Raw genomic sequence first — 119,829 nt, forward strand, 5'->3', positions numbered from 1 at the left:
TGCTTCTGGATTGAAACATATTCTTTTATAAGCCTAGTCTTTGCGCAACAATTCTAAATGCAATCGTGTATTAAAACAGTCTTGATGGCCACGATTAAAAATAAGTACTATTTTTATTTCTCAAATGGTAATTGAAGCGCACCTCCCATTCGCCAAGTGCACAGGCAACGGTAGGCAGGCATCAGCGCATCACACACCACTTTGCAATGAACAGAAGGCAGTATGCATTTATAAAACATATGGGCCTACATAACTGTTGAAATCTGAACGTTTTACATCATATGATGAGGCATGTCTTACCTGCATCAAAGTAGCCTAGCCAAAATCTGACCATAGAAACGTGGAGGAAATTATTTTATAAAGACTTCCATATGGCATTAAAACCAGAAGCCTATTTCTCTCATGTTCTATTGGTTTTCAACTTTCTTTCACTGTCCAGTAGCCAAAGGCACAATCCTAGTCATATTAGCAAACCATGGTAGTTTTTGAATCTTTAAATCTCCGCTCTTTCTAACAGATATTTTCATCTCTGTCACATGAAACCGCTTGCATGTGCAGTGCACTTTTCACAATGGTGTTTTCCTGCTAATTGCATTATGGAACGAACATTCGTGCATAGCCTACTGCCTTGTGTGCATTGCTGTGCTTATAATGTGAAGAAATAATATACACATTTTAAGCTAAACGTTCTGATCTGTTGCATGAGCATCATTGCTTTTTCAAATTTTTTTGTTGGGGGGGGGTAGCCTAGGCCTACAGGTTGTATGAATTTGGGATCTATCGTCCCACACTGTCCCAGAGTCTGCTTGGATTTGGAAAAGGCCATTTATTTCTTGCACAAAACGACAAGTTGATCAATAGAATAGGTCAACTTTTCTACAATGGGGGATAGTAGATTGACATAGCATAGTGATTTTGCTGTTCATTACTCTTGTTGGCTGAGGAAAAGTCAATGTAGACAGTTATTCTAACATAGGCTGTGCATGGGTTTCAAGTTTGGGGAAGCTAATTTTCACCATAAAAATGTACCTTCGTAATAAAGCATTCCATGCATCCTCACATTTTCAGACTTATGTAAAATAGCCTATTATTCCTAATGTGATGACTAGATTGGATAATCAGAATTTAGGTTAATAATATAACTCAATCACTGTTTGCAAAAAAATATTGTTCAATGCAGGGTGTAGTGGCGTAGAGTAGGCCTAGGCTATATCACAGGAAAACACATTTCATGCAATTCTATTACATTTTATATGACTAGAAACATTAGCAGAATATTTTTTTAATGCAACAAAAATTACAGGGTAGTCTACTCTGGGCCTATTAAAAGGGGAGACGCAAATACAATATGAAAATATTGTCCAAAAAACAAACAAAAGTGGCACTGACTGACCCAATGATAAAGACAATCAATATGCACACTCAACGGGGATATGGCAGATGTTCTCCGCGGGTGCCAATACGATAGGCTACTTTTTGCTCAATTAAGTTGAGAATTTTTATAATTAAAAGACAGATTGGAGTCTTTTCATTGTCTTCTAGCTACAGCAATAGCCTTCTCGCTTTCCAAACGTTTTTCCCGTGATTGTATTTTTAAATATTGAGATGAGCCTGGCTGGGTCTCTCTGCTTTTCACTGACAGTCACAACTTAACAATAATCTATTTGGTATTTGCCGTGCGCTTTGCACAAATTTCCCCTTCCGACTGTAGAAGCAATCAGATTTAAAACAATCCAGAGTAATAAAAAAAAAAGCTAATGATCATCATTACTACAAATCATGCTTTCTGGTGTATTAGCCTATTTTGAATGATTGTATTTATTTCTTTATAGACTAGAGGTCGATCAATTAAATCGGCATGGCCAAATAATTAGGGCCGATTTCAAGTTTTCATAACAAATCGGTAATTTTTGGACGCCAATTATGGCCGATTACATTGCATTCCACGATGAAACTGCGTGGCAGGCTGACCACCTGTTACGCGAGTGCAGCAAGGAGCCAAGGTAAGTTTCTAACTAGCATTAAACTTATCTTATAAAAAACAATCAATCTTCACATAATCACTAGTTAACCTAGTAATATCATCAACTAGAAGTTGCCCCGTTTATGATTTTCAACGCCGATACCGATTATTGGAGGGCCAAAAAAAGCCGCTGCCGATTAATCAGACGATTATTTTTTTGTTTTTTGTAATAATGACAATTACAACAATACTGAATGAACACTTATTTTAACTTAATATAATACATCAATAAAATCAATTTAGTCTCAAATAAATAATGAAACATGTTCAATTTGGTTTAAATAATGCAAAACAAAGCTTTGGAGAAGAAAGTAAAAGTGCAATATGTGCCATGTAAGAAAGCTAATGTTTAAGTTCCTTGCTCAGAACATGGGAACATATGAAAGCTAGTGGTTCCTTATAACATGAGTCTTCAATATTCCCAGGTAAGAAGTTTTAGGTTGTAGTTATTATAGGACTATTTCTCTCTATACGATTTGTATTTCATATACCTTTGACTATTGGATGTTCTTATAAGCACTTTAGTATTGCCAGTGTAACAGTATAGCTTCCGTCCCTCTCCTCGCTCCTACCTGGGCTTGAACCAGGAACACATCGACAACAGCCACCCTCGAAGCAGCGTTACCCATGCAGAGGAAGGGAAACAACTACTCCAAGTCTCAGAGCAAGTGACGTTTGAAACGCTATTAGCGCGCACCCCGCTAACTAGCTAGCCATTTCACATCGGTTACACCAGCCTAATCTTGGGAGTTGATAGGCTTGAAGGGGTGGGTATAATTTGTGGAACGTTCCAACAGGAATCTGTTCCAAAAAACGTAAAGTAAAAGGTTGCCAACCAACAACGCATACAAAGTAGCAACGCATACAAACCTAGCTAACTAGCTGCCAAATAGGCATCAACTCACCACGTAGCTTATTCTTAATGTTTGTCCATAGGCAAACAGAGTGAGGACAGACATTTTTAGGAATAAACGTGATGAGTGAAAAACGCAATGAAATAGACCACTCCCTACCCGGTATCTTATTCTGCCGCTATACAACTTTGTATGCATTGTTTTTTGGAAACCTTGTTATTTACGAAGTTTTTGGAATAGATTCCTGTTGGAACGTTCCACAAATTATACCCACCCAGGTTGAAGTCATAAACAGCGCAATGCTTGAAGCACAGCGAAGGGCTGTTTGAATGAATGCTTACGAGCCTGCTGCTGCCTACCACCGCTCAGTCAGACTGCTCTATCAAATCATAGACTTAATTATAATATAATAAACACACAGAAATATGAGCCTTAGGTCATTAATATGGTCGAATCCGGAAACCATCATCTCGAAAACAAACGTTTTTTTTCTTTCAGTGACATACGGAACCATTCCGTATTTTATCTAACGGGTGGCTAAGTCTAAATATTCCTGTTAGGCATTGATGTTTGGGTACATTGGTGCAACGACAGTACTTTTTTCGCAAATGCGCTTGTTAAATCAACACCCGTTTGTCGAAGTAGGCTGTGATTCAATGAAAATTAACAGGCACCGCATCGATTATATGCAACGCAGGACACGTTAGATAAACTAGTAATATCACCAACCATGTGTAGTTAACTAGTGATTATGTTAAGATTGATAGTTTTTTTATAAGTCTAATGCTAGCTAGCAGCTTCTTGCTGCCCTGGCGTAACAGGTAGTCAGCCTGTTAATCCTTGTGGAGTGCAATGTAAGGCAGGTGGTTAGAGCGTTGGACTGGTAACCGAAGGTTGCAAAAACGAATCCCCCCTGAACAAGGCAGTTAACCCCCGTTTCTAGGCCGTCATTGTAAATAAGAATGTGTTCTTAATCTGACTTGCCTAGTTAAATAAGGTGTAAAAAAAATGATAATATAAAAAAATTATATATATATATAAATAAAAAAACATTTTTAATTTTTTTTTAAAATCGGTGGCCAAAAATACCGATTACCGATTGTTATGAAAACTTGAAATCGGCCCTAATTAAATCGGCCATTCCGATTAATCGGTCGACCTCTATCTTCAACCAAGTGTAGTTAACTAGCTTGTCCTGCATTGCATATAATCAATGCGGTGCCTGTAAATTTATCATCAAATCACAGCCTTCTTCGCCAAACGGGATGATTTAACAAAAGTGCATTCGCGAAAAAAGCACAACCGCTGCACGAATGTACCTAACCATAAACATCAATGCCTTTCTTAAAATCAATACACAAGTATATTTTTTAAACCTGCATATTTAGTTAAAAGAAATTCATGTTAGCAGGCAATACTAACTAGGGAAATCGTGTCACTTCTCTTGCGTTCATTGCACGCAGAGTCAGGGTATATGCAACAGTTTGGGCCGCCTGGCTCGTTGCAAACTAATTTGCCAGAATTTTATGTAATTATGACATAACACTGAAGGTTGTGCAATGTAACAGCAATATTTAGACTTAGGGTTGCCACCCGTTCGATAAAATACGGAACGGTTCCGTATTCATCGAAATAATATACGTTTGGTTTTCTAAATGATCGTTTCCGGATTTGACCATATTAATGACCAAAGGCTCGTATTTCTGTGTTTATTATATTATAATTAAGTCTATGATTTGATATTTGATAGAGCAGTCTGACTGAGCGATGGTAGGTGGCAGCATGCTCGTAAGCATTCATTCAAACTTTACTGCGTTCGCCAGCAACTCTTAGTGCTGTGCTTCAAGCATTGCTGTTTATGACTTCAGGGCCTATCAACTCCTGAGATTAAGCTGGCAATACTAAAGTGCCTCTTAGAACATCCAATAGTCAAAAGGCATATGAAATACAAATGGTAGACAGGAATTATGACGCGTCGACTATTTCTCTACAATAACTACAATCTAAAACTTCTTAACTGGGAATATTGAAGAACTGGGAATATTGAACCACCAGCTTTCATATGTTCTCATGTTCTGAGCAAGGAACTTAAATGTTAGCTTTTTTAATGGCACATATTGCACTTTTACTTTCTTCTCCAACACTGTTCTTTCATTATTTAAACCAAATTGAGCATGTTTCATTATTTATTTGAGACTAAACAGATTTTATTTATGTATTATATTAAAATAAGTGTTCATTGTTTCATTCAGTATTGTTGTAATTGTCATTATTACAAATAAATAAATAAATAAATAAATACATACAGTTGAAGTCGGAAGTTTACATACACTTAGGTTGGAATCATTAAAACTTGTTTTTCAACCAATCCACAAATTTCTTGTTAACAAACTATAGTTTTGGCAAGTCGGTTAATACATCGACTTTGTGCATGACACAAATCATTTTTCCAACAATTGTTTACAGACAGATTATTTAACTTATAATTCACTGTATCACAATTCCAGTGGGTCAGAAGTTTACATACACTAAGTTGACTGTGCCTTTAAACAGTTCGGGAAATTCCAGAAAAGGATGTCATGGCTTTAGAAGCTTGTGATAGGCTAATTGACATCATTTGAGTCAATTGGAGGTGTACCTGTGGATGTATTTCAAGGCCTACCTTCAAACTCAGTGCCTCTTTGCTTGACATCATGGGAAAATCAAAAGAAATCAGCCAAGACCTCAGAAAAAGAAATGTAGACCTCCACAAGTCTGGTTCATCCTTGGGAGCAATTTCCAAATGCCTGAAGGTACCACGTTCATCTGTACAAGCAATACTACGCAAGTATAAACACCATGAGACCACGCAGCCGTCATACCGCTCAGGAAGGAGACGCGTTCTGTCTCCTAGAGATGAACGTACTTTGGTGCGAAAAGTGAATAAAATCTATCCCAGAAGAACAGCAAAGGACCTTGTGAAGATGCTGGAGGAAACAGGCACAAAAGTATCTATAGCCACAGTAAAACGAGTCCTATATTGACATAACCTGAAAGGCCGCTCAGCAAGGAAGAAGCCACTGCTCCAAAACCGCCATAAAAAACCCAGACTACGGTTTGCAACTGCACATGGGGACAAAGATCGGGGTGGCAGCATCATGTTGTGGGGGTGCTTTGCTGCAGGAGGGACTGGTGCACTTCACAAAATAGATGGCATCATGAGGGAGGAAAATTATGTGGATATATTGAAGTAACATCAAGACATCAGTCAGGAAGTTAAAGCTTGGTCGCAAATGGGTCTTCCAAATGGACAATGACCCCAAGCATACTTCCAAAGTTGTGGCAAAATGGCTTAAGGACAACAAAGTCAAGGTATTGGAGTGACCTCAATCCCATAGAAAATGTGTGGACAGAACTGAAAAAGCGTGCGAGCAAGGACGCCTACAAACCTGACTCAGTTACACCAGCTCTGTCACGAGGAATGGGCCAAAATTCACCCAACTTATTGTGGGAAGCTTGTGGAAGGCTACCTGAAACGTTTGACCCAAGTTAAACAATTTAAAGGCAATGCTACCAAATACTAATTGAGTGTATGTAAACTTCTGACCCACTGGGAATGTAATCACAGAAAAAAAGCTGAAATAAATAATTCTCTCTACTATTATTCTGACATTTCACATTTTTAAAATAACATGGTGTTCCTAACTGACCTAAGACAGGGAATGTTTACTAAGATTAAATGTCAGGAATTGTGAAAAACTGAGTTTAAATGTATTTGGCTAAGGTGTATGCAACTTCCGACTTCAACTGATATATATATATATATATATATATATATATATATATATATAGGCCAATTAATCAGTATCGGCTTTTTTTGGTCCTCCAATAATCGGTATCGGCGTTATAAAGTCATAAATCGGTCAACCTCTTGTATAGACCGAAGTAAGCTATTTAGGCTATATCATTTTGGAAATTTAATTCAATTTACTTCTGGGGAAAGCTTCCCCTAGCCTTATGGACGCCGCCGCTTATGTATTTTAACATCTTCAAATTGCTCATCGGAATTCAGTAAGAATGATGCATGCTGTTGCATCAGAGTTGCATGTTCTGTTAAGATGAATTACCATAAACTAAATCGGATACTGACCAACATCACGGGCGCACTAGCACTCAGTGCGCACAGGGAGCAGTGACGATGTCATCACGTCATCCAAAAACATGGCAGCCCCACAGTGGAGGTGTCATAATATCCACAAAACATAGCGGTCAGACAGAAAAATGTCTCAAATAGTTTTTTCCATCATTTTAAAATGAGGTCTGTTTTGTGTAGGCTTACCTTAGCACAATGTTTTGATAACCATGTAAATCTCTCTTGGACAAGGTGACTTTTATCAATATAGTCGGCTCTATTTACTCTGATTCGAAAATGCTAATTACCATCAAAGTAGACATCATCAATCAATCAAATGTATTTATAAAGCCCTTCTTACATCAGCTGATGTCACAAAGTGCTGTACAGAAACCCAGCCTAAAACCACAAACAGCAAGCAATGCAGGTGTAGAAGCACAGTGGCTAGGAAAAACTCCCTAGATCTATCATGTAAAACAAATCCCTACGAGCTCCTACTTCATCTCTAGCTGGCACCTTTGCTAACAGGTAGTGTCAATTAAAAACTTGCACAAGACAGTTCACAGAATTGTCCATTTAAAGAAATGTAGCCATTTTATTTATTGCTACGGTTTAGCTGGCGTTAGATAGTTAATCAATCGATGTTTACCTTTACCTCGATTTGGCAGTCTCGTCCAGATCATCATGGCATTTGTAGGTCTTTATCATAGCCACTATAGCAGCTAATTAGCGTTTCATTTTGGGGGGTGAATACAGGTGAATATATTGATAAAAGCCACCTTGTCCTAGAGAGATTTACATGGTTATCAAAACGTCATGCCAGGGTAAACCTACACAAAACACAGCCCTTATTTTAAGTGTTTTTAAAATCCCCAATGGGAAAAATGAATGGTGGAGAAACAATGAGAACCATTTCCTTGTTTGACCCCTAAGTTTTATGGGTATTATGACTCCTACTGTCGTACTCTGTTGGATGTATATAACATGTTAATATCTTCGGCTGTGTGATGAAAAACTATTATTTGAATAATTAAATTAATGTTTTTGCACAAAGATGATGACTAGTGTGTCTTAAGAATTTTCACATCTCTATGTGGACGTTTATGGAAATTGTCTTTCTGGGGGGAGTCAGCCCATCCCCACGAGATATTATTACCTGTTTAACAATTTCTGTGTCCTTGTCTTGGTTTTTAGCAATCATACAGAACATGCAAGTGTCTTCCATGTCGCTGGATGAATTACTTTCTGTATTATCGTCGCGTTGTTGTACAGTGTCCCCTGCGCTGTTCTCCATTTAGCCGGTCCGGTTCCCGAGATCTATTTCCTGATGACAGCCGTTTTCGATTTACCGCTTCTGTAACAGGTATGTCACAGATAGATATTTTACATGATGTATACATGTGAAGCATCCGCTTGGCGTTTCCGTTCACTACCAAATGTAGTATTGAGAGGAAGCCCAGTGGCCAGCTGTGGGAGAAGATGGAAGGAGAATGTCGTCCAAAATCATTCTGCTAATTTTCTCATCGATGAAACATTTGATCTCAATACAGTTTTCTGTTCCCAAAACTAAAATCAGTTTTTAACAGAGTGGACAAAGTTTTGTAGACTTTGCCCGTTGCCAAAATATTTTTAAAATCACGTTGTTTAGGAGTGAAAAGGCGAATTAAGTTATTCTACACGCACACTTCACGGAAATATGGAGCGAACAGGCAAATAGGATCTCGCTAGCTCGTGCTTGGCTCTGCCCACTTCCTTACTTGTTCGCATTGGAAACGAAAGGATGTGGTATATCTTGGTTTAGTTATACAAATCTGTGATATGTTGAGATGACGTAGTAGCTCTAACGTTCCGTCTGCTTTGTATAGCTCCCATATATCATGGTGATACTGTAGTGTATACAGTTGCGCTTTCAAGACAACTTGGAACTCGGGGGGGGGGGGGGGACGAGAGCTGTGTTCGTATACTCATACTAACGTACATTGAGTATTTAGTATGCTTATTGGTCACAGTATGTATATAGTTAGTATGCCAAAAGTTCCCGGATGTCGTATTACATTAGACAAAATACGGGCAGCATTCCAAATACTTAAAAGACACACCCTCTCCCCTCAGCCCTCAAATGAAGTTCTGATGACGTGTCATGACGTCTGACACTGCAGGCAAGGGGCGAGGGACGAAACCTAGCTTACTAGTTCACTAGTTAACCAGATATTCATATCACTACACTGTATTTGTCTTCTTATTTTTATCAGGTTATGCAACGTTTTGAATGCAATGCACTAAATACTGTATCTCTAAATGCCAGGGGTTTACGAAACATAACTAAAAGAACATTTAGTTATTTCTTTATTTTGTAAACACTAATGCAGATTTCATTCTACTCCAAGACTCACTCCTGCAATTCAGATTCTAGTTTTTGGAAATCACAATAGGGAAATACTGTTTATTATAGTCCCGGTCTAATCACTCAGCTGGTAATATAATATTGCTTTATAAGTTTAGAGGTGATATTTCAGTGTCTTGTATATCCAAAGATGGGAGAAGGGTTATATTGATCTCAAAACTAGATAATGCTTGTTTTATTATATGCAATGTGTATGGGTACAACACTTACACATCAAATAAGACTATTTTTGGGTCTTGCTGATACGCTTACTGTGCTGCAAAACAGGTATGGCTCATAATAGCTGGAGACTTTAATGAAACATCTGATAGCTATTCTAGGTGAACATCTCAAAGAGCTCAGATTAGTGACATCACATCATTTTGCAGTAAACTGACAGTGATCGATACATGGCGCTTCTTTTAATACAAACTTAAATGAATGCACCTGGTGTAACAGGTTAATGACAGTCAGATCCAGAATTGATCTCTTTCTCATTTCTCCCCCACTTTTACTGTATGTACAATAAGTAAATCATAAACATGCTCCTTTGACTGATCATAAAATGATATTATTGAAGTTAGAATGTGCTGAAAATCCAGTGGCATTCGAGGATACTGGAAACGTAATAATTCACTCCTAAATGATCCAGTCTTTAACAAGAGCACAAATAACTTGAACATATACTCGTTTAACTCAAATGATTTAGAACCAAAGCATGGAAGTAACTGGGAAATATTTAAATTCAAGGTAAGATCTTTCGCCATTACACGCAGTAAGGAACTAAAGAAGCAGAAATGTTTGAAAGAAGATGAGCTTATGAATAAATTGAATGTTCTTTTAGAAAAGGATAACCTTTCAGCCGAGGAAGAAACAGATTTGTATACATTTCGAATAGAACTAGATCAAATGTACATTGATTTAGTTAAAGGGGCCTTTATTAGATCTATAGAGCAAAATGGGTTGAGGAGGGTGAGATAAACAAGCAATTTTTTTGCTCTTGAAAAAAGGAACTAAGGGAGCTAACGTTAGTTAGCTATCATACAGTAGGAGTATATTAATAATGATATATTTAATATAAGTAGACATACACTCATAATATACTGTAGCGCATATAAAGCACCCACAAGCAACAGGTGGCTGAAACACAATCATCGCGGGATGAACGAGTGACGAATTCCCGGCCAAGGGTGGTCCATTTAATAATCATTCCTTCCTCCCTCGCCCCTTGCCCTGCAAGTGTATACTCGTCAGACGTCATGATACATCATCAGAAGTGTCCACTTAATTTGAGGCCTGAAAGGGATAGGGTGTGTCTTTTAAGTGTTTGGACCGTGGACCTACCCATGTCCATTTACCCTCACCTTATGCCCTTGAGGGAATCCCCGCGGCCAAGCAATGGAAGTTTGCAAAGTAAGCCCCTCAGCCCTCGTTTTTTAATGAAGTTTGCGAGTGTACAATTATGTTCACTTCAGGGCCTGAAACGCACCATAATTCAATTCACGATGATTACACATCCGCTAAGAAAAGTCCGCCAAAACCTAACCTCAAAATCAATATGGAGTCAAGAGGTGTAAGTATAAACAAATGTAAATAAGTTAGAAATTATGCTACTAATGCACAAACATTTCGTAAAACTATTGATGTTTTTGTTTGGTTAGCTTTTGGAAATTGTAGAAATAAAATGAAACATTTTCCTTCAGAAGTTCCAGCTAGGCAGGCTAACGTTAGTTAGCTAATTCATTTGATAGCTATGATACAGTAGGCGGATATTAAATTATATAGTTAATATAAGTAGACATGCAATCATAATTTACTGTAGCGCATATAAAGCACTCACAAGCTACCAGTGGCTGAAAAATAAAAAACTATCATTGCGGGAGGAACGAGTGACGAAGTTCCGGGCAAGGGCGGTCCATTTAAAATTCATTCCTTCCTCCCTCGCCCCTTGCCCTGCAAGTGTAAACTCGTCAAACGTCATGATACGTCATCAGAAGTGTCCACTTGATTTGAGGGCTGAGGAGAGAGGGTGTGTCTTTTAAGTGTTTGGAATGCAGCTTTTGTCTTGGTCACAGAAGAATGCCCTCAATGCTGATCCCAGACAATCTTTTTCTGGGAAGCCCAAATAGGGCATCAGCTACAATAATTTGATGACCATTTTTCTTTAAAACAATAATGCAAATAATTCATTATACAAATTATTAGGGATACAGGAAATTGACATTTGCAAGGGTATTAATTAAACCTTTTTGCTCTTTGGGAAACAGGTCATTTACGCTGTAGTTTCTTTGTTAATGTATCAGTAATCGGTAGAATCCACTAAGCAGATGATTGGTCCACCTAGCTTTACCAGAGCCCCGTTATCCAGCGTGTTGTGGATCTAGACATGCCTTCATGGCAACCGTAGAGGCCTGGGTGGCAAAGCCACCCACAAAATGTTGTACTGCCACATAACATTACTATTGTTTGGCAAGGCAATGATAGAATAACTGTACCAGTCAAAAGTTTGGACACACCTACTCATTCCAGGGCATTTCTTATTTTTACTATTTTCTACATTGTAGAATAATAGTGAAGACATCAAAACCATGAAATAACACATGGAATCATGTAGTAATCAAAAAAAGTGTTAAACAAATCAAAATATATTTTATATTTGAGATTCTTCAGATTCTAGTATCTGCAGAGCTTTACTCATGTCAAAACTATAGGTTGAGTTCACAACTAACCATCACAGTTTATCCGTAACTAAGGCAGGAAATGTATATTTATTGAAATATTGTGACTAACCAAATTATTGTTCTTGTTTTTTATCTTATAGGAAGAATTGCAGCATGTTGTTCACCTCGAACACTCACAGAATCCGCCCCTGCAGATACATTGTAGCTCCGCAGGGCGCTTCTGTACAGCCTTCCACAGCTGTATGGGGCCAGGGATCACCTGAAAGGACTCTCTCAACAACAAATACAGGCTTGTAGAGAGGAATGCCTTCAGAGGTCCATACCATTGTCATGAAACTGTTTTTGACATTTCATGCCTTGCAATGGCAGAGAACAATCTGCCTCCACCCACTACTCCCAACGAAGCTATCGAATTGTATTTGTTCTTACGGGCTTACATGCTAGCTCATCTGTAACACAGTCCAGCTAGCACCAGGACTAGGGGTGAACTCTGTTATCCTGACGTTGGCCCCCTGAAGGGGACAGACCGAGGTGGCTGCCCTGCTGATTGAGAGGGGCGCCAACCTGGAGAAGGACAATGATGAGGGATACACTCCACTCATAGAGGCTGCATGAGAGGAGCAAGAGGACATGGTGGTGCTATTTTTGGCACAAGGTATGGTCTCTCTCTCTCTGAATTAAACTAGTTAGTAATTCTGTTTTGAGATTTTACCACCATATTGACCATCAAAGCTCATTATTGAGTGGAATTTTCACTCTGGGTGGAATTTACACCTGTGTTCTTGTACTCAGGAGCCAATGTCCATGCGACGGGAGACACAGCGCTGACGTACGCCTGAGAGAATGGACACAGACGTGGCTGACATGCTGCTGCAGACAGGGGCTGACCTGGTGAGATCTCTCTCTAACCTTATAGCCTGGCCTCATCTCTGCGAAACACAGTTCATGTCAATACACAGCCTTTTTTGCACGAGTTGTTCACACATTTCCTCTAGGGTATGTGGGACGAAATCGTCCCACCTACTCAGCCAGTGGAATCCCGTGGCGCGATATTCAAATACCTTAGAAATGCTATTACTTCAATTTCTCAAACATATGACTATTTTACACCATTTTAAAGACAAGACTCTCGTTAATCTAACCACACTGTCCGATTTCAAAAAGGCTTTACAACGAAAGCAAAACATTAGATTATGTCAGCAGAGAACCCAGCAAGAAATAATCAGACACCCATTTTTCAAGCTAGCATATAATGTCACATAAACCCAAACCACAGCTAAATGCAGCACTAACCTTTGATGATCTTCATCAGATGACACTCCTAGGACAATATGTTATACAATACATGCATGTTTTGTTCAATCAAGTTCATATTTATATCAAAAACCAGCTTTTTACATTAGCATGTGACGTTCAGAACTAGCATACCCACCGCAAACTTCTGGTGGATTTACTAAATTACTCACGATAAACGTTCACAAAATACATAAATTATTTTAAGAATTATAGATACAGAACTCCTTTATGCAATCGCGGTGTCCGATTTTAAAATAGCTTTTCGGCAAAAGCACATTTTGCAATATTCTGAGTAGATAGCTCGCCATCACGGGCTAGCTATTTTGACACCCACCAAGTTTGGCACTCACCAAACTCAGATTTACTATAAGAAAAATTGGATTACCTTTGCTGTTCTTCGTCAGAATGCACTCCCAGGACTTCTACTTCATCCACAAATGTTGTTTTGGTTCAAAATAATCCATAGTTATGTTCAAATATCCTCTGTTTTGTTCTTGCGTTCAAGACACTATCCGAACGGTGACGCACGGACGCGTATCGTGACAAAAAAATTCAAAATATTCCATTACCGTACTTCGAAGCATGTCAAACGCTGTTTAAAATCAATTTTTATGAGATTTTTCTCGTAAAAAAGCGATAATATTCCGACCGGGAGACGTCCTTTCCGTTCAAAGACTCAAAATCTAAAATGGACTCTTCACGTGCACGCGCGCCCCCGTCTCATTGTTCTCAGATCGACCACTTACCAAATGCGCTACTGTTTTTCAGCCTGGGACAGCAGAGTCATCATTCAACGTTCTGGCGCCTTCTGAGAGCCTTACAAAGTGTCACGTTACAGCAGAGATCCTTTGTTTTCAATTAAGAGAGTGTAGAAGGCCAAGAAATGGTCACTTCCTGTACAGAATCTTCTCAGGTTGCTGCCTGCCATATGAGTTCTGTTATACTCACAGACACCATTCAAACAGTTTTAGAAACTATAGGGTGTTTTCTATCCAAATCAAACAATTATATGCATATTCTAGTTTCTGGGCAGTAGTAATAACCAGATTAAATCGGGTACGTTTTTTATCCGGCCGTGCAAATACTGCCCCCTATCCCCAACAGGATAAATGTGGGTGTGCTTCCCGAATGGCACCATATTCTCTTTATAGTACATTATTTTTTTACCAGGGCCCATCGGGTTTAGTTTACAAATATTATATATGGTTTGGTTTTTGCCCTGTCATACATATTATAGGGAAATGTAAATGTGCATGTTTTTTTTACTTACACAGTCTTCTCACAATTGGGTCAAATGTTTTGCTGAATGCACATGCATTTACATATTTTTGTGTGTTGTTTTTTTTTTTGTCACACCGTGGCCAGAAAGGAAGTGAACATGGACAGCATCTCTAAGCCCGAGTTCTCGTCGAGGAAAGATAAGGATGGCTCACTTAGGGAGCTCTACACTCACAATTCCACTTAGTTCAAGAACTGAATGGGCATTCTTATGGAGAAATCAAATGTCTTATTTAACTGAATTGATCTGGCTAATCCCAGGGTTGGATGTTATTTCCTCAAAATCAAGGTGGTCCATGACAGTTGGAAGATGGACATGAGCAAGATCTTAGAATCGTCCAGCAGCGACGAGGAGGACAAGGAAGGAAAGGAGAGCGAAGAGGATACTAAGGGTGGTCACACCATCGTGGTTTCCTACCTCCTTGACTACCCCAACAACAACATCCTTTCGGTCACCGTGCCAAACCTACTGCATCTCAGCTCTCATCCCCCTCCCATGACACCTCTCAGGTAGTGACTGCTGGTTAACCAATAAACAAACAACTACTGTACTACTACAGACATCTATTTGTATTAACATCACATTTTTATAAGTTGATACCAAATACTTTTGTAATAATTTGCCCTAACCCAAACAGGCTCCACGACTTCCATTCCAAGCCCTGGCCATGGTAGTGCCTCCACAAGAGCCAAACAGAGTACCCTCCAACATCACAACACCTCCATCTGGCATCACAAAATGTCAGTCCAATAGTAAATACAGGTCTAACTTTGTTAATTCCCTGACCAAGAAGACAACTAGACACCAGTTGAGTGCACAAGGCATCAAAGCATTATAATGAGTGCTGTAATATTGTATGGTGCAACCTTGTAGCTAACTGGTTGTGTTGTCTAGCTGTCTCAGACAGCCCCAAGCAGAGGCTGAGCCCCTTCCAGGGTAACCCACTTGCTGCAGACGGTCCAGACACAGATCTGCTGCCCAATTTCTACTTGTACCAGCCCCTGGAGTGCATTGTGGAAGAGACAGAGAGCAAGCTGAATGAGTTGAGCAAAAGGATCTCAGCCATAGAGAAGGCTGAGCTGCAGAAGAAGATCCTCAAGGAGAAGTTCACCAGAGTACATGAAGGCCAAAGGCCTGAAGGGTGACCCGGGGCAGCCCCTACCTCTGTAGACTTCTTACCTTAGCCACTCAGCATTCTAGACTTTAGTACAGCAGACTACCCCAACAGCACCTGCCCTGACCTACAGAGGCTGATGGTGAGCCAGCAGTAGGTGTTGGGGCAATAGTTGACAGGCCTCACTCAGGCCCCCGACAGACTCATAGTGTAGAAGTGTGTAGAAGTGGAAGTCTGTGTACAGTGAGGGAAAAAGTATTTGATCCCCTGCTGAATTTTGTACGTTTGCCCACTGACAAAGAAATTATCTATAATTTTAATGGTAGGTTTATTTGAACAGTGAGATACAGAATAACAAAAACATCCAGAAAAACACATGTCAAAAATGTTATAAATTGATTTGCATTTTAAATGAGGGAAATAAGTATTTGACCCCCTCTCAATCAGAAATATTTCTGGCTCCCAGGTGTCTTTTATATAGGTAACGAGCTGAGATTAGGAGCACACTCTTGTCCACAGAAGCAATCAATCAGATTCCAAACTCTCCACCATGGCCAAGACCAAAGAGCTCTCCAAGGATGTCAGGGACAAGATTGTAGACCTACACAAGGCTGGAATGGGCTACAAGACCATCGCCAAGCAGCTTGGTGAGAAGGTGACAACAGTTGGTGCGATTATTCGCAAATGGAAGAAACACAAAAGAACTGTCAATCTCCCTCGGCCTGGGGCTCCATGCAAAATCTCACCTTGTGGAGTTGCAATGATCATGAGAACGGTGAGGAATCAGCCCAGAACTACACGGGAGGATCTTGTCAATGATCTCAAGGCAGCTGGGACCATAGCCACCAAGAAAACAATTGGTAACACACTACGCCGTGAAGGACTGAAATCCTGCAGCGCCCGCAAGGTCCCCCTGCTCAAGAAAGCACATATACATGCCCGCCTGAAGTTTGCCAATGAAAATCTGAATGATTCAGAGGACAACTGGGTGAAAGTGTTGTGGTCAGATGAGACCAAAATGGAGCTCTTTGGCATCAACTCAACTCGCCGTGTTTGGAGGAGGAGGAATGCTGCTTATGACCCCAAGAACACCATCCCCACGTCAAACATGGAGGTGGAAACATTATACTTTGGGGGTGTTTTTCTGCTAAGGGGACAGGACAACTTCACCGCATCAAAGGGACAATGGATGGGGCCATGTACCGTCAAATTTTGGGAGAGAACCTCCTTCCCTCAGCCAGGGCATTGAAAATGGGTCGTGGATGGGTATTCCAGCATGACAATGACCCAAAACACACGGCCAAGGCAACAAAGGAGTGGCTCAAGAAGAAGCACATTAAGGTCCTGGAATGGCCTAGCCAGTCTCCAGACCTCAATCCCATAGAAAATCTGTGGAGGGAGCTGAAGGTTCGAGTTGCCAAACGTCAGCCTCGAAACCTTAATGACTTGGAGAAGATCTGCAAAGAGGAGTGGGACAAAATCCCTCCTGAGATGTGTGCAAACCTAGTGGCCAACTACAAGAAATGTCTGACCTCTGATTGCCAACAAGGGTTTTGCCACCAAGTACTAAGTCATGTTTTGCAGAGGGGTCAAATACTTATTTCCCTCATTAAAATGCAAATCATTTTATAACATTTTTGACATGCGTTTTTATGGATTTTTTTGTTATTCTGTCTCTCACTGTTCAAATAAACCTACCATTAAAATTACAGACTGATCATTTCTTTGTCAGTGGGCAAACGTACAAAATCAGCAGGGGATCAAATACTTTTTTCCGTCACTGTATGTAGGTGTTGGAGAGTAATCTCTCGGTCCCCTGGTTTCACTCCTCTAATCCTGGCTGCTACAGCGGATCACATTGCCGTGGTGCAGATCCTACTGGATAAAGGAGAGGACATCAAAGCCCAGTCTGAGAGAATCAAAAACGCACCTTTAACATCTGGAGGGGTTGTGGCAAGACTGCGATCTTCTGGAGGGGTTGTGGCCTGAACTCTGCCTGGAGGAGTTGTGGCGTGACCTCTGACGTCTGGAGGGGTTCTGGAGTGACCTTTGACATCTGGTGGGATTGTGGCTTGATCTTTGTCTTCTGGAGAGATTGTGGTGTGACCATTCACATCTGGAGGGGTTGTGGAATGAACTCTGACGTTTGGAGGGGATGTGGCGTGAAATCTAACGTCCGGAGGGGTTGTGGAGTGACTGACTTCTGACATCTGGAGGGGTTTGTGACGTGACTTCTGTCTTCTGCAGGGCATGTGCTGTGACATCTGTTGTTTGGAGGAGTATCAATTGTAAAAGCGATCAGGTACTGTAAGGGGTCTAGGTTGTGTAGCTCATTCTGTTGGCTATATAGAAATACCAGCATGTCATCCAGCTGATATGGAAGGGGTTCTCCAATGTGTGGCGCAAACTATCTCTGATACAGTTGAAGTTGGAAGTTTACATACACCTTAGCCAAATACATTTAACTCAGTTTTGTAAACTAAAATGTATTTGTGATTACCATCATTTGTAACATGAGTCTGATAATTATCTGTACAAAACAGTTAATCTGAAAATACTTGTGGAATGTAAAAATACTTGCTTGATATGTTTTCCAGTTTCTTGAAATACTTTCTAAATGCAACTTATTTGCAAATGACCTGTACCCACACACTGACTCGGTACCGGTACCCCCTGTATATAGCCTCGTTATTGAGATGTACATTTCTTGTTACTTTTTGATTCAATATTTTTTTTACTTTAGTTTATTTAGTAAATATTTTATTAGCTATTTATTGAACTGCATTGTTGGTTAAGTGCTTCTAAGTAAGCATTTCACGGTAAGGTCTACACCCGTTGTATTCTGCTCATGTGACAAATAAAATGTGATTTCTTTGTATGTGGAAACTGAAATGGTCTATTCATTAGAGTACATTTTCATACCGGTCCCCTGTGGGAATCGAACCCACAACCCTAGCATAAATGCTCTACCAACTGAGCCACATCATCACAAACCACTTGCTGTCTCAATGTACTAAATTACTGTATAGGTCATTATCTTTATGGTGATGGAAAATCTACAGGTACAAACCTAGATGACTAGCCTCTGTACAATACCGTAATATACATTTTACATTGTGGTTTGTAAGTATGGTTAAATTAATACTGCACAAAGTCGTTTTCCATGTTATTTGATCAAGAAAAATATTTAACTTGATGTGGATGTTGTGCCTTGGCAACTTTTTATTTTTACCCATTTTTTTCTCCCTAATTTTATGATTACGAACTTGTATCATTGCTGCAACTCCCCAACGAGCTCGGGAGAGGCGAAGGTCGAGTCATGCGTCATCCGAAACATGACCCGCCAAGCCGCGCTTCTTAACACCCGCTCGCTTAACCCGGAAGCCAGCTGCCCCAATGTGTCGGGAAAAACTGTTCAACTGAAATATTTTTTCAGTATTATCGGTCCGTTTATACTAGTAAAGGCCCAGTGCATTACTTTTGTGACACAATATTTACAAAGTTATATTTTTTAAAGATTTTTCAGGGGGTGCTGCAGCACCCTTAGCACACCTACTTCCGATGGCTATGTGTCTATGGCCACAATGCAACAAGGGGTATATTTGTGTGCATGCTGCCCAAACCGCAGCCATACCGGTAACTGCCAAAATAAAGAAAACCCTTGAGTAAACAAGGGATAAAGTATACGTTATGGTGTGGGGGTGCATTTTTCTGGCCCACTTAATCTATGCCAAGGTGCATTGAAGCTATTCTGGCAGCTCGTGGTGGCCCAACACCCTTTTAAGACACGGTTGTGTGTTTCCTTTATTTTGGCAGATACCTGTATGTGCTTGATTAAACTTAATCCAGTTATTTTTTATAAACTATTGATCCTCTGTGGCTAAATTATGCTCTCTGATATATTTTTTAACATTGAGAGCGGGCCCCTGTGCTTGAAAAAAGTATTGAGTCCGCTACAGGCTTGTGCCCAGCCCGGCTCACACAATTGACCAGTTACAATTATTTAGAATGCATTTTTTTTTTAATGAATCAGTTACCCAATCAAGGCAGGGCTCCCCAGTTTCCCACGTGGGTCCCCTTCCTCCTCCCCTCATCTGATGATTAGCAGAGTGGAATCACCCACTCATTGAGCACTGAGTCCCTCAGTGGTTGGCGGTTGCAGTAAAAAAAAAAGAAGAAAAACACTACATATTGTTGGGTTCTGAGAATATGAAAATATACTTATTCATGTCATTGATGGAGTGCTGCAGTTTAGAGGGTCTACATCAGAAGTTAATGGTTATAGGAGGAAGGTATATAGTGTGTGCAATAAAGCTTGGAATGTGTTGAGTGCAGGGGAGTGATTACATGTGGCAGGCATTGATAAGGGGAGAGCCATGGATTAGTGATTGAGGGGGGTTGAGGTCAGGTCAGTGTCACCTTAAGGGAGAAATAAAAGTTTATGGCCCGTATCACTAGTGTCCTGTCTAGCAGTAAAGAACCATGTTTGTACAGATGGGTAGGAGGAGACTCAGCCTATGAGGAACGATTAAATATCAGTGCTTGTGTGAAAATGTTTTTGTCTAATGCAGCTGTATTGATCCTCTGGGAAGAATAAACTTGGTTAAGCTTTCATAATGTCTGTTGTTTTTACTCAGCGATATTAGAACCTAACAGTATTATATATACAGTATACATTTCCTTCTATGATTATTTTTTTCTTCCCACTGGCCTAGGCCCAGCGACTTCAGCCCCGGTAAACGCCTGCATTAATTGGTCCCTGCCCGCAAGTTAAGTGCAAATGCCCTGGTTATGGCTAGAAGGGATCCATCTTTTGTCAAATTAATGTCAGATTTGACTTTTCGTAGCAGGTTAGGATAATTAGGTTAAGGTCAGGAAAAGGGTTAGCTAAAATGCTACATTTCTACTTCTGACGTTAATTTGCCAAATGCTGGATCCCTTCTAGTCATGACCGTACGCCCCCTAGATGTTGAGCGATTTACTCAGGTAAATCCTAAACTACTTTTCAAAATTGAGTCAGCTTTACTTACTAGCTTATGGGATAATTACACAAGTTGCATTTGCCTATGTAGCCCACATAAGACAGTAAGTAAGCAAGCCAACCTTGGACAAGTAAGCAGGGGGGGGGATCTCAGCATGGAATGCTATTATTTGTTTATTTCGTTTTAAACGTGGCAACAATAGAATAAATACATCCTTGGTGGTATTCACATATGATACTATGGTTTTGGATTCACAGGAAATAAACACTGGAAACATTCACAATGAGAAGAACACGCAACATCTATATGACAAAAATACATAAAACATACCTGTAAGGATTGTGAACAGTGGGAACGCAGGAAGGGGAATTTCATACGAGCAGGAACAGGTTCATCAGTTACAGTATTGTCATATCATGCAGTAGGCCTAGTCATCTTACGGTACCTACTTGAGACAGAAATGAACACTCCCTTTATCAACATCGGTTTGGAAAATAAAAAGGAACACTCAGTTGCACGAGATCAACAGAACATGTTGAGAAAAAAGAAAGTTATATCCCTTTCTTTCCCAAATAAAATACCAGTGGTGACCCATCCTTCCCCGTTGTAGTGTTAGAAAGTGACAATAGTGATTGATGTTAATTCCACAGACAAGACCAATCACCTTGAGTTATTGAACTGTCTTACAAGCCTGCAGTGCAAAACAACATCCCTCCCTACTCCCCTTGTCTCAATGGACTAAACCCTCACACTCAGTAGCAACTCACCCAACTTACAGAAACGCATATAAAAGAAAGAGGAGGTACAGTTGGTCAGAGATGTGACAGACTAATACTGCCTTGAGAACCTTCAATCAATTTCCTGCTTGGGATTTATCAACCTTGTGGCCGATGATGGGACTTCCTTTAAAACAAAACAGAAAATTGAAACGCAAAACAAAAAACATACAATTCTATAAAAGGTGAACACATTTCAAAATGCATTCATCTTTTAAAAAAACTAAGTGTACAGAAAATTATAAAAGGTGATGAAACAAACAAAACAGATACAAAAGTATAATAAAACATTTGTTCATTACAAAACCTCCCTCTTTACAGTGCATTCTGAAAGTATTCAGACCCCTTCCCTTTTTCCACATTTAGTTACATTACAGCCTTATTCTAAAATTGATTCAATTAATCTTTTTCCTCATCTACACACCCACAACACCCCATAATGACAAAGCGAAAACAGATTCAGAAATGTTTGGAAATGTATTACAAATAAAAAAAACTGAAATACCTTAAGCATTCAGACCCTTTGGAAAGGCACACACCTGCATGTCAGAGCAAAAACAAAGCCATGAGGTTGAAGGAATTGTCCGTAGAGCTCCGAGACAGGATTGTGTTGAGGCACAAATCTGAGGAAGGGTAACAAAACATTTATGCAGCATTGAAGATCCCCAAGAACACAGTGGCCTCCATTCTTAAATAGAAGAAGTTTGGAACCACCAATACTCTTCCTAGAGCTGGCTGCCCAGCCAAACTGAAGGGCCTTGGTCAGGGAGGTGACCAAGAATGTGATGGTCACTAACAGAGCTCTGGAGTTCCTCTGTGGAGATGGGAGAACCTTCCAGAAACACAACCATCTCTGCAGCACTCTACCAATCAGGCCTTTATGGTAGTGGACAGACGGAAGCACATGACAGCCCGCTTGAAATTTGCCAAAAGGCACCCAAAGGATTCTCAGACCATGAGAAACAAGATTCTCTGGTCTGGTGAAACCAAGATTGAACTCTTTGGCCTGAATGCAAAGTACAGAAAGAACTTGATGAAAACCTGCTCCATAGTGCTCAGGACCTCAGACTGGGGCAAAGGTTCAACTTCCAACAGGACAATGAGCCCGGACTTGAACATCTCTGGAGAGACCTGAAAATAGCTATGCAGCGATGCTCCCCATCCAACCTGGCAGAGCTTGAGAGGATCTGCAGAGAAGAATGGGAGAAACACCCCAAACACAGGTGTGCCAAGCTTGTAGCGTCATACCCAAGAAGACTTGAGGCTGTAGTCGCTGCCAAAGGTGCTTCAGCAAAGTACTGAGTAAAGGATCTGAAGTCTTACGTAAATGACATAGTTCAGTTTTTTTTTTTTTTTATATATATATATACACATTTGCAAAAATGTCTAAACCCGTTTTTGCCTTGTCATTATGGGGTAGAGTGTAGATTGAGGGGAAAAACAATTTAATACATTTTAGAACAAGGCTGTAACATAACAAAATGTGGATAAAGTGAAGGGGACTGAATACTTTCCGAATGCACTGTATGTTTCCTTAGTGGGCAGTTGTTTTGGAAAGCGAGGGTAATGAAATGCAACATTCTCATTCAGTCTATATAGGACTGTAGACATGAGAACAATACAACCTTCAGTGAATGCAAACCTCTTCTCTTTGTAAACAATTACTCCTATATTTAAAGTGGGTTTGGGGCAGATGTGTGCTTGTTAGAGAAATGAGGCTCAAAAGCACTAGCTAAAACTTCTTCCCTTTCACCTGCTTCCTCTTTTCACATCAGTTCTTAATATCTCAGGGAAATAAGATTATTCTGGTTGATAACAAAAAGGAGCAATCTGATTGGCTCCGTTTGTAGAGAATTGATGGTTGTTTATTCACTTCACCAGATGCCTTATTCCCTTTTGATGGGCATTGTACCCACTACTAGACACTTCCCTAATACAAAAATCTCACAATGAATTGTTTTAATATTGTGTTTTATAGTCACCTATGACGGATTTCGTTAGCAAGGACAACTGCAGCAGAATCGCCTCTGATCCTCCAGGAACTTGAGTCACTCTACTTCTCCCCTCCGAGTGGGTAGAAGTTGAGTTCTGCAGGCAGGCTGCATGCTGGGATAGCTGTGGCATGGTAGGTATAAAAAAGGTGCCTGCATGCTAGATTCGGTTTGCTAGTAGCAGAACTCAGCTAGACGAACATCTGTGCCTCACATACTCCCTTAAATGACTGCTTGAAATTCGAGAAAAAAAGCAGCAATATTACGTTTTGTCCCTCTTGAGACGCCGTAGCAACATAGTCAGTATACACTTCCTCAAAATAGTTTGAATAAATCAGAGAAATTAACAAAAGTGTAGTTATTTTTAGTTTTTTGCAATTTTACATCTAGCTAAGATGTTTGGTGCAGTATTTTAAGTGAATAAATTTGCATGAAAACTAGTCATCTCTCGTTGAATGACAAACACTTCATTGAAGAATCCCTACTTTTGACCAATCACTTAACTTGTCTCAAGAAAAAAAAAAAGTGTGTGTGAACAGCTGGAAAAAACCCTGCCAAACACCAAAACGAACAAAAACGTCACAAAATCCTGTCATAATAAATGAGTGAACCGACGCGCCACATTTCGACTAGGAAGCATGCGAGAACCTTAAGGCAGCAAATAGAGAGAGAGGGAAATACACCAACCACAGATTTTCACACCTCCGCCACACTCAGGACAAACCAGATTCCAACCACATCAAACCGGCTGGCATAAACCATGACATACACCATCTCAAATCGTCAGCTCCCCATTCTGGTAAAGGGGTGGGCGTTGAAGCTTGGTCTGGGTTCCCACCAGTGTGGGTGAGGTTTGGCGGAGACTGGAGGTGGAGGGAGGCTACTCGAAGGCCCAGACCTCCACACTGTGGATGATGAAGTCCTTCTGGGGGGAGAGGGGCTGGTTGTGGAAGGTGGCACAGCTGGAGGTGGTGCCGTGGTACAGGTCAGCGTCCACCCACAGCCCTATCTGACCTCTAGGGAGAGAGACAGGGAAAAACTAACTCATAACGACATGGCAACTACAAGTTGACTTCAACAGAGAGCAGGTCACACAAAGATGCTTACGTGGCTTTTTGTCAAGCAAAGCGTGACAGCGAGGGTACAACGCTGCGTACAGAAATATGAGGCAGAGATGGGCTACATCGTCATGGTTCAAAAGAGGGTGAGTAAAGGGAGGTGGAGGGTGAGCAGTAGCTACATAGTGTGCATAAAATAACACATGCGCAGAACATGATCCGGATCCTTAGCTTTCAGAAAGAGGTTTCGTAGGGGCGGGGGCAAAAACTTCGTAGCCACAGCCTATAATTTAATAGGCTAGCTATTTCAGGTGATACAGACATCAAAACATCTGTCAAGCCATTTCATAACCTGATCACCAGCTTTTGTGTATATAAGCTGTCATTTGTTGTCATTCTTATAAGGCCCAGTGCAGTCAAAAACGAGATTCTGTGTTTTGTATATACACTGAACAAAAATAAACGCAACAATTCCAAAGATTTTACTGAATTACAATTCATATAAGGAAATCAGTCAATTGAAATAAACTGATTAGGCCCTAATCGCTGGATTGCACATGACTGGGAAAACATACGTATCTGTTAGTCACATGCATTTTCTTGTTTTTAAAGGTAGGGGCGTGGATCAGAAAACCAGTCAGTATCTGGTTTTGCCCCATTTGCCTCATGCAGCATCTCCTTCACATAGAGTTGATCAGGCTATTGATTGTGGCCTGTGGAATGTTGTCCCACTCCTCTTCCATGGCTGTGCGAAGTTGCTGGATATTGACAGGAACTGGAACCTTGCTGTTGTATACGTCAAAACAGTGATGGCAGCGGATGAACGGCATGACAATGGGCCTGAGGATCTCGTCATGGTATCTCTGTGCATTTAAATTGCACTTGTGTTTGTTTACCGTAGCTTACGCCTGCACATACCGTAACCCCACCGCTACCATGGGTCACTGCAAACCGCTCGCCCACACGACGCTAAACATGTGGTATGCTGGCCGGTTGAACGTACTGCCAAATTCTCGAAAACAACGGAGGTGGCTTATGGTAATGAAATGAACATTGAATTATCTGCCAACAGTCTGGTGGACATTCCTGCAGTCAGCATGCCAGTTGCACGCTTCCTCACATTGCTCAATCACATATATTCAAATACACTCACCCTCCTCCTCCCATCTGAAGAGAATCTATGTTGCCTTTAACAAAGTAGGAGTTCTCCCCAGTCCAGCGGTACATCTGAGCAAAGGAAAAGCAACACATTGGAAGTCAGGGAGCAAAGCAAATGGCATCCAGCTCATATAAAGCATTAAACTTGAACATAGGTATAAGGATAACACACAGAGTATAAATATGACTACGTCTGACCTTGATCTCAGGGCAGAAGCTGAAGAGGAAGGTCTCTCCCGTGCCATAGCAGTGCTCACTTACTCTGAAGGGATGGGTAGAGTATCCCCCAAACAACTAATGGGGGGGGAGAATTAAAAAAAACTCAAGAGTCCAATACAAATTGGGCACCATTGTCAGTGTGTGTGTACCTGGTTGTCCATGTCTTTGATAACCAGTAGCACAGGGCTGTCCACATCCAATAGGCTCCTGTACAGGGTCTTTAGGCTGGTCCCGTGTTCTGCCGTGCTGTAAGCCAGTCTCCATGGATACCCCTGCACCCGCGCCGGCAGCCGACACACAAGCTGTGGGGAGAGAGAAAAACAGATTCTGGGAAGTGTGTGTCGATGTGCATTTCTGCATAGGTTGTGTAGGTGAAGTCACATGTTTGTTTTCTTGATTGAAAGTGTTTTGTGAATCATGGCGTGTGTGTACCTTCTCTATGTGTGTGTCCTGTAGCAGAGTGCTAGGGTCACTGAGCATGGGCAGTAGATCCCCCAAAGGCTCCTCCCCTTCGTAACTGCCAGAAGTCTGCCTGCGCGTCGCCTCGTTGATGGTGATGATCTACGAACACAACCATGTACTGTTAGATACCTTAACAGTACAGACAAAACATACTTAACCGATAAAACTCATAGTCCAAACATTGAACACAGCTTGGTCCACACACACACACCCACAAAATACTTGACCACAATGTTAACTTAACATCACAGTCAAAATACACTCATGCGAGGGGTCATGCCGTGTGAACTCACCTCCCAGCTGTGAGGGGTCCCGGGGTCACTGAAGAAGTTATCGATCATGTTGAGCTCATCCTTCTCCACGACCACGAAGCCCTGCTCCCTGGCCACCTTCCCGTACACGTCAGGAGACCATTGGACAAAAAACGCATATAGGTGGTCCACCCTGAAACACATCACACTTTTATGTTTCAGAACATTTATTGAAAGTTTATAAAATTGTGAACACACCAGTTGTCATCGAGGCTCTGGCTGTGGTCTCATTGGTTGACCTCTCACCTCTCCTGGGGTACAGCAAACCAGTACTCCGACTGCTTTCCTCTCGTGTGAGCGGGGCTGGATGACCGGCTAATGACGAAGGACTTCCTCATGGGCTTGCCCACCTTGAGGCAAAGGAACATGGGAGGGATCTTACTCTTCTCCTCCGTTGACAGAAGCGTGTCTGCAGAGAGAATTTTGAAAAATTTGAAACAACGCAATACAAGAAACCACACAAAATGCTTGAAGTGTTTGTGAACACTAACTTTGGATGGGCGCCTGCATCCGCTCCAGCAGCCATGACTTCACCTCCGCTTTGTTGCTCCTCTTCCGCTCCTCTTCCTCACTCAGCCCCTCCTCTACCATTGGTCCGTTCTGCAGCTCGCCTGCAGGGCTGGGTTCCCAAGAAATACATTTTCCCAGAGCCTCAGCGGTCTCACTGAAGCTCAGCTTCCTGTTTTGGTCCATTGCTGATTCTGATGGTTCGCTAATGCTAACACTGTTCACTAGTTGCCCTGTAGAGTTGTCGTCTTGGCCTTGGCCTGTGGCTAGGCTAGCAGGCGTCTCCTTCAAGAGTTCACCGTCTTTCTCAGTCTTTGATGACATGGGCAGTGATTCTGTCGTGTCCTCAATGGATCTGTTCTGTACCAGTCCTTCATCCTCCCCTCTCTGCGAGGTCAGTGGGACTGAGTCAGAAGGGGACTGGTCCTGGGACTTTGCCCGTTTAGGGGTATTAGAACCTGGAGGCTCTCCTTGCTGGTCCGGGCTTGTAGCAGTGGCAGGTGGTCTGGATCCGCTCTTCGGTTCCTCAGCACTCCCGTTCAAGGGAAGCTCCAGCTCTGTGAAACCCTCGTCTGATGGAGACTTGTCTGCTGGATCACACTCTGCTCTCGCTATATCTGGGATATAAGAAACCATGCTGTTTTATTAAAATGACCACATGGATCAAAATATTGCTCAAATTATTGTTATGCACGAGCTAATTTGTTTTTTAACTTGACGTGTATAATGATTCATTTTAATTTGCCATGATTCATCCTGATCCAATACAAGTCATTGTGTGTTATCTCCCAGTCATACCAGTCTCTGACAGGGCAGAGTTGATGTCGTCCAGGACGATGGGTCGTTTGGGGTCCAGCGCCTCGTAACGGCTAAAGGGGTTGAGGTCGCGCTCCGAGGGCAGCTCCTCCCACTCCCCGGGCCTGTACAGAGGACACAGATCCTGGGGTGGGTCTCTGTAGAGTGTCAGGGGGCACACCACAAAGCAGGATGGGAGAATAAAAATAATTAAATAAAACAAAAGAAATGGAAAACATAAATGAACAGAAAGAAAATGCAACTGAAAAACAGAACAAAAATAAAAAGGGATTTCAAAAGGCAAAATAATAATACTACAAATAATAGTAACCGAGACAATGAACCAGTTCAAAATAAAATATGATTATTCAAAAACTAAAGACAAAAACGAATCCGAGTTGTCTGCCCCTAAAATCTGGTACCGGAAAGCAGATCAACTTTCCACCTCAGAGAGGGAGGAGAAAGAACAAGTGAGAGAGAGAGGAGTGCAGAAAGAGGTAGAAATAACAAGAAGAAAAAGTGTGACGCTTGAAGAGTCAGTAAGAAAAGCAAGGTTAAGATAAGATCAAGAAAGAGCAAAAAGGGCTAGTTTAGATAGGGAGTGAAAGATGGACAGAGTGTGAAAGAGCTTCTCAAGATGGCAGGGTGGGTTCTTACAACGGCAACGCGTCCTTGAGCTTCATGCGGGAGATGTCGTTGTAGAGGGCCACAGACACCACCTCCTCCATGGGGCAGAGCAGGCCGTACTCCTCACAGCCGTGCTCGATCACCAGGGGGTCCGACTTGTGAGGGTCAAACATGATGTTGTTGGGCGTCACGATCATCACCCCTCCCACCACACCCTGGGAGACAAAATACATCCGTTTGAGTCTGCTGTGGTGGTCTTTAATGCAAAATGGCCTACGGTTTGGCCACTTACCATTCCATCAGTGAAGTACTTGCAGCTCATCTTAATGAACTTAGCCGTGGCGGGGCTCTCGTCCTCGGACGGGGGTGACAGCACGCGTCGTAATGGTCTTACTGACCTGCCGCTGGAGTCTCCATCCTGAAACATATCGCCAGGCAGCAGGGACAAGCACAGAACCAGGATCAAAGATAACCCATACTAAAGTAATCTTAAAAAGGAGAACTGACTTACCTGTAACACCTTCTCTGATAGGCCACTGGGGAAGGCGGGGTCAGAAGAATCCACAGACTGAGAGTCAGCACCCGATTGGCCCACGTCAGGAACAAACAGCTTCTGCAAGGGTGAAATACAGGCATGTTAGCCAGGATTTACAGCATGAAGTGGTGTATAATGTGCTGAAACATCACCTGTCCAGGATAGATACTGCGGCAGAAGAGACGGTTGAGCTGCACCAGTTTATTCGGGGTGATGTTAAACTTCAGAGCAATGCTGCTTAGAGATTCCTGGAGTCCCACCTGTGACATGAAGTTAAATCCTTGGTTATTTTTGATTACCAAAAGTATCAATCTACCCAAAACAAAATGGAGCATGAGACTAAAATCTGCAGAAATCTTGCAAAGCATACAACTGGGGTGTCTTCATTAAGCCGATTTTGTCGCAAAACATTTTGCAACAAACCGTTTACTCCAAAACGGAAAACATTTTGCAATGAAATTGAGTTTCTATTGGACAAATTCAGGTAGGTCCCTCTGTTCCGTTCGCTCAGTTTGCTTCCATTTGGTTCTTAAAAATGGAAAATGGTTTCCATTGCTAGATGTAATGAATACACCCCTGTATTTTCTGAAGAAAATGTTTGAGGTTTATTGTCCACATTGCTTTCCTAAGCAATGTCTTTGAAGTCAGAACCCCATGGGTTTATGGGAGTTGTAGTGTGAGAGAGTGGAGTTAGTGAGGCATCACCGAGGCAGCCTGTACTAACGGTATACTCCACTGTCCCGGGGGGCCTCTTCTGTCGCTTGGCCTGGCTGCTCCTGTTGCTGCTGCCATCTGAAAGACAGCCACAGGTCACTGACACAGTATAGAGAGATGACCGCCTTAGAGCAGCTCAATCAGAAACAAAAGCATGCATGCACAAACACAATAGTGCTTTAAAATTGAGCTATATTGGAATCGCTCACTAATTGCCTGAGCCAGTTTATTAAAAACATCCTCCCACTATGTCCTCTACTCCAGCTCCTACAGAAACAGTGGAGGGATGACTCAGCATTGTACAGCTGTGAGGAGTCCAGCCGTGGGTCACTGTACATTCAGAGATCACCTTTGGTACAGAGCTGTCACTTATTCACTACTGCATAGTGACTGGTAGCTTTATCAGATCGAGAAATAGTCATAAGATATGTTTGTTTTCTTTCTGTGTCCTGTTGGAGCTCTGAGTGAATGCAGTATAGGACTGAACAGACTCATTGGTCAGTAACTGCATACCTAGGATTATGGGGATATCTGTTCTGATTGAATTACAATGCTGTTTGTAAAGCCAATATGCAACAACCTCTAAATTAAAAGGCTGCACACGGTAAAAGACCTTAGCATGAATCCTTTATAACCAGGCCTGGAGAGGACAGACAGACACAGCAATAACACAGAGCTCTGTCTGTCCTTCAGTGAGTTGTCTGTCAGGGTTATGTGGGTTCTTTTGTCTAGATGCCCACACTGGGCTGGAGAGAAAAATTACCGGGTTTAATTAAATTACTGACAGCAGTTTACACAGCTGGCCTGGTACTCACAGTACTGTGGCTAGTAGATTAACACGGGGTTAATGAAAGGTCTCTAAGCTTTACAGACTACAGACCTCAACATCAACGCTCATCTGGGACAAGAAAAAAAAAATTGTTCTGACAAAAATAGATTTACAGTAAATTGTCCGAAAAACTATATCAAACAATTACTCCGATCAGAATTGGATCAACATTGGCGTAATATTAAAATCTATTTTTCATGTACACAAATGAAAAAGGCCTTCATGTCAAAGTGTAGGTGATATGCATATTGGCTACAGCCTCATGTCCAAACCGATGACATGAGGAAGGTGAAGTAAATGTAGTCAAACATTAATGAGACTCTTAATTACATAAATACAGTGCATTTGGAAAGTATTCAGACCCCTTCACTTTTTCCACATTTTGTTACGTTACAGCCTTATTTAAAATTGACTACACCCCCCCCACACACACACACACACAAAAACAGCTAATTTATCCAACAAAAAATAACTGAAATATCATATTTACATATGCATTCAGACCCTTTACTTAGTACTTTGTTGAAGCACCTTTGGCAGCGATTAGCCTCGAGTCTTCTTGGCTTTGACGCTGCAAGCGTGGCACACCTGTATTGGGGAGTTTCTCCCATTCTTCTCTGCAGATCGACTCAAGCTCTGTCAGGTTGGATGGGAAGCGTCGCTGCAAAGCCATTTTCAAGTCTCTCCAGAGATGTTCGATTGGGTTGAAGTCCGGGCCACTCAAGGTGCCTTTTGGCAAACTCCAAGCGGGCTGTCATGTACCTTTTACTTTAGAGTGGCTTCCGTCTGGCCACTTTACCATAAAGGCCTGATTGGTGGAGTGCTGCAGAGATGGTTGTCCTTCTGGAAGATTCTCCCATCTCCACAGAGGAACCCTGGAGCTCTGTCAGTGACCTTAGGGTTCTTGGTCACCACCCTGACCAAGGCCCTTCTCCCCCGAGTGCTCAGTTTGGCCGGGCGGCCAGCTCTAGGAAGAGTCTTCCAAACTTCTTCCATTTAAGGATGATAGAGGCCACTGTTCTTCGGGACCTTCCATGCTGCAGAAATGTTTTGGTACCCTTCCCCAGATCTGTGCCACGACAGAATGCTGTCTCGGAGCTCTACAGACAATTCCTTCGACCTCATGGCTTAGTTATTGCTTTGACAATCTCTGTCAACTGTGGGACCTTATATAGACAGGTGTGTGCCTTTCCAAATCATGTCCAATTAATTGAATTTACAACAGGTGGACTCCAATCAAGTTGTAGAAACAACAAGGATGATCAATGGAAACAGGATGCACTTGAGCTCAATTTCAAGTCCCACAGCAAAGAGATTGAATACTTATGTAAATATGTTTTATTTTTAATAAAATATGCAAACATTTTCAAAACCTGTTCTCACTTTGTCATTATGGGGTAGTGGTGTGTATATTGATGAAGACATGTTTTTATTTAATCCATTTTAGAATAAGGCTGTAACGTAACAAAAAGTGTGTAAAAGGTGAAGGGGTCTGAATACTTTCCCAATGCATTGTATAGGCTAAACTCCAGTAACGTTTGACAAATAAAATGAAGGATAATTAACATTGATGTCTAAAGGTTTGATTCTGTCAACATACGAGACACTGGCTTGTTCAGATCAAATGGTCACAAGACCGGAGAGGACAGTGCCTGTTGCGCACCGCACATCACCCACCTTGAATCTGAGATGGTCAGCAGTTAAATTTTTTTAACCACAAACAAAATGTTTAAAACCTGAATGTTTTCATTTTATGAAGCATGTCTTACATTTTTCAAAGTAGCCTAGCCAAAATACAACCATAGAAATGTTGAGGGAATTATTTTATAAACCCTTCATATACCATTGAAACCAGCATTATACTAATTATTTTAGTTTTCAAATCAACTTTGCCGTCTAGCAGCCAAAGACACAATCCTAGTCATATTAGTATCCCATGCTAGTTGATGCATCTTCAGATCTCCCCCTTTCTTACATTTCTAAAGGATATTTTCATCTCTGTCGTGTGAAACCGCTTGCGCAAGTGGTGCGCTTCTGAGAACAGCGTTTAACCGCTAATTGCATTTTGGAACATTTGCATGTAGCCTACAGCCATGTGCGCATTACTGAGTTTAAAATATGAAGGAATAAACCTGTATCGACATTTTAAGCTAAACGGTCTGATCGGTTGCATCAGCCTCACTGCTAATAAAATACATACAGTTGGAGGTCGGAAGTTTACATACACCTTAGCCAAATACATTTAAACTCAGTTTCACAATTCCTGACATTTAATCCTAGTAAAAATTCCCACCACTTTATTTTAAGAATGTGAAATGTCAGAATAATAGTATAGAAAATGATTTAATCTTTTATTTCTTTTATCACATTCCCAGTGGGTCAGAAGTTTACATACACTCAATTAGTATTTGGTAGCATTGCCTTTAAACTGTTTAACTTGGGTCAAACGTTTAACGTAGCCTTCCACAAGCTTCCCACAATAAGTTGGGTGAATTTTGGCCCATTCCTCGTGACAGAGCTGGTGTAACTGAGTCCGGTTTGTAGGCCTCCTTGCTCGCACACGCTTTCTCTGTTCTGCCCACAAAATGTTCTATAGGATTGAGTTCAGGGCTTTGTGACGGCCACTCCAATACCTTGACTGTTGTCGTCCTTAAGCCATTTTGCCACAACTTTGGAAGAATGTTTGGGGTCATTGTCCATTTGGAAGACCCATTTGCGACCAAGCTTTAACTTCCTGACTGATGTCTTGAGATGTTGCTTCAATATATCCACATAATCTTCCATCCTCATGATGCCATCTATTTTGAGAAGTGCACCAGTCCCTCCTGCAGCAAAGCACCCCCACAACATGATGCTGCCACCCCCGTGCTTCACGGTTGGGATGGTGTTCTTCGGCTTGCAAGCCTCCCCCTTTTTCCTCCAAACATAACGATGGTCATTATGGCCAAACAGTTGTATTTTTGTTTCATCAGACCAGAGGACATTTCTCCTAAAAGTACAATCTTTGTCCCCATGTGCAGTTGCAAACCGTAGTCTGGCTTTTTTATGGCGGTTTTGGAGCAGTGGCTTCTTCCTTGCTAAGCGGCCTTTCAGGTTGTGTGGATACAGGACTCGTTTTACTGCGAATATAGATACTTTCGTACCTGTTTCCTCCAGCATCTTCACAAGGTCCTTTGCGATGATTTGCACTTTTTTCACCAAAGTAAGTTCATCTCTAGGAGACAGAACGCATCTCCTTCCTGAGCAGTATGACGGCTATGTGGTCCCATGGTGTTTATACTTGCGTACTATTGTTTGTACAGATGAACGTGGTACCTTCAGGCGTTTGGAAATTGCTCCCAAGGATGAATCAGACTTGTGGAGGTCTACAATTTTTTTTTTCCTGAGTTCTTGGCTGATTTCTTTTGATTTTCCCATGATGTCAAGCAAAGAGACACTGAGTTTGAAGGTAGGCCTTGAAATACATCCACAGGTACAGCTCCAATTGACTCAAATGATGTCAATTAGCCTATCAGAAGCTTCTAAAGCCTTGACATCATTTTCTGGAATTTTCCAAGCTGTTTAACTTCTTATGGGCAGGTGGGATGGTAGAGTCCCACCTGGCCAACATCCGGTGAAATTGCAGAGCGCAAAATTCAAACTACAGTATTATAAATATTTAACTTTCATAAAATCACAAGTGTAATACATCAAAATAAAGCTTAACTTCTTGTTAATCCAGCCGATGTGTCAGATTTCAAAAAGGCTTTACGGCGAAAGCACACCATGCGATTATCTGAGGACAACGCCCCGCATACAAAAGCATGAAAAACATATTTCAAACAGGCAGTGCGCCACAAAAGTCAGAAATAGCGATATAATAAATGCCTTACCTTCGATGATCTTCTGTTGGCACTCCAAAAGGTTCCAGTTACATCACAAATGGTCCTTTTGTTCGATAATGTCCTTCTTTATTATCCATAAAAACTCAGTTTAGCTGGCGCGCTTCAGTCAATAATCCACCCAGTTTCCCTCCATCAAAATGCATACAAAATGAATCCCAAACGTTACTAATAAACTTTTCCAAACAAGTCAAACAACATTTATAATCAAACCTTAGGTACCCTAATACGTAAATAAACAATACAATTTAAGACGGAGAATCGTTAGTGTCTTTACCGGAGAAAAATACCAAAGGACTCGCTCTCTTCCTCACGCTTGGAAACACTACAGCCAAAATGGGAGCCACCTAGAAAAACTACAATTTCTGGCTAATTTTTCCAAAAACCAGCATGAAACTCTTTCTAAACACTGTTGACATCTAGTGGAAGCCCTAGGAACTGCCATCTGGGAGGATTTCGCCTTATAATAAAAGTGACAGCCATTGAAAACAGTGGTCAGCAGAATTTTATTTTTTGGGGGGGATGGTTTGTCCTCGGGGTTTCGCCTGCCACATCAGTTCTGTTATACTCACAGACATAATTTTAACAGTTTTAGAAACTTTAGAGTGTTTACTATCCAAATCTATATGAATATCCTAACTTCTGGGCCTGAGTAACAGGCAGTTTACTTTGGGCACGCTTTTCATCCGGACGTGAAAATACTGCCCCCTACCCAAGAGAGGTTAAAGGCACAGTCAACTTAGTGTATGTAAACTTCTGACCCACTGGAATTGTGATACAGTGAATTATAAGTTAAATAATCTGTCTGTAAACAATTGTTGGAAAAATTACTTGTGTCATGCACAAAGTAGATTTCCTAACAGACTTGCCAAAACCATAGGCTGTTGACAAGAAATTTGTGGAGTGGTTGAAAAACGAGTTTTAATGACTCCAACCTATGTGTATGTAAATTTCCGACTTCAACTGTATATATGCAGTGGTTGTATGAATTTTGACTGTCGTAACAGTTCCAGAGTGTTTTGAATCATCCTAGACATATTTTTTACACCCTTAATTATTTTATAAAAAGACTAAAAAGTATTTGGTTGTAATTGTAATGCTGCAATATTTTACAGGCTACCAAGGGTGGCCATCCATCCTCCAGGATAGATTTAAAGGGGCAGTGTTATATTTTGAGACAGGCTTGAGTATGCAAAGAGTGTAGGCTACATGTTTGTCTGATTCTCTATGAAATGTTGTTTCTGTTCAAAATAATCCATAGTTATGTCCAAATACCTCCGTTTTGTTGGTGCGTTCAGGTCACTATCCAAAAGGTAACGCGCAAACGCATTGAGACAAAAAGTCAAAATGTTCCATTACCGTACTTAGAAGCATGTCAAACGCTATTTAAAATCAATTTTTATGGTATTTTTACGTAAAATTGCGATAATATTCCAACCGGACAATAGTGTATTCATTCAAGGAGGAAAAGAAAAAACAGTGTGCTCACGGGAACGCGCATATCCAATCTCTTTGTCCCCAGGCAGTCCACTCAGAAACTGAGCTACTATATCCTGCCCAGTGACAGGGGAATGCTCAAAACACTTTCCGAAGGCTTTAGACAGCCAATGGAAGCCTTAGAAAGTGCAATGTGACAGCACAGATTCTGTAGTTTCGAAAGGGACTAGAAAGAAGAACTACATTTCTCAGATCCTACACTTCCTGGTTACATTTTTCTCAGGTTTTTGCCTGCCATATGAGTTCTGTTATACTCACAGACACCATTCAAACAGTTTTAGAAACTTCAGAGTGTTTTCTATCCAAATCTGCTAATAATATGCATATTCTCGTTTCTGGGCAAGAGTAGTAACCAGTTTAAAAAAAAAAAAAAAATCGGCTATGTTTTTTCATCCGGCCGTGAAAATACTGCCCCCTATCCATATCAGGTTAAGCTCATGCTATATTCTGGCTGGTATCGTCGAAATTCATCCTTCCGGCTTGTAGGTGGTCACCTTCACATTGAAATTCGATGCAAGGTTCTCTAAGGTTGGCTTAGTTCTGTAGGTGGTCTTTGTCCTTTCAACGTGGGGACCTCAAGTCCACATGTCCTTGGAACAGGTTATTATCTGAGCCCTTTTAACGCAGGACCGTCGCCCTAACGTCCTCGGAACAGAAAGTTACATTTTCGTCAAGGGGCTTATATTGGATTGGGAGAGAGGGCCGTGTTTCATAGTTTACACCCAGTGCCTGTTCACATGGGCGGGGCCACAGAGTTGGCAGAGTTTACTCTATGACAAACCGTACTCTCATTAACCTGTTGGGTCTAGGGGGCAGCATTTGCACGTCTGGATAAAAAAAATGTACCCGATTTAATCTGGTTACTAATCCTACCCAGTAACTAGAATATGCATATACTTATTATATATGGATAGAAAACACTCTAAAGTTTCCAAAACTGTTTGAATGGTGTCTGTGAGTATAACAGAACTCATATGGCAGGCAAAACCCTGAGACATTTTCTGACAGGAAGTGGATACCTGATGTGTTGTATTGACTTTAAAGCTATCCCATTGAAAAACACAGGGGTTTAGGAATATTTTGGCACTTCCTATTGCTTCCACTAGATGTCACCAGCCTTTACAAAGTGTTTTGAGTCTTCTGGAGGGAGATCTGACCGAACAAGAGCCATGGAACGGTGATGTCCCATTAGACACCTGGCGCTACTTCATGTTGGGTACCCTCGTTCCAATACGTTATAAAAGGCTATGCATTCGTCCACCTTGAATATTATTCATGTTCTGGTTAAAAAAGGCCCTAATGATTTATGCTATACAACGTTTGACATGTTTGAACGAACGGAAATATATTTTTCCCCTCGTTCATGACGAGAAGTCCGGCTGGCTTACATCATGTGCTAACGAGACGGAGATTTTTGGACATAAATGATGAGCTTTTTTGAACAAAACTACATTCGTTATGGACCTGTGATACCTGGAAGTGACATCTGATGAAGAGAATCAAAGGTAATGGATTATTTACATAGTATTTTCGATTTTAGATCTCCCCAACATGACGTCTAGTCTGTATCAAGCAACGCGTATTTTTCTGGGCACAGTGCTCAGATTATTGCAAAGTGTGATTTCCCAGTAAGGTTATTTTTAAATCTGGCAAGTTGATTGCGTTCAAAAGATGTAAATCTATAATTCTTTAAATGACAATATAATATTTTACCAATGTTTTCTAATTTTAATTATTTAATTTGTGACGCTGACTTGACTGCCGGTTATTGGAGGGAAACGATTTCCTCAACATCAATGCCATAGTAAAACGCTGTTTTTGTATATAAATATGAACTTGATAGAACTAAAAATGCATGCATTGTCTAACATAATGTCCTAGGAGTGTCATCTGATGGAGATTGTAAAAGGTTAGTGTATCATTTTAGCTGGTTTTATGGTTTTGGTGACCCTGTCTTTGACTTGACAAAACATTACACACAACTCTTGTAAATGTACTGTCCTAACATACTCTAAATTTATGCTTTCGCCGTAAAACCTTTTTGAAATCGTAAAACGTGGTTAGATTAAGGAGATGTTTATCTTTCAAATGGTGTAACATAGTTGTATTTTTGAAAAATTTGAATTTTGACATTTATTTGGATTCAAATTTGCCGCTCTTGAAATGCACCTGCTGTTGATGGAGTGCACCACAGGTGGCACGCTAGCGTCCCACCTAGCCCCAAGAGGTTAAGAAGCTAAATTACATTTCATCTTTTCACAAATAGTTTCATATTTAAACATTTAAATTGCACAACAATTCCATGTGAATCTGATAATTATAATGTGTAGACTTTTCAAGATACAGTTTATGTCATCCTTTCATTAGTAATAGTGTCTCAGATGACAACTGATCTGGCATTATATTCTATAAGAACCAACACATATTTTCAGCTGGTTGGATTACCGAAATATGGTTCCTTTCCCCACCCTTTTGATGTTATAAGACTCTCTCTATGTTAACAAAGGACTTTCCAAGAGTCACTCTGTAGAGTAGGGAGAGAGAAAAGGGGAAAGGTATTTATGGGGGTCATAAACTTCCCCCCCATCAGGCCAACTTCATGACAAAGTTTTACCTGAGCCTCCAGGCAGGTTAGGTTTTATCCTCTCCAGGGGTTCAGAAAAAGCAGGGTCTGGGCAGGAGATGACGGGCATCTTTGCGGACGAATCCGCCCGGTTCTGCTCAGCCACTGACTTCCCTGATTGGCTCTGCTTGAGCTGTCTCCGTCTCTTCAGCCTGAGGTTATGGAGAAAGAGGTCAATCTGTTTACTCAGGCTTATAAACATTTGATTTAATTTGTTGCTTGCTCACCTTCTCTCCCTACCTTCCTCCCCACCGTCCTCTCTCTGCTCCCCTTATTAATCATTGATAGGTCAGGCAATGACGTCATGGCGTCTCCCACCCCCGCCTAGGTTCATTAACAGGGGAAGCTAGTCACCCAGTGTACACAGGGATAGTGCTAGGCCTATGGGACCGACTGAAACAGGTTGTAAACAAGGCCCAGGCAGTGTAGGCCCAGTATAGAAAGAGAGAGAGGAGATATGTTGACTTCCCTTCAAGGAAAACCAATGCTGTACAGACAAAGGATGTGTGAAAATGAAGAAGCTGAGAGATAGAGAGCATCTCTAATGGAGGAGCACTGGGCAGTGGATCAATACGTTTGGAGACATGAGACAAACGGATGCAGCGCTGGTCTTTTATAGCTTCTCTGCAATTACAGATACTGCAGAGCAACCGACATCTAGTAAACGTTTCAGGATTTCACCAGCACATGCCACACTGCCATTCTGTTTCACACAGGGACATTTCCACAAGCGGAATATATAGATTTCATTTGGCGCTCTACTATTTTGTCTCACTCTTGCTTTTTCGCTATCCTGGTTACAGAAAAAAAGCTTGGCCTGCCTGTGTACCCCCACTCAAGCACAGCCACAGATAACGCAAAACAAACAACTCTTCCAAAAACAACAGCAACAGGACAGACAGAGCCAGGTTCCCATGCTTCCATAATTACTACTAGATTCCTCATGCTTCAGCTACTTACAGGGATAAAAAAAAAAGCTTTATAAAGAATAGTAATAATGTTAAATCAACCGGGACCGGCTTTTGGGGCATCCTGTGACTGTCCAAGTCCTGGAGGCCATATGACAAAATTTGGTGGCTTAACCTGTTGAGGACAGACGTTCCGCTAGCGGAACCCCTAGCCAACGGCATCGCACGGCGCGAAATACAAAACCAACTAAAATACCACAATTCAATTTTCTCAAACAATCAACTATTTTACACCATTTTAAAGATAAGACTCTCGTTAATCTAACCACATTGTCCGATTTCAAAAAGGCTTTACAGCGAAAGCAAAACATTAGATTATGTCAGGAGAGTACATAGCCACAAATAATCACAGACATTTTCCAAGCAAGCATATATGTCACATAAACCCAAACGACAGCTAAATGCAGCACTAACCTTTGATGATCTTCATCAGACGACAATCCTAGGACATTATGTTATACAATACATGTATGTTTTGTTCAATCAAGTTCATATTTATATCAAAAAACAGCATTTTACATTAGCATGTGATGTTCAGAACTAGCATACCCACCGAAAACTTCCGGTGAATTGACTAAATTACTCATGAGTAAACGTTGACAGAATACATAATTATTTTAAGAATTATAGATACAGAACTCATTTATGCAATCGCTATGTTCGATTTTAAAATAGCTTTTCGGCGAAAGCACATTTTGCAATATTCTGAGTACATAGCTCGGCCATCACAGGCTAGTTAATTTGACACCCACCAAGTTTGGGGCAACCTAAACTCAGAATTACTATTAGAAAAATTGGAGTACCTTTGCTGTTCTTCGTCAAAATGCACTCCCAGGAATTCTACTTCAACAACAAATGTTGTTTTGGTTCCAAATAATCCATAGTTATATCCAAATACCTCCGTTTTGTTCGTGCGTTCAGGTCACTATCCGAAGGGTAACGCGCGAGCGCATTTCGTGACAAAATAATTCAAAATATTCCATTACCGTACTTAGAAGCATGTCAAACGCTGTTTAAAATCTATTTTTATGCAATTTTTCGAGGTAAAATAGCGATAATATTCCAACCTGGTAACGTTGTGTTTATTCAAAGAGAGAAAGAAAAACATGGCGAGTTCTCGTGACCGCGCATCTCCAGTCTCACTGTCCCCAGGCTGACCACTTAAACTCTACTCCTATACTTTGCCCAGAGACAGCAGACACCCCATTCCACTTTCTGGCGGCTTTAGAGAGCCAATGGAAGCCTTAGAAAGTGTCACGTTACAGTACAGATGCTGTAATTTCGATAGAGATGTAACAGAAGGACAACAAATGGTCAGACAGGGCACTTCCTGCATGGAATCTTCCCAGGTTTTGGCCTGCCATACGAGTTCTGTTATACTCAGACACCATTCAAACCGTTTTAGAAACTTTGGAGTGTTTTCTATCCAAATCTACTAATTATATCCATATCCTAGTTTCTGGGCAGGAGTAGTAACCAGCTTAAATCGGGTACGTTTTTTTATCCGGCCGTGAAAACACTGCCCCCTATCCCAAAGAAGATAACAGGCAGCCATTTCACAGCGTCTTACGTTCGCAAGCACTCCGCAATCCTGAATGGCCTTTGCACCCTGCTCAGTGGACAGGAAGAGAGGGAGAGCAGGAGATGCTAGCTGAGGCGGTGTGGTCAAAAGGAATAAGAGGCCAAAAGAAACAAGAGGTCCTTCCTCCCTCCATGTTCCCGCTCCTCGGGCTATACGGTCTCCTCTCCATGCAATACTGAGGTTATTAGCCAAGCTCTAGCCTGAAAGGTATGGGATGCATCTCCGAGACACAGCAGAGGGATGTAACGAGTGCACCTATCAACGTGTTGTCAGCCTGCACTTGAGACTATGTACGTAGTCTGCGTGTGTATGCATGTACAGTTGAAGTCAGAAGTATACATACACGTTAGGAAAACACATTTAAACCCAGTTTCACAATTCCTGACATTTAATCTGAGTAAAAATTCCGTCTTAGGTCAGTTAGGATCACCACTTCATTTTAAGAATGTGAAATGTCAGAATGATAGTAGCGAGAATAATTTATTTCAGCTTTAATTTCTTTCATCACATTCCCAGTGGGTCAGAAGTTTACGTACACTCAATTAGTATTTGGTAGCATTGTCTTTAAATTGTTTAACTTGGGTCAAACGTTTCAGGTAGCCTTCCACAAGCTTCCCACAATACGTTGGGTGAATTTTGGCCCATTCCTCCTGACAGAGCTGGTGTAACTGAGTCAGGTTTTAGGCCTCCTTGCTCACACACGCTTTCTCAGTTCTGCCCACAAATTTTCTATAGATTGGGGTCAGGGCTTTGTGATGGCCACTCCAATACCTTGACTTTGTTGTCCTTAAGCCATTTTGCTACAACTTTGGAAGTACGCTTGGGGTCATTGTCCATTTGGAAGACCCATTTGCGACCAAGCTTTAACTTCCTGACTGATGTCTTGAGATGTTGCTTCAATATATCCACAATGTCCCTTGCCATCTATTTTGTGAAGTGCACCAGTCCCTCCTGCAGCAAAGCACACCGACAACATGATGCTGCCACCCCCGTGCTTCACAGTTTGGATGGTGTTCTTCGGCTTGCAAGCCTCCCCCTTTTTCCTCCAAACATAACGATGGTCATTATGGCCTAACAGTTCTGTTTTTGTTTCATCAGACCAGAGGACATTTCTCTGAAAAGTACGATCTTCGTCCCCATGTGCAGTTGCAAACCGTAGCCTGGCTTTTTTTAATGGCGGTTTTAGAGCAGTGGCTGCTTCCTTGCTGAGCGGCCTTTCAGGTTTGTCGATATAGGACTCGTTTTACTGTGGATATAGATACATTCGTACCCGTTTCCTCCAGCATCTTCACAAGGTCCTTTTGCTGTTGTTCTGGGATTGATTTGCACTTATCACACCAAAGTACGTTCATCTCTAGGAGACAGAACGGGTCTACTTCCTGAGCGGTATAATGGCTGCGTGGTCCCATGGTGTTTATACTTGCGTACTATTGTTTGTACAGATGAACGTGGTACCTTCAGGCGTTTGGAAATCGCTCCCAAGGATGAATCAGACTTGTGGAGGTCTACAAATTTTTTTCCCTGAGGTCTTGGCTGATTTCTTTTGATTTTCCCATGATGTCAAGCAAAGAGGCACTGAGTTTGAAGGTAGGCTTTGAAATACATCCACAGGTACACCTCCAATTGACCCAAATGATGTCAATTAGCCTATCAGAAGCTTCTAAAGCCATTACATAATTTTCTGGAATTTTCCAAGCTGTTTAAAGGCACAGTCAACTTCTGACCCATTGGAATTGTGATACAGTGAATAATAACTGAAATTATCTGTCTGTAAACAATTGTTGGAAAAATTACTTGTGTCATGCACAAAGTAGATGTCCTAACCGACTTGCCAAAACTATAGTTTGTTAACAAGAAATTTGTGGAGGGGTTGAAAAACGAGTTAATGACTCCAACCTAAGTGTATGTAAACCTCCGACTTCAACTGTGTGTATGGGGGCTACTCCAAGCCAACCATCAGTGTCATATTTCACCACGATGCAGAAATCCAATTTGAATGTGCACAGCATCCCAGTCCGCTAATCTGTGTGTGAGCGTTGACAGATGACTCCACCGCATCAGTGCAAGTATCAGGTGTACCCAGGATAATGAGGGCCAGATGGCAACAGAGCACTACTCGGTGTTCACAACATCTGTCAGAGTACGCAGACAGAGAACATGTAGACAGTGCGCAAGATGGCACGTGCTTCTAGCTCTCACAAGGAGAGGTCAATACAGGTGCATCAAAGTTGAGACCGAAAAACAGCTTTTATCTCAAGGCCATCAGACTGTTAAATAGCCATCACTAGCCGGTGTCAACTCAGTACCCTGCACTGAACTTGGTCACTGGCACTAGCCAGCTACCACCCAGTTACTCAACCCTGCACCTTAAAGGCTGCTGCCCTATGTACATAGACATGTGATCACTGGTCACTTTAAATGTTTACATAGTGTTTTACTAATTTCATATGTACACAGAGTTTTGTAGTCAATGCCATCCTATTCCACTGTTGCTGTCTGTCATATATATATATTGATGTCTTCACTATTATTCTACATTGTAGAATAATAGTATATATATATATACTATTTTCTACATTGTAGAATAATAGTATATATATATATATATATATATATATATACACATATACATACATACATACACAGTACCAGTCAAAGGTTTGGACACACATACTCATTCAAGGGTTTTTATTTTTACTATTTTCTACATTGTAGAATAATAGTGAAGACATCAAAATTATGAAATAACACATATGGAATCATGTAGTAACCAAAACAGTGTTAAACAAATCAAAATATATTTTATATTTGAGATTCTTCAAAGTAGCCACCCTTTGCCTTGATGACACTCTTGGAATTCGCTCAACCAGATTCATGAGGTAGTCACCTGGAATGCATTTCAATTAACAGGTGTGCCTTGTTAAAAGTTCATTTGTGGAATTTCTTTCCTTCTTAATGCATTTGAGCCAATCAGTTGTGTTGTGACAAGGTAGAATACAGAAAATAGCCCTATTTGGTAAAATACCAAGTCCATATTATGGCAAGAACAGCTCAAATGGCCTCCCGGGTGGCGTAGTGCTCTAAGGAACTGCATCACAGTGCTAGCTGTGCCACCAGAGATTCTGGGTTCGAGCCCAGGCTCTGCTGCAGCCGGCCGCAACCGGGAGACTCATGGGGCGACGCACAATTAGCCCAGCGTCGTCCGGGTTAGGGAGGGTTTGGCCGGCAGGGATATCCTTGTCTCATCGCGCACTAGCGACTCCTGTGGCGGGCCGGGCGCAGTGCACGGTGACCAGGTGTACCGTGTTTCCTCCGACACATTGGTGCGGCTGGCTTCCGGGGTGGATGTGCGTTGTGTCAAAAAGCAGTGCGGCTTGGTTGGGTTGTGTTTCGGAGGACGCATGGCTCTCGACCTTCGCCTCTCCTGAGTCCGTACGGGAGATGCAGCGATGAGACAAGACTAACTACCAATTGGATACCACGAAATTGGGGAGAAAAAAGGGTGTAAAAAAAAATATATAATAATATTATATATATTTTTTAGAACAGCTCAAATAAGCAAATTCAATTATTTTACTTTTAGATGTGTGTACTGTTATGAATTGCTCGATATAACTGCACTGTTGGAGCTAGGAACACAAACATTTCTCTACACCCGCAATAACATCTGCTAAATGTGTTTGCGACTAATAAAAATGTAATTGAACACAACGTGATAAACAATGGCATAATGGGAGGTCAATCAGTGCTGCCACGCTGTGCACACAGTGAAGGAAAAGGTAGTTGCCTCGTCCTGGTAACACAGGCCGTCTGGAAAAACACAACGCTAAAAGACTTGGGCCTAAACACAGAAACAACTTTCACTTACCTGGCAAAGTAGCCAGGCTTCCTCTCCCTCTTCTCCATCAGTGCAGTGGTCTACAGCTTCATGCACCCCAACACATACACACTGAGCAGAACGGGAAGACTATCCCTTCTCTGCTCCTTTCCTCTTCCTTATCCTGAGGGAGGAGGGAAATGAACGAAGGGAACTAGCTGAGTAACTGCGTTGGCTGCAGCAGTGTACCAAATAGCAAGCCAACGGCTCCACCAGACTGTTAGAACAAGCTGAGTGATAGCTAATGCCACAGGTCCATCAGCTTAAGTGTAGAGTGCTGAAAGCATATCGAATGAGCATTTGGCAAATGAGCGCATGTGCCAATTGAATCTCTGATTACGTCGGCCTACATATCCAAATACTTATCAAGTATGGAGTTCAGCGTACAAACACAAGTACATAAGGGTTTAAGAATGGACATTTTTTGAAGCATCGCCTGAGTAGTGACTAGAAGGAGTCAGAGGTTTATTTCAAAAATGGGTCTGCGTTCTATTCCATGGAGAAGTTGAGGTATGGGACGGCAGGTAGCCTAGTGGTTAGAGCGTTGGACTAGTAACCGAAAGGTTGCAAAATCGAATCCCCGAGCTGACATGGTAAAACATCTGCCGTTCTGCTCCTGAAAAAAGGCAGTTAACCCACTGTTCCTAGGCCGTCATTGAAAATAAGAATTTGTTCTTAACTGACTTGCCTAGTTAAATAAAAGGTAAAAAATAAATTAACTAGGGTGAATCACTGCAACAGCTCACAATTACAACCTTGGCAAATGGCTTGTAGTAACTCTGAGCAACTGCATTACTAAAACGGGCATCTCTGAATTAGTCTGGTTACCGGTCTCTGTAGCCAACAATCCACTCCTTATGTCAAAGGTAAGGAGTGGCATGTAACGTTAACAGAATAGCAACTGAGAAAATCAGGTTGAGGGGTTGATGGAAAAATGGCATCCCTTGAGAGGGCAAGAACAAGATGCACGTCAGTAGAAATGCAGTATTATCATAAGGAGACATATACTTGGATTACGGAGGAGGAATGGAGGGGAAAAGAAAGACAGGAGGTCAGAGAGAGGGAGGAAGAGGGTGAGCTTGAACCTGTAAAAAAAATGGCGGGAAAAAAAGGGAGATTGTTTATTAAAGAAGAAATGGCTGAAAGTGTAAGCAGAGTGAGCTGTACAACGGATCAAAGACAGGAGGAAAAATTGAAGTGAGTGAGGGCAAAGTATCAGAGGTGGTAGGTGTAGTGTAGTTCTCGGAGCCCAAGGCTTGCACCGAGCATTGGTCACAAGCATTTCGCTACACTCGCATTAACATCTGCTAACCATGTGTATGTGACCAATACAATTTGATTTGAGATAAAGATGAGTCTGTGACAATAGGAGTGAAGTGGACCCTTGCCTTTTGGCTGATCCATTTGAGGTTTCGGGGTGGGTGAAACCAGAGTTGGGTGCTGTGGAATCGGTGAAAGTAACCAGAAGTGGTCTTGTGATAATTGTTTGTTTCTGCTGGTCAGAGGGAGCAGGCGTTCCGTGTTAAACAAATAGGGACAAGAGATGTAAATTGTTTTGCTCTCAAGAAAAAAGGAGTGATTACTGGGGTAGAGGTAAATGTGAAAGTTGACCAACTGAAGGGGAAGATTCCCGGTGTTTGATGCTCGTCGTTTGGTGCGACACAGACAGAGTGGCGTGAGTGGAGAAACAGAAGAGTCATTGTCTGTTTCTTAGAGTTTTGATGTTGAGTCTTTTTGACTGCAAAGCTGTCATCAAGGCAAAGGGTGGCTACTTTGAAGAATCTCAAATATATTTTGATTTGTTTAACACTTTTTTGGTTACTACATGATTCCATATGTGTTATTTCATAGTTTGATGTCTTCACTATTATTCTACAATGTAGAAAATAGTAAAAAATTGAGAAAAACCCTGGAATGAGTAGGAGTGTCCAAACTTTGACTGGTACTGTATATGTTATTCCATACAAGCTTTTGTGCAGAATACATTTCATTGTTACAGGTGTCAAGCTCATGGGCATGTGGCAGCAGTGTGTAGGAGGGAGGTTCCGAGGTGTGAGAAGTGTACAGAAGGGCATGAGACAAAGCAATGTGTAGCATTGGGGAAAGTAGTGGTATGTGTTAATTGTAGGCGTGCCCATGGCGTCCCGTACGAGAGAGGCAGGTTGGGGTTTCCAGGGTTAGAGTAGTGCAGAAGTTGTCGTATGCTACAGTAAGAATGGATTTTTAGTGGGTATAGCAATGGTTAGCAACTGTACTGCAGGGATGGAACTTAGGTCGCAGAAAATTGAGGTTGTGGTGGCAACTGCAGAGAGGTATTTGGGTGTAGGAGACTTGACGTCAAAAGAGTTATAGGGTGTGTTGAGTGGGGGTGTCTGTCCTTTCAGGCTGTTGGACTGAGGTAGGACTAGATCGATTGAAATAGTGGAGTAGGGTAGTGGAGTTTTTAAGTGTAGGGTTAGGTGATGGGGTATTTGTTGATTTACTTTTGGGGGGGGCAAAGTATAAGGGAGTTGTACTCCAGTCTAGTGGGTGGCGGGAATGCAACATTTATTGGATACCGACTGCCGTTAAAAACTCATCGAAGAAGAACAGATTAGATTAACAGAGAAGGCAACCAGGGAATCTCTGAAAACCTTAAACTTTTTTTAATGTTATTTAACTAGGCAAGTCAGTTAAGAACAAATTATTATTTACAATGACGGCCTACACCGGACAAAACTAGTTAACGTTAGGGACTTTACAATAACTGCATATCGATGTCTAACAGGTGCAGCAGAAATTAAACAGACAACATTGAGCCTTTCGATATCGGTAGACAAAAGGGATCTAACGTTAGAGACAAAAATTACACAGCATTACGACAAAAAAAATATGAGCTAGCAAATGTAGCTCTAATCTACCTTTCAATTAACCGTTAACTAGCTTGTTGAGTTTATAATGAGAGCTAGTTATGTAGTTAGTCAAGATAGTTCATACAGTCTAAAGCTAGCTACTTAACGTTACCCACCTTTCTGCATCCTGCTTTTCTTGCTTAACGTGTTCCTTGCAGTGGTGCAGCAAAACCGATTTCCCGATGACTATGGATGCAACCGGAGTCTGTTGTCTGCATGAACGTATGTTACCTGCAAAAAACTGGAGAGGGGACAAGGTCCACACAAGACAACACTGACAGCTGATGTCATTACAGCCAGAGTGTGTTTATCGTGACAAAGGCGGATAAAAAAAATGTTTTTAATGGATGTAGTAGCGTGGTTGACAATGTTTACTTTTTTTACCGTTAGTTACGACTTGCAAATAGTGTACATGCATGCATAAAACCATTAAAATATATTATCCAAACTAGTTAAGTGCACCCAGGCATATTCATAATTCTAAACGCAAATACGACCAGTCCTGACATATGTTCTATAACAAAGGAAACGCACGTCCTCAAAAGAAGGGAGGCAGGTGGGACCAGTCTAACCAGTAAGAGGGCAGATACTTGTGTTAAACTGGCACAACTCCGACAGTCGCTTTTTTTTCCCCTTCTCCATATTTACCGAAATGCCACGTGCGTCCACTTATGTCAGCGCATTAGTAACAACCGAACCATAACTTATACCAAATAAGGCTCACGTAGAAAATTTGAAATTACATTTTTGGTTGACCAAATTCGGCACTCTAAATTGACCTCCAAACACAAATTCCTCACCTCGTGGTCTTATCTTCGTGGACAGCTTTTTTTTTCGTTGGGGGGTATAAAACCTCTCCCTTCACCAACTCCTCTCTTCGATGAGGTTTAACGGCGGTTGGCATCCAATAAATGTTGTATTATCGCCACCTACTAGACTGGAGTATACCTCCCTTATACTTTGCATATTTTTTTTATCAACAAAAAAACAGCAATTACCCAATCATCTAACACTACACTCAAATTATAATAAATATCATACTCCACTATTTTAATCTATTTAGGCCTACAGCCTGAAAGGATGGGACACCACTACTTTTTACATGTATTTATTTTTTATTTATTGAATATTCTAAAAACATACAATTTACTTGCAGTGAAGCCGCTCAACATCTATACTGCTCCAAAAAATAACGGGAACACTAAAATAACACATCCTAGATCTGAATGAATGAAATAATATTATTAAATACTTTTTTCTTTACATAGTTGAATGTGCTGACAACAAAATCACACAAAAATAATCAATGGAAATCCAATTTATCAACCCATGGAGGTCTGGATTTGGAGTCACACTCAAAATTAAAGTGGAAAACCACACTACAGGCTGATCCAACTTTGATGTAATGTCCTTAAAACAAGTCAAAATGAGGCTCAGTAGTGTGTGTGGCCTCCACGTGCCTGTATGACCTCCCTACAACGCCTGGGCATGCTCCTGATGAGGTGGCAGATGGTCCCCTGAGGGATCTCCTCCCAGACCTGGACTAAAGCATCCGCCAACTCCTGGACAGTCTGTGGTGCAACGTGGCGTTGGTGGATGGAGCGAGACATGATGTCCCAGATGTGCTCAATTGGATTCAGGTCTGGGGAACGGGCGGGCCAGTCCATAGCATCAATGCCTTCCTCTTGCAGGAACTGCTGACACACTCCAGCCACATGAGGTCTAACATTGTTTGCATCAGGAGGAACCCAGGGCCAAACGCACCAGCATATGGTCTCACAAGGGGTCTGAGGATCTCATCTCGGTACCTAATGGCAGTCAGGCTACCTCTGGCGAGCACATGGAGGGCTTTGCGGCCCCCCAAAGAAATGCCACCCCACACCATGACTGACCCACCGCCAAACCGGTCATGCTGGAGGATGTTGCAGGCAGCAGAACGTTCTCCATGGCGTCTCCAGACTCTGTCACGTCTGTCACATGTGCTCAGTGTGAACCTGCTTCATCTGTGAAGAGCACAGGGCGCCAGTGGCGAATTTGCCAATCTTGGTGTTCTCTGGCAAATGCCAAACGTCCTGCACGGTGTTGGGCTGTAAGCACAACCCCCACCTGTGGACGTCGGGCCCTCATACCACCCTCATGGAGTCTGTTTCTGACCGTTTGAGCAGACACATGCACATTTGTGGCCTGCTGGAGGTCATTTTGCAGGGCTCTGGCAGTGCTCCTCCTGCTCCTCCTTGCACAAAGGCGGAGGTAGCAGTCCTGCTGCTGGGTTGTTGCCCTCCTACGGCCTCCTCCACGTCTCCTGATGTACTGGCCTGTCTCCTGGTAGCGCCTCCATGCTCTGGACACTACGCTGACAGACACAGCAAACCTTCTTGCCACAGCTCGCATTGATGTGCCATCCTGGATGAGCTGCACTACCTGAGCCACTTGTGTGGGTTGTAGACGCCATCTCATGCTACCACTAGAGTGAAAGCACCGCCAGCATTCAAAAGTGACCAAAACATCAGCCAGGAAGCATAAGAACTGAGAAGTGGTCTGTGGTCACCACCTGCCGAACCACTCCTTTATTGGGGGTGTCTCTGCTAATTGCCTATAATTTCCACCTGTTGTCTATTCCATTTGCACAACAGCATGTGAAATTTATTGTCAATCAGTGTTGCTTCCTAAGTGGACAGTTTGATTTCACAGAAGTGTGATTGACTTGGAGTTACATTGTGTTGTTTAAGTGTTCCCTTTATTTTTTTGAGCAGTGTACATCATACCAGTCATCCAACAGATTCCCATTCAGAGTGACACACAGAAGAATCCAGGGTCAATGCCCTGCTCAAAGGCATGTTGACCAATCTACCACCAGGCCAAAAAAACGTGAACCCGAACCCTCCAAGATCCCCCCCACAGTTCCCCAATAACTGTCCCTCAACCATTCGAGACCCATCCCACAGTCCCCCCCAGGAAGAAAAAAAAGATTTTTTTTTTTAATTAATTCCATTCTCCACCCCAAGAACCCCCCAATGCACCAACAACCAAGATAATGAACTAAAGAGAAAAAAGGAAAAGACAAAAGAAAACAGCAAACAACAATGCAAAAAAAAAGGAAAAGAAAGGACATCAAGGACAAGTAAAATCATAACAGCAATGCCAACTGTATATGTTTGTGGGCATATCTGGCACTATTACATGTATGTGTGTGTTCTTGTGTGTTCTATCTCTCACACAGCAACTCCACTCCCACTTGTCTCCAATTCCACATACCAACCTTCAGCCCATCCCATCTATCTCTGCTGGCCACCCACTTCGGGTTTCTACGCAACACATATCTTTCAACTATGCTGTGATGTTAACGTACAATTTCAATCTATCTAATCGAATAGAATCCACAGATTGCGAGATGAAGACAAATACTTTTACTAAGAGTATTAGTAATTGACTGACCCTGTCTCTCCAGATCTCCTAACAGTACTATTTCTAGGGTCAATTTTAGATCAATGCTATGCATTTTCAGCCATTCCTGAGCCTGAGACCAGAAACAGGCTACCTGAGGGCAATACCAAAATAAATGGTCTATTGATTCTGTATCCTCACAACAAAATCTGCAGAGCTTTGATGACTTTATGCCCCAAATATTCAACATTTTGTTGGTGGCAAGAATTCTATATAATAATTTTAGCTGAAAAGCACAAAGTCTTGAATCTTGCGTTTTATATATCAACTCATACACCCTCTAACATGAAATTGGTACATCAAAAATCTCTTCCTAATTATTTTGCAATCTGTATGGCACAGTTGTCAACATCCTGGTCCTCATATGAAACTGGTATACTTTCCTATAAATGCTATATTTTATTCCTCCGCCAGATTTGATCCTTTATATTGGGCAGACAGACCAGTTCCCTACCTCCTCCCGCTGCCACCCGCCTCCTCTATTTTTGGGGCAATGCTGTAATCAATTGGTTGTACTCTTGGATTGAGCAGACCTTTCCGTACAATTCTGATAACTCCATGAAGGACATAACTCTACAAGGCAATTTATAATATCATTTAAGAACAAAATCCCCTTTTCAAACATCTTTCCCATAAGTACAGGTATTTTATCAACCAGCACATTTGAGTTTAGCCATAATATTTGTTCTATCTTTTCAGGGGGATGAAATTGTAGCCAGCTCTGCAATGCTTGTTTGAAAAAGATAGATACTTTGAAAAAAGTATAATTTTCAATGAATAGAAAATGAGACATGGCAATCTGCACAAAGGCAAAAAGGCAATTTTTAAACAATGGATGAGCTTTTCTTAGTAATCTACTTGAGAACCATTTAGGGTTCAAGTACAACTTTTGAATAAGTGAAGCTTTTAGAGGTTTAGTGCTTTTATATTTAATAATCTCAACCCACCCAATTCATATTCATTATATAGATAGGCACGTTTTATTTTGTCTGGTTTAGCGTCCCAGATAAAGCTAAATATTTTTTGCTCAAATGATTTTAAAAACTAATCCTCAGGGGTAGGCAGCGCCATAAGTAAGTGAGTAAACTGAGATATGACTAAGGAGTTAATCAGGGCAATTTTTCCATAAATAGACATGTATTTACCTCTCCATGGTTGCAGGATCTTGTCTATTTTTACAAGTTTTCTATTGAAATGAATTGTGGAGAGCTTATTTATATCTTTTGTGATATGAATACCGAGTATGTCTACTTCAACATCAGCACATTTTATAGGTAAACTGCTGGGTAATGTAAAAGTTGTATTTTTTAAGGATCCAATACATAATATTGTACACTTATCATAATCATCAACACCACTACTTAACACACCCTGTAACTATTCTGATGTAAAGTCTTGCTGCCACCACAACCTCTATTTTCTGCAACTTATGTTCCATCCATGCAGTACAGTTGATAACCATTACTATAAATGACAAAAATCTAATCTTACTGAAACATATATCACTTGTTGGTTTATCCCTCTGTACTGGTACAGATCTGCTACTCACACCACTCCTCTCAGAATCTCTCCCCCTTGACCCATCTACCTCTACTTTCTTCACTGCCTCAGCATATAAACAACTTCTGCACTACTCTAACTCTGGAAACCTCAACCTGTCTTTCTTGCACGGGACATTTCTGATCCCCAGCCCCATGGGCACCCCTACAATAAACACATACCACTGCTTTCCCCAATGCTACACATTCCTTTGTCTCATGCCCTTCTGTACACTTCTCACACTTAGGAACCTCCCACCTACACACTGCTGCCACATGCCCATAAGATTGACACCTGTAACAACGTAATGTAGTCGGCACAAAAGCTCGTACAGGATAATTTATATATCCTAACATCACTTTTTCGGACAAAGACTCATCAAAACTAAAAAAAACAGACAATGACTCTTCTGTTTCACCACTCACGCCACCCTGTCTGGGTTGCGCCAATCGACGAGCATCACAAACACCGGGAATCTTCCTCTAAAGTTGGCCAGCTTTCACATTTACCGCTACCCGAGTAATCAATCCTTTCAATGGCGCCCTTTTCTTGAGAGCAAAACCATTCACATCTCTTTCTCCCATTCGTTTAACACCTGTTCCCTCTGACCAGCAGAACACAAACAATTATCACAAGACCACTTCTGGTTACTCTCACCAATTCCACAGCACCCAACTCTGTTTTAACCCACCCTGAAACCTCAAAAGGGTCAACTTTTTCCAAAAACTTCACTCCTACTGTCACAGACTCATCTTTATCCTGACCCTCGGTGCAAGCCTCGGGCTCTGAGAGCTTCACCACGCCTACCACCTCCGATACTTCTCCCTCATTCACTTCCATTTCTCCTCCTGTCTTCAACTCACTGCATACATTTTCTACCATTATTCTTTAACAAACCATCTCCCTTTTTTCCACCATTTTTAACCGACTCAAGCTCACCCTCTTCCTCCCTCTCTCTTTCAGACCTCCTCTGCCTCTCTTTTTCCCTCCATTAGTCCTCCGTATTCCAAGTGTAAGTCTCCTTATGATAATACTGTACTTCTCCTGACATACATCTTGTTCTTGCCTTGTCAAGGGATGCCATTTAACTGGCTGTCACAATCTCTGTACAATCAGCACGAACCCCTCGGGATGTAGTGTTCAACAGTGCATCCCACTTGTAAAGCAGCTGCTTCGTCTTGATGTACTTCTTTATCAATATCTACCGCGACGCTTTTCCATTTCAAACAAGCACGCTATCTTTCTCCCGGATTCCTCAATTTCCTGGAGCATGACCTTCTAGAGCAGGCCTGGGCAATTCCAGTCCTCTGGGGCCTGACTGGTGTCAGACTTTTACCCCATCCCTAGCAAACACACCTTTTAACTGAAGATCATGATTAGTTGATTATTGGAGTCAGGTGTGTTAGCTGGGGCAGGGGCAAAAGTGTGACGACAATCAGGTCCCTGAGGACTGGAATTGCCGAGGCCTGTTCTATTCCTCTCTGGTCCAGTTGACAATTTTCAAACAATTGCCGTTTACGCGTGCTCAGCCCCCTCTCGTGCATGAACAATCTAGCGTTTGATTTGCAACGACCGCTGTTCAAAAAAAATCAGATACATAGTAAATAATACTAATAGTATTTGACCGATGTTTGGCATTTAAAGTATAAAATGGGCACACAGGCATATCTGCATTTAAAATAGCCAACTCCAGAACTAAACTACATGGGGAAAAGTATATGGACACCCCTTCAAATGAATAGATTTGGCTATTTCAGCCACTCCCGTTGCTGACAGGTGTATGAAATCGAACACACAACCATGCCCACTCATTGCCGAGTTCTAAACTGCCTCTGAAAGCAACGTCAGCACAATAACTGTTCATTGGGAGCTTCATGAAATGGGTTTCCATGACTGAGCAGCCACACACATGCCTAAGATCACCATGTGCAATGCCAAGCCTCTGCTGGAGTGGTGTAAAGCTACAGCCATTGGACTCTGGAGCATTTCCCCATCTGGTAGTCTGACAGATGGATCTGGGTTTGGCGGATGCCAGAACGCTACCTGCCCAAATGCATAGTGCCAACTGTAAAGTTTGGTGGAGGAGGAATAATGGTCTGAATCTGTTTTTCATGGTTTAGGCTAGGTCCCTTAGTTCCAGTGTAGGGAAATCTTAACGCTACAGCATAGACCCCTTTCTGTGCTTACAAATATTGCCTCACTAGGGCGGTGCACGCTAGTTGGTGGCAGAACAAGGGGGGTTCTTATAGAACGGCAGCAAAAAAAGGCTCTATTTACATGTTGCTTATGAGTGCATTTCACACTACTTTTGGATTATAATTGGATTTTAAGGCTAGTATGAATGTCCTGCTTAATATAATGTTTGTGTCATTATTGCAAATCAACTGCATTGTACTTAAAAAAAACACTTACATTTCAACCAGAAAAATGGCTCTTTGGCTAGCTTTTGCTACAGTCTATATCAATGAGCGTTAGCATTCTAGCTAACAATTGCTTTATCCAAAATAGTTATTTTGCAAAGATCACAACCAAATATCATCTTAGCGACTGTTCAAGCAAGAATCAAAACATAATTGTAAACGTATGCTGAATGGGTGCAGATGGCGATGGCTTTCTTACTGCCGCCAAGGCGCGCACATCAGTGAGTGACGTCAGTGTGTCGTGTACTGGAAAAGGGTCTATACAGTGATATTCTAGATTCTGTGCTTCCAATTTTGTGGCAACAGTTTTGGGAAGCCCCTTTCCTGTTTCACCATGACAACGCCGCCGTGGACAAAGCGAGGTCCATACAGAAATGATTTGTCGAGATCGGTGTGGAAGAACTTGACTGGCCTGCACAGAGACCTGACCTCAACTGCACTGAACACTTTTGGGAAGAATTGGAATGCCGACTGCAAGCCGGGCCTAACATCAGTGCCCGACCTCACTAATGCTCTTGTAGCTGAATGGAAGCAAGTCCCCGGCAGCAATGTTCCAACATGTAGTGGAAAGCCTTCCCAGAAGAGTGGAGACGTTTATAGCAGTAAACGGGGACCAACTTCATATTAATGCCAATGATTTTGGAATGAGATGTTTGACGAACCAATGTCCACATACTTTTGGTAATGAAGTGTATTTTTTATATTTTGTTTAAGTAATCTAAAGTTGCATCTCTTAGTGTCTTTCCCTGGTGGTCTAGTGGTTAGGATTCGGCGCTCTCACCGCCGCGGCCCGGGTTCGATTCCCGGTCAGGGAATTTACGTTTTGGTAGTGCTGCTTATTGTACAATTTCTCATGTTATCTTTTGACAGTGCTAGTGACATAACTAACATGTTTGAACATTGAAAAACGCATATGATCCACTTTACCCAGCGAAGGATTCGGGTAAATTCTTTGTCTCCTTTTCAGATTTCACCGCTAGATGGCGGTCTAATCACAGCAATTGCTACTGGGCTGAAATCAAAAGGCATGGCGCTTGATGAGCTCATGAATTCAGTCATTATAAATGTCCCCTTGCTGTTATTCACAAACAGAAAGTTGCACAGTTGATGTAATATGAAGTTTGACCCGGCTTTTGATGACACTGAGCTCCATGATTTTACATTGGATTGTTGATTTTAAAGACCTTGAATATCTAGCCCAGGGATGGGCAACTGGCAGCCTTCAGGTTGCAAGTCCCCATTTAAGGCCGAACCCCCCACACCCCCAACAATTAAAAAAATAATAATAATACATATATACAGTACCAGTCAAAAGTTTGGACACACCTACTCATTCCAGGGTTTTTCTTTATTTGGACTATTTTCTACAATGTAGAATAATAGTGAAGACATCACAACTATGAAATAACCCATATGGAATCATGTAGTAACCAAAAAAGTGTTAAACAAATCAAAATAGATTTTATATTTGAGATTCTTCAAGGTAGCCACCCTTTGCCTTGATGACAGCTTTGCACACTCTTGGCATTCTCTCAACAAGCTGCACCCGGGAATGCTTTTCCAACAGTCTTGAAGGAGTTCCCACATATTCTGAGCACTTGTTGGCTGCTTTTCCTTCACTCTGTGGTCCATCTCATCCCAATCCATCTCAATTCGGGTGAGGTCAGGTGCTTATGGAGGCCAGCTCACCTGATGCAGCACTCCATGATTCTCCTTCTTGGTCAAATAGCCCTTACACAGCCTGGAGGTCTGTTGGGTCATTGTCCTGTTGAAAAAGAAATGATAGTCCCACTAAGCGCAAACCAGATGGGATGGCGTATTGCTGCAGAATGCTGTGGTAGCCATGCTGGTTAAGTGTTCCTTGAATTCTAAGTAAATCACTGACAGTGTCACAAGCAAAGCTCCCCCACACCATCACACCTCCTCCTCCATGCTTCACAGTGGGAACCACACATGCGTAGATCATCTGTTCACCTACAGTACTCTGCGTCTCACAAAGACATGGCGGATGCAACCAAAAATCTCAAATTTGGACTCATCAGACCAAAGGACAGATTTCCACCGGTCTAATGTCCATTGCTTGTGTTTCTTGGCCCATGCAAGTCTCTTATTCTTATTGGTGCCCTTTAGTAGCGGTTTCTTGAAAGCAATTCGACCATGAAGGCCTGATTCACGCAGTCTCCTCTGAACAGTTTATGTTGAGGTGTGTCTTCTATTTGAACTCTGTGGAGCATTTATTTGGGCTGCAATTTCTGAGGCTGGTAACTCTAGTGAACTTATCCTCTGCAGCAGAGGTAACTCTGGGTCTTCCTAGAGTTTCATCATAGCGCTTGATGGTTTTTGCAACTACACTTGATGAAACTTTCAAAGTTCTTGACATTTGACTGACCTTCATGTCCTAAAGTAACAATGGACTGTTGTTTCTCTTTGCTTATTTGAGTTGCTCTTGCCATAATATGGGCTTGGTCTATCTTCTGTATACCACCCCTACCTTTTCACAACACCACTGGCTGGCTCAAACGCATTAACTTTTAACAAGGCACACCTGTTAATTGAAATGTATTCCAGGTGACTACCTCATGAAGCTGGTTGAGAGAATTTCAACAACTGTCATCAAGGCAAAGGGTGGCTTTGATTTGTTTAACACTTTTTTGGTTACTACAGGATTCCATATGTGTTATTTCGTAGTTGTGATGTCTTAACTATTAATCTACTATGTAGAAAATAGTACAAATAAAGAAAAACCTTTGAATGAGTAGGTGTGTCCAAACTTTTGACTGGTACTGTATATTTCATTTTTTGGGGAACTTAGTTGGTGTCTCAACTTATTGTTGAGAGTTATAATAGTATAATACACATGGTGTGATTTCAAAATGTGTTTGTGCATCAGCAGTTTTTATCTTGTTATGTCAATCACTGACAGTCACACAATTAGCCCATGTCAGCTACATTTTTTTAGATTGGTAAGTTAGTCTAGCCAGCTATCTAAACTTGTAGTAATCATGATCGAATTACCGAACTTTGTGGGGTCCACTGAATTTGTTAGTCACTCTCAGCAAGAGAAAATGGGGCCGACAGAGAGGGTTGCCTTGCTTCTAGTCCTTAGGAAACTTTGCACTATTTTGTTTTTTTTAATGTATTATTTATTACATTGTTGTCCCAGAAAATCTTAAGTGTTATTACATACAGCCGGTAAAGACTATTGGATATCAGAGCGGTGTCAATTTACCAGCGCTACAACCAACATTTGTAGAAGTGCAGGAAAAAAGCTGTGAAACTTGACATTTTTCTCTCCGCCCCATGGCAAAATGATTAGAATTACACGAAATGAGTTACAAAATCTTCTTTACGTGCCATGGCAAAATGTGTAGAATTACAGGAAATTATCGTAAATTTTTTCTCTCCGCTGTCAAGAGGGGGGCCGTTAAAATATTTTGCTTGCAAGGTGGGGGGGGGCCCCTCAATAACATTTCCAAAAGGCTATGGCCGGCTCTGACTGCATGTGTGGGTATGGATGTGGGCATGCAGACCTGCGAGCCACTGCAGCCCTTCATGATGAATCCCTGATCTAGCTTATCTAAATCTCATCCCAATTTAGCAAAAGTCAAACAATGACAAACTCCTAAATCACTTCAATCTCTGAGTTTGAAATCATTGCCACAGCAGCAGTGTCTTCATGAGAGAGAGAGAGAGAGAGAGAGAGAGAGAGAGAGAGAGAGAGAGAGAGAGAGAGAGAGAGCTAGGCCACAGTCAGTGAGAGAGTAGCCTTGAGACAGAGATTCCCTGTGTTTGTGGAACCTGGGTCTCAGAGCCCTCAAAGTCTGGAGAGAGACGGAGACAGACAGTCGGCTGGCCGATTGGGCCATGCAGGTTTTAACCAGTTCCTGACTGCTATGTATCTTGGCAGTTATTTTGACAGCACTATCACAGAGGGGGGTGGGGGGGAGATAAGCTGTCTAAGGAATCGCCATGGCGCCGGTGTGTCCCTTCCCCTTGCCGCTCAGACGGCCAGCCCCCTGACTGCAGCGGAGGATTGTGGGGGATCGTGGTAGGGAGCAGGGTTTGTGTTGGCAAGACCCTAGGGCTCTGGGAAGCATCGCACTTTCTCTTCAAAAGTCATACCATACCCCCCTACCTCCCTTGCCTGTCCACACCCTACAATAAACCCACCCCCTCCACCCACCACACACACACACACCACACCCCCAAAACCTCTCTCTCCCTGCCACCATGTCAAAGTTTAATTAAGAAATTAACTCTTGAAATGCTCTCTCTCTTGCTGTTTGTATCATGTCTCCAAACATTGAGCACCTTATGGGCAATGGAACCATAGTTTGTCTGCATGGAGATAAAGAAGAGAAGGAGGGAGAACGAGAGAGAGAAAGCCAGACCAGAACATATCCAATCTGCATTGTAAGCAAACAGTACTAAAAAGACAAGGATGAGCTCTGGTAAACTTTTGACTCTTTGCTGAGTAATGCCTTCAAGATGTGGCCCCTCCAGTACAGATGTAGGATCTTAATTTGACCCAATTTGCTAAAGGATGAAAGAATCCTGCAACAACAGGAAATGTGAATTATTATGTGGACTGTAATTAATGTATATGATACATTTTACCTTAGGGCAAATCAAGTCTGACATTTTTAAGTGGAAATGACAAATGTACAATCCTTTTCAAACCTTGAATACACTAAAATTTTTCATTTCCTGCCGTGTAGAAAAAATCTCATCAACAAAAGAGTGATGAAATTAAGATTCTACATCTGTATTCCGTTCAATAGTCCAAGCCCATCTCCCCTATAATCTCTCTCTGCCTCCTTAGTCTACACATGTCTATACACGGGTCATAAGAACAGTATACATACAGCTGGTCCTGTTGTGGACTCTGATATTTGAATTTTACGGTACCATCCCACCAGGGCTCACAAACAGCTTGGTACCATTACAGAGCTAGCGTTTTAGGATTATTGCTTCGAGGGAATACAGTATGAGATCAAAGCCATACATACACACACAGGAATTTATGTTGCAGGAGAGGAGTGGAATTGAGTAAGGGGAGACAGGGGGACAAAAGGGCAAACGTAGCATCTTTTCAGAACTGAAAACAACGTTCTTTTATCATCTGGAATGATAGTTGATTGATAGAGGCATGTGATAATATAAAGGCACATTATGTTCTTTGGGGATTTTATTATGAAACCATCACATTTCTTCAATAAAGGATAGCCGGAGAGAGATAAATGATGGAGAGAAGGATGGGAAGAGAGGACGACTTCAAAGCCTCTGTGCTGCTGTACATGGTTTTGAGACAGTGGAAAAGTACCCCTGACATCTAAGTCTCAATTCTGAAAATGACCTTTATGCAAAGCCTTATGTTATAGACACCAAGGTCTGACCCAGGGAAGACAGACAGAAATGTTAACCTTGAAAATCTTTAAAATAATTTTCCTCAGACGTCACACTCACAGAGCTTAGACTACAGCCACCTGATAACTTCAAGTACATTGTGGCAACAAGAGGCCAAAAAACCTAAACAGACCAAAAAGACATGTCACAAAGAGGACTGAGGTCACAATGTTACCATAATCATTCATACTCATAACCTCATTGCCAGTAGAGATTGTAGTAAAATGATTTAGTCTATGCATATTTCATAATATGCTTACAATCAGTATGTTGTCATTGCTGTGAAATTATGTTTGTGTGAAATAAATCTATGAAAAAATGGTATACTGATACATTTAATTAGTTTGTTTCTTGTACTTCTCCTAGGTAACATGCTACCCTAGTCAAGAGGGGATGAGGGAGAACCAATGACAAGGGTTTCTATTAAGACTGTTTGTGTGGCCCCACTTATCAACATAAACATACATACTGTGACAGATTTACTAGGGGTGTGTTCAGAGGTAATGAGATGTGAGAGAGAGATGGAGTGAGATAATAAGTCTAATATACAGTATTGTAGACCCTCAGTGAGAAAGAGAGTAGAACGTTGTAGACCCTCAGTGAGAAAGCGAGAACACACTGCTAGTAAATATGGCATTAGAGCTAGAAAGAGAGGGAGGGACAAATGGCTTGAATAGATCAGATAAAACATAGTGGAAGCACAGGCCTGAGTGACACATGTGGAAGCCCTCATGGTGGGTGGTGGGCCTTCGTGGTCTGTAGGGAGCCACAGTGGTTTGTGGTGGGCCATAATCTGTGGTGGACCAGAGTAGTGTGAGAGGTAGTCTGTGATTGACCATAGTGGTCTGTCTCCCCCGGTGGTCTGGGAGCGTCCTGTCTGATGTGCCTCTGACTGATAAAGAGGGGCATCTCCTGGGTCAGCAGGGGGTCAATGACCCCCCCCCTCCCCAGACAGTCAGACTACCCACATAGATGTATAGAGAGAGAGAAGAACAAGGTGGGAAAGAGAGGCGAGTGAAGAGAGGGATGGCATAGACGGAGTGCATGGTAAAAGAGAGAGATAGATAGAGAGATGCCTAATCATAACAGATACAGATACAAGCCTACTGTATCCTGTCATGTGACACGACCCCAAACGTCAATCTGCCAATCAGCTGAAGCATTGCAGCATGTGACCTTTGACCCAGGAAGTAAGCAATATGAATATATTAAATGGATATTGAATTCTACGCTGTACAAATTCCTTCCAGAGTGTAGTTCAGATTGAAGTCTACCACAGGTGAGTGAGAAATATTGTAGGAACTGTTGTGACAGTTCCCCCCCCTCTCAAATACAAAACATCAATATGAGGCGGAATTGTGGACTGTTGTGACTTGTTTAACTCTCGGTTCCGCTTCTAGTATTATTTGCTGAGTCATGTCTTGTATTTTGCCGTGATAAATGGCAATTCCCCGTCTGCACTTGAAAATATCCAGCCAAACACAGAGACAAAATAGGCACCCATAGGTAGATACACACACCCTCACACACCCATTGTCTCTGTATGTGTGTCAGGGCGTCTCCACGTGTCTCTCTGTGTTCTTGGTCACATGACGGTGGTGAAGCAATCAGTGCCATGCTGTTTACCCAGCTTATCAATGGTGTTGTAACAAGCAGATGACACACAGACTCTGACCCCAGGATACACACACACATGTACACACACCTGTGGTGTGCCTACGGTGTTGTTCAGTGTGTTTCATATTTGACTGGACTAAGTTGCCTACAGGTCAAAGATTTTTTTCATTAGCTGGTTCTGAAAATACCATCTTTTCCAATGTGACATATAAAGCCTCTAAACTCTGATGGCCCTAACCGTACAGACATCCTCAGGATCCCGCTAGCTAGCTGGCTAATGGGAATGATCTAAAGCTACCAGACCGCCGTATGTCACTAATGATGCGTAACCTCATCCCCCATAAAAAAAGGGCCTGTCTCCACGTTCACTTTCCAGAAGAGAAAGTCCTGTACATCTGAATTCATGTGTGAAACTACAGACTTGTCAACCACTGGCTAGTAAATCACAGTCATAAATCCCTGCAGAGAAAACGAATTATCACTGGGTTCTGAATTTACTGCAGTACAATAATTCATCTTTCCATGTAATGTAAAGGTAGTAGGTCAGGATTTACAGGTAACTTAAGTGTGTACTTACTGTTTGTCTGAGTGTCTACATGTGTGTATACATGTGTATGTCTGTCATCTCCTTGTGTTTGTGTGTCTGTGTTTGTGTGTGTGTTTGTGTGTACCCCAGCTCACACACTCAGACTCTGGCTAGTCAATCCTAGCGCCACATCACTCCACCATCACAGATATGCTTTGTGGGTAGATAGCAGGTCTGCCGGATTACAAGATGTTTTGTCCAGCCTGTCATGTTTACTTACAATGATAAGCTATGATGGATCCCCCGCAAGCTATAGACGCCACAGCCCCACAGGCACACACGGAGCGCTAAAACACACACACATTACATATTGCAAGTCACCTCGTAGCCCAGAAGACACATTCAGAGAGGAATGTCTTTGACAATGTTACATAATCCACTATACATTTCAGAGAGACACCATGCACCACACACACTCGCACACACACCTTTGTTATAGTGGTTATGATGTTTGGATGTTGTTCTCTGTGATCTGTTAGTTGGCCTGCGTAATGTCAGTTTACTTTAGTTTGGCGCGAGGCCAGGCGGGTCCGGAATCTGACCACAGACAGCCCACTCTAAATAAACCGGCCAATTAAAAAGCCTAATGAGGCCCGTGCTTATCCTATCACACAGAGTGCATTGAGGGGGCACTTCAACAGGCAGAAAGAGGGTCTTAGAGGGTGGTGGATTCCTGTTTCAGAGGTGACTAATCTTTATTCTTGTAATACATACGTATGCCACGCATACCAAGTAGAGTTTATAAACATCTACTTGAGGATTTCGGGCAAAAGGAGACAAAAGCAATGCAAGTGTAAATACAATACCATGTAAGCCCTGTCACATCTAAACTGATCCTTTAGATGTCTGTTGCTTGTCGTCGCAACAGATACAGTAGAAATTGAGGCCCAACGCCTAGAAAAATTTCAGAAACAGAACAAGAGAGAACAAGAGAAGGAAAGGAGGCTATTCTGCTCCTCCAGTTCACATCTTCTCTCCCCCCTTGCTTCCTCTCCTATGGTTCCCTCCTCTCTTTCTCTCACTTCTTCTACAATTATTTACACCCAAGGCCGCGGTGGCCGCTGACAAAGAGAGAGAGAGAGAACAAGGTGTAGGTGGAGAAGGGGAAATGAGCAGCTCTGAGACACAACTCCTTCCCTCTCTCCCCCTCTCTTTCTCTGCCTCCCTGTTACCTCTTTCCACCTCCACCCCCTTTCTGTTTCTTTATCAATTGCTGCCTCCCTCTCTTTTACTCTGTATTTTGACCTCCCCTCCCTCCTTCTGCCTCCCCCTCTCTATATTCTCTCCCTCTCTCCAGCTAGCTGTTCAAGGCCACACTTCTCTTCCTCCTCCCTGTTTGTCTGAAAGGTCAGAGGGACTGATACAGTACCAGGGCAACCGTTACAAATCTTCCCCCTTATCGAGGACAACACACAGATAACATTGTCTCCGTTCGCTCATCCGACAGATCCATCTCCGAAAACATCTCCCGGACCCGAAGACCCGGACGGAGCTGGGCCTGAATATATGGAGAGACTGAGAGATTGATGTTCTCACTCCTTTGACTGAGGAGAAAGGAGTGTAATGATGGGAGATAGAAAATACTGTGAGGCTTTGTGGAAGACTGTTTCAGTGTTCAGGTGATTAGGACTTGTGAGATAGTCACTGAAAAGATTAAGGACAGTGCATAAGTTGTTAATTGCAAGCACCTCCTTGTGTGAAAGTGTGTATTTGGGGAGGATTGCACCTGCAAGTAATGAGAGATTTTGCCACTTTCACCTTAACCCCCCACTACCCGTCTCTCTTTGCAACTTGCACCTGTTAACCCCTCTCCCAACAAACACACACACAGTCTCTCTCCGTTCTTCAACATTTCTAACGTGACAATAGCCATGCCCCAGCTCAGGGCTAAGTACCTCCTTAACCCAGCCGTCTCCAGCGATTTATATCCCAGTATAATTTACGTGTGTATAACGACACAAGGCGAGACCCAGATGCAGACACGGGAGGCAGATGGTTTGAGCTCTGATATTTATTATAGTCCAAGGGGTAGGCAAAAGACAGGTCGGGGACAGGCAAGAGTTCATAACCAGGGCAGAGTCTATAACGGTACAGGGCGGCAGGCAGGCTCGAGGTCAGGGGCAGGCAGAATGGTCAGGCAGGCGGACTCAGAGTCAGGACAGGCAAGGGTCAGAACCAGGAGGACGAGAAAAACAGAGAGTGGGAAAAAACTGGACCTAAGAGAAAAACGCTGGTTGACTTGGCAACAAGACGAACTGGCACAGACAGACAGAAAACACAGGTATAAATACACGGGATAATGGGGAAGATAGGCGACACCTGGAGGGGGGTGGAGACAAGCACAAGAACAGGTATGTGACAGTATGTCTGTGCTGTCAGGGTGTGACAGTATGTCTGTGCTGTCAGGGTGTAACAGTATGTCTGTGCTGTCAGGGTGTGACAGTATGTCTGTGCTGTCAGGGTGAGCTAGCTAGCCCAGACTCCAGGCAGAACCGCACCTCCACGGCCCATGGCCCAGGCCACACAGGTTTTTACGGAGATGCATGGGCTGAGCCCTGACAGAATAAGTACCCTTTCTTTTTTATCACTCTAAATGATGACGTGTTTAATAGTTAAGACATTACTAGTTATGTAATAAAAGTATTCATCATTGCTTTTTCTTATCGTATGTGTGGGATTTTTGATAACACTGCAGCGAGTGTGTGTTGAGAGGTTCAGAGGGAGAGCATAGAACTCAAAGTGACATGTTCAAAGGATTTTTCTATGCAGTGAGCTTGTATATTTTTGTACGTGGTTAGTTCAGTAATGTTCAAAGGTCCTAACTTGGAAAATGACAGTCATAAGAATTTCTGTCATTATCTGGATTATGGGGCTGGTTTTAGGATGCACAGGCACACACACCAGGATATGTCTGGAGCTGGGATTACTCCTGAACACAGACAAAAACACACAAGCACACACCAACACGCTCTGGAACTGGCTCTATTGACAGACACACACTGGACCAGCCCATACCCTGGTACTGACTTTATTGACAGACACACTGGACCAGCCCATACCCTGGTACTGACTTTATTGATAGACACACTGGACCAGCCCATACCCTGGTACTGGCTCTATTGACAGACACACAGGACCAGCCCATACCCTGGTACTGGCTCTACTGACAGACATACACTGGGCCAGCCCATACCCTGGTACTGGCTCTACTGACAGACATACACTGGGCCAGCCCATACCCTGGTACTGGTGTGTGTGTTGTATGTGGTGGACGTGCAGGGTCAGTGGGTCGGGGAGGGCCAGCCTCCTGGTTCCCACAGCCCAGAGGAGGCTGTCTCTCTCCCACTATCAGGGTCCGTCTCCGGCCCCCCCTGTCTCCCCTGCTCCCCCCCACCCCCACCCCCATCCCCCTTGCTCCCTAGCCCCTGCCTGACGTCAGCCCTGGCCTGATAAGGGTGTCCAGTGGCCCGCAAGGAGAGGGGGATGGAGGGAGGTTACACTAACAGAGCCAGCCCTCTGGATAAGGCCCCAGACAGATAAGAAAGAGCAGTATGGAGCCCTATTGTTTCCACTGCTCCTCCTGTGGCTTCCATCTCTTCTCTCCTACTCCGTCTCTGTGCCTCACCTTCTCTATTGCGCTCTATTTCTTTCTATCACTCAATGTCTATCTCTCACTCGCTCTCTCCGTCTCTCTCTCTGTCCTGTATACGCTCATCCTTTCAAAACAGGAATCTTCCCTCTCTTATTGTGACGTACACTTCTCTCCTCTCACTTCCTCGTTCTGTTTTTGTTGTCTTTTTCACTGTTTCGACATTAGGAGGAACAGCACTATAAGTGACAGGGGTGAACAGCTTTTCATTCAATAAACTTTATTAATGAAGTGTCATGAAAAGTGAGAGGGCTTGCATTGCCAAAGCAAATATGTTCAACAAAAACAACAGTGACTACCATAAAAGTACACAACCTCTCTCTGTGTATCTCTACCACTCTCTCCTTCTCTTACTCATCTCTTTGTCTTTAACCTGGTATCTGAACCCTACATGAACCCACCGTCTCATTGTCGTGAATCGATTGTTGTGCCTTCGTCAACCTCACCTCCACCTAACCCCATCCCACTCCTACCCCTACTTTACCTCTCTCTACACCCAACACACATACACACACTTCTGTCCTCGCTGCCTACCTCGCAGTGTCGCCACTGAGGCCTACACTATCAGGATCTTATCTGGTATACCCTGTGAGAGAGAGTGTGTGTGTGTGTGTGTGTGTGTGTGTGTGTGTGTGTGTGTGTGTGTGTGTGTGTGTGTGTGTGTGTGTGTGTGTGTGTGTGTGTGTGTGTGTGTGTGTGTGTGTGTGTGTACTGTTCACTCTCCAGGCCCAGGCTAGCGGACTTTGGCCATTGCTTATCACTGGGAGAGGTCCTGGGGTCTGCCTGGGATCCCTGCGCCTCAACCACTAAAAATACACCTTCGATAAACCACACACATACGCAGAAGGCAGGGCAACTCCCCTCGATACATGGGTTTATGGAGTGGCTGTGATGGGCTGTCAATCAGCAGCTAGATCCATACGATTGGCCACCATGTGAATGGTGGGTTGGCCCAGCAGGGTGCGGTGAAAGTGATCATGAGGCACATCATGGTATTGTATCATAAACAGGCAAAGTGGTATTTCAACTATTACTCACATCAAAGACAGCATTATAAAATGAATTATTGTGCTGTATAAAAAGCTTTAAAACAAGGGAGATTATTCCAATGGGGAAAAGAACTCTTACAGAACTCAGCAGTGCAGTATTGTAATGAATTATCCAGTGTTTGAAGTGTGTTTACATAGCACTTATAATGGTGTGACTAAACTCCTATTCAGCACAATTTGTCACACATGAGAAGCTACAGCTGGAGGACTAAGTTAATTATTTAGTCAAAGACAAACTCCAGGATAACAGAGTAAGCGCAGACCTATGTCTCTCCCTCCCGATTCCCTAGCCCAAATTGAACAAACAAAGCTAATCCACAAAACACAACACAGATACCTAAAAATAACACACACCCGCTCACGCTCACGCTCACTCATACACACCCACGCATCATAGTGACCAATCTGATGTTTTATTTGTCCAATACAACTCCAATGTATTAGGATAGGAGTAAGAGAGAAAAATATTGAAAAAATGGGAGGCAGAGTGAGAGAGGGGGAGAAAGAGCACGAGAGAGAGATAGAAGGGGGAGAGAGAGACAGAGAGAGAGAGAGAGAGAGGCAGAGAGACAGAACAATATAGGACACATTGATACAACCTAGCTAGGTATCTGTATTGGCATTGATTAAAGGCCCACTCAAAATATTATTTTTATATATGTTGGCAGACACAAGTACCTGTCCTCTCCGGTCATCATTGGCCAATTGATGTGAAGAGATAGCCCTGTGTTAAGATAAGCCCAGAGAAAGAGTGGTGTGAGTGAAGGGTCCTCACCACAAACAACCTCGCTGTAACGTGACATTAATTACCGTTGGTCACACACCCACACATAAACACTCAAATCAATGAGGCTAATCAAAAAAAGGTAAATATGCTCAGCAAAGAACAGATGAGTTCAATAAAGTTTAGGATGCTCAAATTTGACGAGGCAGGGCAACCAAACCATGGTTTCATCACAGACATTGGGCAACATGCATTACTTCCAGTCCTGCAGGCAAAGGTCAGTGCTCTTACACATGGCCTCTGCTCCAGGTCCTCTGTTACAGAGTTCCCTTGCCCGGCTCTTCCTGCTCCCTCATTTGAAGTGTTCTTCCTGGAGCCAGGGGGATCCGCCGGGGGTCTATCCAGAGGAAGAAGGGCTGCAGTGTGCCACTGACCCCCCCAGTGACAAGGTCTCTGCCCCAGCCCAGACGGGGACAGGCTTTCCTGGAGTCTGCACTCATTCGAGACTGGATGGAGACACACACACACACACACACACACACACACACACACACACACACACACACACACACACACACACACACACACACACACACACACACACACACACACACACCATTGGCGAAAATCTGATATCAACTTTGGAGGGGACAATTACATGACATTTTCTCAAGAGCAATTCCTGAGGGGGACACCAAAAGTAGTGCTGTAACACATAGCCTACATTGTAATATGGTAAATGTATATTGAGGAACCAAAGAAATAAGGTGTTTGCCGTACTCCTAACTACCGGTACCCAAAACTACACAACTAATCACAACAGCAATACCATTGCCTTTAACAAATCTTAGTTCAGTCACCAGTTTAAGTTGAGAGTGGGGGTATCCATGGCATTTTCCAATTATGTTCCTATTTTACAAGTTAAAAAAATTGAGAACCTTTCATAATGTTGCCAAACAAAGACTCAACAAACTTACCTGAGACTCCCTGTCTCTGCCAGTCTGTCCCTGCATATCTGTCCCCAACTCTGCTGTCTGTGTGCCATCTGTTGCCTGCTCTGCCTAATGACATCATTGTGAAACATTTCCATTAGAATTTCATTTCTTTCTTATGAACATTTTATCAACTAGTCTTTGAGATATTAGGCTACTAGGGTTCTTACTATGCGTTTTGGTGTATTGAAAAATACTCTGATGTCCGTCTTTTATTTTTCTGCCATTTTTCTACCTGGCTGGCTGGCTACACACTGTAGGTTATTTACAGTAGGAGATGGGCTTCTATCATATTCAATCATTCTATTTGGGCTTCGATCTAAAAGGTAGCTAGCAAATGTGAAACGGATTAAAATGACAAGAGTTGACAGCTGTATGAGTTCACCATTTACACAACATATGCTGCAACCTTTTGTAATTTTTATAGTGTGTTTCATATTGGCTGGCTTCCAACAATAGCTGAATTTGCAAAGCTAGCGAGCACCAATTCAGTTTCAGTGGTGTTTGCTATAATCTTTACTACCCGGGTTAAATAAAGGTGAAATAAAATAAATAAATAAAAGTTCACTTGCGACAATTTAGCTTTTGCAGCGAGACCATTAAATATATTTAAGACAATGGTAGAAGAGAGTGTAGTTCTGTTCAGTTTGGATTTGAGTTTATCGCTAACCTTATCACAGGGACTTTGAAGCACTAACTTACATCATCTGCATGCTGATTCCATCTTTGACGACGCCACATAAATGGAATAGGTACTAGCTAGCTTAATAGTTAATATTTGCACGCTAGCTCTGCATATTCAGCTAGTGTGTGTGTGTGTGCGCGATTGACTGGATTAACCTCACGTCAGTTACGTGCATTGAGTGCCTTTCAGACAGTAGATACAAACTCTCTGTTACCTAGCAAGCTAAGGAACTGGCAGTGGATCAAACCATTGTGAGGCAAAGGGTGGGGGGGTCGCAATCTTTTGAAACTTAAAAACGCGCTATTAAGTGTCTATAATCAGCACAATTGCTTTCATTGCGTATTATTAATATTATTTAAATTACATAGTTATGTTTCAGTGATATATTGGGGGGGACAAATCATATTTTTCCCAGGATGGGGGGGTCGTGTCCCCCCCGTCCCTCCCGGGATTTCCGCCCCTGACACACACACACACACATAAAATACTTTATTTGAATCCACAAATCACATTATAGTTGAGAATGATTCAAACATTTCAAAGGACATGGATATCTGGATACTTATGGATACAGAAAGCAGTTTCTTCTCCACACAGCGAGGCTGCCTATGACACACACACGCACGCACACACACACGCACGCACCCACGCACGCACACACGCACACAAACACACACACACACACACACACACACACACACACACACACACACACACACACACACACACACACACACACACACACACACACACACACACACATAAAATACACCTCCCACATAACAGTTCCCTCCAGCTCCGTCTGTCCCCCCCCCACACACACCAACATCTCTATCTGGTCCTTCACCCAACACCTAATTCATACACACACACTGCAGTAGACATACATAGAGATCTGGCCTCCGTCTCAGATCCAGCCTCTGTGAGATCTGGTCTCCATCTCAGATCCAGCCTCTGTGAGATCTGGCCTCCGTCTCAGATCCAGCCTCTGTGAGATCTGGTCTCCGTCTCAGATCCAGCTTCTGTGAGATCTGGCCTCTGTCTCAGATCCAGTCTCTGTGAGATCTGCTCTCCGTCACATTCTGTCAGTGATATTACAGCCAAGGCATGTACAAGTACACAACTCAGACAGCTACACCTATTGTACACACATGCACAAGAGACATTCAAGTATATTCAAACCAATATGTTCATTTCCATACAGAGTAATCAATGAAATGTCAGTCAGAACCGATCGTGTAATGCAGTGTCAAACCTACACATCAGCTAAAATTGCCACAAAACACCTTGTCCCGCTTCCCTATAGATTCCCTCATAGATCCCCTCCTACTGTATATACCCCAGGCAAGTTCATGACTCATCAGGGATACACGTCACAGAGTGTTTCCCCACGTAGCTAGGCTCTTTGGGTTAATAGCTGCAGGCTTAGTTATTAGCTGCTTTATCAGCCCGCCAGTTACACATTGATGATGCCCTGTTCCTTTCCAATGCAGCAATACTGGGCTATTTGCCTTGACTCTCCAGGGGCCAAGAACAGGAGAATCAGTACTGTAATGGGCTGCCCTGGGCTGGCCGGGCTGGACTGGACAGGAGTGGGCTGGCTGCGCTGGGCACACCCTGTTGTCTACACAAACAGATAGGAGAAGGGAGACAGAGAGAAAAAGGTAGAGAGGGAGAAAGTTGGACATTTTAGAGAAAAGTTATTCCTTCTGTAGCAGTGTACATCAAACAGGTATGGCTGTTTAGATGTGGAAACATTCTGTACTCTAAAAAATACTAAGTTAAAAACAAACCAATTTGGGTTATTTGGTAACTCAGCGCTGGGTAAATATTGAACAGAACGCACGCTGGGTTATTTGACCCAGCCAGTTGGGTTGTGTAAATAACCTAACAAGTTGGGTTGTTGGGATTACCCAAACATAGGTTAAATGTTGTTTTTGCATATTTTACATTCGGTTTTGTTCACTAGCTTCAAAAAGCTGAAAATGCAATATCTTTTGTTATTGAAAATATATTTCACAGCGGTTTAGATGGTACAATGATTTTCTACATTATACATTGCTTGTTTTGTCACATAAACTGAAATTAGGTGAACTATTCGAATTTTAGCAACCAGGAAGTAGCGTAGTGATTTCTGCATATTGCACCTTTATGATTATTTATTAGATATTATAATAAGGTATATCCCCTTATTACATAATAAGGTATACCTCCTTATCGTATCCCAACAATGGGATTTACATAGGCTTTTGGGGAATTTCTACAGTTCTATAAACCTTATTGAAGCTACAAAAATGTAAATGTTCAACCTTAACATATGAAAACTATACAACGGAACAGATGAACAGGAATGACATTTACTCTAATCGGTGGCTAGAAATAACTACCTAAAAGCCACGTGCCTACTAAACTATGCCTCCTGTCTTCTGATCAGACCTGCTGGGTCATAACTCAATAACCCATCACCAATAACCCAGCACCCAGCACCAATAACCCAGCACCCAGCACCAATAACCCAGCACCCAGAATCAATAACCCATCACCAATAACCCAGCACCCAGCACCAATAACCCAGCACCCAGCACCAATAACCCAGCACCCAGCACCAATAACCCAGCACCCAGCACCAATAACCCAGCACCCAGAATCAATAACCCATCACCAATAACCCAGCACCCAGAACCAATAACCACCCATCACCAATAACCCAGCACCCAGCACCAATAACCCAGCACCCAGCACCAATAACCCAGCACCCAGAATCAATAACCCATCACCAATAACCCAGCACCCAGCACCAATAACCCAGCACCCAGCACCAATAACCCAGCACCCAGCATCAATAACCCATCACCAATAACCCAGCACCCAGCACCAATAACCCAGCACCCAGCATCAATAACCCAGCATCAATAACCCAGCACCCAGAATCAATAACCCATCACCAATAACCCAGCACCCAGCACCAATAACCCAGCACCCAGCATCAATAACCCAGCATCAATAACCGAGCACCCAGCATCAATAACCCATCACCAATAACCCAGCACCCAGCACCAATAACCCAGCACCCAGCACCAATAACCCATCACCAATAACCGAGCACCCAGCATCAATAACCCATCACCAATAACCCAGCACCCAGCATCAATAACCCAGCATCAATAACCCAGCACCCAGCACCAATAACCCATCACCAATAACCCAGCACCCAGCATCAATAACCCAGCATCAATAACCCAGCACCCAGCATCAATAACCCAGCACCCAGCATCAATAACCCAGCACCCAGCACCAATAACCCAGCACCCAGCACCAATAACCCAGCACCCAGCACCAATAACCCATCACCAATAACCCAGCACCCAGCATCAATAACCCAGCATCAATAACCCAGCACCCAGCATCAATAACCCAGCACCCAGCATCAATAACCCAGCATCAATAACCCAGCACCCAGCATCAATAACCCAGCACCCAGCATCAATAACCCAGCACCCAGCACCAATAACCCAGCACCCAGCAGCAATAACCCAGCACCCAGCATCAATAACCCAGCAGTTTTTAAAGAAAACAACCCAACTAAGTGACCCAAGGCCTGCAAGCCAGCAGTTGGGTCAACCAAACAAACCCAGCATTGTTTTGAGTGTGCTCAGGCAGCAGGCCAGGCAGGCAGGACGAAGTCAGCCCTCACCAGAACCAGGCTTACGGGTGAACAGGGCCCCTGGGGAGAGGGCCCCTGGGGAGAGGCGTAGGAAGCCCTGTGAGATACAGAGGGTGGTGTCTTGTTATTTTCGCTGATCCACAAAGTCTGGTCACCCCTCACTGTAGCCTCAACGACGGCCAAGAGCATCCTGTTTGGCCACCGACCTGATGGCACAATAGACAGGACCAGAGTAACATACACGCAAGCACATGCACACACACACACATACACACACACCCACACACACACACACACATACAGTACCTTCATACCCCTTGACTTATTCCACATTTAGTTGTGTTACAGTCTGAATTCAAAATGGATAGAAGAACAAAAATGTGTTCACCCACTTATGCACAATACCCCATAATGACAAAGTGAAAACCTGTTTTTATAAATGTTTATAAATGTATTGAAAATGAAATACAGAAATATCTCACCATTGGCATCGATTACAACTGTGAGTCTTTCTGGGTAAGCCTCTAATCGCTTTGCACACCTGGACTGTACAATATTTGCACATTATTCTTTTGTGTTTAGTTTTTTACCCATCTACCAATAGGTGCCCTTCTCTGCGAGGCATTAAAAACCTCCACTGGTCTTTGTGGTTGAATCTGTTGGAAATTCACTGCTTGACTGAGGGACCTTACAGATAATTGTATGTGTTGGGTACAGAGATGAGGAAGTCATTCAAAAATCATGTTAAACACTATTACCACACACAGAGGGAGTCCATGTAACTTATTACAACGTCATGCTAATCACATTAGCGCACGTTAGCTCAACCGTCCGGGGGACATCGATCCTGTACAGGTTAAGCACATTTTTACTCCTGAACTTATGTAGGCTTGCCAAAGCAAAGGGGTTGAATACTTATTGACTCAAAACATTTCAGCTTTTCACAATTCCACTTTGACATTATGGGGTATTGTGTGTAGGCAAGTAACACAAAATCTCAGTTTAATCCAATTCAGGCTGTAACACAACAAAATGTGTAAAAAGTCAAGGGGTGAATACTTTCTGAAGTCATATATACACACACTGAAGTCATGCGACTCCCACTACACATTGCCACCTTATCTCAGTTTATGTTATAGTGACATTGAAAGACTGAAACTGGAGTATTCGAGCATATGCATATCACACACATACACACACATACACACACCAACGCATAGGCTATGTTCTAACTGTATGCACACACACACACACACACACACAGACACACACTCCAACAGGCCTTTTAGCTATCAATCCCTATTATTACCGTATTTTTATTTTTCATTGGTCATTATTAATTAACTTACATTTAGTTAACACACAGCCATAATATATGTTTTTTTGTTGTGAATATCAATTTATATTCGTTTAAGAAATACTTTGAAGTAATTCATGTTTATGTATAACCAAATATGAAACGAAATTTGACAGAAATTAGCCTGACTTAACCGACAAAACGTTGCTCCTGAGCTACACACACGCACACACACAAGTGCAGGCATTGACTTGGCAGCACGCATAGTGTGTTGAACCACATAATTCAAAGTATGACTGTCAAGGGGAAGAGCGGGACAATGAAGTGGCCTCGTGTGTTTACATTCACAAGTGTTGATGACAGGTATAAATCTGTCTACGAGAGAACAACAACGCTCGACACATCCGACGCGGAGGACTAAAGACTTGTCTGGCGTCGACCATCGGGCCGGACCGTGACTGTATAGGTTACCAACCGACCCAGCACTCAGTCTCCATCATCTCTAACAATGGTAGAAACATTCGTTAGGTCAAAAAAAAATAGCATTATATTTAACGTTATGTTTATGCTATTTTATTGATGGATTATTATTTGTGTTATTATTAGGACTAATTGTTTTGTTTTATTTGTGTTGTTTATTGTATTGCTATTATTAATAATAGTGTTATTATTTGGTAAGCCCTATTGTTGTTGTTGTTATAATTATTATTATTGACTGGCTAACACCACAATTTACAATAATAAAGGTCTTCATCGTAATCATTCAGCAAGTGAAACATATTATTGAATGTCCAGGCTCATTCAATCAAATTAAAGAACATGTTTTATTTCTATCTCATGTTTTTGTTTTTACTTTCTTGGGCGGTAAATGTCATAAACCATTTTGAAATGTGAGAGTCATACAAATACAATCACGCGCAACGAGTTGATTTGTAATAGGCACGAAGAAAACGTTCACAAAAGAAAACCTTTTTTCATAAAATGTTTACATCATTCGATACGTTTTTTAAGATACACTGTGTTATTTGTTCCATAATTTGACAAATTGTGGCAATCAATGAAAACCTGAAGGTGATAGTCTGAGCAAAAATGATCATACATGAACTGCCACATTGACTTTGCTAAAGGGGAAATAAATAGGTGGAAAATCTAAAAATATATTATTTCTCAGTTGCTTCACAAAAAATTATAGGCCTACGTATGTTACATTGTAGGCCTACTTGTATTTTATTGTTTTGGATTACATATTTAATCTCATCTGAGAAATATGCCGTTGATCTTCTGGTATTTACAAAGACAATCTCTTTAATCGTATGATCTTCTTCAGGAAACAATTCAAACACTAGCTGGGGTAGAGTAGGCTTCAGTAGTCACCGTGAAGGGTGGGTCGAGAGAGAGAGAAAGGTAGCGAGAGAGAGAGAGAGAGAGAGAGCGCGAGAGAGATGATAACATGAGAGCAGGAATCTTGTCCATTACTGTGCCTCGGCTTCCCACTCCTCTCCTCTCCGGAGAGATGATGATTATTTTATTGTAGCCTACACTAGGCTATAGTCTATTCGGCGAAGAAGGAAAAAAACGATTTGAAATGGTAGCCTATGTTTGACTACATGACAAGAGTCCGTTTACAGAAGAAGTTGGAGAGAATTTCTGTTGGATTACCAGCAATCATTCACACGTTAGCGAGGAGCCTGTGGACACAGCTGCTATCATAACCAACTATCAACGCTGATGGTCACCCCAGAGGAGCAGATATGTACCAGGGCATAACCATGACAACCAACCACGGACCCTCGTCGTACGAGCCCAGTTTCCTCCACAATGCCTCCCCCACAACCTCACCGGTGTACGTGCCCACGACCCGGGTCACCCCCATGATCCCCACGCTGCCTTACCTCCAGACACACGGGTCCTCGCAGCAGAGCAACCCCGTGTCAGGCCACCCGGCCTGGGCGCAGCCGGGTTCCGAGTCGGTGCCCTCCTACAACACCGGCAATGCGCACCACCCTCCGGTTTCCCCGCGGTTCGCCTTCTCCACCAGCCCAACTCTCTCATCCGGGGTCGCCGTAGCTCGGGAGACGAACACGTTTACTAGTCCGCTCAACATCTCCACCAACGGGAGGGATCATTACGGGACGCGAAGCCTCGGCGGGTCCTACCACAGTCCGTACCCGGCCTATATGAGCCCAAACATGGGCGGGACGTGGGCCACGTCTCCATTCGACAGCTCCGTCCTGCATAGCCTGCAGTCCGGGGGCCAGACACGGCACCCCAACCTAGGTAAGACTGGTGAAAACATGGTCAGAAATATCCACCATTAACATTTTCGTGTCAGGTTTTCCATTATCTACAAATGTTTTGCTAAAAAAATAGCTTTCAAATTCAGATGAAGATATTGCCAAGAGTAGGCCTATATTTCAGTTGTTTCATTACTAGAATTAAAGCTATTGGTAAACGTCATACTTGATTCAGTAGGTTATTAGGCCTATCCAAAGGTCAACACTCAACAACCGTTCGTTAAACTGCGCATAACAATATAGGCTATATATCTCCACATTTGTATCCAACTTTGAACATGTATATCTTTCCAAGTCTTCCGGACATAATGTTATTCATTTAACATGGTTTCCATCAAATGAAAGCCATCCAAATAATACAACTCTATATCACCGAAACACTTGTATAGGTCTCATTACAGCCTTAGTCATGATAACTGTAATCAGTGGTTTGAAATAAACAGAGTCAATGCATTGCTTGAACACGTTGGGAGGGTTATATCGTATGAGTAGCCTATCCTACGATATTTCTATCATTTATTATCATTTGTCATTTGTGATATTAAAGAATACTAATAGGCCTACGGGGTAGATAGAGATAGGCCTAGGGCTCGACAATATTGCACATTGGGGCATGCATTGAAAAAAAATCTAACTGCATAGCCAGCCCAAGATATTGCATTTTATGGATTTTTTTGTTGAAGAAAATATGTTTTATTCCTGTTAATTGTAGGTTTTAGGTCTCAGACTGAGAAAAGCATTTTAATGGTCAAGTAATGGCAATTTTTGCCTTGTCAAACCAAGGAAATGAAAGAAAAAAAACAATCATAACACAGTTTAACTGTATAATAAACCATTTAAGAAGCTGGAAATAGACTAGCCTACCTAGGGCAGGTGTAAGAAATAGTTTAGGATATAGGCTATAGTATGAGTCTTTACCATTAATAAATGATCAAGTGTTTTATATATATCTCCACACTATGAGATTTAAATAATATTGTGAAAATTATGATAATTCCCTGTTATTGTAAGAGCTGTTAGAAAAGAGCCTGACATTTCAGCCTGTTTTGGTGGAAGTTTGGCCTTCCATGGTGATATCACCATGTGGTAAATTAGTTAATAGACCAATAAGAAAGAGATTTCCAAACATCTCTGCCAATAACAGCACATTTTCTGTTTCCCCCTCCCCACTCAAACCACGCCCAGACAGTCCTCGCAAAATTCTTGCTTGAGAAATTGTTCTTTGCTTCTTTTTTTTTTAACCATTTTAATTGAAAACAATCACAGTAAGGTACTTCATTGTTACCCAGAAATGATTTGATATTGAGATAAAAACGGCTGCATTGGACCTTTAAAAAAAATCCACATTTGTAGAACTACAAATATTCAAGTAATTAAAATCTTATTTTGACAATACCCGCGTTTCTCAGAACAATTGTTATTTATTTACTCCCTTCTGTCTGATAGCTTATTTATCATTCACAGACGCGTTCGTCTGTATTTACTCCCTTCTGTCAAATGTAACATTTTAAAAGAAGCAAGGGGAAATGTTATTACATTATAAATCAAAGCAGACTAATTCCACCCAGTTATTATCAACATAAATTAGAGATTGCAAATTTAGAAGTCATTCACTTCGGATAATAAGTGAATACATTCCAAAACTATGATCCCTATTTAGCCTACCACTTTGTTTAAATTAAATGTATATGAATTTGACATCATTTTTGTGAATGTAGCCTAAGATACATTTATTTTATTTCAGTCATCTGCCACAAACGACTCAAAATGAAAACCTAATGCACTTTAAATTCTACCTAAACTGATATCGCAATTCAACCGATAAGAATTTCAATAGCAGACCACAAGATGAATGGATGTCTCCTACATTATGCATGGTACATCAATCAGAAATATCAAATCGTTTTAGTTTGGTCTCATGTTCATAATCTTAAAACGCCTGCTACGCACGATGACACAACTGCATTTAGGCCTACAAAGCTTAACGTCTCATGTTATTGGGAATACAATAATGGTATAATTATATATCACTCTTGTGGTGCAGATGATTCTATTTAAGAATGGATATAACCCTGTCATCACAAATGAAAACTGAAGGGAGAGGCGAAGCTCACGGGGAAAACCATGGACAGAACGCCTCCTGTTCATCACAGAGAGAATCAAAAAGGTTCAAATAACAAATATGAAACACGATTCAACTTAAAGATAAAATATCAGAAGAAAATAATTCCACCATTACCATTTTTAATTTAGAGTGCAGGTTGAGGCCAGTTTATTCACAATCATTGACTGCCCAAAACGAACATTTAGTTATAAGATATTCATAAGCCTACTTTAATCGGGATAATGTGATCCTAGATAAAATGAAGGTTGTTTCTCCCTCCTGACGAGTTCAGTATGATTGGTGCAGGTGGTTCGGGGACTTTAGTTCACACTGAATGATAAGACTGAATTCCACACATTGCAACTGGAATGGAAATCGCTCTGGTTACAATGTGTGTCAGAAACTAGGCAATATTTACATGTCAAATAAAGTCCAAGTAAAAACCACTGCTTACTGGTCTGGTGGTGGGAGTACACAGCATAGACCTACATTCATTACTGATCTAAACTCTTCCAAAAGGGTTCTTTGTCCGTCCCCATAGAAGAAACCTTTTTGCTTCCATATTGAATCATTTCAGGATCCATGTAGAACCCTCTCTGGAAAGGGTTCTACATGGAACCAAAACGTTTTTTTTAAGGGGTTCTCCTATGGGAACAGTCAAATAACCCTTTTAGACTCCAAATAGCTACTTTTTTTTCTAAGAGTGTACTGGATGTTAGATGTATAGAATATTACTATACACTGAACAAAAATATAAACGCAACATGTAAAGTGTTGGTCCCATGTTTCACGAGCTGAAATAAAAAATCCCAGAAATGTTCCATACGCACCAAAATATTATTTCTCTAAAACTGAGTGCACAAATTGGTACATCCCTGTTTGTTAGCATTTATCTTTTACCAAGATAATCCATCCACCTGACAGGTGTGGCATATCAAGAAAATGATTAAACAGCATGATCATTACACTGGTGCACCTTGTGCTGGGCACTTAAAAATGTGCCGTTTTGTCACACAACACAATACCACAGATGTCTCAAGTTTTGAGGGAGCGTGCAATTGGCATGCTGACTGCAGTAATGTCCACCAGAGCTGTTGCCAGAGAATTGAATGTTCATTTCTCTACCATAAGCCGCCTCCAACATTGTTTTAGAGCATTTGGCAGTATGTCCAACTGGCCTCACAACCGCAGACCACGTGTAACCACGCTAGTCCGGGACCTCCACATCCGGCTTCTTCACCTTCGGGATCGTCTGAGGCGGGGCTATGCCCTCCAAGGCCCACCCATGGCTGCCCCCCTGCACAGTCATGTGAAATCCATAGATTAGGGCCTAATGAATTTATTTCAATTGACTGATTACCTTATATGAACTATAACTTAGTAAAATTGTTTAAATTGTTGCATTTTGCGTATATATTTTTGTTCAGTATATTTGGAAAACATTTTCCATCTCAAAAGGGCATTAGCCGGTAGTCTACGGCTAATGCTGATGCCGTCTACAGTTGGTGCATATGAATTGGCTGATTCTGGATCTGCTTCTGAATAGGAACCTCTGGGACATGGATCTGCCTCAGTATGTAGTTTTGGTGAACTCCGGACACAGTGATCAACAGTTAATCACAATAGGATGGTAGTTTGACCACAAGCACTGGTTTGGATTGTGTCATCATCACCTTTGTCTGATTATATGTTACTTAGTCTGTGATGGGTTTCTTGCTCTGGACCTTATGTGATCTAGTAAGACCATCACTTTTTCTATGGAGCTGTCCACATGTGCACTGATCTATGGCTGAGATAATGTCTTTGGTCCAATCCACATTTTTACAATCACTCCCATTGGCAAATCTTTCCTACACAGCCAACCACGGATAGAAGTAGAAACCAAACCTGGATTTAGATTTCAACACAGGAACAATAACATTGCAAGGTACCATGATCATATCAAAACAAACTGCTATCATATGAGATTTCCAGTGTAGATACTTCAGTTTTTCAGATAACACATCGATTTAATGCAACCCTCTCACCTCTCTGGGTGCTGTTGTATTTCAATCCAAACCCATTACTTTAGACTGAGTTTATCAGGGCTCTACTGTGGAAGAGAGAGTGAAAGTCGCTAATGTTCCAGAGGTGGACTGAGTGAGAGGGAGGAAGAGAGGAAAACTCCCCAAGACTCAATTTTCCTGTGATAAAGCACATGAAAAAAATCCCAATATCAGATTAGATCAGCTATATTAAATCCTTACGCATTACATTCTGGAATATATTATACATGAAAAACATCCCAATATCAGATTAGATCAGCTATATTAAACCCTTACACATTACATTCTGGAATATATTATACATGAAAACATCCCAATATCAGATTAGATCAACTATATTAAATCCTTACACATTACATTCTGGAATATAATATACATGAAAAACATCCCAATATCAGATTAGATCAACTATATTAAATCCTTACACATTACATTCTGGAATATATTATACATCTAGGTGTAAGGATTTAATATAGTTGATCTAATCTGATATTTGGATGTTTTTCATGTACTTTATCACAGTAAAGATGTTTATTAGTGTAACTTGCAGTATTTGAGCGAAAGGCCTATCATTGCGGCCTGTGCTTGATTTTATTCTATGTTTTGAATGTAAACACATCAGCAATGTAGAATGATAAAATCACATTAATTCTAAACATAATGGTAAGCCCTTCAGTTATGTTCTTGAGGGATGTACAGGAGACACATTTCTTGTCTATAGTGGGGAAAAACTATCTGGTGCAAATATGGCCCATCAGGGGAAGCAGAGTAGCACATGGGGTCATACTAAGTGTTGCAAATTGAGAGCCGCACACAACGCTCATTGACATCGATGCATGATTTACCCAAAAGCTTGAGTTCCATCTGTTGTTCTGAAGTTAAGATTCTGCCCCAGGGAGACTGTTTTCACTACCATTGAATTCCATTCCAATTGAAAGGTGTTTTTCTCATGATAAGCTCTTCAGAAAATTGAATGAACCAACAGCAATAGGTAAATGCTACATTCTGTTATTTTGAAGACTTCATGGGACAGGGTTATATTGTGTTCAGATGGAACATTGAAATAGACACTTCAAAAAATATTTTACTCTTGACCTTATAGCACGGACTGCTGGTGCTGATATTTCTCAACAATAGACCCACAGAGATAACGATACTTAGTGACCTTCTGTGAGATTTATACACATGGATGTGCATATAGGATCTTCATTTGATCACTCTTTTTTGAAAATCTTCCAGATCCTCAGAAGCTTCGTGATTTACATAAATGAACTGAAAACCCACACTAACACATGGCTATATTATATTAACAGTATTGCACTTTTCAGTGGTGTAAAGTACTTAAGTAAAAATACTTTAAAGTACTACTTATGTAGTTTTCTGTCTGTACTATACTTTACTATTTATATTTTTGACAACTTTGACTTTTACTTCACTACATTCCTAACGAAAATAATATACTTTTTACTCCATACATTTTCCCTGATACCCAAAAGTACTTGTTACATTTTGAATGCTTAGCAGGACAGGAAAATGATCCAATCTACGGATTCATCAAGAGAACATCCCTGGTCATCCCTACTGCCTCTAATCTGGAAGACTCACTAAACACAAATGCTTTGTTTGTAAATTATGTTTGAGTGTTGTAGTGAGCCCCTGGCTATCCATGAATTTAAAAAAACAAGAAAATTGTGCCATCTGGTTTGCTTAATATAAGCAATTTGAAATTATTTATACATGTACTTTTACTTTTTATACTTAGGTATATTTAAAACCAAATACTTTTAGACTTTTACTCAAGTAGTATTTCACTGGGTGACTTTCACTTTTACTTGAGTCATTTTCTATACTTTTACTCAAGTATGACAATTGGGTACTTTTTCCACCACTGACACTTTTCATGTAACTTACTTTTGGGCAGCTAACAGCCTAACCACCAACCAAGCAGGATTATGGACTAAACTTTCAAATCCTGTTGATGCAGGATTATTTTTCTGTGACAGTATAGGTCAAATTTAGATCCTACATCTGTTCTTGAGCAGTTCTTTTGTCTATTGTCTTGTGTTTCTGCCATGTGTCGGCTAGCTTCTACCCGGCCCAAGGTTGCCCTTCCCTGCACTGCTGTAGCTCTGCTTTGTTGTCAACCTTGAAAGAAGTCTGCCTCTACCTCCAGATATCAGCCTACACACATTCCCTAGAAACAACCCACTGAATCAGATAATGCATCTATAGTTTTAAACACTGTTTCATTTCAATTGACCCATACATTCATGTTTTCCAAATGCCAAATGTTGTGTGATTATATGAAGTATATACACAATATAGTTAGATACTGCATCTGACAGCGTGGTTAAGTGCTGACTGGAGATACCCTGTTAGATTTATCAAACATCATAGTATCTCTATAGAGATTGACCATTTGTATAAGCTGAAGCTCTATTCCATCTCTATTTCCAGCCTAGCCCTTTATCAAGGGAGGAGCTGTCAGATAAGGAACAATTCCAGACCTCTATGGTGTAGTGTGTTAGTATCATAGAGAATGATAGAGGCCTCTAGTGGCCAAAAGGCTGTTTTAGCATGTTGAGCACCATTAAGGGCTTCCACCAAGCTTCCGCCATTTTAAAGTAGTCAAAGTAGTCAACTGGATGAGGATTCTATGGGTTGTAGCCTCAATGGTGCTGCTCATGCTGTCACAGACGCTATAAGAGCACAGATATAAAGATTAGTCTTCTATCTAGCTCTATGGTTAGTATGGACAGGAAGGAGAGAGCACCGTCTTCTGGTCAGGAGTTGTCACTGCTTCTGCACACACTAGCATCATCTGAGTTGATTTTCAAGACTGGATAAACCGTTTGATGTTATTCTGTGATTTTAGGTTGTTATGTAATGTTTAGGTAAGCAGTGTTTGCATTTCTTTTCCAATACCTCTCTCTCTCTCTCAACTCTCTTGCCCCCCACCCTCTCGTCTCCTTCCCTCCAACAGAGCTGTATGATGACTTCGCTGAGGGGCGTGAGTGTGTGAACTGTGGAGCGATGTCCACCCCACTGTGGAGACGGGATGGTACGGGCCACTACCTGTGTAACGCCTGTGGACTTTACCACAAGGTGAACGGTATAAACAGACCCCTCATCAAACCCCAAAGACGGCTGGTAGGTGACAAGACAAGATTTCATCTTCAACATATAGTACACACAAGACAGTAGCATTGTCTCTCTTTCTGTATTCCTCTCTCTTTCCTTCTCTCCCATTCTTTCTACTCCACTTTCTCTCTCCCACACACTCTTCTTTCTCATTCTGTACGTGTGTAAATACAGACTTTTTGTAAATTGGTGCTATTCTCTGCTTATTATCTATGCATACTTACTTTAACTCTACCTACAGTTGAAGTCGGAAGTTTACATACACCTTAGCCAAATACATTTAAACTCAGTTTTTCACAATTCCTGACATTTAACCCTAGTAAAAATTCCCTGTCTTAGGTCAGTTAGGATCACCACTTTATATTAAGAATGTGAAATGTCAGAATAATAGTGGAGAGAATTATTTATTTCAGCTTTTATTTCTTTCATCACATTCCCAGTGGGTCAGAAGTTTACATACACTCAATTAGTATTTGGTAGCATTGCCTTTAAATTGTTTAACTTGGGTCAAACGTTTCAGGTAGCCTTCCGCAAGCTTCCCACAATACATTGGGTGAATTTTGGCCCATTCCTCCTGACAGAGCTGGTGTAACCGAATCAGGTTTTTAGGCCTCCTTGCTTGCACACGCTTTTTCTGTTCTGCCCACAAATGTTCTATAGGATTGACTCATTTGCGACCAAGCTTTAACCTTCTGACTGATGTCTTGAGATGTTGCTTCAATATATCCACATCATTTTCCATTCTCATGATGCCATCTATTTTGTGAAGTGCACCAGTCCCTCCTGCAGCAAAGCACCCCCACAACACGATGCTGCCACCCCCGTGCTTCACGGTTGGGAGGGTGTTCTTCGGCTTGCAAGCCTCCCCCTTTTTCCTCCAAACATAGCGATGGTCATTATGGCCAAACAGTTCTATTTTTGTTTCAGCAGATCTTTGTCCCCATGTGCAGTTGCAAACCATAGTCTGGCTTTGTTATGGAGGTTTTGGAGCAGTGGCTTCTTCCTTGCTGAGCGGCCTTTCAGATTATGTTGATATTGGACTCGTTTTACTGTGGATATACATACTTTTGTACCAGTTTCCTCCAGCATCTTCACAAGGTCCTTTGCTGTTGATTGATTTGCACATTTCGCACCAAAATACGTTCATCTCTAGGAGACAGAACGCGTCTCCTTCCTGAGCGGTATGACGGCTGCATGGTCCCATGGTGTTTATACTTGCGTACTATTGTTTGCACAGATGAACGTGGTACCTTCAGGCGTTTGGAAATTGCTCCCAAGGATGAACCAGACTTGTGGAGGTCTACATTTTCTTTCTGAGGTCTTGACTGATTTCTTTTGATTTTCCCATGATGTCAAGCAAAGAGGCACTGAGTTAGAAGGTAGGCCTTGAAATATATCCACAGGTACACCTCCAATTGACTCAAATGGTGTCAATTAGCCTATCAGAAGCTTCTAAAGCCATGAAATCATCTTCTGGAATTTTCCAAGCTGTTTAAAGGCACAGTCAACTTAGTGTATGTAAACTTCTGACCCACTAGAATTGTGATACAGTGAATTATAATTGAAATAATCTGTCTGTAAACAATTGTTGGAAAAATTACTTGTGTCATGCACAAAGTAGATGTCCTAACCGACTTGCCAAAACTATAGTTTGTTAACAAGAAATTTGTGGAGTGGTTGAAAAACAAGTTTTAATGACTCCAACCTAACCTACAAACTTCCGACTTTAACTGTACATGTACATATTACCTCAATTACCTTGACTCTGTACTGGTACCCCCTGTATATAGCCTCGCTATTGTTATTTTACTGCTGCTCTTTAACTATTTGTTACTTTTATTTCTTATTTTTTACTTATCTATTTTTTACTTAGAACTGCATTGTTGGTTAAGGGCTTGTAAGGAAGCATTTCACTGTAAGGTCTACTACGCCTGTTGTATTCTGCGCATGTGACAAATAACATTTGATTTGATTTTATGTGGTGGATTTCATTTGATTCACCCTCTCTGTCTCTCTCTCTATGTCTGTCTCTCTTTTTCTCTCTCTTTCTCTCTCTCTCTGTCTCTATCTATCTCTCTCTCTTTCTGTTTCTCTCTCTCTTTCTCTCTGTTTCTCTCTTTCTCTCTATATATCTCTTTCTCTTTATCTCTGTTTCTCTCTCTCTCTTGCTCTCTGTCTCTATCTCTATATCTCGCTCTCTTGCTGTTTCTCTCACTCTTTCTTTCTCTCTCCCTCTCTTTCTCTCTCTTTCTCACTCTCTCTGTGTGTTTCAGTCTGCATCTCGAAGAGTGGGTCTGTTGTGCACTAACTGCCACACCACCACCACCACACTGTGGAGACGCAACGCAGAGGGAGAGCCTGTCTGCAACGCCTGTGGTCTCTACATGAAACTACATGGGGTTCCTCGTCCCCTAGCCATGAAGAAGGAGGGGATTCAGACACGCAAACGCAAACCCAAGAACCTCAACAAGTCCAAACCTGGTCCGTTTGTGTGTGTGTGAATGTGTGTGTGTGTGTGTGTGTGTGTGTTTGTTTGTGTGAGTGTGTGTCTGTGTGTGTAAAGTAACCCTGGTCTCTGTGTTGTAGGGACTCCAGGCATGGATGGCCACACCCCCAGCAGCACTCCCAGTGCCCCTTGTAACTCAGAGGAGCCTCGCCAGATAAAGACAGAACCAGAGGCACTCAGCCTGTACTCACACCACCACAACACACACACACAGGTTAGTCAATGAACTCTCTCTCTCTCTCACACACACACACACACACACACACACAAACACACACACACAAAGCTCTTAGCCCACCTGTCTTCCTTTCCCTCCAGGTTTCGGGCCTCCCAGCATATATAAATGCCCAGGGTGGGGCCCTGCCCCTTAAGCTGTCCCCTGGGGGGCACGGTGGGTCCTCGGGCTCCAAGAACGAGCCCTGGAACAGCCTGATCCTGGCCTAAGACAGAGAGGATCACCGCTGACTTCTCACACCAACCTACACACAGCACAGCTACTGTACCTTCCTTTCTGAGCTCCGGCACTAAGTCAGGTCTGGAGCACAGACACACAGAACCAGCCGGCATAGAAAGATGGGAATTAGACACATAAGGAGAACTGTTCAGGTGCAGAAACACATATCTATAGAACCAATGACAAAAAGAAGAGCGAAAAAAAGTGAAGCACACATAGCAGGTCTTGATCGCACTCCCTCAATTACCCTGTGCTCACAGGAACCTCCAATGTGCGAGGGATAATATAGGACAAGACAAAAACAATCCTCTGTTTATTCAAAGTGATTTGATTTCCTTTTACCCACTCGCCGGACGTCACTGTTGAATGAACTCCATGGACTTCATCACTCTGTATAGTGTGATTGCCTACTGCAAAAACAATGCTGTCAATTATTTTCACCTTTTCCTAATGTATTATTACTAGCTACTATGACATTTGCATCCTAGTCATCTTTACTGTGACCTTTTGCTTTGATCTTGTGTATGACAAAACTATTATTTGATTTAAAAAATATACTATTATCTCTTACTGATAAACTACCTAGCCTGGCTACTATGCTGCGTGTGATGAATGGGACATGGATTTAGTGGCACATACCGCCCTCTGTAGATTATAATGAAATTGTCCACCCATGAAAGGGGCAGAGTATGTTCCTACAAGCAAGAACTCTAAAAGATTATCCTTCCCAAAATAATTGTAGTAATCTCTGATATTTCCATGTCTGTTTATTTCAGTGTAATTGGGTAGGTTCTACACCCTGGTATTTATTCTACTGAAAACAAAAACAATATTTCATTCAAGAAACAAGCATTTGGAAGCAAATACTGTTAACAAAACATATATTTTAACTATAAAATGTTGTGCCTTAATTTGCTTGTAAATTGCAGGAGGGAAACACGCATTTGGTATGGTAAATAGAGGAGCATTGTCACATGTAATTGACCATGAAAATATGAACATACATTTCTATGTAAAGACTTCACTCCAGTATAATTGTATAATACACCATTGTGATATACTGTAAGTTACCCTTGAGAACCCCTACTACACAGTGAGAGATGGCACCTGTATCTCCATGAGCTCGATGTGCACTAACTAACACTGTACTTGATGCCCTTCCTTAGTGTGCACCTGTAGCTGTACTGAGGAATGTAATAAAGACAAGCATTTTGACACATCATTGTTATTATACATATTACATTCAAAAGGAAAATCACTCTTCCTCAACAAAATGATGAGAGGACAAATAGGCAGACAGATAGAATATGTTGTGCATTGTGTTTCAACAAGTCAAGGGCCAATATCCCTGCTGAAGCAAAGAGCAATTCAAGGGACATCGGCGAAAACTTCTCAAGCCTGATCTGGAAACTTTATCTGACCTATCTGTATGTAGTCTTTAGTAAGAGCAGTGGCATCCTTGATGAAAAGCTGGACAACCCCCCTGTTGAAGTTTTCGATTAATCTCTCCCTGAGAAGATCAGCATATTTGTCCTGTACCATGTCTCCCCAGCACTGCTCAAATGACAGTCTCAGTTTAGTACAATCTGTGTCACATATTTCTGGGTTGAAACTGTAATCAAGGGCAAATGCCTTCCCTTTCTCTAGGTACTCCTGTAAACACTCTTTTTCGTCTAGAACAGAGGGATGCACAGCCTCAAGCATAGTGGTAATTTCCTGTGTCAAGACTTCACTCTCGTCTTGCAAACCTGATGCTGAAATTACACAGACCTTTTTGAAATAGGTTTTTCTGCCCCTTTGTGGAGTAGTGTTATCTAGATGGAATTTAAAATTCCTGTTTTCCTGGCTCAGCCATCTTTTGATAGTCAAGAACATCATTTCACATAATGGGACTAGATTATTTCCAGGACTTTTTTTAATCCTATTCAGGTAGTTTTCATAATCATGACTTCCAAATAATAGCTCAAACTGGGCATAACTGACATCTTTGAATACATTCTCTTTGGTTCCCTTGAAGCCCCAACACTTTCTGTAGCCAATAGAAGTCCTAACCCCATGGTGGGTGTACCATTCAAAAGCCTTCCGCATTAGATTTAGCATACATGGTTCAATGGTTCTTGCCAAACAGGGGCTGTTCAAGGTGAATAGATACACATTCCAGTCTTCAGAAACATCCTCAGATTCAAGGAGTTCTTGAGTTTGTTTGATGATAAGATCTTCGCTGTGTTGTCCATTGTTATAATTGGGGTAGTAGGGTCCATACATGATGACGTTCTCTGGTTTCTCTAGAACCGCCCATGAATGCTGCTTATCCTCTGGTCCACATTCCTCTGTGATGTCATTATAAAATCCCACAAACTTCTTGTTGATTGAATCATCGAGGAAAACGTCATTGATATCATCTCCAGACTTGATATGCTCTAAAACCCTGTTGACAGAGTTCTGTGGGTCGGCCCAGGGATGTAGCCTGTCTAAAGATGATCTGCCATTGGATATCAAGTCCTCGGTCTCTACATTTAAATAAACGTCAGCCCCTCCCAGCTCCTCTCCAGCACCATCCAACTGAGACCATTTACGCTTCATTCTTTAAAAGGGGAAATAAAAAATTAGTCCAAAAAGCATTAAAGCAAGTCTTCTCCTGCTTGAGATGTGTATAACATTGATACGAGGAGCATGTAAGGTGATTACTGTATCATTATGTTTACATACAAAAGCTACATACAAAAACAAGCTACCTACAAAAAAAGCTACCCACAAAAAAAGCTACATAAAGTACTGGAAAACATGGCAACTCCCAACTTTGAAGCGTTTGTATAAAGATGAGTACAATTCTTTAGTATAAACCCCATAAACCACAGTGAATAGGGTTGTGTGAGGCTGCTGTATATGGCCATAAGTATATCAAATGTACAGTGAAGTCAAAAGCATGTCAAAGTAAATACCTATTCATCTGAACGGAATGTCAGAGGATACATCAGTTACATGTACAGTTGAAGTCGGAAGTTTACATACACCTTAGCCTTATACATTTAAACTCCGTTTTTCAAAATTCCTGACATTTAATCCCAGTAAGAATTCCCTGTCTTAGGTCAGTTAGGATCACCATTTTATTTTAAGAATGTGAAATGTCAGAATAATAGTAGAGAGAATGACTTATTTCAGCTGTTATTTCTTTCATCACATTCCCAGTGGGTCAGAAGTTTACATACACTCAATTAGTATTTGGTAGCATTGCCTTTAAATTGTTTAACTTGGGTCAAACGTTTCAGGTAGCCTTCCACAAGCTTCCCACAATACGTTGGGTGAATTTTGGCCCATTCCTCCTGACAGAGCTGGTGTAACTGAGTCAGGTTTGTAGGCCTCCTTGCTCGCACACGCTTTTTCAGTTCTGCCCATACATTTTCTATAGGATTGAGGTCAGGGCTTTGCGATGGCCACTCCAATACCTTGACTTGTTAAGCCATTTTGCCACAACTTATAAGTATGCTTGGGGTCAATGTCCATTTGGAAGACCCATTTGCGACCAAGCTTTAACTTCCTGACTGATGTCTTGAGATGTTGCTTCAATATATCCACATAGTTTTCCATCCTCATGATGCCATGTATTTTGTGAAGTGCACCAGTCCCTCCTGCAGCAAAGCACCCCCACAACATGATGCTACTAACCCCCGTGCTTCATAGTTGGAATGGTGTTCTTCTGCTTGCAAGCCTCCCCCTTTTTCCTCCAAACATAACGATGGTCATTATGGCCAAACAGTTATATTTTTGTTTCTGCGGACCAGAGGACATCTCTCCAAAAAGTATGATCTTTGTCCCCATGTGCAGTTGCAAACCATAGTCTGGCTTTTTTTATGGAGGTTTTGGAGCAGTGGCTTCTTCCTTGCTGAGCGGCCTTTCAGATTATGTCGATATAGGACTCGTTTTACTGTGGATATAGATACTTTTGTACCTGTTTCCTCCAGCATCTTCACAAGGTCCTTTGCTGTTGATTGATTTGCACATTTTGCACCAAAAATACGTTCATCTCTTGGAGACAGAACGCGTCTCCTTCCTGAGCGGTATGACGGCTGCATGGTCCCATGGTGTTTATACTTGCGTACTATTGTTTGTACAGATGAATGTGGTACCTTCAGGTGTTTGGAAATTGCTCCCAAGGATGAACCAGACTTGTGGAGGTCTACAATTTTTTCCAGAGGTCTTGTCTGATTTCTTTTGATTTTCCCATGATGTCAAGCAAAGAGGCACTGAGTTTGAAGGTAGGCCTTGAAATATATCTACAGTTACACCTCCAATTGACTCAAATGATGTCAATTAGCTTATCAGAAGCTTCTAAAGCCATGCCATCATTTTCTGGAATTTTCCAAGTTGTTTAAAGGCACAGTCAACTTAGTGCATATAAACTTCTGACCCACTGGAATTGTGATACAGTGAATTATAAGTGAAATAATCTGTCTGTAAACAATTGTTGGAAAAATTACTTGTGTCATGCATAAAGTAGATGTCCTAACTGACTTGTCAAAACTAAGGTTTGTTCACAAGAAATTTGTGGAGTGGTTGAATAACGAGTTTTAAACTAGTGTCACGGCCGTCGTAGTGAGTAGACCAAAATGCAGCGGGTACGTGAATGCTCATATTTACTTTTATTAGAACATTAAACAAAACAAGAAAACGAAAAAAAACGAACGACAGCTAAACAGTATTGCAGGCTAACCATAGCAGTGCAAAAACAACTTCCCTCAAAAGACAGGTGGAAAAAGGGCTACCTAAGTATGGCTCCCAATCAGCAACAACGCTGTACAGCTGTTCCTGATTGAGAGCCATATCAGGCCAACACAAAGACATACACAACATAGAAAGAACATAGAAATACAAAACATAGAACAATACCCAAAACCCCCCGACAACATAAAACAAACACACCCCTGCCACGCCCTGACCAAACTACAATAACAAATAACACCTTATACTGGTCAGGACGTGACAACTAGTTTTATTGACTCCAACCTAAGTGTATGTAAACTTCCGACTTCAACTGTATCTCATGATAAGAACATGATTACTTAAAATAATGATATTATTATAAACGATTGTTACAAGAATAGTAAGTATTTCTTTACTTACTGGGAAAAATCCGTTGTATTATTGACTTCTTGACTTCTTGCCTCAGGCAACTCAGAAAACACTGAAACCAATTTCAGTTTACTTCTGCTTCAGTTAGCTGATCAAATGTATTTGACTATAGTGCAGTATTTCAAGTATCTGTTGTCCAACACATGAGTCTGAGTAGACTTGTGTATTAGACACAGGCAGAGCCATGGATCGCTAAGAAGATCCTCCTTTGCTTGTCAAGGCTCCTTTATGAAAATTAACCATATAATGTAATGCATGAGTCCGTATTTATGCTCCTCCTTGTGTTGGCCTTAAATGCAAAGCAGTGATGAAGTCCTTTCACCAGCCAATCATTGTGTGTAGCCAATGCATAAACAGTAGTTCAGCAACAGAAAAATGATCTCATGGATGGCCCATACTAGGCCCATATCCAGTCTGGCAAGTTCATCCAAGGTTGTAAATAACTTCTTGACATGTACATGTAGCTTTTTGACACACAGTATGGGTTCATGCCTATAGGCCTCTTCGTTTTTCTGGGATGCATCATATTCTTTCACACTTGACTATTACGCAAATGATATCCTATTGTTATAGCCCTGGTTATGTTCATGTCAATACCTGTATGGGAGTGTGGGAATTAAATGAACAAATCTTTAGGAGGAGGAGTAATTATTGCTCATAATATCTCTATTACCCTTTTCTATACTGCCGTTTGGGCTTGACACAAAATGTCTTTGTTGAATCCGTGCTCCAGGTGTGGTGCTTGCCTCAGGTTTCATTCTAATTTAAACATGAAGTAGTTCCTCTGGGGCGCAGATCCCTGCAGATGGTAGGCCTACAATAGCTGTTTATAACTGGATTTGTTTCATGTTTATTTCTGTTCCTATTCTCTAAATGGAAAGTACAGACAGAGGTCCTCCTCCAATGGATTGTATAGATAGCCTCCTCAAAAACAGCACGAGTCGTCTCAGAGCCATGCTGAATAAAATGTTGGTCAGGCTTAGCATGGCACTGTCTTACTTAAATAATATTTCATGATCAGAACTGCCTGGGTGGACTGGGCTAAGGCGGGTACTTACCCACATTTCCACAGTGAAACAGAGAGAGAGAGAAACAGAGAGCGAGAGAGAAACAGAGAGAGAGAAAGAGAGAGAGAAAGAGAGAGAAAGAGAGAGAGAACGAGAGAGAGAGAGAGAGAGAGAGAGAGAGAGAATGAGAGAGAGAGAGAGAGAGAATGAGAGAAAAGGAGAGTTAGAGAGAGAAAAAGATAAACAGAGAGAGAGGGAGAGGGAGAGAGGAGGGGAAGAAATGTAGAGACACAAAGAGAGAGAAATAGAGAGAGACAGAGAGAGAGAGAGAGAGAGAGAGAGAGAGAGAATGAGAGAGAATGAGAGAGAGAGAGAGAGAGAGAGAGAGAGAGAGAGAGAGAGAGAGAGAGAATGAGAGAGATTTTTTATAATTACTTTTATGATCACTATTTCACATTACTATTATGTCACAGTTACCAGCCCTTTCAAGCTTAACATCCTTATCATTTATCGCCCTCCAGGTTCCCTTGGAGAGTTCATCAATGAGCTTGACGCCTTGATAAGTTCCTTTCCTGAGGATGGCTCACCTCTCACAGTTCTGGGTGACTTTAACCTCCCCACGTCTACCTTTGACTCATTCCTCTCTGCCTCCTTCTTTCCACTCCTCTCCTCTTTTGACCTCACCCTCTCACCTTCCCCCCCTACTCACAAGGCAGGCAATACGCTTGACCTCATCTTTACTAGATGCTGTTCTTCCACTAATCTCATTGCAACTTCCCTCCAAATCTCCGACCACTACCTTGTATCCTTTTCCCTCTTGCTCTCATCCAACACTTCTCACTCTGCCCCTACTCGGATGGTATTGCGCCGTCCCAACCTTCGCTCTCTCTCTCCCGCTACTCTCTCCTCTTCCATCCTATCATCTCTTCCCTCTGCTCAAACCTTCTCCAACCTATCTCCTGATTCTGCCTCCTCAACCCTCCTCTCCTCCCTTTCTGCATCCTTTGATTTTCTCTGTCCCCTATCCTCCAGGCCGGCTCGGTCCTCCCCTCCTGCTCCGTGGCTCGACGACTCACTACGAGCTCACAGAACAAGGCTCCGGGCAGCCGAGCGGAAATGGAGGAAAACTCGCCTCCCTGCGGACCTGGCATCCTTTCACTCACTCCTCTCTACATTCTCCTCTTCTGTCTCTGCTGCTAAAGCCACTTTCTACCACTCTAAATTCCAAGCATCTGCCTCTAACCCTAGGAAGCTCTTTGCTACCTTCTCCTCCCTCCTGAATCCTCCTCCCCCCCCCCCCTCCCTCTCTGCGGATGACTTCGTCAACCATTTTGAAAAGAAGGTTGACGATATCCGATCCTCGTTTGCTAAGTCAAACGACACCGCTGGTCCTGCTCACACTGCCCTACCCTGTGCTTTGACCTCTTTCTCCCCTCTCTCTCCAGATGAAATCTCGCGTCTTGTGACGGCCGGCCGCCCAACAACCTGCCCACTTGACCCTATCCCCTCCTCTCTTCTCCAGACCATTTCCGGAGACCTTCTCCCCTTCCTCACCTCGCTCATCAACTCATCCTTGACCGCTGGCTACGTCCCTTCCGTCTTCAAGAGAGCGAGAGTTGCACCCCTTCTGAAAAAAACCTACACTCGATCCCTCCGATGTCAACAACTACAGACCAGTATCCCTTCTTTCTTTTCTCTCCAAAACTCTTGAACGTGCCGTCCTTGGCCAGCTCTCCTGCTATCTCTCTCAGAATGACCTTCTTGATCCTAATCAGTCAGGTTTCAAGACTGGGCATTCAACTGAGACTGCTCTTCTCTGTGTCACGGAGGCTCTCCGCACTGCTAAAGCTAACTCTCTCTCCTCTGCTCTCATCCTTCTAGACCTATCTGCTGCCTTTGATACTGTGAACCATCAGATGCTCCTCTCCACCCTCTCCGAGTTGGGCATCTCCGGCGCGGCCCACGCTTGGATTGCGTCCTACCTGACAGGTCGCTCCTACCAGGTGGCGTGGCGAGAATCTGTCTCCGCACCATGCGCTCTCACCACTGGTGTCCCCCAGTGCTCTGTTCTAGGCCCTCTCCTATTCTCGCTATACACCAAGTCACTTGGCTCTGTCATATCCTCACATGGTCTCTCCTATCATTGCTATGCAGACGACACACAATTAATCTTCTCCTTTCCTCCTTCTGATAACCAGGCGGCGAATCGCATCTCTGCATGTCTGTCAGACATATCAGTGTGGATGACGGATCACCAGCTCAAGCTGAACCTCGGCAAGACGGAGCTGCTCTTCCTCCCGGGGAAGGACTGCCCGTTCCATGATCTCGCCATCACGGTTGACAACTCCCTTGTGTCCTCCTCCCAGAGTGCTAAGAACCTTGGCGTGATCCTGGACAACACCCTGTCGTTCTCCACTAACATCAAGGCGGTGACCCGATCCTGTAGGTTCATGCTCTACAACATTCGCAGAGTACGACCCTGCCTCACACAGGAAGCGGCGCAGGTCCTAATCCAGGCACTTGTCATCTCCCGTCTGGATTACTGCAACTCGCTGTTGGCTGGGCTCCCTGCCTGTGCCATTAAACCCCTACAACTCATCCAGAACGCCGCAGCCCGTCTGGTGTTCAACCTTCCCAAGTTCTCTCACGTCACCCCCGCTCCTCCGCTCTCTCCACTGGCTTCCAGTTGAAGCTCGCATCCGCTACAAGACCATGGTGATTGCCTACGGAGCTGTGAAGGGAACGGCACCTCCATACCTTCAGGCTCTGATCAGGCCCTACACCCAAACAAGGGCACTGCGTTCATCCACCACTGGCCTGCTGGCCCCCCTACCTCTGAGGAAGCACAGTTCCCGCTCAGCCCAGTCAAAATTGTTCGCTGCTCTGGCACCCCAATGGTGGAACAAGCTCCCTCACGACGCCAGGACAGCGGAGTCAATCACCACCTTCCGGAGACACCTGAAACCCCACCTCTTTAAGGAATACCTAGGATAGGATAAAGTAATCCTTCTAACCCCCCCCCTTAAAATATTTAGATGCACTATTGTAAAGTGGTTGTTCCACTGGATATCATAAGGTGAATGCACCATTTTGTAAGTCGCTCTGGATAAGAGCGTCTGCTAAATGACTTAAATGTAATGTAATATTATGTATTACTTTAATACAATGTATATCGTATACAGTGATGCTTTGGCAATATTGACGAAACGTTTTGAATTTGAGAGAGAGAGAGAGAGAGAGAGAGAGAGAGAGAGAGAGAGAGAGAGCAAGAGAGAAGAAGAATAAGAAAAGAGAAGAGAAAGAGAGGGGGAGGTGAGAGAGAGAGTAAGCCAAGGAGGGCCTACAGCAGCACCTAGATCTTCTGCACAGATGTCAGACCTGGGCCCTGACAGTAAATCTCAGTAAGACAAAAATAATGGTGTTACAAAAAAGGTCTAGTTGCCAGGACCACAAATACAAATTCCATCTAGACACCGTTGCCCTAGAGGAGAAAAAAAACTATACATACCTCAGCCTTAACATCAGTGCCACAGCTAACTTCCACAGCAAATTGAGACTGCATGCAGAATTCGGCAAAAATATCCTCAGTGTACAACGTAAAACACCAAATAATGCATGCAGAGCAGAACTAGGCTGGTACCGCTAATTATCCAAATCCATAAAAGAGACGTTAAATTCTACAATCACCTAAAAGGAAGCAATTCCCAAACTTTTCATAACAAAGTCATCACCTACATAGAGAGGAACCTGGAGAAGAGTCACCTAGGCAAACTGGTCCTGGGGCTCTGTTTACAAACACAAACAGACCCCACAAAGCCCCAGGACAGCAACACAATTAAACTCAACCAAATCATGAGAAAACAAAAAGATCATTACTTGACACATTGGAAAGAATTAACAAACAAAAAACAGCAAACGAGAATGCTATTTGGCCCTAAACAGAGAGTACACAGTGGCAGAATACCTGATCACTGTGACTGACCCAAACTTAAGGAAAGCTTTGACTATGTACAGACTCAGTGAGCTCAGCCTGCTATTGAGAAAGGTCGCCGTAGGCCGACCTGGCTCTAAAGAGAAGACAGGCTATGTGCACACTGTCCACAAAATGAGGTGGAAACTGAGCTGCACTTCCTAACCTCCTGCCAAATATATGACCATATTAGAGACACATATTTCCCCCAGATTACACAGACCCACAAATAATTTGGAAACTAATCCAATTTTGATAAACTCACATATCTATTGGGTGAAATACCACAGTGTGCAATAACATCAGTGAGACTTGTGACCTGTTGCCACAAGGGCAACCAGTGAAGAACAAACACCATTGTAAATACTACCCATATTGAGGTTTATTTGTTTTCCCTTTTGTACTTGAACTATTTGCGCATCATTACAACACTGTATATTATCACGTTTCAGGAAAAGTTCCAGATGCAGACGGTGTCAAAGAAACAAACGTTTCTTACAATAACAGTGGGCAGGCAAAACGACAGGTCAAGTGCAGGCAGAAGTCAGTAATCCAGATCAGAGTCCGTAAGGTACAGTTCGGCAGGCAGTCTCGGGGTCAGGGTAGGCAGAGGTCAATAATCCAGATCAGAGTCCGTAAGGTACAGAACGGCAGGCAGTCTCGGGGTCAGGGTAGGCAGAGGTCAATAATCCAGGGTGGGGTGACAAGGTACAGAACGGCAGGCAGTCTCGGGGTCAGGGTAGCCAGCGGTCAGTAATCCAGTGTGGGGTGACAAGGTACAGAACCGCAGGCAGGCCCATGGTCAGGGTAGGCAGCGGTCAGTAATCCAGGGTGGGGTGACAAGGTACAGAACGGCAGGCAGGCTCAGGGTCAGGGCAGGCAGAATGGTCAAAATGGGAAAGATGGGCGACACCTGGAGGTGGGTGGAGACAAGGTCAAAGACAGGTGAAACAGATCAGGGTGTGACATATATAGACATAATATGACATGTGAAATGTCTTTATTCTTTTGATACTTGTGTGGTGTGTGTGTAATATTTACTGTTCACTTTGTATTGTTTATTTCAAACTTTTGTTTATCCATTTCACTATCCTTGGCAATGTAAACATATCTTTCACATGCCAGTAAAGCCCCTTGAATTGAACTGAATCGAGAGAGGGAGAGAAGAAGAAGAAGAAGAAGAGAGAAGAGAAAGAGGGGGAGTAGAGAGAGACAGGGAGGGGGATTCAAGGCCCTCAGGTGAAAGGTATATTTCAGGTTGATCCACTAAATTGTAGTGAATCTGCTGGTGTAGCTCACTGATCTGTAGGCTATTTAGAAAAGCAGAGCTCAGCCAGTCTCCTGCCCCAGTTACAGGTTCAATAGGCTTTACTGTACAAGTGTCAATCTGAAGACTTTTTTGTGTTTTGTGTTTTCTTCTAATGTAAAAATGTGCAGCTCATATACAGTAGCTTTATTATTCACACACACGCACACGCACACACACACACACACACACACACACACACACACACACACACACACACACACACACACACACACACACACACACACACACACACACACACGAACACACACACACACAGACACACACACGAACACACACACACACACACACACAAATGCACAACTTCACAAACATACACACAGGTCATGCCAGTCTACTGTATGAAAACTATCCCATCATATGTACAAAAAGGGCATGTTGATAAATGAATTATAATAAATAAATGAGCCTAAAATCTAGGACATGGGTTACTGTTGACTTGGCCTCAGAATAACAAACTATTTTTTGGTAATTAAAACTGGTGATGTACAGTGTGACACAACAACAGTATCTGTCACACTCCGTCCGGATGGTCTCTCGGCTAGGTTAAACAACGTATCATCCAATCAGATGCCTCAGTTTGGAGAAACACGGCCGGGTCGGGACGTCACACCAGCCGCTCTAGTCATCCACTGGTCGACAGGCACTGAGCCCATGATTTTCTGACCAATCACAGGCGTCATTCGATCTGACGACTTTTTTTCGGTGGAAGGGGGCCGGCTGCTCTATAGCTCAGCGGCTCAACGTTTGAATGGAGAAAATATTGCCAGGTTTTAAGCGCACTTGGGTGGAATAAACACACGATACAAGAAAGCATCATCGGCGTACGTGTGGTCAAAAGATAAAACATGGATATCGTAAAATCGTTAGGACACCCGGAGGAAATATTCAACCTGTTCAAGTTTAAAATGGGGGGCTGTCGCACTGTGATGCCCAAGTTGGACTATGTGAGTAGCTATCTGCTCTAAACCCCTCGAGTATTGCCTACCTGTAACCTAGGCTACGGCACGACTCGCTATTGTCGTTTCTTATACATTTTGGAATAGCATAGACCTACACAACATAATGTGCGCGCTAACAGTGCCAGTCTGTATCCATGCATCTCGTCAACATTGGCCCACTTGCATTTTCTACACAACAATGCTTCTGGCTTCATCAAATGCGTAGACACATTCTACAGGAGCAATGGTACAGTAGTAACAGTAATAGGTTACCTAGTCAACTAACTACCTGAATGAACTAGAAGGGTAGCCTATTCTAACTCTATTTCTCACCGCAATGTTTTGTATTGTCTAGGCCTAGAATAAATAATAGATGCGCAGTTCAGGCTAGAGAGAAGGATAACCGTTGACTTAATGGCTGGGATTTGCGTTATATAATAGCCTTTGTGGGTTCATTCCGGCAGCAGATGCTGTGCGCCTGTTTGTTTGGCGGCGCAGGTAATGCCTGATTTCCGACACTTTAAACACCGCTTTGACCTGGAATGATGATAGTTGAATGTCCAGTGGTGGAAAAAGTTGAAGGTAAAGATACCTTAATAGAAAATGACTCAAGTAAAAGTCACCCAGTAAATAGTACTTGAGTAAAAATCTAAAAGTATTTGGTTTGAAATATACTTAAGTATCAAAAGTAAAAGTATGACTAATAAAAAAATGCATTATATTAAGCAAACCAGACAGCACCATTTTTTTATATACGGATATCCAGGGTCACACTGCAACACTCAGACATCATTTACAAACAAAGCATTTGTGTTTAGTGAGTCTGCTAGATCAGAGGCAGTAGGGATGACCAGGGATGTTCTCGTGATATGTGTGCGAATTGGACCTTTTTCTGTCCTGCTAAGCATTCAAAATGTAACGAGTACTTTTGGGTTTCAGGGAAAATGTACATAAAAAGTACAGAATGTTCTGTATTGAAGTAAAAGTAAAAGTTGTCAAAAATATAAATAGTAAAGTACAGATACCCCCCAAAACCTTTATTTATTTTATTTAACCTTTATTTAACTAGGCAAGTCAGTTAAGAACACATTCTTATTGACAATGACGGCCTACCCCGGCCAAACCTAACCCGGACATTAAAATATTTTTACGTAAGTACTTTACACCACTGTGAATGTCCAGTAGCATTTCCCTTTATGATGGATGAATGACACTTTTATAACGTTATAGCCAAATATAGAGTATTTTATGACGAGAGCTAGCTTTGAAATAAGACACTTCAGGTGTCAATTAAAGGGGGCCGATTTTCTTGAATCAAGAGTCCAGTTACAAGCGAAAATGTGAAAGCGCGTGGTGGCTTCCCCTGGCTAGTGCACGATGGTGTGCGTCTGAGTTCAGAGCAGCCTGCCAGTCCACGATGGGCATAATGCAGGGATTATCTACTAGATTCAGCCGCTGGACGATTTTTTCTTGAATGGATGGTCAGTGGCCAGAACATAATTACAAATCATTTGTAAACTGCAAATTGACCGCAAGACGCCCAAACGGATATAATATTTAACTAAACACAATCATTTCAAACCTTGCTTACATTTGTATATGATCCCATACTGTTTATCTCTCTATTATGCGTGGGAATACTTTGGAACAGATTTACAAAAGTAAAATCACTTGGAGCTGATTTGCTGGTGTTTTTACAGTATTTTATGTCCAACATTATAATCATTTTATATATATTGTTTATATTATTTATTTTGCTCAGAATGCTTGGGGACCAAATACAATCAATCCCGCGGGCCGCCAGTTGGCGAACCCTGGCATAATACAAACACTTTGTTTTTGCTACTGTCTGCCACTAGATGACAGTACAGCATCATCTGTCAGTCAGCTCAACATTTCCTCATGTTCATGCGTTTTGCAATGTTGAGAAAATTGTTAGAGGAAATTGTAGGCAAGCAACTTCTTATGCGTCAGTGGGTTGGCCAAATAAGTCTACGCAATTCAAATTACGATTGCAGAGAGAAACACATAGGCTTACACAATAAAACGTTTCGTTATGTGTGAATAATGTGCATGATCATTATTTTGGGGAATTGATAGGTCTGTGTCCAATGTTTAGCAAACATGGCGTATAGTGTGTTACATGTTGTTGGGGGGGTACTGTTACTCTGGCAGAAAACATTGCTGTGTTATGACTGAAGTGGGAGGGGCTCCGATGTCAAACTGCATCACAGCCTACTGCTGCGCTCAATGGGTGCGCCCGTGGACAAATTCTTCGAGGTATGTGGATGGATTTATTACTCTGGTCTGGAGACTGTATAGGCCGTGAGACTTGTTTAAAAATCACCGACTGACCCCACCCTGCAAAGTCTATAACTTCATAAAGTGTTCACCCCGCTACAGAGTAACAGCCCATGTCCTCTGCTGAACTGCGCGCGCGAATGAATACCACGGATATTAATAACTGGATAGCCAACAATGTTGTCTAAATTGCTCATGGAAGGCTGAGCGTCCATTTTCCTCATATGGCCGGAGCTTGCTGCAAGTGTCCGGTTTCTCTCACGGTGTTCAAGCGCTCTCTCTGCGTCACCCCGCGGAGCCCTGGACCCGCTTCACGGTCCCTTCTCTCCGGGGGACGGCTGGGCGAGAGGGGCGTGCAGGAGGGATGTTGGGCCGCCCGCCCCAGCGCTTTGCGGACAGTAGGCTCTTACCGACACCCCGTGTTTCTCTGTTTCTCTTGCCAGGAATCCATGAGTGCGAGCCTGCGGACATGCTACCTCTATCTGAACCAGACCAGTCGCAGTTTCGCCGCTGTTATCCAGGCGCTAGACGGAGAGTTACGGTAAGTTTGCATAACCTTGCCAACTTTGCTCTCCAACCATGCAGGTAAAGGGGTGTGTCTCCAGCATGTCGAAGTAAACAAGGAACCATGACAGCTGAATGTCAGCACTTTGGCAAATACACGACAAAAATGTGATAGGCTATTGGAACTTGGGAGGATTTTAGGTTATTATTATTGACCCTGGAACAATGGTCAGTTTTGACCTTGAGTTCGCTTATTTACCCATTTTAAATCAGGAAAAGAAACTGATTTTAATATGACAGAAAAGTAGTCTAAACTAGCCTACAAAGTGGCAAATGTATAGCCAAGTGCACAAGCTATAGTGGGGCACTGTAGGGCACTACTGTAACTGAACTGATTTGCTTGCTGAGGAATTCAATGTGACTGCTTATAACTATATTACAGCCAGCCATATTCCCCTGCAGCAGCACTGTGTCTATTTTATTCCCACCATTCAGTTTACAGAAGTGGCATAGCTGGTTTTAAGTACAAATTGTGTGTGTTTGTGCGTGTTCCCGAATGGTAGCTTACAGGTTTTTACAGCTGTCATTCAAAGCGCATGACGTTTCCATACACATAGGACCTACAGTAGCTAGTTCACACTTTGTTGAGGCACGAGTCCCGGCAGTAAAATGTATTAAGCTTCATACCATACTGTACATCACATGTCAAGTGTTACATTAAAGTTCAATATTGGTGTCAGCCCTTTCCTGCTCACTCTGTAACAGTTAGGTTTTCAGTGTGCCAGTCCTAACATTTTCATCAGAAATTAATCACTCACATCTATTTGTATTGAAATCAATGGAACCACGATGATGAGAAACAATTCTTCCTGCAAACGTCTCTAGTCTTAATACCACACACGGATTTGAAAGTCTAATGACCCCTGTTGCTATTTATAAATCGATGTGAGAATGATTTTCTGAAGTTAACTAGTAGGAAAAGTCTTAACCTGTTGAAAAGTGTTGTATTTCCTTCTGTAATCCTTTTTCTACTGGCTAACTTCGGCAAATCATATTCTCACATCAATTTCTAAATAGTGACAGGGTTTGGCACGCATTTCTGTGATCGTGTGACCCTCAAAACCGTGTGGTATTGAGGCCCTAGATGTTTTTTTTGTAGGAGGATCCCCCACATTTTTCTTCCCACCGTGGTCTGGAAAATGACAGGCACGTTCTAATGCTGCATTCATAACCAAGTGGGAAGGTAGATATTAGTAGTTGTGAAGTCATGAATACCAGTTGGATGCATTCACATGTTTTGATCTCGTTGAGAAGCGGCGATTGGCTAATGACCAACAAACTGCATCAACTATAAATAAAAGTACAGCTATCATGCTCCTATTATAGTGTTCAAAAACCATATTAATAGATTGCCTTTTATAAATAATGTTTATTGTTGCATTGAACTGATGGAAATGCTGTAATTGAGGTCATTTCCTTAGTAGGTGACGTCAGAGGTCAGCATGTGGGAGAAGTCGAAGCTCAGGGATGATAGTCGAGTTTCCCACCAGTAATTACCAGTTGGAGGGGCACTGAAGTGGATTTTTCCCAGTTGTATGTGGTAAATTCGACCTTCCCAATTGGTTATGAACGCAGGGTAAGACCTGTCACCAACAGGCGCATATGACAAAAACATTGGTACTAAAGCAAAGATATTGGTCTGTTTTAAGCAATCAATTTTGTGTAATTGTGATTACTATAAACATTTACACTATCATCACCAGTCTGAGGTGAAAAGGATGTGTATTTCCTGTAAATATTGTGTGGTGAAAATGTTTGTCTGTGTAATGCAGTGACACGTTCTGTCTAGCGTTGGGAAATTAGCGTAATATAAAATAATTCAACATGTCAAACTAATTGAATATTTAAATTTAGGATGATAGTAAATTAAGCACAGTCATAGATTTTTACAATAATTACATATATTTCTTACTACTTTAACCATAGAGCGAGTTTAAAAATACTCCTAAACATCATTTCACTGGGCGCTCTAGACTAGAGCTTCGAATCAAATCCATTTTTATTTGTCACATGCGCCGAATACAACAGGTGTAGACCTTAGCATGAAATTCTTACTTGCAAGCCCTTAACCAACAATGCAGTTAAGAAAATAAGAGTTAAGAAAAATATTAACTAAATAAAATGTTTTTAAAAAAGTACCACAATAACAATAATGGGGTACTGGTAGCGAGTCAATGTACAGGGGTACAGCTTAGTCGAGGTAATTGAGGTAATATGTACATGTAGGTAGAGGGGTAAAGTGACTATGCATAGATAATAAACAGCAAGTAGCAGTGTAAAAACAAAAGGAGTGACTGTGCAGGAACCTGAACCTTTGACGTCCCTAGTAAGAGGTGTCTCTCCAGCCTGTCCAAGTAAGGAACCATGACAGCTGAATGGCAGCACTTTGGCACATGCCAGACAAAATGAGATATTGGAACTTGGAGGATTTTAGGTTATTTTTATTATTGACCCTGGAACATATGGTCAGTAATCAGTTTTGACCTTGAGTTCACTTCTTTACCTCTTTAGGGCTTAAAACAAACATATTTTGATATGACAGTAAAATAGCCTAAACTTCAAGTGACAAACATACAGTATAGCTGCAAGTGCACAAGCTGTAGGCAAGTTGTAGGCCCGCGGTAACTGAACTGATTTTTTGGTGGTGGAATTCAATGTAAACTGCTTGTATTGCAGCCAGTTGTACATTGTGTCTAATCCCACCGTTCAGTGTACAGAAGTGACACAGCTGGTTTTAAGAGCAAAGTGTGTGTGTTCCGGAAGGTTGCTTACAGGTTTTTTACATCATTCAAATGGCATGCAGTTTCCCTACACAGAGGACCTACAGTAGCTAGTTCACACACGAGTCCCGGCAGTAAAATGAATTAAGCTTCATACCAAACATCACATGTCAAGTGTTACATTAAAGTTCAATATTGGTGTCTGTCAGCTCCTTCCTGAATGCCCAGGGTTGGTGTCAGCTCCTTCCTGCTCACTCTGTAACAGTTCGGTTTTCAGTGAGCAGGTCCTAACCTTCTCAAATAAATGAATTCTTCCCCTGTCCCTTCTTTTTGTCCAGGCATGCGGTGTGTATCTTCTACCTGGTCCTACGGGCCCTTGACACGGTGGAAGATGATATGACCATCCCCCTGGAGAAGAAGGTGCCCATGCTGAATGACTTCCACACGTACCTTTACCAGGCCAACTGGTGCTTCACTGAGAGCCACGAGAAGGACAGGCAGGTCCTGGAGGACTTCCCCACGGTCAGTGGAACCGCTGACACTACTGCGTACTATATAACCGTACATAAAGTGTAAAAATCTGTTGGTCTCTAAATCCGTCAAGAGCTAGGAACGTGTAAAAACTATCGCAAGCTCGTCTGAGTGGTTGGCTCCTGACTCCTCACCCGCTAGTTACTTCAAACTGATTCAGTTAGATCTGCCCACTATAGTGTTGTCGGGTTAGAATATGATGTTGAGGCCCATTACTGTACACTTTGTCACCACCACACACATGTGGACACATCTGCTTCCATTTGAGGTATTTTACGTGGTTCTAAAAAGGGAGGAACAATACAATCATGAGGACATATTACAAGATACTAAGATAAATACATGTGCAATAATATACAAATCTACTAGCAATGTAGAGAGACTGAACATTATATATATATATATATATATATTAACTAGGCAAGTCAGTTAAGAGCAAATTCTTATTTACAATGACAACCTACCCCGGCCAAACCTGGACAACGCGGGGCCAATTGTGCGCCACCCTATGGGACTCCCAATCACGTCCGGATGTGATGCAGCCTGGATTAGAACCAGTGACTGCAGTGATGCCTCTTGCACTGAGATGCAGTGCCTTACACCTCTGCGCCAATCGGAGCCCTTAATATAAGCATATTGGTGAATGCAATGGTATTAACAGGGATATTTACACACTAGAGCTAAATCTTATTTAGCAGGCCTCTGGTGGCACTATCATAAATAATCACTGCGCATGCGTGGGTGCCCAGAAGGAACCGGAACCTTCTAGATGCTTCCAGAATCTCTATACTGACATGCGCAAATCACTACAGCGGTATGTAGGCTATAAGCATTGCAGCGGTAGCATACCAACAATACATACTGCTAATACAATAAGGACTAGACCTATTGGTATTCTACAAAAACACATAGCAATGATAAGCACACTGATAGAAAATAGCATGCACTGGGTACCTACAAACATTCCTCTCTAATCCAAATATACAGTAGAGCTAGCGTAAGCTGAAGGCTAGCAAACAACAATGTATCTTATCATGTAAGTTACATGATAAGGTAACCATAACTCACTTACACTGAGTATACCAAACATTATGAACACCTTTCTAATATTAAGTTGCACCTCCCCCCTTTTGCCCTCAGAACAGCCTTGATTCGACAGGGCATGGATTCTACAAGGTGTCTTAGGTGTTCTACAGGGATGCTAGCCCATGTTGACTCCAATGCTTCCCACAGTTATGTCAAGATGGCTGGATGTCCTTTGGGTGGTGGACCATTCTTGATACACATTCTTGAACTGTTGAGTGTGAAAAACCCAGCAGCGTTGCAGACCTTGACACACTCAAACCGGTGCGCCTGGCATCTACTACCATACTCCATTCAAAGGCACTTAAATCTTTTGTCTTGCCCATTATCCCTCTTAAATGACACACATACACAATTCATGTCTTAATTGTCTGAAGGCTCAAAAATCCTTCTTTAACCTGTCTCCCCTCTTCATCTACACTGATTGAAGTGAATTAAAGTAACATCACTAAGGGTTCATAGCTTTCACCTGGATTCACCTTGTCAGTCTATGTCATGGAAAGAGCAGGTGTTCTTAATGTTTTGTATAATCAGTGTATATTACACCCAATAACATTTCCAACACTTGTCAATGGATAGACAACACTTCAGTTAGGAACAGCATGTGACAGTCTGTCAGCAACACAACTATTTGCTTCTTCGTTTGCAATGGAAAAACATGCACTAACTAGAGGTGAGCGGAGTCGTTGTCTTGCAGTGCATCGAAGCTCCCTGATTGGTTGGATGAACAGAGGTCTGAAGGGTGATTGACAGGGCTACATGCCAGTCAGGTGGAATGGGCCTGCCTTTTTTTACATAAGGATTGCATAACACTGTCATGACAATGAAATATGTAGCAGACATCATACAATGGGCATCTGTCATCATGCTATGTGTGTGTATTTAAATGAATCTCTTTTCTGTTCAGATTTCCTTGGAGTTCAGGAACCTGGGTCAGGCATACCAGGATGTGATCTCGGATATCTGCCACCGCATGGGAGTTGGAATGGCTGAGTTTCTGGAGAAGAAAGTAGGCTCCATGAAGGAGTGGGACCAGGTAAATGGTACCTTAGTGTTAGGCAAGCATTATACAAGTGTTAGACTAACGGCTCCACATTTGCTGGTTAATAACCTAGTAGAGCTGGGAATTGCCAGGGACTTCACGATACAATATTATTACGATACGTAGGTGGTGATGCGATATGTATTGCAATTCGATACTGTGATTAATTGTGATTCGATGTTCCAAACATTGCTCACCATATGTCTGCTGCAGAGACGAGGGAGCATTGGAAAACAAGTTTTGATCAGTCATGGAAATAAAAGTGCTAAAACCGATTTGCTCCCTATTTAAAAAGAACCCAGTGGTAGCCTGATGTGTGTCACTATAACCTAGTGGTAGCCTGATGTGTATCACTGTAACCCAGTGGTAGCCTGATGTGTATCACTATAACCTAGTGGTAGCCTGATGTGTATCACTATAACCTAGTGGTAGCCTGATGTGTATCACTATAACCTAGTGGTAGCCTGATGTGTATCACTGTAACCCAGTGGTAGCCTGATGTGTATCACTATAACCTAGTGGTAGCCTGATGTGTATCACTATAACCTAGTGGTAGCCTGATGTGTATCACTATAACCTAGTGGTAGCCTGATGTGTATCACTATAACCTAGTGGTAGCCTGATGTGTATCACTATAACCTAGTGGTAGCCTGATGTGTATCACTATAACCTAATGGTAGCCTGATGTGTATCACTGTAACCTAGTGGTAGCCTGATGTGTATCACTATAACCTAGTGGTAGCCTGATGTGTATCACTATAACCTAATGGTAGCCTGATGTGTGTCACTATAACCTAGTGGTAGCCTGATGTGTATCACTATAACCTAGTGGTAGCCTGATGTGTGTAACTATAACCTAGTGGTAGCCTGATGTGTATTACTATAACCTAGTGGTAGCCTGATGTGTATCACTATAACCTAGTGGTAGCCTGATGTGTATCACTATAACCTAATGGTAGCCTGATGTGTATCACTGTAACCTAGTGGTAGCCTGATGTGTATCACTATAATCTAGTGGTAGCCTGATGTGTGTCACTATAACCTAGTGGTAGCCTGATGTGTATCACTATAACCTAGTGGTAGCCTGATGTGTATCACTATAACCTAGTGGTAGCCTGATGTCTATCACTATAACCTAGTGGTAGCCTGATGTGTATCACTATAACCTAGTGGTAGCCTGATGTGTATCACTATAACCTAGTGGTAGCCTGATGTGTATCACTATAACCTAGTGGTAGCCTGATGTGTATCACTGTAACCTAGTGGTAGCCTGATGTGTATCACTATAACCTAGTGGTAGCCTGATGTGTATCACTATAACCTAGTGGTAGCCTGATGTGTGTCACTATAACCTAGTGGTAGCCTGATGTGTATCACTATAACCTAGTGGTAGCCTGATGTGTATCACTATAACCTAATGGTAGCCTGATGTGTGTCACTATAACCTAGTGGTAGCCTGATGTGTGTAACTATAACCTAGTGGTAGCCTGATGTGTATCACTATAACCTAGTGGTAGCCTGATGCGTGTCACTATAACCTAGTGGTAGCCTGATGTGTATCACTATAACCTAGTGGTAGCCTGATGTGTGTAACTATAACCTAGTGGTAGCCTGATGTGTATCACTATAACCTAGTGGTAGCCTGATGTGTATCACTATAACCTAGTGGTAGCCTGATGTGTATCACTATAACCTAGTGGTAGCCTGATGTGTATCACTATAACCTAGTGGTAGCCTGATGTGTATCACTATAACCTAGTGGTAGCCTGATGTGTATCACTGTAACCTAGTGGTAGCCTGATGTGTATCACTATAACCTAGTGGTAGCCTGATGTGTATCACTATAACCTAGTGGTAGCCTGATGTGTGTCACTATAACCCAGTGGTAGCCTGATGTGTGTCACTATAACCTAGTGGTAGCCTGATGTGTGTCACTATAACCTAGTGGTAGCCTGATGTGTGTCACTGTAACCTAGTGGTAGCCTGATGTGTGTCACTGTAACCTAGTGGTAGCCTGATGTGTGTCACTATAACCTAGTGGTAGCCTGATGTGTGTCACTATAACCTAGTGGTAGCCTGATGTGTATCACTATAACCTAGTGGTAGCCTGATGTGTATCACTATAACCTAGTGGTAGCCTGATGTGTATCACTATAACCTAGTGGTAGCCTGATGTGTATCAAATGACAAATAGCTTGATGCTACATGAAAGTCACTTAAACCCACTGATTTCTTCACTTCACACCAGTCTGTAATAGATTTGAGTGTTAAATACATGTGTATTAACATTACCCCCTTCCCCCGTGCAGTACTGTCACTATGTGGCAGGGCTGGTGGGTATAGGCCTGTCCCAGCTGTTCTCTGCCTCCCAGCTGGAGGACCCAGAGGTGGGCAAAGACACAGAGCTAGCCAACTCCATGGGCCTGTTCCTCCAGAAGACCAACATCATCAGAGACTACCTGGAGGATATACAGGTGGCGAGGGCCTTCTGGCCACAAGAGGTAACTACACTGTGTGTGTGTGTGTGTGTGTGTGTGTGTGTGTGTGTGTGTGTGTGTGTGTGTGTGTGTGTGTGTGTGTGTGCACTGCATGTGTCATTAATGGGGTGTGTGTAGTTAATGTGTGTGTTGCATGTCCCTCTGTAGGCATGGAGTCAGTTTGCGTGTCGTCTGGAGGACCTGGCAGAGCCTGACCAGCTGACCTCAGCCCTGTCCTGTCTCAACCTGCTGGTGACAGACGCCCTGCGCCACGTCCCTGATGTCATCACCTATCTGGCACGCCTACGCAACCAGAGCGTCTTCAACTTCTGCGCCATACCACAGGTAAATGCTACCATTGAAGTGTTACATTTCAAAGTACATTCCCACTGGAGAAAGCTGCTAGTTGCATTTCATTTCAACACGTTTTCACTTTTCATTCCTGGTTGTTTGAGTCAGGATCCTCAGGAAGCATTTCATTTTGCTGTACTGTGTGTCTCAATAATGTCCAGGTGATGGCGATAGCGACCCTCTCAGCCTGTTACAACAACCCTCAGGTATTCCAGGGCGTGGTGAAAATCAGGAAGGGTCAGGCCGTCACCCTCATGATGCAAGCCACCAACATGGGTGCCGTGCAAAGCATCATGGCCCAATACAGCCAGGAGGTGTGTGTGTGTGTGTATCTGTGGGTGTGTCATGTATTCAAACGTGTTTGTTTGTGTTATTGTGCATCTGAGTGTGTGTTCTTACTTTGTTTGTGAGTTTTCTGACCTCTCTCGCTCTTTCTTTTTCTCTCTCTCTCCAGATGCTACAGAGGGTGTCCTTGACAGATCCATCCCGGGACAAAACCCTGTTTATCCTGGGTGTGATCCAGGAGAGGACTCTCTCCCAAGCCACCCTGGCCTCCCGGACTGCCCACCTCTCCCCCATGTACCTCTCCGCTGCCATGATCCTCGCCGCCCTCAGCTGGCAGTACCTAAGCACTACAGCCGGACAACCTCCCGGCACTGCTGACATGCAGGGCCATTGAGCCCACTCAACCCCTACTAACCCTCACCCTGCATGGGGTGCATGACTGAGATGCTCCCCTCTCCTGAGGCCTGGTTCTCCCTCTCCCCTGGAGGAATCTTACCCTCCCATTCACCTGTCCTGTTTAACTCACCTGTGATGGTCCGTAGAGGCCTGTACTGTGGGAGTCACTGGTAGCAGGGTTGTCTTATTGTGTTTGATAGTGATTTGCAGTAGTCTTACGTTCCGTAACATTATTTTCTAACACACTGGTCATACTCACGTCAGATACACACGGCATCTGGCACATCTCTCTTCCTCATTTGTTTTTTTTGGTTTGTTTTTAATGTTGATTTTAGTTATTTTGTAACCACAGTCCTGGTTTTTGTATGTTACATTTTTTCAACATGTTTTGAAAGGGAGAATTCCAATAGAGCTTTAATGGATTGGTATTTCAATTTTTTTTCAACATTAATTTGAAATGTGAATAGGGTTTAGTAAAGTCTTGGACCCATCACACAAACTTAAAGCACACAGCTCACACACATACAGGACATTGAGATTAAGAAACATCAACAAAACCATTGTGCATTTCTTATAGTCGGTTCTTTTGCCTTAGTTTGTAATGTTATTTTCAACAGCAATTGTAATGACAACACAATGGTTCTGTTTGATGTGTTTTATAAGTGTCTGTCTATCTCCATAGAAAGAACTAAGATGATTGTACTGTGTTTATGTACAGCTATATGTCCGTGTCTTTCTCATTGTGGACAAAGGAAAGGGGACAAGGAGAGGAAGCCACATTTGTCTTTTGAGACATGCCCAGTGTAAGATGATACAGAGACTGGTAGAAGCGGGACTGCAGCAGAGCACATAGTAGCAGGCTGCTAAGTGTCCTTAACACAGAGCTTTGGTGAGTAGGAAGGCTACAGTAGTGTGGTGTATCCTTGTACACAACCAAAGAAGACATGAATATTGCTATGTAATGTTATATTTTAATTTGTATATCATTGAAAAAAGAATAAAAGACAATAGTGTTTCTGAATGTTTATTTTTCATCAGTGTCACAAAGATCAATGTTGGTCCTTTGTAAGATAACCCAGTTTTTTTTGGACATTGACTTTGCTGACAAGACAATGGATGATAGTTTTATAGTTTACACAGTAAAATTGTGCATTCATTAAAGTAGAGTTCAAGTCATGCTAGTTCAAAGTCCTGGGGAAAAATACTGCTAAGCCTGTATATTTTACTTCAAACATTTCATAACTCAAATTCAATGGAATAAGGTGAATGCCTTTTTTCTTAGTTTTCTAACATTGGTTCAATGCAGACATAATTCCAGTGAGTACCTGATGCTCATTAACTTTGACTTAAATAAATTGTATCATTTGACAGCTTTTAATAAAAAAAAAAATGTATTTCAGCTTTATATAACCAGGTAGGCCAAATGAGAACAAGTTCTCATTTACAACTGTGACCTGGCCAGTAACTTTCAGGGCACTTGTTATCAACCTTCGGAAAGAGCCCTGTTTCAGAGGGTGTCCCTGACAGATGCGTCCCGGGACAAAAACCCTGTGTATCCTGGGTGCAATACAGGAGAGGACTCTCCCCCATATAGTTCTCCGCTGCCATGATCCTCACCGCCCTCAGCTGCTGGTACCTGAGCACTACAGCTGGACAACCTCCAGGCGCCGCAGACATGCAGGGCCATTGAGCCCACTCAACCCCTACTAACCCTCACCCTGCATGGGGTGCATGACTGAGATGCTCCCCTCTCCTGAGGCCTGGTTCTCCCTCTCCCCTGGAGGAATCTTACCCTCCCATTCACCTGTCCTGTTTAACTCACCTGTGATGGTCCGTAGAGGCCTGTACTGTGGGAGTCACTGGTAGCAGGGTTGTCTTATTGTGTTTGATAGTGATTTGCAGTAGTCTTACGTTCCGTTACACTTGTCATACTCACGTCAGATACACACGGTATCTGGCACATCTCTTTTCCTAATTTAGTGTTTTGATTTATTTTTATGTAGATTTTAGTTATTTTGTAACCACAGCCCTGGGTCTGTTCATACATTTTTTTTCAACATGTTTTGAAAATGAGAATACCAATAGAGCTATAATGGATTGGTATTATCAAATGAAACTTTCATTTAAAATGTGAATAGGTTTGAGTAAAGTCTTAGACACATCACACAAACGTAAAGCACACAGCTCACACACACATACAGGACATTGAGATGAACAAACATACTATTGTAGTCAGTTTTTTTTGTCTTAGTTTGTAATGTTATTTTTTTATCTCATGTCAGTCAATAGCAATTGTAATGACAACACAATGGTTCTGTTTGATGTGTTTTATAAGTGTCTGTCTATCTCCATAGAAAGAACTAAGATGGCTGTACTATGTTTATGTACAGTATAGCTACATATTGACACTGTTGTCACATTCAATCATAGTAAACTGGGCACATCTCAATAGTCTAAAGTTGCCTCCTCCCCTCGTATTCTCTACCTCAACTGCACTGATCTGAAAAGACGTAATAGCAAATATGAAACAATATGACAGAAGCCTAGCTTAGCTTTCATCTATATGTCCGTGTCTTTCTCATTGTGGACAAAGTAAAGGGGACAAGGAGAGGAAGCCAGATTTGTCTTTTGAGACATGCCCAGTGTAAGATGATACAGTGACACGAGCCTAACAGACGAGCTAAGTGACTTCTATGAGCGCTTTGAGGAAAGCAACAGTGAAGCATGCATGAGAGCACCAGCTGTTTCGGACGACTGTGTGATCACGCTCACCGTAGCCGATGTGAGTAAGACCTTTAAACAGGTCAACATTCACAAGGCCGCAGGGCCAGACGTGTACTCCGAGCATGCGCTGACCAACATGCAAGTGTCTTCACTGACATTTTCAACCTCTGTAATACCAACATGTTTCAAGCAGACCACCATAGTCCTTATGCGCAAGAACACTAAGGTAACCTGCCTAAATGACTACCGACCCGTAGCACTCACTTCTGTAGCCATGAAGTGCTTTGAAAGGCTGGTCATGGCTCACATCAACACCATTATACCATAAACCCTAGACCCACTACAATTTGCATACCGGCCCAACAGATCCACAGATGCACAATCTCTATTGCACTCCACACGGCCCTTTCCCACCTGGACAAAAGGAACACCTATGTGAGAATGCTATTCATTAACTACAGCTCAGCGTTCAACACTATAGTGCCCTCAAAGCTCATCACTAAGCTAAGGACCCTGGGAGTAAACACCCCTCTGCAACTGGATCCTGGACTTCCTGACGGGCCACCCCCAGGTGGTAAGGGTAGGTAAGAACACATCTGCCACACTGATCCTCAACACGGGGGCCCCTCAGGGGTGCGTGCTCAGTCCCCTCCTGTACTCCACATCACCAACAAGCTATCATGGTCCAAACACACCAAGACAGCCGTGAAGAGGGCACGACAACGCCTGTTCCCCTTCAGGAGACTGAAAAGATTTGGCATGGGTTTTCAGATCCTCAAAAAGTTATACAGCTGCACCATCGAGAGCATCCTGACTGGTTGCATCACCGCCTGGTATGGTAACTGCTCGGCCTCTGACCGAAAGGCACTACAGAGGGTAGTGCGTACGGCCCAGTACATCACTGGGCCAAGCTTCCTGCCATCCAGGACCTCTATACCAGGCGTAGTCAGAGGAAGGCCCTAAAAATTGCCAACGACTCTATCCACCCTAGTCATAGACTGTTCTTTCTGCTACTGCACGGCAAGAGGTACCGGTGTTCCAAGTCTAGGTCCAAAAGGCTTACCCCCAAGCCATAAGACTCCTGACACTACTCAACACTATGAAATAACACATATCATATGGAATCATGTTGTAACCAAAAAAGTATTTAACAAATCAAAATATATTTTATATTTGAGATTGTTCAAAGTAGCCACCCTTTGCCTTGATGACAGCTTTACACACTCTTGGCATTCTCTCAACCAGCTTCACCTGGAATACTTTTCCAACAGCCTTGAAGGAGTTCCCACATATGCAGCAGGGATGCAAACTAGTCACCTTTCGGAAAAATTCGTCGTTTTGAATCGAAAATAGATGACCTACATGATTCGTGTAGATCTAATGAGAAAAGTTTGGGCGGATGGGCTTGGCTTAGGATCACACTACTGGCTGTAAGCGAACGTGTGATTCGCATTTGGAGCAATACTGGCTGTATCCAAGGCTCAGCCAATCATTCACATAACAACAGAATGCAGCACGCTACTGAAGAGAGAAGAGACAACCAATTTGCTAGTTACAGCATCAGCGCCTCATGAGCTGTAACCGAAAAACAACTGGCATTTGGATAGGTTGAGGTGAGGGAGAAAGTGTGGTGGAACAAGTATTGTTAGCGTTGAGTAACGTTATCTTGCTAGCTGGATCAAATTCTCCGTTAGCTAACCAGAGAAATGTTGAGCAACATTAGCCATCTTAACTGATCAAATAATTGAGTTTATAGTGTGAAAATTAGCTAACGTTACAACATCAGATGAGCTAACATTAGTGAGCTAACCAATTCGCCGTAGTATTAACTGGTGTACGACTCCTTACCGTTATAACGCGTTAGTTGCTTACTGGACCCTGGCAATCTTTGTGAAATGTTGACTAGTTAACTTGCTAGCAAACTAACTACTATCTGTGAACTAATGTTTAACCTCTACAGTATGTGGTTAATTTTCACAAAGAGAGAATTAGGTGAAAATGAGGCGTTGCTTGTTAAACAAGTGGATTCAGTGATGAAGTGTAGCTGGAGCTGGGCCTGGCTTAAGCTGGATGCCACTATAAAGGTGAAAGGAACACCACACACTTTCCCTATTTCTTACTTTTTCAATACAGCAGATAAAAGGGGTATGCCAGGTGTACCATCTGCCTGAAAGAGATCAATTATGCCAACAAAGGATATCTTGCTCTGCTGGCACATTGTAGAATAGATGTCCACAGGCAGAAAGTGTACAATGTAATAATGTTGTGTAGCCCAAAAACATGGTTTTTTGTTGTGTTGCACTTGACAGTAACACTTGTGTGTGAGTGAGGGGGGATTATTACATTTTTTACTCAGTGAACGTTATTTTTTATTTTACACACAGACTGAGCATGTAGATCATATTCTTTGTTGTTTAATTAGTTAAAATCGGCATTTCCCCCCTAACAGGGATTTTTTTGCATGTTTCGGTGCAAGAAAAGTGTCACCTTTTTGGGCCCTCACCAGTTTGCATCCCTGATGCTGAGCACTTGTTTGCTGCTTTTCCTTCACTCTGCGGTCTAACTCATCCCAAACCATCTCAATTGGGTTGAGGTCGGGTGATTGTGGAGTCCAGGTCATTTGATGCTGCACTCCATCACTCTTCTTCTTGGTCAAATAGCCCTTACACAGCCTGGAGGTGTGTTGGGTCACTGTCCTGTTGAAAAACAAATGATAGTCCCACTAAGCGCAAACCAGATGTGATGTCGTATCACTGAAGACTGCTGTGGTAGCCATGCTGATTAAGTGTGCCTTGAATTCTCAATAAAATCACAGACAGTGTCACCAGCAAAGCACCCGCACAGAATCAGACCTCCTCCTCCATGCTTCACGGTGGAAACCACACATGTGGAGATCATCCGTTCACCTACTCTGCGTGTCACAAAGACATGGCGGTTGAAACCAAAAATCTCAAATTTGGTCTCATCAGACCAAATGACAGATTTCCACCATTCTAATGTCCCTTGTTTGTGTTTCTTGGCCCAAGCAAGTCTCTACTTATTATTTGTGTCCTTTAGTAATGGTTTCTTTGCAGCAATTTGACCATGAAGGCCTGATTCCCACAGTCTCCTCTGAACAGTTGATGTTGAGATGTGTCTGTTACTTGAACTCCGTGAAGCATTTATTTTGGCTGCAATCTGAGGTGCAGTTAATAACTCTAATGAACTTATCCTCTGCAGCAGAGGTAACTCGGGGTCTTCCTTTCCTGTGGCGGTCCTCATGAGAGCCAGTTTCATCATAGCGCGTGATGGTTTTTGCGACTTCACTTGAAGAAACGTTCAAAGTTCCAAAAATGTTTTGGTTTGACTGACCTTCATGTCTTAAAGTAATGATGGACTGTCATTTCTCTTTGCTTATTTGAGCTGTTCTTGCCTTAATATGGACTTGGTCTTTTACCAAATAGGGCCATCTTCTGTATACCACCCTTACCTTGTCACAACACAACTGATTGGCTCAAACGCATTAAGAAGGAAAGAAATTCCACAAATGAACTTTTAACAAAGCACACCTATTAATTGAAATGCATTCCAGGTGACTACCTCATAAAGTTGGTTGAGAGAATAGGTCCACTGTAGATCCACTGACGATGCAATTGCCATCACACTGTACACTACCCTGGGTCTCGACCTTGCCCTGTGCAACTGGGTCCTGGACTTTCTGACGGGCTGCCCCCAGGTGGTGAAGGTAGGAAACAACATCTCCACCCCGCTGATCCTCAACACTGGGGCCCCACAAGGCTGCGTTCTCAGCCCTCTCCTATACTCCCTGTTCACCCATGACTGCGTGGCCATACATGCTTCCACCTCAATCATCAAGTTTGCAGACGATACTACAGTGGTAGGCCTGTTTACCAACAACGACGAGACAGCCTATAGGGAGGAGGTGAGGGCCCTCGGAGAGTGGTGTCAGGAAAATAACCTCTCACTCAACGTCAACAAAACAAAGGAGATGATCGTGGACTTCAGGAAACAGCAGAGGGAGCACCCACCATCCACATCGACGGGACAGTAGTGGAGAAGGTGGAAAGTTTTAAGTTCCTCGCCGTATACATCACGGACAAACTGAAATGGTCCACCCACACAGACAGCGTGGTGAAGAAGGCACAACAGCGCCTCTTCAACCTCAGGAGGCTGAAGAAATTTGGCTTGTCATCTAAAACACTGACAAACTTTTACAGATGCACAATCGAGAGCATCCTGTCGGGCTGTATCACCGCCTGGTACGGCAATTGCACCGCCCTCAACCGCAATGCTCTCCAGAGGGTAGTACGGTCTGCCCAACGCATCACCGGGGGCAAACTACCTGCCCTCCAGGACACCTACAGCACCCGATGTCACAGGAAGGCCAAAAAGATCATCAAGGACAACAACCACCCGAGCCACTGCCTGTTCACCCCACTATCATCCAGAAGGCGAGGTCAGTACAGGTGCATCAAAGCTGGGACCGAGAGACTGAAAAACAGCTTCTATCTCAAGGCCGTCAGACTGTTAAACAGCCATCACTAACATAGAGAGGCTGCTGCCAACATACAGACTCAAATCTCTGGCCACTTAAATAAATGGACTTAATAAAGGTATCACTAGTCACTTTAAATAACGCCACTTTAATAATGTTTACATTATCCTACATTACTCATCTCATATGTATATACTGCATTCTATACCATCTACTGCATCTTACCTATGCCGCACGCCATTGCTCATCCATGTATTTATATGTACATATTCTTATTCATCCCTTTACATTTGTGTGTATTTGTGTGTATAAGGTAGTTGTTTGATTTGTCATCAAGGCAAAGGGTGGCTAATTTTAAGAATCTCTTGACTTTATTTTAGGAAATACTTTCTAACACTTATTTTTCTTAAAACTGCATTGCTGGTTAAGGGCTTGTAAGCAAGCATTTCACTGTAAGGTGAATTGTATTTGGCTCATGTGGCAAATAACATTTGATTTGATTTTTGATACAGAGACTGGTAGAAGAGGGACTGCAGCAGAGCACATAGTAGCAGGCTGCCAAGTGTCCTTAACACAGAGCTTTGGTGAGTAGGAAGGCTACAGTAGTGTGGTGTATCCTTGTACACAACCAAAGAAGATATGAATATTTCTATATAATGTGAGGTTTTCATTTGTACATAATTGAACAAATAATAAAAGACTCCAAATAAAGTGTTTATGAATGTTTTCTTTTCTGCCTCATCAGTGTCACAAAGATCAATGTTGGTCCTTTGTAAATTAACCCTGTTTTTTTGGACATTGACTTTGCTGACAAGACAATGGATGATAGTTTTATAGTTTACAGA

At 42.3% G+C, this 119,829-nt stretch overlaps 4 protein-coding genes and 1 non-coding gene across 10 annotated transcripts in view; 3 read left to right on the forward strand and 2 right to left on the reverse strand.

The window, feature by feature from the left end:
• Window positions 1-8,686, reverse strand: part of LOC100286579 (histidine triad nucleotide binding protein 3) — a 10,680-nt gene extending 1,994 nt beyond the window's left edge. Inside the window, 1 exon segment of one of the 2 annotated variants that reach the window (NM_001146518.1) lies at window positions 8,145-8,686. In NM_001146518.1, coding sequence (NP_001139990.1) covers window positions 8,145-8,282 — 138 coding nt within the window. In that variant the 5' untranslated portion in view covers window positions 8,283-8,686. 2 annotated transcript variants of the gene reach the window in all.
• A 14,308-nt stretch (window positions 8,687-22,994) lies between these two features.
• LOC106607938 (nuclear receptor coactivator 7) lies at window positions 22,995-48,945 on the reverse strand. Of its 4 annotated transcripts, none has more exons than XM_014205428.2 (18): window positions 48,825-48,945; window positions 48,141-48,265; window positions 45,125-45,257; window positions 38,698-38,858; window positions 29,887-29,954; window positions 29,315-29,422; window positions 29,139-29,240; window positions 28,920-29,045; window positions 28,658-28,842; window positions 28,004-28,125; window positions 27,190-27,822; window positions 26,945-27,107; window positions 26,681-26,831; window positions 26,358-26,486; window positions 26,075-26,227; window positions 25,905-26,000; window positions 25,702-25,775; window positions 22,995-24,506 (listed from the first exon to the last, which is right to left on the reverse strand). In XM_014205428.2, the coding sequence occupies exons 3-18, from the start codon at window positions 45,160-45,162 to the stop codon at window positions 24,371-24,373; spliced, it is 2,445 nt and encodes an 814-aa protein (XP_014060903.2). In that variant the 5' UTR covers window positions 45,163-45,257; window positions 48,141-48,265; window positions 48,825-48,945; the 3' UTR covers window positions 22,995-24,370. The 4 variants fall into 4 exon arrangements, with proteins under 4 accessions (XP_014060903.2, XP_014060901.2, XP_014060904.2 ...); XM_014205426.2 differs by having other exon boundaries at window positions 28,004-28,158; XM_014205429.2 differs by lacking the exon at window positions 45,125-45,257 and having other exon boundaries at window positions 28,004-28,158.
• Window positions 48,946-56,170: 7,225 nt separating this feature from the next.
• trnae-cuc (transfer RNA glutamic acid (anticodon CUC)) lies at window positions 56,171-56,242 on the forward strand. Its single transcript has one exon. It is a non-coding gene; the product is annotated as a tRNA-Glu (tRNA).
• Window positions 56,243-76,506: 20,264 nt separating this feature from the next.
• Window positions 76,507-88,857, forward strand: gata4 (GATA binding protein 4). Its single transcript, XM_014205425.2, has 5 exons — window positions 76,507-77,373; window positions 84,523-84,689; window positions 86,954-87,161; window positions 87,267-87,400; window positions 87,505-88,857. The coding sequence occupies exons 1-5, from the start codon at window positions 76,848-76,850 to the stop codon at window positions 87,628-87,630; spliced, it is 1,161 nt and encodes a 386-aa protein (XP_014060900.1). The 5' UTR covers window positions 76,507-76,847; the 3' UTR covers window positions 87,631-88,857.
• Window positions 88,858-99,733: 10,876 nt separating this feature from the next.
• Window positions 99,734-112,786, forward strand: fdft1 (farnesyl-diphosphate farnesyltransferase 1). 2 transcript variants are annotated; one of them, XM_014205420.2, is made up of 8 exons: window positions 99,734-100,021; window positions 102,760-102,857; window positions 105,939-106,122; window positions 108,122-108,250; window positions 110,566-110,757; window positions 110,902-111,078; window positions 111,246-111,398; window positions 111,539-112,786. In XM_014205420.2, the coding sequence occupies exons 1-8, from the start codon at window positions 99,923-99,925 to the stop codon at window positions 111,761-111,763; spliced, it is 1,257 nt and encodes a 418-aa protein (XP_014060895.1). In that variant the 5' UTR covers window positions 99,734-99,922; the 3' UTR covers window positions 111,764-112,786. The 2 variants fall into 2 exon arrangements, with proteins under 2 accessions (XP_014060895.1, XP_014060898.1); XM_014205423.2 differs by having other exon boundaries at window positions 100,008-100,262.
• The last annotated feature ends 7,043 nt before the right edge of the window (window positions 112,787-119,829 follow it).

The sequence above is a fragment of the Salmo salar genome, chromosome ssa06 (genome assembly GCF_905237065.1).
Source record: "Salmo salar chromosome ssa06, Ssal_v3.1, whole genome shotgun sequence".
Lineage (NCBI taxonomy): Eukaryota > Metazoa > Chordata > Actinopteri > Salmoniformes > Salmonidae > Salmo > Salmo salar.

Excerpts from the sequence above, each read along its gene's own strand:
- LOC106607938 (XM_014205426.2), bottom strand. The coding sequence starts at position 45,162 with ATGGAGAAGAGGGAGAGGAAGCCTGGCTACTTTGCCAG. Across the intron at positions 38,859-45,124 it reads AAGCCTGGCTACTTTGCCAG|GCTGAAGAGACGGAGACAGC; the intron begins GTAAGTGAAAGT and ends CCATAACCTCAG. Across the intron at positions 28,159-28,657 it reads CTCAAGGACGCGTTGCCGTT|AGACCCACCCCAGGATCTGT; the intron begins GTAAGAACCCAC and ends GACACTCTACAG.
- gata4 (XM_014205425.2), top strand. The coding sequence starts at position 76,848 with ATGTACCAGGGCATAACCATGACAACCAACCACGGACCCTCGTCGTAC. Across the intron at positions 87,162-87,266 it reads CCTCAACAAGTCCAAACCTG|GGACTCCAGGCATGGATGGC; the intron begins GTCCGTTTGTGT and ends TCTGTGTTGTAG. Across the intron at positions 87,401-87,504 it reads ACCACAACACACACACACAG|GTTTCGGGCCTCCCAGCATA; the intron begins GTTAGTCAATGA and ends CTTTCCCTCCAG.
- fdft1 (XM_014205420.2), top strand. The coding sequence starts at position 99,923 with ATGGATATCGTAAAATCGTTAGGACACCCGGAGGAAATATTCAACCTG. Across the intron at positions 102,858-105,938 it reads GCGCTAGACGGAGAGTTACG|GCATGCGGTGTGTATCTTCT; the intron begins GTAAGTTTGCAT and ends CTTTTTGTCCAG. Across the intron at positions 111,079-111,245 it reads ACTTCTGCGCCATACCACAG|GTGATGGCGATAGCGACCCT; the intron begins GTAAATGCTACC and ends AATAATGTCCAG.